The sequence below is a fragment of the Vanessa cardui genome, chromosome 26 (assembly GCF_905220365.1).
Source record: "Vanessa cardui chromosome 26, ilVanCard2.1, whole genome shotgun sequence".
NCBI lineage: Eukaryota > Metazoa > Arthropoda > Insecta > Lepidoptera > Nymphalidae > Vanessa > Vanessa cardui.
In genome coordinates, this window is record NC_061148.1 from 3,551,086 (window position 1) to 3,684,010 (window position 132,925).

At 33.3% G+C, this 132,925-nt stretch overlaps 3 protein-coding genes and 2 long non-coding RNA genes across 11 annotated transcripts in view; 2 read left to right on the plus strand and 3 right to left on the minus strand.

Annotated features, from left to right (window-relative positions):
* Window positions 1-3,545, minus strand: part of LOC124540697 — a 5,484-nt gene extending 1,939 nt beyond the window's left edge. The window contains exons 1-4 of the long non-coding RNA XR_006967164.1: window positions 3,512-3,545; window positions 2,943-2,975; window positions 2,156-2,209; window positions 57-101 (exon numbers count right to left, since the gene is read on the minus strand). This is a non-coding gene — a long non-coding RNA (uncharacterized LOC124540697). The remainder of the gene's footprint in view (window positions 1-56; window positions 102-2,155; window positions 2,210-2,942; window positions 2,976-3,511) is intronic.
* Window positions 3,546-4,846: 1,301 nt separating this feature from the next.
* LOC124540693 lies at window positions 4,847-10,323 on the minus strand. The gene is made up of 6 exons (XR_006967162.1): window positions 10,296-10,323; window positions 10,177-10,212; window positions 9,617-9,646; window positions 8,027-8,053; window positions 4,945-4,968; window positions 4,847-4,873 (listed from the first exon to the last, which is right to left on the minus strand). It is a non-coding gene; the product is annotated as an uncharacterized LOC124540693 (long non-coding RNA).
* A 29,731-nt stretch (window positions 10,324-40,054) lies between these two features.
* On the minus strand, window positions 40,055-41,466 carry LOC124540730 (60S ribosome subunit biogenesis protein NIP7 homolog). The gene is made up of 3 exons (XM_047118418.1): window positions 41,204-41,466; window positions 40,792-41,084; window positions 40,055-40,266 (listed from the first exon to the last, which is right to left on the minus strand). Exons 1-3 carry the CDS (start codon window positions 41,257-41,259, stop codon window positions 40,073-40,075), a joined length of 543 nt encoding a protein of 180 aa, XP_046974374.1. The 5' UTR covers window positions 41,260-41,466; the 3' UTR covers window positions 40,055-40,072.
* Window positions 41,467-41,583: 117 nt separating this feature from the next.
* Window positions 41,584-99,477, plus strand: LOC124540864 (calpain-A-like). Of its 7 annotated transcripts, none has more exons than XM_047118648.1 (20): window positions 41,584-41,682; window positions 51,234-51,575; window positions 78,055-78,231; window positions 78,790-78,908; window positions 80,384-80,452; window positions 81,268-81,402; window positions 81,979-82,147; window positions 83,463-83,644; window positions 85,292-85,405; window positions 85,561-85,667; window positions 85,752-85,861; window positions 86,293-86,489; window positions 87,346-87,453; window positions 87,829-87,871; window positions 88,841-88,970; window positions 92,918-93,118; window positions 95,044-95,171; window positions 96,519-96,640; window positions 97,507-97,580; window positions 98,900-99,477. In XM_047118648.1, the coding sequence occupies exons 2-20, from the start codon at window positions 51,288-51,290 to the stop codon at window positions 98,980-98,982; spliced, it is 2,556 nt and encodes an 851-aa protein (XP_046974604.1). In that variant the 5' UTR covers window positions 41,584-41,682; window positions 51,234-51,287; the 3' UTR covers window positions 98,983-99,477. The 7 variants fall into 7 exon arrangements, with proteins under 7 accessions (XP_046974604.1, XP_046974606.1, XP_046974605.1 ...); XM_047118650.1 differs by lacking the exons at window positions 41,584-41,682; window positions 51,234-51,575 and adding exons at window positions 58,119-58,273; window positions 60,121-60,373; XM_047118649.1 differs by lacking the exons at window positions 41,584-41,682; window positions 51,234-51,575 and adding exons at window positions 58,313-58,437; window positions 60,121-60,373.
* Window positions 99,478-108,283: 8,806 nt separating this feature from the next.
* On the plus strand, window positions 108,284-125,820 carry LOC124540647 (calpain-A-like). Its single transcript, XM_047118313.1, has 18 exons — window positions 108,284-108,706; window positions 109,040-109,216; window positions 110,002-110,120; window positions 111,374-111,442; window positions 111,782-111,916; window positions 112,516-112,684; window positions 113,309-113,490; window positions 113,753-113,866; window positions 114,269-114,375; window positions 114,705-114,814; window positions 115,023-115,210; window positions 115,760-115,867; window positions 116,437-116,479; window positions 120,952-121,081; window positions 123,340-123,540; window positions 124,506-124,654; window positions 125,357-125,478; window positions 125,634-125,820. The coding sequence occupies exons 1-18, from the start codon at window positions 108,284-108,286 to the stop codon at window positions 125,716-125,718; spliced, it is 2,631 nt and encodes an 876-aa protein (XP_046974269.1). The 3' UTR covers window positions 125,719-125,820.
* The last annotated feature ends 7,105 nt before the right edge of the window (window positions 125,821-132,925 follow it).

Consider the following 132,925-nt stretch of genomic DNA (forward strand, 5'->3'; position numbering starts at 1 on the left):
TGAGTGGTATTTTAATAATTTACTACAAGTTAATTTGACGCGTATAGCTAAGTTACCTCGAGTTTCCGAAGCGCTGCTCTTAGAGCTTCTTTTCCAGGTACCTAAAATTAGGTATTAGATTCTTATTAATACTACTTATGCTAATTATAACTACTGTGGGTAAATGTATAGGAAAATTACAGTCCTTAAACCTTCCAAACCTTCTCCTCAAAGGGAGAGTAGGCTTTATCCCAGCTGTGGGAAATTTACAGACTGTTCTTGTTACAGTCCTTATATGTTTCACTGGCAACATTAGGCAAAGCTCGTCCTCAGACATCAATCCACTTACCAATGTCATAGAGTTCATTTGCACTACACTTAAGATTCACTCTTTCATGAAACATTTCGATAAAACGAATATTCAATCATAATGTTTTACTCTGTTGCACTTTACTTGAAAGCATTACAATTTGTTATCCTAATGTTTGACTAAAGACGTATGAAAAATTTAACAAAAACGTTTGATAAATTACTGGATTCTAGAATGAGAAAAGGTGCGAAATTTCACCAAAGTATATAATGTAAATAGTTTACCGTGAAGAGAATAACAACAATTTAATACCTGATTTTTTATCAACGTATCTAAATTCATTAATAAAACTACTAACATAACATTATTTAACGTTATTTATATATATATATATATATATATATATATTCTCTAATACTAACGTCTATAGGTAACTAACAAAAACATTTTAACTCTGTAAAAAATATTTTCTGTAAGATATAAAAGGTGTTTTTTATTTATTTTATTTAATAAGACATATATTAGCGAATTAATTGCTACGATCTCTTTAAGCATTTACTATTCAATAAAGTGTTAAATGATTAATTAAATTTGTAATCTTGCCTAACCAAAATATTCATTGACGGCAGAACTAAATATACGCGACCAAATATTTTGGTAAATAATCTACTTATCGAACAAAGCATTTTATTCAACGCTTTAAGCCATAAATAAATAACGTGATTTATATACCAAGAATTTACCAAATGAATTATTCATAGTCCTATATATCCCGTATATTAGTATATTGATTACATAGAAAATGAAAATATTCTTTAGTCGTAGTCGCCCGTGACTGACGTGACGTCACGTTTCAGAGTATTGGTTGTCATGTGTTAGGAAAAGAGTAGTATGTCCTTTCTTGTAGTTCAAGGTTGCTTCATACCAAATTTCATCAAAATCGGTTCAGCGGTTTGGTCGTGAAAGATTGACAAAGTTACTTTCACATTCATGATATTAATATACAAATATAGATTATGTAGCCAAAAAATCATTGTGAAACGAAAGTTTGCCATTTGATTCCAACAAAATTACAGCACTCATCAAAATCGTTTTGCTAGACAAAGCTAAAAGATACTGATTACAATAATATAGAGCGAGATACTGGTACAAATAGTTCCAATATGGCAGAAATAATTGTAAAACTTTTCATGTGTAATGATTGTTTACAAAAGATTGTTTTCAAACCGATGACGTCATCATTTTGAAAAGCACATTAATTAAAATATGAAAGACAGGTCGACTGGCATATTTGATATGACTTTGGCGATGTTAGGAATAATCATTCTCCCCAACTTAAACTAAGACGTAAAACTCATACCTTTAAAAATAAAACTAGCTATAACGGATTAAGACAACATTACTCATACCTTTAATCATTCACTCATTCATACTTCATTCACAACACTTCGTATAGCTGTCTAGTGATACACTATGAAAAGAGCATCCACTCTTTGGTAGTCATCAAAGGCCTATAATTTTCCACTGCTGGTCTAAGGGCCTCATCTCCCTTTGACGAGAAGGATTCGAACATATTCCATCACGCTGCTCCAATGAGGGTTGGTGGGATACATATCTACCAGAATTTCTATGAAATTAGTCACATGCAGGTTTCGTAACGATGTTTTCCTTCACCGCCGATCACGAGATGGATTATAAACATAAATTAAGCATATAAATATTTAGTGGTGCCTGTCTGGGTTTGAACCCGCAATCATGGGTTAAGATGCACGCGTTCTAACCACTGGTCTTTGACTGAATCAAGCAAAAATATTGTTTAATTAACGAAGCTCATGCAAATTCGTTTTTAATTGTACTAATACTCACTTGGCGAGGAGCGTTCGGCGCAGGGCGCGGTAACTTACGACTCTTCGATGGCACCTATTACGAACACAATTACTTATTCAGCTTTATACCGGCTGTTTAATATTCTTGATAAGCCTATCGCATAGAAAACATACAATGAAAATAGACTAGTAACACTGGTTACAACTGTAATTATGTTTTGTATAGAAGTTAATATTAATAACGACTTCAGTTACAAAATATCTCTGCCTCTTGCAGCCTCATTAAATTTGACATTCGAAAGAAGAATATAGTCAAAATCAAAGTAAACTTTATTCAAGTGAGCTTTTACAAGCACTTTTGAATAGTTATTTAACAATTAAGTGAAGCTACCACCGGTTCGGAAAGTAGATTCTATCGAAAAGAACCGGCAAGAAACTCAGTAGTTAGTCCTTTTCAAAATTTAAAAAAATACAATCATATTAGTTAAACACAATTATATATGAATGTAATGTATCCTGCCTGGAAGTCAACAGGTATTAATTCCAATCTTTTTTATCATCTACAAAATCTTGTATCGAATAATATGCCTTTTTTACCAATGTATTTTTTATAAACGATTTGTATTTACGAAACGGCAAAGTTAAAAATGTCTGTGCATTGTTAAAAATATCTGTCAGTGCCTTGTCTAACCAGTTTAACTATCTAGTATTAGAGCGCGGCTTTGCTTAGAAAATATTGACGCCATATTTGATAAGCCGACTTATTTACAAGAAATTAATTACCGCTAAGCACATGTTCAAATATGTTTTGTCATATTTATGCTCACCTGATCATATTCCTCGTTCCAATACGGCTCCATCTGAATGTCGAATATGATTTGTTAAACAAGTTTTGATTTTTCTCCGTAGATTAAAAGTTTCTTTGTATGATATTGGTTCATGGACGGGACAAACCTAATGTTAACCGGTCACCACTTTCTATAGACACCAGAGCGCTAAGAAATATTAACCATATCTTACATCACCATAGCGTCACGAACTATGGGGAGCTAGGTTCCTTATGCCTGTAGTTACACTGACTCACACGCCGTTCAAACTTGTATGCAACAATACTAAGTAGCTTGGCGGTAGAATATATGATGAATGGGTGGTTCCTAAGGTTGCTGGCACATTGACGATCTAAGAAAAGGTTCTTACAGGGCCATTGTCTATAGGTGACGGTGACCACTTACCATTGGTCGTCAGCTATTTCATAAAAAAGAGAAAAAATCATTAACATAAGACTGTGTTGTCACTTTACTTATAGATAAGTTCTTAAAAACATTAATAAATAACAACGAATACACTCGACACATTTATATTGTAGATAAAAGAAGGCAAAAACATGACAACTTACTCCTGGGTTAGGCCTGGCCATAGGCCTTGGAACCTGTAAAAATAAGACTACCAATTTATCTATCTATCTATATATCAGTGCTATACGATAAGTTTACTATTCTTGTATGATGTTACAAGAATCCGACCTTCATTCAAACGTTGCAGATCTGACGTTTTATTAATGGCGGTGTATTAATAGCACGATGCATTTTTTTCATCATCATCAGAGTAAATTACATTGTTATCCAGGAATTTCTCACGCTTCAGAACCAGATCGGTTTATTTAAAATAAATAATTTATGCAAAGATAAACCTACTTCAAATTCAAACTAGTGAACTAAAGATAAAAAAAAATATCTATGAAACTATTAGAGTGACTAAGAGAAATTACAACGTTCCCTAAGTTGTAGTGTATCTTAGATTAAAGATGATCATCTCAATAGGACTTTTAGTATTCGAGAAATTCGTGGATTTTAATTCATGGAACATACACTTACGAAATTAAACACATGTGTCGAAATTAAACAAACTTGGAAACCTAAACGGATCATCAAACTACAATATAATTAAATTCTAACAATGTCACATGCATTTGTCGAACTGATAACCTCATTTTTCAGAAGTCGGTTAACAAGGCACATTCACATACATATATATAGTTACGCATGCCTGGGTTTGAACCCGAAATCATCGCTTAAAACGCACGCGTTTTACCCACTGGGCCATCTCGGTTCTTGTGTTTATAATTCATCTCGTGCTCGGCGGTGAAGGAGAACATCGTGAGAAAACCTGCATGTGTCTAATTTCTTCGAAATTCTGCTACATGTACATTCCACCAACACGCATTGGAACAGCGTGGTGGAAAATGTTCCAAACTCTCTCCTCAATAGGAAAGGAGGCCATAGCCCAGCAGTGGGAAATTTACGAGCTGTTACTTTAAGCACACGCTCGAATACACTGAGCTATTTTATTTTATTATTTACAAAAAGAACAGTAGGTAGGGTCAGCTAAATAAAGTACAGCGATTTAATATAAACATTATAAAAAAATATCTTTTTTTGAACAAGTCAATGTTATATACTATCTGTATTTCACTGTACGAACGATGACAAAACATTGGAACCTCTTTAATTGGGCCGTCTTATAGAACATGCCTTACACGCGCAATTATTATTTACTAGTTGCGACCTGCGGTTTCACAAGTGTGTGGATACAATAAAGGATTTTGTATTTCGTCGAAATCATTTGTAATCATGTTTACAAACTTTCATGATTGGTTTACAAGGATGACGTAAAAGCACTACGGATTTTTAGATTTAATTTAAGTAATTTTCCACAATCTTACCGGACCTGCCTTTGGTTCGTCATAAACCGGCCTATTCTGAAAAAAAGGTTTTATTGTAATGTCATTTAAGAAAAAAATATCACATTTGTGTTATCATATGTACTTACCCTCGTCAAAGATCTCGACCATTCCTAATTGGAAACATAATACGTATTACAACGTTTTACTAAAAATATAAAAAAATGGATCATATTGAAAAGTGCGAGTTAAGATCCAGGCAAGAAAATTGCTTTTAATAAACCGTGGCTTCGCTTACATTTTAATGCGTTGGTTGTCATGTGTTAGACAAGTAAGTAATGCCTCTTAGAATTCAAGTTTGCTTCATACCAAATTTCATTAAAACCGGCTTAGTGGTTCGGTCGTGAAAGAGCATACAGACAGAGTTACATTCACATTTATCATATTAATATATATTTAACTTCAACTTATAATTATATTAAACTACATTCGAACAGCGTAGTAAGATAATATTCATATATTTTAAAGCAGATATTTATCTAACAAAATATTTACAGTCTGAACATTACGAGAAACACAAAACTCAGTATCGAATACTATCATATAATCTAAAGGTGTGATATACGACATTGAATTTAATAAGCATATAATTTATATGATACACGTATCAAAATCGCGTGTCATCGGAAGTCGCTTTTCAACACTTTACGAGTGAGACTATTTATCAACTTCAAACTTTGAAATCTGTCAAGCGTCAAGTGACGGACACATACTTTTTAACTATACTATACTAAACCCGCCCCGGCTTCGCACGGGTGCAATGCTATAATATACTAGAGAATAGCCAAGTGACTTCTTTGAGATCTTTATAATATGTAATTTGTGTTTTGTTGCTCCATGTCAGATGCGTTTTTGTTATAACACTTCTTATACTGACTGCACGGAAACGCGGTCGAACGGAATAAAATCCTATGTCCTTCTCCAGGTTCTAAGCTACCTCTCCAACAAATTTCATCCAAATCGGTTCATCCGTTCTTGAGTTATAAGGTAACTAACACCAATTTTTCTTTCATATTTATGTAAATTTAATTGTATTTCATTTTAAATTAAATATCATATAAATATTAATTACTTTAAAAATATCTAATAAGCAATGACGTCAGCGAACTAATTTGAATATTTAAAATTAATTCAAATCGCTTATATTAATTATATTCCAGACTATTCAAATACTTTTCTGTTATGAGGGTTTAGATAGAACGCCCAAGAAATCCTGCTCTTACTTAGAATAATACTTGGGACTATTGAAATTCAAATGACTTCAACTTCAATAGAGATTGAACCATATCCAACACCTGGGCTCCACTTATTAAAGATTTAAAGTCCCAAGTCCGATAAAATGAGTCTTTATATAGCACGTATTCAGAGCAAAATTTTACAGACGTAGGTGTAATTTAGTAAGTAGCGAAATCTCGCAATCGTAGTCTTAAATAAAAAATAAATAAAAGTAACAGCCTGTAAATTTCCCACTGCTGGTATAAGGCCTCCTCTTCCATTAAGGAGAGGGTTTGGAACATATTCTACCAAGCTGTTTCAATGCGGGTTGGTCGAATGCACATGTAGCAGAATTTCGATGAAATTAGACACAAGCAGGTTTCCTCACTATGTTTTCCGCCGAGCACGAGATAAATTATAAAACACAAATTAAGCACATATTGCCTGGATTTGAACCCGCAATCACCGGTTAAGAAGCACGTCTTCTAACCACTGGGCCATCTCAGCTCATAGTCTTAAATAACGCTACATATTAAAAATGAATACATTTAGATAACAATTGAAGATGATTAAATTAAACCTGATGGAATAAAGTTAATCATAAATTTGTGAATAATAACGTTGAGGAAACTGGACTGGCTGGACCAAAGTTATTATCTGGAAGTCTTGAGAAGCAAGGAGCAAATAGGCAGATCACCTGACAGTCAGGTGAGTTTAGGAAAGTGGTGCTGATCACGTGAAGGCTATAGATTCTCTTACCACAGCACCGTAGGACTTGGTATGATAGAGAGGAGAGCTATACTTAATGCATAAATATGGACCGTTTCAAGAATTCATATATTGAATAATTTGGAAGAAACTGATGTTTGAAATCATTCATCACATTCTCTTATTATAATACGTAAGACTTAATTACAATGTAATACTTGATATTAAATATTACATAAAGATTATTATCTGTATATTACAACAAGTATCTGTCACATTTTTTATTAAACATTATATTTTTAATCTGTTAACATGACATTGACAGTAACTCGTCATGGCGGGAAAATTGATTCTCGGATATAATTTTAACTGCCAAATAAACATTTTTTTTAAGTTCTAAGTTCTACAAATGCAAGTATTACGAAAAATGCTGGCCTTTTTATGAAATGTTTTTTTTTTTTTAATTTAAAAATCGTATTGGTAACTTTATACAGAAATCGCTAAAGAAATCTAATAGACAAAATCGACAATCATCTAATGCGTTCTGTCTAAGCCCGCTGTTTCGTTGGAATAATTCGCCGTTTATTAGCACTTATAAAGATTTTTACGTTGGTGTCTGGACCGAAACTTTATGAGGTCGATTCCCACTCGCAATAAATATTTGTTTGATTCGATTTCTTTATAATATGAGGTGATCGTTGTCTACATTATAAAAGAAAAACGTCTGCAATAAAAATACATCCATTATGTCCGATTTCACGACGACTTTTCTTAACGGAAATACTCGCAAACTTTTTACTGTTTCTCTCATAGTAAATAGTGGTACGTAGTAATGAGTTCAGACGAGATTCTATTGGATCTCACTTCGCATCTCACTCGTAAAATATTGACAAGTAACTTCCGTTAATAAACCATTTTTATATTTTGGATATTATGTCACATATCACATTCTGAAGATTTACGCTCATGTTCTCAAATGAATCTCTTAGTGACTATAGGTATTCTGGATTTCAGGATTATAAGGCCAGAGATTTGAACCTGAAATCTTAGGGTCAACAGCCTTACAAGCTAGCAAGTCCAATGAGGCACTTAGTTTACGAACCCACATTACATATTATTAGCACAAAGCAATCTTCAATAACTAGTTTTGTTTTAAACCAAATAATTACAGCAAAACATTTTCTCTATACTAGCTATACTTTTTCTTTTGTTTTATTTAAGTATTAAAGACAAAAAAAATATTCTTACAAGGACTTTGCGTAGATCATCGTGCCACTGAAAAATAACAAATTCAATAAAAAAAAATAATGCATAAAAAGAAATAGCCTCGTACTGAGAAACCGTATGGGTACCAATTTTAAAATAATTTTTGTTGTCTTAAATTTTCGCGATTATTACACATTGAAATAAAAATAGTTATAACGGATTTGAATCGCGTATATTAATTATTTTTAACATCCCGACGTTTCGAGCACTTTACAGCGTTCGTGATCACGGGTAAACGCGATTAAAATCCGTTTAAACTAGTTTTATTTCAATAATTTTTTGTTTTTAATATAAGATACGATTTCGTTCGTTAAAATATCACTTGGTGATAAGGCTTTATAACCTGGGTAGATTCCAGTCTCGACATATATTGTAACGCCAAACAACAATATTTAGTATTATTGTGTTACAGTCAGAGGCTTGAGTGAGTCAGTGTAACTATAGACTTAGTTCCTATAGTTATACACATTAGCGACGTAACATTGGTGTCTAGATGGAGATGACCACTTACCATCAGGGAAAGCCAATTAAATATATGTATTATTATAGAACGAACACTGAGTGACTTGGTCAATGAAGTGACGTCACTTTTTAGACGTAGTAAAAGCAAGGGGCATTTTAGGTTTTTTTTTATAAATAATAAATAAATAAATATATAAATATTGGACAACATCACATACATTACTCTGATCCCAATGTAAGCAGCTGAAGTACTTGTGTTATGGAAAATCAGAAGCAACGAAGGTACCACATACACCCAGACCCAAGACGACATAGAAAACTAATAAACTTTCCACATCGACTCGGCCGGGAATCGAACCCGGGACCTCAGAATGGCGTACCCATGAAAACCGGTGTACACACCACTCGACCACAGAGATCGTCAAGGTTGTCACAGTGGTAACAAATTATGGACTGTCAGTTGCATTCTTGATTAATTTCAGAATATTTTGTTGGTATTTAATATAAACTTAGTTAATTAGTGTATATTTATATTTGTATAAACACATAAGTAAAGAGTAGATTATAATATATATTATATAATGTTATTTCAATTTACATTGAAAACATAATTAGTTTTTAGTAGCTAGTTTAATTCTGGTATTCAGATAATATATAACAATTAACAGGGATTACGTAAGGCGCTGGTCCTGGTAATGGGCAATGAAATTATATTAGTGGGTAAATAATGGTGTATTATGTAATGCGAGTATCATAACATGAATACTTGTCGTTTAACTGTATTTAGATATGACATTTAAATGAACAAGACTTTGCATTAGTATAATACTAATAAAAATAAAATTATGGTTAGGGAGGCAAGGTAGCTAAATGGCGTAATTCAACAGTGCCGTCGAGATATCAAAATCGAAAGATAAAATAATTTCGAAAAGAAAATCTCGTATGATCTCCATTTGAGAAGTGGGTTTGGCGTGTACGGTTTTTCAAAAATGTTAAAAAAATACAGTTACTTAGGCATTCTCGAATGAGTTCGCGTGGTGGGTGTAGGCATATAAAGTAGTCAAAAATGTAGATGTAGTGTTAATGTAGTAGACAACAATATATCCTTACATCGTGATCAGGATTATCTTTTGCCTTTTCCTGAAGAAAAAAAACAATATTAATAGCGTAAAAATAAAAGGCACAATACAAATTTCTGTAATTAAAGCACATAGTAATAGATATTATAAATATAATGCTATTGTCAGACTTAAAACAAAATATTTTACTTATAATATTTTACTGCGTTGATGAATTGATTTGTAAAAGACTGATGTATACAAGATATGATTATTTCATGTGCGTTATATGTATTCATAATTAGTTTATCTATTGTGACGTTAAAGGTTAAAAAAAAACAATTAATCAATACATTTTATATTTCTTTAATGGACTAGAATCCAATTGGTATTTAATATTAAACGCATATCGTGTCTACATCACGAAAAATGTGATCATATGTATTTTTTGATTGGGATTGTATTATACCTATGAACATAAAATAAAAAACAAAAAAAAAATAAAAGATCGTTGGGTGCGTCTTATAAAATATCTGTCATTGTATATATTTTTTTTTCGGCTGGAAAGACACAGATTATTTCGCCAATGTCACGTGCGAAACCATACCATACCTTTAATTGTGTTGCCATTTCTTTAAAATCGTCCCACTGGAAAAAAAATAATTTAGGTATGTATTAATTAATTTAATACCTTTAACAAATTTAAAACTACTTTATACGTAATAACTTACCCTATTATTTCTATTTAATCTGTCGTCCTGTTAAAAGGAAAGGATAATATAATGTTGCTTGATATACTAATTCATATTATATGTATTTAAAAATAAACAAAATATCAGTTTATTTCATTATTTTTTTTATTATATAATATATTTCGTTATTGTATTTAATAAAAATACTTAAATCGATTTCAGAACGTTATTGCTTTGGAATTAAGACAAAATTTTCCCGCGTAAATTAGTAGTAAGACTGAGAGAAATGGACTTTGTATTTATGAAATTGACTTCATCTCCATCCGACCTCAGGATTGTAAGGTTGATAACATTAAGAAAATTATAGAAATGTATTCCATATAAAGTAACAGCCCGTAAATTTCCCACTGCTGGGCTAAGGCCTCCTCTGCCATTACGGAGAGGGTTTGGAACATATTCCACCACGCTGTTCCAATGCGAGTTGCTGGAATGCACATGTGGCAGTATTTTGATGAAATTAGACACATGCAGGTTTCCTCACGATGTTTTCCATCACCGCCGAGCACAAGATGAATTCTAAACACAAATTAAGCACATTTATATAGGGGTGCTTGCCTGGGTTTGAACTCGAAATCATCGGTTAAGATGCACGCGTTCTAACCACTGGGCCATCTCAGCTCTCATAAGTATTCCATATGGTGGTTTATTTATTAATTGCTTTGTATGTTTACATATCTGAATAACGTGTCAAACTACGATCAAACTAAAACAAACGAATCAACTTCATTATGTTTGTGTGCGTGACAGCTACGCTACACAAGTAAAACATCACATTCAAATCAAATCAAATCAAAATAAACTTTATTCAAGGCACAACACAACAACAACAAGCACTTTTGAATCGTCATTTTACAATTAAGTGAAGCTACCACCGGTTCGGAAAGTAGATTATACCGAGAAGAACCGGCAAGGAACTCAGTAGTTACTCTTTTTTAACATTTAAAAAATTCGAAGTCATGTTAGTTAAATATAATTATTTAAATTAAAATATCCTGCTTGAAAGTAGTGTTGCCCAAATTCAGTCTTGGTCTTGCGGTCTTGGTCTTGTTCTTGCGTTTTTGCAAGACCAAGACCAAGAACAAGACCGAATATTTTTTGCAAGACCAAGACTGACCGTGCAAGACTTGAGCAAGAACAAGACATAGCCTGCAAGACTCTTGCGTCTTGCAGCTAGGACTCTAGCGCTATTTCACGGAGTAGTTAGGTGTAACAGTTCGGTGTATAGGTACGCTTAGGAATTCTATGAGACGCAAAAAACTGTATCAAAGAATATGAAAAACTGGACCTATGCGCATTACGACTAATACCATAAACATACCTACATAGCGAATAAAAAAATATCCATTAAAATCAAACTGAGTGCATGCATAGTTATGTTTTAATCATCGGCACTTTGATAATGCGGCATCAAAGGTTTTATACTTACTTCTCAAAGAAATTTGACGTTTTTCGGAAGTACATGGTTATGATACACGCGCCGGCGGCTTCTTTTGAAATCATATACAACAATCGTTGCCGCCGCGCCGAAATCACAACATTTGACACTATTTTATTGCCGCCACAGGGCGTAGGTATACTCATGCAAAATAATTTCGAATTTTAAGAGTACCTACAGGTGTTCCAAAGAATAAATAAGTTTTAGAGTGCTTAGAATGAAAATGAATATATTATAATGATCAAACAACAACTGCCTGTAAATTTCCACTGCTGGGCTAAGGCCTCCTTTCCCTTTGCGGAGAAGGTTTGGAACATATTCCACCACGCTGTTCCAATGCGGGTTGGTGGAATACACATGTGGCAGAATTTCTATGAAATTTGTCACATGCAGGTTTCCTCACGATGTTTTCCTTCACCGTTGAGCACGAGATGAATTGTAAAGACAAATTAAGCACATGAAACAGCGGTGCTTGCCTGGGTTTGAACCCACAATCATCGGTTAAGATGCACGCGTTCTAACTACTGGGCCTATCTCGACTTATAATGATCACGCAAGTAGTATTATGATTACGATAAAATGGTTAGGGAAGGTAGTAGATGTCATAATAATTTATTCTAGTGAGTATATATTATAATATTGATTATATTGTTTTAAAATAATTACTTAGGTACTATTATTGTACATTCAGTCATTATATTTCTTAAGTTTTTAAACGACGTATAGGTCAGTTGATTTTTCAAATTTTTTATCAAATCTTCAGTAATTTATTAATCTGCTTGATCTTTATGGCTATCGCTATCGCTATCGTTATGGCTATGTTAATTCAAGCTCACAGTGTTCCAATTCTAAGATTTAAAATAAACTTTAATAAATAGTAATAGACTAATAGATAATTGCAAGACTTGCAAGACTCTTGCTGCAAGACCAAGACCAAGACTGGGAGTGCAAGACCAAGACCAAGACCAAGACCAGGTGTATTGGCGCAAGACCAAGACCAAGACTGGCTAAGTCTCGTCTTGTTCTTGCATTTGGGCAACACTACTTGAAAGTCAAAAGGTATTATATTAAATATACATATATCAAAAGTTTTAATAATAGTTTCACAAATCCACAGTGAATCATAGATTAATCAAGCTATCGACCAATGGTATCGCGTCAATTTGCTGTGAAATGCTGTTTGACTTTTTTCTTTTTATGCTTGGAATCTATACTATAGAGATAAAAATAATCAAAGATTAATTGTTTTGTTATTTTTGTACATATTTATCTAATTATATAAAATTTTGAACCTAATACCTCTTGGATACTAAGACAATACATTCGCAATTTTTATACCAATTGAAGAAGATTAGACTTAAAATAAATATAAGATTTTAATTTAACGTGTTCATTTTTATTATTACGGTTAATACAGGATATTCACCATCTTTTCTATTTGTATTTTTCACGAGTAGATAATGTCGAAATATCGAGCTTATTCCTTTTGCTTATTATATACCGTTTCAAATAACCGTAATTGTTGGCATGTAAGAACGCAACCTATTTTGTTTAGTAGTTGACAAATAAACATATATTTATCAACTACTAAACAAAGTAGGTATATACTTCTTAGTTTAAAATATTTTCAATTGACATGTAAGCTTGTACCACTATTATACGTCATGCATTTTCTATGTAATCGTCTTTTATTTATTTCCACCGAAATATCAGCAGTAATATTAAAAAATCTATATCCAAATAATCGGTTATGTCTTATCACAGAAAGGCAGAATAATATCCGGTTCACATAATTCTGTCGTCCAAATCCAACGCTGAAATGCAACTGGAATAATGAGAACCAATACTAGATTGCGTCTATTCTGGTGAGCGACCCATTTCAGTCACTGACTTGTCACTATAGTCAACAACTTCTGGGTGACTGGAATCCAATACAGGATTGTAAGGTGAACCGGGTATTATTCTGATTTGAATCCCGATTTTAAGTTTGCAGAAACTGCTTTTATTTAAAAACTAGTGCCTGGGTTCGCACGGGCGGAGATAAGATGTTATACACTATTCTAAAATAAAAGTAGCCTTAGTTGCTCCTTATTACATCAGTTATCTGCCAGTGAAAGTCTCATCAAACTCGGTCCAGCCGTTCCAGAGATTAGCAGAAATAGACATACAAAAATTGTAAAAAATGTTATGTTGGTATATGTACCGTGTATACATACGTATGCATTGAGTAAAAAAGGCTATTTTAATATTACAAACAGGCACTCAAATTTTATTATATGTTTAGAAGACTAGCGATCCTCCCCGGTTTCGCATATGACATCACATTAGAAACTTCTAAAATGAACAGTGTTTCTTTACTAAATTGTCCAAGTATTATTTATAAAAACCTTCTTCTCGAATCACTCTATCTATTAATAAAAACCGCATCAAAATGCGTTGCATAGTTTTAAAGATTTAAGCGTACATAGGGATATAGGTAGAAGAAGCGACTTTGTCTTATACTATCTTTAAAAATATACTTATAATATCTATATGAAGATGAATGAGATGGATCTTTGCTCAATAATCAAATTGGAGAAACAAATGCAAATCTATTATTAATTCAATATCCTATTTAACTTCTAACTATATTAATATAAGTAATGCATTAATATTATTAAAATATAAAACCAACTTCAAACTTCAAACAAACAAGAGGGCCAAATAATAAAATTAATATTTTTCCAAAGCGGTGCACAAATCAATTTGGTTCAGAACTCTGAGGTAACAAAGTTGATAACTTCTTCCTTCTTTAAAGTTGTTTAAATTTACATATAAAACTTTCAACAACAACAACAACAGCCTGTAAATTCCCACTGCTGGGATAAGGCCTCCTCTGCTTTTAGGAGAAGGGTTGAAACATATTTCACCACGCTGTTCCAATGCTGGTTGTTGGAATACACATGTGGCAGAATTTCTATGTAATCAAATACATGCAGGTTTCCTCACGATGTTTTCCTTCATTATCGAGCACAAGATGAATTATAAATACAAAAAAATATAAAATAAAATTCTTTCAAATTAAATAAATCTTGGTTTTAAATTTAATTTAAATAATTCAGTTCTTGATACTGTTAAAGGAAAATTGATTTATTTGTTTAGTTTGGAAACAAGGCGACAAATAAGAAACATTAATAACACAGAAAGGCAAAATAGTCCCCTGGAGGGGACAGAGGCTAGGAAACCCACTTGGGAAGGACATCCTTCTCTAAACCCTTGCAAAGTTTCATAATAAACGGTGTAACTAACAGACAAACTCACATTCCCTTTTATAATATTAGTTAGGACAACACATTAAATTTGAACGACCTCCGTGGTCGAGTGGTGTGTACACCGGTTTTCAAGGGTACGCCACTCCGAGGTCCCGGGTTCGATTCCCGGCCGAGTCGATATAGATTATCATCAGTTTTCTATGTTGTTTTGAGTCTGGGTGTTTGTGGTACCATCGTTACTTCTGATTTCCATAACACAAGTGCTTTAGCTACTTACATTGGGATCAGAGTAATGTATGTGATGTCTCATATTTAACAAAAAACAAGTTTAACAAAATTTAATTCTGTACTAATATTATAAATGTGAAAGTAACTCCTTCTGTCTGTCTTGCACTCTTTCACCAAACCAATGAAGCAATTGATAAAAATTCGGTATGAAGCAAATAGCTCAAAGGAATGACATAGACTTTAATGTTGTCTTAAATTTTCGCGATTATTACACATTTAAATAAAACTAGTTATTACGGATTTTAATCGCGATTAAAATCCGTAATAACTAGTTTTATTTAAAAGACATGGACTTTGCCTAACACGTGACACCCAAACCTCTGAAACGCGAGCAAAGCCACAGGGAACAAATAGTTACAAATAAATTTACAGAATAGCTCTACTGTACCAAAAACACCATAATTTTTTAAGTCGATTAATCGAAATAGAAGATTAAAACCTCCTTGCAAGATTCTTTTGATATGGAATAAAGTAACGGGTGTATTTTTTATTAATCTTGAATTCGGCCTTAATGTGGGACGCTAAGATCTATGAGTTGACATACGGTTTCCGAATTTGAAAAACAGTGTTATGAACTGGAGCCGCCGCAGAAAAAGCAGAAGCAAACAAACAGTGGCAAATATCTATTATTCCAAATTCGAATTAGATAAATTTGTACCAGAATACATAAAATTTTAACAAAAAGAAAAACCGACTTCAAACAAAACACTATTTTAAAACAAATAAAAATGCACTAAAAAATAATAAAAATAATTGCATATTTTACATATTTTTTAGAGTCCTCCTAGGTAAAATGAAATGAAAAATATTAGACTACTTAAAAGTCGATTTACGATTATATAATGTAGTTATAATTATTGGTATATTTGGAGCCGGTGTCAGCTACGGTGCCCTTGCCCCAACAATCAAAAGAAAGAAGCGATACAAGCCCCTTGATTGATCCAGTATATTATTGTGTAAAAGGTAATTTGTAAAAAACATGTTTGTTAAAGTATTCTCGTATTGTTTTTGATAGATATACTGTAGGGTTTTATTGGCTGACACCGACTCCAAATATAACAATAATTATAACTACATTATATAATCGTAAATCGACTTTTAAGTAGTCTAATATTTTTCATTTCATTTTACCTAGGAGGACTCTAAAAAATATGTAAAATATGCAATTATTTTTATTATTTTTTAGTGCATTTTTATTTGTTTTAAAATAGTGTTTTGTTTGAAATCGGTTTTTCTTTTTGTTAAAATTTTATTTATTTTTTGATTTTAAGTGAAACTGATGTTGACTAACTAATTTTTTTTAATATGGATAGATTAAGTGTTTCGTTTATATGAGTCAGAAACTACTTCGAGGACAATTTCAAAGGAAACTTGCGAATAAAGCAAAAATAGACTTTCGAAAATGCGGATTTAATACGTCATGCGGCGTAAACTACAAGGATCCCTCGAAAGAGCTGTAATCGACCTCAGCAAAAAAGCTTTGAAAAAGACCAACTATATTTCGTACATCATATGACATCACATCACATACACAAAAATTGATTAAAGATAGTAAGAAATTCTGCCCCATATCGCACACTAACTGTGAGCCGTATAGGAGTTCCATCACTACATAGTATAAAACAAAGTCGCGTTCTCTGTCCCTATATCTTTAAAACTACGCAACGGATTTTGATGCGATTTTTTTTAAAGATAGTGTGATTCAAGAGGAATGTTTGTGTATATAATACATGAACAATATAGTAAAGAAACACTGATAATTTTAGAAGTTTGCGATGTGATGTCGTAAATAAACAAATTCTGTAGTATATTTAGTATCAGTATTGCACCCGTGCGAAGCCGGGGTGGGTAGCTAGTTGATTATAATATTCGACTATGATAATTACATAAACATTACCACATTACGGAAGGTGACTCAAATATCCAAATAACCTATAAATAAAAGTTTCGACCGAGTATCGCTAACGTGCTCCTCAGAATTGTTCCGTTCCCTTCCGTTCCGTTACTTTGTCATGGATCCTATGCTCAGAACCTTACCAAACTTTCACCAAATTACCCTTGAAGTATATATGTTATAATAAAAAAAGAATTATCAAAATTGGTTGACGTGATTTTCAGTTATTCACCTATTTGTCGCGCATATACATAATGCAAATTTAAGACTTATGTCGTTTTCATACGGATACCATCATCGGAAAAAAATTAAAAAAAATGGGACCCCACGGGAAGCACTACCTTTCAAACAAAAAAAAAATTATCAAAATCGGTCCACCCAGTAAAAAGTTATGAGGTAACAAACATAATAAAAAAAAAGAAATACAGACGAATTTCATCACGCACACCAACATAATTAAGTTGGTTCGTTTGTATTGTGACACGCTATTTACATATGTAAATACTCTAAGTGATGAATGAATAAACCACTATATGGATTACATTTCTATATTTTTTTATTATCATCAATCATACAATCCAGAGGTCGTATAGAAAAACTCAATTTTTGTTGCAATTTAGACTTTAAAAGTGTAGCACCTCGTAATAACTCCACTGGTAACAGGAGAGCTAGTTCATTCATTGGTAAAATACTTAACCTTCCGGAAATTTGGGGACTTAGTCACCGTTCCTCGTTATTTGTATAGCAACTCTTTTTGTAGTTGTATATAATCAAAATAAAATTGAATTAATTAATTTTATAAGCGTTTCTTCTTTGTTTCCTTGTTAGTTAGACTATACATGTGTAATGCAAATGTTCTTACCAGCTCGTCCAATTCTTCATACATAGCTCTCGTGTCATATCGGTCTTTAGGTTTCGGTAGCATTTGTCGATACTCTTGATACTATAAAAATAAATATTTTTTATTCATACACTAGTTTCATTGACCTGATTCAACTTTGAATTTTCCAATTAAAATTTATATGAGTATTTTAACTCGAATTTCGTCCATGCATGCTCATCTATCTAGCTCATCTTTTGAATGTCCCACTGCTGGGCTAAGGCTGCTCAAATAGTTAGTAGCACGTGACTGAATAACATTGAAATCTGACACATGAACGTTTCCTCACGATGTTTTCCTTCATTACTGAGCACTAGATAAATTATAAACTGAAATTACAACAACAACAACAGCCTGTAAATTCCCACTGCTGGGCTAAAGGCTTCCTCTCCCTTTGAGGAGAAGGTTTGGAACATATTCCACCGCGCTCTTCCAATGCGGGTTGGTGGAATACACATGTGGCAGAATTTCTATGAAATTTGTCACATGCAGGTTTCCTCACGATGTTTTCCTTCACCGCTAAGCACGAGATGAATTATAAAGACAATTTAAGCACATGAATCAGCGGTGCTTGCCTGGGTTTGAACCCGCAATCATCGGTTAAAATGCACGCGGTCTAACCACTGGGCCATCTCGACTCTCAAACTGAAATTAAGCTCATAACAATTCATTAGTAAAGATATAAGAGTTCTTATTCCTCGTCCATATCGAAACTCGAGTCTACTGTACAAAATATTTGCAATCCCTCAGTCCTGCAATGAAATTAGAAATTAAAAGATTTTTGTATCTATATTGGTGTAGCGTGCTCTTCTTCTCCTCCATAAAATTCTAAACCCATATTTCATATTCAGAAAACGTTTATAAAAAATGCACGCGATTGAGAAGTTCCATACCTTCGGCGAAATTAAATATAATTTTCACAATATAAATAATAATAATTAGGCATTAATAATAAAATTGTTATAATTATTAATATAAATGTAATCCCTTTTTTCACTACTGCTATACCATTTCCTTGGAAATTTAATTATCCAAACTTTAACTTGTAATAAAATAAGCATTGTAAATAACAAGGTGCGTGGTGTATATTTTGAGCGACTTAATTGGCGGTTTACCGAACAACTTTATCGTGTAGTTGTCACTCTGTGTGTGTGTGTGTGTCAATGTACGATATCTTATCATTGTTCATAAGTTCATAACGAACCATCTAGTCCAAGATTCCAGTGGCCCGAGACTTACGTCACTTTAGCAAAGATGAAATTTTGGGGGTTTCTAATCTACTATGAAACCGTTATAAGGTATACGAGTAACGATTTTATACACCTTTAATTCGCGCTACCCGTGAAAGGACCTCACTTTCAAACTAGTAAATACAACAACAACAGCCTGTAAACTCCCACTGCTGGGATAAAGGCCTCCTCTCGCTTTGAGGAGAAGGCTTGGGACATATTCCACCACGCTGTTCCAATCAGCGGTGTTTGCCTGGGTTTGAACCCGCAATCATCGGTTTAGATGCACGCGTTCTAACCATTGGGCCAACTCTCGAACTAGTAATAAATACGCATACTAAATTAACAACATAGAAGACTAGATATCCTAAAAAAATCTGCTTTACTAAAATGACGTAAGTCTGGGGTAAATAAGATCTTTCTCTAATAAGAAAACTTCAAAAAAAGAAAATTTAGAATATTTTATGCTAAAAATATATAAAGGTATGAATACATTAACGTTTTCTTATTGTATTCGTTTGCAAGCAGCTACGTAAAGTTTCGAAAGAGGTAAATACAGCTAAGTAGTTAAACTTCACTTTGACTCATTTTAACCAACACCTGAGCGAAATAGTGAATAAATTAGTAGACAAAATGGGAACGCAATATGGGAACACTTTAATAGTACTTTGAATTGAAACAATAAATCGTGTAAAAATTAACAGAAGTATTTTATAGCCGAGATGGCCCAGTGGTTAGAACACGTGCATCATAACCGATGATTGCGGGTTTGTTCAAACACCACTGAATATTAATGTGCTTAATTTGTGTTTATTATTCATCTCGAGCTCGGTAGTAAAGGTAAACATCGTGAGGAAACCGGCATGTGTCTAATTTCAACAAAAATCGCCCACATTTCAATTTTCATCCAATTTCAACCAATTTTCTACAAATTAAGTTGAGCGGTTTGGTTCTACTGGTTAGTTAATTTCATATTATAATATTAATATAGATTAAACGCAGAGTATTATACAAGTGATCTAACTGGACAAAGCCACCTCGCTTTGTCTATTGGAAGTTTGAACATTATTCCATCACACTGCACCAATACGGGTAAAGTTCTTCAAGAATTTCTTCCTAACAACTGAGCAAGAGATGTATCAAAAACACAAATTAGGTTACAAATATATACTAATTTAGTGGTATATGCCCGGGGTTGAACTACAATGTTCGGTTTAGATGTACATGGTATAATTACATTGCTACCTCGGATCTTATTCACACTCCAGACTCTTGTAATGTTACAATTCATTTCTCTATTTTCTTGTGTCTCAAATATACTGCCCCAGTTTCGCACGGTTGCAATACTGATACTAAATATACTATAGAAATTTTGTTGTTTCTTTACAATATTGTCCATGTGGTATATACAAAAACCATCCTCACGAATCACTCTATCTATAAAAGTAAAAACGGAACAAAATCCGTTGCAAATTCCGTAGGGACAGACAGCGGTTAGCGTCTTTGTTTTATACTATGTAACGATAGACGGGTAAAAAATTGACTATCTGATGGTAAGTCACAACTACCCCTACACTGTAAGAAATAATACCTATTCCTTACATCAAACAAATGCACCAACCATGGATGATATAAAATTGTGTTCATTATACCTGTTTCACGGGCTCGCTCACCATTCAAACCGAAACAAAGCTCTTATGTAATACTATTATTTAACGGTAGAATATCTGATCTGATGAGTAGCTGTATCTACCCAAATGCATTTCCACTAAGCCCGACCAAGTGGTCTTTTACAAATTAATTTTAATCGAAGTGTAACAATAGCAATAAATATAGTATATATTATGATTACAATATATAAGACACAGATTACATTTGCGTTATAATAGTCGTATACCATTTAAGCTCTATCACAGGTGCAACTTTTAAGCACGCTCTTAGTATCTCATTCCGTATTCTATCCTTTCTCCCACTCACTGCCATAAAGGAATGCACTCTTTCACCCTTCAAAGCTTAGTCGCCTAACACTCTGTACGTAGTAAAACTAGTCTGTACCATAACGAAGATTCAAATATATTCAAATCCATTTTTTTTTTCACTTTTTTTTATGGAGTAGGTTGGCGGACGAGCTCATGGGCCACCTGATGGTAAGTGGTCACCATCACTCATAGACAATGACGCTGTAAGAAATATTAACTATACCTTACATCGTCAATGCGCCACCAAACTTGGAAGCTAAGATGCTATGTCCCTTTTGCCTGTAGTTACACTGGTTCACTCACCCCTCAAACTAGAACACAACAATATTGCATACTGTTGTTTAGCGGTAGAATATCTCAAATAGGCTCATCAATGAACCATGTGGCAGTTTTTAAATAAATGGATTATTAGCACTTGTTAGGAAAGTAGATTCTACTGAAAAGAACCGCAAAAAAACTCAGTAGTTACTTTTTACAAACATTTTAACTATAGAGCACTATAGAGTCAGTAAGTACTTGTATATATCCTGCGTAGAAATCCATAAATAGTAAGTCCACGCTTCTTTATCTATAATTTTATTTTGTTTTGTTCAACACGCTCATATTTGATAAATATGTTTTTGTAGCTAAGCATAATTGATATTTTACCTTTTACGTTACTAATGTAGCGTACAAAATAATACACTTTTAAATCTATTCTTATTTTTCTGAAATTTTCATTTAAGCCTTTTTGTTATTAAAACCTACATTAAGGTGTTTATATATACTTCTGATAAAAATATTGATTAAAAATATTATATGCTTTCTTTTTTAAGTTTTACGTAACTTAAAAATAAAAAATGACCAAAACTAAATTATGTTAAATCTATTGTTTTAAGCTTATTTTAGTACAAATCTTAGTGTATTTACATTATAACACTTGGCGATAGGGCTTTGTGCAAGCCCGTCTGGGTAGGTACCACTACTCATCAGTTATTCTAGCGCCAAATAACAGTACTCAGTATTGTTGTTTTCCGGTTTGAAGGGTGAGTGAGCCAGTGTAACTACAGGCACAAGGGACATAACATCTTAGTTCCAAAGGATGGTGGCACATTGATGATATAAGGAATAGTTAATATTTCTTACAGCTTCATTGTCTATGGGTGATGCTGACCACTTACCATCAGGTGGCCCATATTCTCGTCCGCCAACCTTACTATAAAAATAAAAAAATAGTAATAATATTATTACTACAATCACAAAAAACTAAATATGTCCAAACAAATAACGCGTAACATGACTTATATATTAAACAACAACATCCTAGTATATAAAGCCAATTAAAATAAATATCTTATCGCAGACAAGAAAATTGCACGCTTGAATATATCAGTCTATTTACCTGAGTATTTTGTTTATCATAATTTTGAGGATATCTTTGTCCAAATACATTTAACATAAAACTCAAAGGCAGTATTCTTAACAACATCGTTTCGTCTACAATAGACTTCTTATCACTGAATATAATTAAAAAAATAAATTGCCGATACAAAACAGAGATAAAATTGAACGGACGTTAAATTTCAAAATAAGAATGTCAAATTTATATCACTACAGATTATAAAACAAAGACCGCGTCTATCTGTCTGTATGTTCGCGAGAAACTCCAAAATTACTGAACGGATTTTCACGCGGTTTTCACTAATAGACAGAGATATTAATGAGGAAGATTTAGGTATATAATTTATAAGGGTTTTTGTGTAAATAATTTGAAATAGAATGACTATTGTTAATCATGTCGGAAAAAATGAAACCATCAATGAGCGTTCATTTCAATAATAAAGATATTTCAATTTATTTAATAAAAACACCAAAAATATATAAAATATAAAAAAAATATATCCACCGACCACCCGTGTGAAGCCGGGACTGGCCGCTAGTTTATAGATATACAAAATCCTACGCTATACGTTCATTGTTGTTGTTATGTAGGTACACGGTTGTCAGGAGACATAAAATATGTCGGATGCGTACCTGAGGGACCATTAAACATTATGCGTAGTATATGACCACTTACCACATGGCACATTTGTCCGTTGTTTGTTTTTATTTTATTTTAGCTTAGCGTGTTAGCCAAGTTCTACCTGTACTTTGCTGAAACGATACGGAACTGACGAGTGGCGTGTATGCCATGTGTAATATTACACAAACCATTTTGAGCCACTTTTAACCCCCTCATAAGTCAAAAACTATTTGACATAAACTTGTTAAATTTGGCTCATATATTGAGACTTGCGAGATTAATATGTACTCCTATTAAATTTCATAAGCATATCTCAAATGGTTATTTAGATATTAACGTCCAAAAATCATCAGTTTTATGACGGAGTTATCTGCAGATCAAAAATATAACCCAGTTCCTGATGACCTAGAAAGTTCAAAATTGACATGCAGGTCATGTTGTAAAACCTTCGGCTACAATATATTATTCTAAGTTATACGAAGAAATTATAGTTTATGTAAATATAAATAAACTTTAATAACTACTATTGAACTTGGCACCCATTTAGATCTCACTTCTTTTGTCTTTGAAGTGAACAACCAAGGTATATCATAAGGCTGAACTTGGCTCTCATTTTACATTTATGTTTTTTTATGGGATGTATATTAAAAATAAGCAATAATTAAAAAAAAGAAGTATAAGTATATATTTTTATTCCATTTGCTGTCGAAACGAAAGGAAAAAGCTTCATCAAAAGTATAACACCTCACCTCATTGCCTCCATTGGTGACAGGAGGGCTGGTTCGTTTTTTGCCCAGCTGATCGAAATTGCGATTTAACGAGGAAATGCTGCTAGCATTCTTGCCACCATTCCACGTGGTCAAGATTTATACAGTAACTAGTTTTAGTTCATATTTGTATATATTTAAGCATTTAATGCTGTTAATTCTTATGTTAATAAATTAATTAGTATAATATTTTTTTTAACTATTACATAATAAATGATAATAAAAACATAAAATAATGTTATTTAAAAAATGATAATTTAAAAGTTATCAGTATATATTTGTTACTTTGTATGATTGTGGGATTTTTTCTACAAACATATGAACTGTTAACTTCTACTATTCCAGATGAGGAATTAATAAGACTCGGAACTGAAATCGGTATGTGTAGTAATCATCTGAGTACTTGAACCCAGTTTTAATTACCTTGAAAAACATAATTACAGTCGCATTGGTACTCGTTAATATTGATAGTAATAGCGATTGGATTTTTAAAAATGGAATTGTAATTGTTCACTAATTGATTTATTGCTAAGTAATCAGTGTGAGGGATGTATTACTACACAATTAGATGTAGCATCGGAAATTCAATAAAACAGATTACTTTCGATTTATACAACCTATATAAATAGCTCCCCATCGCTCCGTTCGACGCTATTAGTCGCTATAGATTCTCGCGTCAGTTCGACTCGAGATAGCAAGCAAATTCGATGTGTTAAATTGACGAATATATTAGATAATATGATATTACAAGTTATTACGTTTGTATAAAGAAAATATTGACATAAAAAAATAATTATTGATAATTTGGGAGAGCGTACTTAATTCGGATGCGATCTATTTTACGAATTTTGCCGATGCTACATCTAAGTTATGTCGTATGACAGCTGTTTTTCAAGATAATTGTCATGAAATCTAAACAAATATCAAAATACGAATGTTTTCGTGACCATAACATTGAGCGTAATAAAATTAAGTTGTAAATGTTTTTGTGCTTGTTCTCATTTGTTGTCTAAATAATAATGTTTATATAATTATTTATTATTGTGTTGTTTTAGGTTATGGGTCAACAGAGAGTCTACTAGCCTGTATTCTCAACCATACCGTTCAATCCATCGTGTCTTATAGAAATAAAAACGTCATGGTGTCATAACTTTAACCATCAGAAAACGGGTAGCGCTGTTCGTTAGAGGAAGAGAGTTCTAAACGCGTAAGAGAGAGGTAAGTTAGATTTGCACCGTAAGAACTAGCGCGCACTGGTAACTTTTGTCACGGTGACTGTTTCGTCACTCTTGTCAAGTCCGTGAATATGTACAGATGCAGACACAAATGTCACGTCGTAATGTGCGCGCATCTCCATACATTTTCATGGACTCGACAAGAGTGACGAAACAGTCACCGTGACAAAAGTTTCCAGTGCGCGCCATATATATACAATATTAGATTTTGGAGCTGAGTTGGCCCAGTGGTTAGAACGCGTGCATCTTAACCGATGATTGCGGGTTCGAACCCAGGCAAGCACCACTATAAATATGTGCTTAATTTGTTGCAACATCGCGAGGAAACCTGCATGTGTCTAATTTCATTGAAATTCTGCCACGTGTGCATTCCACCAACCCGTATTCGAACAGCGTGGTGGAATATGCTCCAAACCCTCTCCTTAATGGAAGAGGAGGCCTTATCCCAGTAGTGGGAAATTTACAGGCTGTTAATTTACATTTATACAATATTGATTTCTTAGCTATTTGACACTCGTCAAATCTCATATAACTACACACACCATGATAAATAAGTTAATAGTAAGTCTTTTATCGTGTGGCACTCTGTCTAGATATATATTTAATATTATAAATGTGAAAGTAACTCTATTTGTCTGTCTTCCTATCGCTTTTTCACGACCAAACCACTGAACCGAATTTAATGAAATTTGGTTACTTGGTGGTAGGGCTTTGTGTAAGTTCGTCTGGGTAGATACCACCCACTCATCAGTTATACTACCGCCAAATAACAGTACTCAGTATTGTTGTATTCCGGTTTGAAGGGTGAGTGAGCCAGTGTAACTACAGGCACAAGGGACATAACATCTTAGTTTCCGAGGTTGATGGCACATTGACGATGTAATGAATAGTTAATATTTCCTACAGCTTCAATGTCTATGGGTGATGGTGACCACTTACCATCAGGTGGCCCATATGGTCGTCCGCCAACCTATAACATAAAAAAATATATGTAGTAAACTTGTGTCATGATTTTGTAAATATTCTTATATAATTTTAATTTAAATAATAATATTTAGTACGGTTTTGATTTTTAAATAGGTTTTTTTTAATTGAAATAACATTTATTAGTATGATTATTGATTCGGTTATCAACACCGTATTGTAGGACTCCCGTCACTTCCTCTCGTGGCGTGGTGCGGCGAGCTGGTACTGCCGGGCACGAGAGAAACAAAAGGCGGTGGATTTTGAACGGGGAGTGGGGAAGTATACTAGATTTGAGTTTGGACGGTATAAATAAAATTTTAACAAAAAGAAAAACCGACTTCAAACAAAACACTATCTTAAAACAAATGAATATGTACTAAAAAGTAATAAAAATAATTGCGTATTCAACATATTTTTAGAGTCCTCCTAAGTAAAATGAAATGAAAAATATTAGACTACTTAAAAGTCGATTTACGATTATATAACGTAGTTATAGTTATTGTTATATTTGGAGCCGGTGTCAATCAAAAGAAAGGAGCGATACGAGCCCCTTGATTGATCCAGTATATTAGTATTCTCGTATTGTTTTTTGATAGATATACTATAGGGTTTTCTTGGCTGACACCGACTCCAAATATAGCAATAATTATAACTACATTATATAATCGTAAATCGACTTTTAAGTAGTCTAATATTTTTCATTTCATTTTACTTAGGAGGACTCTAAAAATATGTTGAATACGCAATTATTTTTATTACTTTTTAGTACATATTCATTTGTTTTAAGATAGTGTTTTGTTTGAAGTCGGTTTTTCTTTTTGTTAAAATTTTATTTATTTTTTTATTTTAAGTGAAGCTGATGTAGACGTTCTAGAAGTTCTATCACTACATAGTATAAAACAAAGTTGCTTTCTCTGTCCCTATATCTTTAAAACTACGCAACGGATTTTGATGCGGTTTTTTTAATAGATAGTTTAATTCAAGGGGAAGGTTTGTGTATATAATACATGAACAATATAGTAAAGAAACACAGACAATTTTAGAAATTTGCAATGTGATATCGTAAATAAATAAATTCTGTAGTATATTTATTAGTATCAGTATTGCACCCGTGCGAAGCCGGGGTGGGTAGCTAGTTGATTATAATATTCGACTATGATAATTACATAAAAATACCCACATTACGGAAGGTGACTTAAATATCCAAATAACCTATAAATAAAAGATTCGACTGAGTATCGCTAACGTGCTCCTCAGAATAGTTCCGTACCCTTCCGTTCCGTTACTTTGTCATGGATGCTATGCTCAGAACCTTACCAAACTTCCACCAAACTACCCTTGAAGTATATATTTTATAATAAAAACAGAATCATCAAATTTGTCGCGCATATACATAATGCAAATTTAAGACTTATGTCTTTTTCATACGGATACCATCATCGGAAAAAATGGGACCCCACGGGAAGCATTACCTTTCAAACAAAAAAAAATTTATCAAAATCGGTCCACCCAGTGAAAAGTTATGAGGTAACAAACATAAAAAAAATAATTAAAAAAAAATACAGACGAATTGCAATTGTAATTTGTAATTGTAAATCTGTAACCATTCTCCACTGAGAATGGTTACAGATCGAAATTAAACTCAAGAAATATTCTTCTCTGATTTATTCCAATATGAGGCGGTCCGATCGCTCCGACGGCTCGACCAAACCTGTCTGTGATCTTTTATAACAAAAATAGGTGGGTAGACTTATTCACTCAACATAACAGCTGTTTACCAACACTAAAATATTTCAGACTAATTAAACATTTCAAAATTCACTAAAAATTATTAATTTAACAATCAAACAGTTTTAAACTATTAAAATAATCATTCCTGGCCACGTGTTTTTCTTATATGGTATGTATCGATTGGTAAAGTAATATAGTGACATAAATTAATGTTATGTAAGTAGTTTTATGACACTTGAACTCCAAGGAAGGACGTAGGCTACTTTTTTTGCCTAAGACTTGACGGACAAAATCCTAAAACGCAAGCGAAGCCCCAGGCGACTAGTAGTCTATAAATAAAATCTAAGCCTCGTCTATTGCAGTACTAAGAACTACCAACCCTTAGTTAAATCAAAATAGAAGATAAATATTGTTTTAACCAAAAAATATACTTTAACAAAACTGGTACAATGTTTCAAGTAAAGTAAATCAATGTCAATTTTCGAAGGATTTATTTTTTTAAGTAACAAGAATTTGAAATAGAATAAAATGTTTCCCACGAAAAAATAATATCACTTCGAAATTCATTCAAGCTCAAAAATATATATATACTTATAAAAATAGTTAACATTTTATTATTCTTAAATTAACTTTTACAAACGAAAGAGGTTTTATATTATCCTAAATTAACAATATTGCCCCTAAAGGATCGTCAAAGGGTTAGTCTAAAAATTTCTATTGACTTTATATTTCAATCATTTACTAATTACTTGGGCATGTAATGTGATCGGTGGCATAATTACGATTCGTTGATATTCAAATATCGAATGTTGAATGTAACAACATATAACGTAAATCTTTATTCACTTCTAGTAGTATCCTCGATTTCGCTTGCGCTTTAGAACTAGCGCGCACTGGTGATTTTTGTCACGGTGAATGTTGAAATAAAACTAGCTATAACGGATTTAAATCGCGTATATTAATTATTTTTAACATCCCGACGTTTCGAGCACTTAACAGCGTTCGTGGTCACGGGTAAATCCGTTATAGCTAGTTTTATTTCAATGTGTAATCGCGAAAATTTAAGACAACATTACGGTGAATGTTTCGTCACTCTTGACGAGTACATGAATATGTATGGAATTGCGCGCACGTTACGACGTGATAATTGGGTGACATTTGTGTCTGCATCTGTACATATTCACAGACTTGACAAGAGTGACGAAACATTCACCGTGACAAAAATCACCAGTGCGCGCTAGTTCTTAAGGTGTCGGTTGTCACGTGTTAGGCAAAAAAGTAGCCTATGTCCTTTCATGAAATTCAAGTTTCCTTCACACGAAATTTCATCAAATTCAGTTGAGCGCTTTGGTTGTGAAAGAGCGACAGACAAAGTTACTTTCACATTTATAATAATAAATCTTTATTCACCATAAAAGTATTTTAATTTACGTACGCATGATTTTGCCACCGTCATATGTAAGTCGTGTTTCTGTATTCGCACGTGTCTATGAGAGTGCTATAGTATTGAGTACTCTATAATTACAGTACATTTAGGAGATTCCTTTAACTATGCAACTGGCTGGAAAGAATAAAAAAAAGGTCAATATTGGCGCGACTTGTAATTCGTTATAAGTGTTATTTGTGTTTTATTTATATGAGACAACATCACATACATTACTCTGATCCCAATGTAAGTAGCTTAAGCACTTGTGTTATGGAAATCAGAAGTAACGACGGTACCACAAACACCCAGACCCAAGACAACGTAGAAAAGTAATGGTAATCTACATCGACTCGACCGGGAATCGAACCCGGGACCTCAGAGTGGCGTACCCATGAAAACCGGTGTACACACCACTCGACCATGGAGGTCGTCAAAATTATTTGGATCTGTAAACTTAACCGAGTAAGTAATTTACTTCAATATGTATGATGTGGTGATTTATTTATGTTAAGATATTTTCGAAGTTAGAACTATTTTGTTTGTTTGTAAATGATTCAAGTTGTTTATGTCCTGATTAAAGTTATTTATGTTCTTGTCTTTTTTTTAATCTATTTCACTTCTGTATGCTAAATGTACAGTATTCTGTAAGAAACTCGAAACTCACCACAAAAGACGTGCGTGAAATGTCAGATTGTGGCATTATCAAGGTGACACTGTAAAATACATATAACTAGAACTAGAACACTTATAGATACCGTTAATCCTGTACTTTCAATATGACAAATAACTTTTTCATTAACGTTGATTTATAACGATGTAACGTACGACACAACTTAGATGTTCATTTGCATCGGCAAAATTCGTAAAACCGATCACATCCGAATTGAGTACGCTATCCCAAATTATCAATATTTATTTCTCATGCGAATATGATTATTACACAAACGTAATAACTTGTATTATCATATGACGTAATATATTCGTCAATTTGACACGTCGATGTACATGCACTTGCTTTATCTGACGTGTGAATCTAAAGCGATGAATAGCGTCGACTGGCGCGATAGGGAGCTATTTCTATTGGTTGTGTAAATCGGCAGTAATCGGTTTTATTTTCATTGTCGTTGTGTCGTACTACATGTTGATAAGTTTCTTCATTCTTAAAACATGGCCGCCCGTTGAACTGACATTTTATTTAAAAAAATATTTATTACATGAATTTTGCGGGTATATACGTCGACTAAAAATAAAGGTTTTTAAACGATCTATAATTGTGGATAAGTTTCCTTCGAATCTACCGTTGATACGAGGTTATTAATATAGATATTATATTGTATTTAATTTTTTATAGGACGGTAATTACTAATTTACAACTGAAGGGATTTGTAGCAATTATATCGGATACAACAATTATTATAACCGAATAATAGATAATGTTCTTTATCTAGGTATATAAATAATATATTCTTAAGCCGTTGATCCGATTGTTATGGAAAAATAAGTCGTTTTGTGTACGCCCGGGAAAATTTGTCATTCATTTATGTAAAAAATAAAAATAATAATTCTACGATCAAAGCTGTGTATGGCACGGATAAATTATTTGATGATAATTATATTGTTTATTTGTATACTATGCCTAAAACATAAATATTATATAATATTAGAAATAAAGAATATTATTATTAAAGAAAATAAATTAGCTGAATAATTAAAAAAAATGTTCTATATTTAAATTCCAAACTCTTTGCTGTATTTTAATATTTTTTGAGCTTTAGTACAATATCTACGCTACATATTGTAAAATAAATCATTCCGACGTGTATGTCTGTCTGTACGCGATAATCTTAAAGCTACCAAACGAATTTTTAAACGATTTTCATTAATGGACAGAGCTATTCAGGTAGAAAATTACCTGAAAAATGAAGATGATTAAGTTATCAGAAAAAAAATATACCCAATAATATGGATGTGTATACAATCTAGGAACATTTTATTTTAGTCGTGCTAAGTCGGAACTGGCTAGTTTGTTAATAAGTGTTCCTGCGGTCACGGCCTCTCGGGCACCTTCCGGTCGCTGGCATTTTGCCAGTCCTGCTACCCATAGCAATAGAATGCCTATGCATCCACGCATCGTTAATCCGATTGGGATGAAACTTTGCGCTGTTGTTATTGGCACTTGCGAAGGTTTCTAACATCGCACCGTATATTGAAGGTGCCATGAGGAGCACAGGAGTCGACGTTGCCAAATATCCTAGTTTGTCAGAGAATTCCAACTTTCTGTGGTCCTATGGAAACGTACCAATTTATAAATCGTAAGACATGACGCTGTTGCGTTGCCAAATACTTTCATACTTAGTACGCATCACTGAATAGCCGTGCTGGGTGAATAAGCAGATTATTACTTTGGATTTTGTACGGAAATAGTCAAAATTTAATCATCGCAACTGCAATATAGCAAATGCCATGCCATATACATACAGTATTGATTTGATTTTGATTGACGCTGTTTAGATAAGAATATATTATGGTGCGAATTAGTATATCTAAAGACTTAAAGTACAGTATGTTAAGAACTTTACAGTACAGTAAACAGTAACGGCCTGATTTCCCACTGCTGGGCTAATCCTCCTCTCCCAATAAGGAGTAGGTATGGAACATATTCCACCATGCTGTGCCAATGCGGGTTGGTGGAATGCACATGTGTCAGAATTTCGATGAAATAAGACACATGCAAGTTTCCTCGTGATGTTTTCCTTCGCCGCCGAGCACGAAATGAATTATAAACACAAATTAAGTAAGTACACATATACAATGGTGCTTGCCTGGATTTGAACCCGAAATCATCGGTTAAGATGCACGCGTTCTAACCATCTCAGCTCAAACGAAATTTAAGCACTTTTAAATTTTATGCTTAATAACTTTTTTGAAAGTCATGACGTATAACCCACATGTTCTCTACAAACAACCGCCTGTATTTTTTATTGTCAACGTGTTAAGTACATTTAAGCCGAGATGGCCTTGGCCAGTGGTTTGAGCGCGTATATCTTAACCGATGATTGCGGGCAACCACTGAATTATCATGTGTTAATAATTCATCTCGAGCTCGTGAAGGAAACATCGAGAGAATACCTCTATGTGTCTGATTTCAACGAAATTCTGCCACATGTAAATCAACCACTGAAGCAACGTAGTGGAATGTGCTCCTAACCTTGTCCTTAAAGGGACATGAAGAATTTACAGGCGGTTACTACATGTATATAAGTAGGTACATTTGTGAATTTATCTTCATAAAATAAATCGTATTGCAGTAGGTATGTCGACTAGAGTTTGAATGAGATGAATGAACGAATGAATGGAATAAATTTCAATGAACCGATCATTAATCATGGTAATATTTAATAAGAACTTTCTACGTAATAAAATTCATAACTATCGGTGATTATAGTCCTGCCACTTCGAAGTAGCCTTGCAGCATAAGTTTTAATGAAACGCGGTGTCGATACCAGATTACGTGGTTATACTGTGAGAGCACCGTGACGTAGGAATGGTTGAACATGGAATATGAAGCTATTTGGATACACATCCTTTATTATTTTGTATACACATAGGACCTTTTAACTATAAGTCCTTAAATACGAGTATATGCGAATCTGAATTGGTGCGTTGTGGAATGGTGGCAAGAATGCTAGCAGCATTTTCCCTATCTCTGATACTCTGAGAAAAAAACGAACCAGCAGTCACAAGTGGAAACAATAAAGCGAATTATTTTAATGAATAATTTTTTTACAATTCATGAATAAAGCATTTGTGTAATTTAGTATGAGCCGTATTACTGGGTAACCCAAAATTGTGGATAATGTCGAAGATTACAGAAGTGCATCCCATAATTAATTTGATTCCTGGCTCGATATAAAACCATAGATCCCGAAATTCTGGATTATAATCCCAGATCGAACTGATAAAATGTTTAATGGGTATTGCTGTAGAAATCTCACTAACGAAGTTTTGAAATTGGAAGTGTGTAGCAAGAAATATATCTAGCCTCTAATAAAGTCGTCGATCCTTCGCCTAAACTCTTTCCCCTTTTTTGTCGGATGGATTTTCCGTCTCATCGGATGATGAAAGTGAAACAACCAAAAATGAACCTGGGTGCTCCACTATAATGTCCTACAATAAGTAGGCGGACTGACAAAAAGTCTCCACTGTTGTATTTATATCTATAATCATCGGCCATGATTATACATTGATAATTTTTTTTTATGAAATAGGTGGCAAACGAGCAGGAGGCTCACCTGATGGAAAGTGACTACCACCGCCCATGGACATCTGCAACACCAGGGGGATTGCAGGTGCGTTTCCGGCCTTTAAGGAAGGAGTACGCTCTTTTCTTGAAGGTTCCCATGTCGTATCGGTTCGGAAAAACCGCCGGGGAAAGCTGGTTCCACAAAGTGGTTGTTCGAAGCAGAAAATGTCTAAGAAATCGCGCTGTTGTGGATTTTCGGACATCAAGGTGGTGCGGGCGAAACCTCGAATTTTGACGAGACGTCCGAAGGTGAAATTCAGCAGCCGGCATTAATCCGAACAATTCCTCGGAACACTCCCCGTGAAAAATTCGGTAGAAGATGCAGAGTGATCCAACATCTCTATGCAAAGCCAAAGGAACAAGGAGATCGGAAAGGGCCTTATTGTCGATAACTCGAGCCGCTCTACGTTGGATGCGGTCAAATGGAAGGAGCTGGTACTGGGGAGCACCCGCCCAGAGGCGAGAGCAGTACTCCATGTGAGGCCGAATTTGAGCCTTGTTAAGTTTTAGGCGATGGGCCGACGTGAATTACTGTCTCGCCTTGCTGAGCACACCCAGCTTTTTTGAAGCCAATTTGGCTTTGCCTTCCAACTGACCGCGGAACTGAACGAGGCTCGATATATCAACTCCAAGTATTCCGAAACTACCTGTAGCAGCTATTGGAATGTTCACAAATCGTGGAGATACGACAAATGGTGTTTTTTTAGCGGTTAACTTGCAAACTTGCATCTTTTTGGGGTTGAAATGGACTAAATTAAGCCGGCCCCAATTCGAGACTTCGTTTAACGAAGACTCGATTTCAGACACAAGTTGGTTACCTTCCTGGTTGGTTGGTTCTCTTCGACGTTTTCCCGAGAAATATTAGCCCAGCCGGTGTATAAGGTGTCTACGATACTGTCGTCTGCATAGCAGTGAATGTTCCAGATTTGCAACAAATCGTTGATATGCAGAAGAAGCAGAGTGGGTGATAGAACGCAGCCTTGTAGAACACCAGCATTGACGAATTTAATGTCAGAGCATGCACCGTCGACAACGACCGTGATGCTCCGATCTGCTAAAAAGCTAGTTATCCAGTTGCATAATTTCCCGGGAAGCCCATAGGAAGGAAGCTTCGAAAAAAGGGCTTTGTGCCACACGCAAACGAAAGCCTTCGCTATGTCCAAACTGACTGCTAATGCCTCCCCATTGCTCTCAACTGCTTCCGCCCACCTGTGTGTAAGGTAAACTAGAAGATCACCGGTTGAGTGACTCCGACGGAAACCGTACTGGCGTTCACTAATCAGCTGATTCTTCTCTAGATACCGCAGGAGCTGGCAGTTAATATGGGACTCCATTACCTTGGAGAGCAAGGAGGTGATGGCTATAGGCCTATAATTGGACGGGCCTGAGCGGTTGCCTTTTTTAGGGATCGGATGCACCAAAGCTATCTTCCAGGAGTTCGGGACGACGCCTAATGTGTAGGATTGCCGGAAAAGTCCCGTTAAGACAAATTATTTTTAAATTATTTTTTTGACAACAACATTATTGAAGAATAGGGGTTGCCAATTTAAATTTGAATTAATTGGCAACATAATTAAAATTTTAATTGATTGCTAAATAACTCTACTGCATATAAAATTGTTAAGCGTTTATAATAACTACGTATTTATGGATAGGTTTGAATGTAATATAAAATACCATGTCCATAGTGGTTCCTACTCCGAGCTTCTAGAAAGTGCTTCAAAGTTTGAACTACAATAATCAGTGAAATGGGGCACCTCTTCCATCAAAGGCAAGTTTAGTATGCAGTTCCTCGTAAATAACTAGTGAAATATTGTTTCAAGTCCACCGTTTAAATTAAAAAAAAATACGGGTTTAAAATTGTAAGTTAATTTATTTTTAATATAAATAGTAGTGAAAATATCTCACGATTAAATCTGAAGTTTAACTCATGAATAAAGTGAGATATATAATATATTACAATATATTTTATGACTAGCAAACTCCAGGCCTGAATTTAGTTCAAATTTTGTTTTTTCAAACATGTCCGAAAATATTGGTATTTATTTATTTATAAGGACAACTTACAAAACATACACCATTTATATGTTTTAAAATAAAGGTAATTTTTACGAAGTTTTGTTTCAATTAAAAGTTAGTATACAAAAGGGATTACAAAAAATACTACCAATAATAATACAATATAAAATGCAAATTACAAAAGACAATAACAAATTACCAACTTATTACTAAACAATTAAAAAATAAAAAATTCTAAATTGCAAAGTATGATACATTTATTTTTTTTTTCAAAATGAATAAGGATTAATTTTGTGTGAAAAATGCTTTGAATTAAATCATAGATTTATTTTATTACATTTCAAGTGTTTGGTAATAAGGATGAATACTTGTCTTTGGTTTTGTTCTATGCGTGTAAACTATCCCAATAAGAATACACGCAAACAGGCACATAGTGTGTCGGCATCTGTGCGTGTTTAGGTACGTATTAAAATTGTTTTAACAGGTTTTATTTGGTAGTTGGTACGTAAATACTGCTAATTGATAACTAAAAATCAAAATTAAAACAAAAAATGTGTCCTAAATCTTTTACTTTTTCGATTTATATCTCGATAACGATGCATGTTACGCTAAAAATGATTAAGACTTAATTGTAGAGCATCGAATAGCCGAGTTACACTGCCTGTAGTTACATTGGCTCACTCGCCCTTCAAACCGGAACACAACAATACTAAGTACTGTTATTTGGCGGTAGAATAACTGATTAGTGGGAGGTACCTACCCAGACGGGCTTGCACAAAGGCTGCCGCCTTAGCGCCCTGAAATCTTGGTCGCAAAACTTAAGTTAAACTTTTCTAGGTATCCTCTGCAATATATCTAAATAGTAGCTAGTTAAATTTATTTTCATTTATTTGCCTTTTTTTCCGAAAAATGACTGCACTATAATAATATGGACGTGATTAAGATTTATCAAAAAGACCTCGTGCCTTGTAAAATTGAGAATGATTTAAATGCCTCTCGCCTAGGATCCGAGTTTTATTTCCACTAGCGATCGTAACGTCGCGCTTTCAAAGGCTCACTAGAGATAAAAGGCAAGCCTTGGTTTGACTCAAAAAAAGCGATCAGAAAGCGCTTCAAATAATCGACTCACTCCCAACGTTCGTTAATTCATCTTTGCAGATCAGGTTTGAATTGATAGTGATAAAACTTTTATACAATTTCACGCCAGTCATTAGTTTACTATATTAAGTACCTAATACTTTACTAGTCAATTATACAAATTGTTTTTATGTCCACTATCGAATGGTAATTTTGGAAACCAATGAATGTAGTCTATTCCAATCGAAGAAGGAATAACAACAACAACAGCCTGTCAATTCCCACTTCTGGGCTAAGGCCTCCTCTTCCTTTGAGGAGAAGGTCTGGAACATATTCTTCCATGCTATCCCAATGCGGATTGGTGGATTCACATATGACAGAATTTCATATTCTTCACGATGTTTTCCTTCGCCGCCAAGCACGAGATAAATAATTTAGCGCATACTTGGTGGTAGGGCTTTGTGCAAGCCCGTTTGGGTAGATACCACCCACTCATCACGTATTCTACCGCCAAATAACAGTATTCAGTATTGTTGTGTTCCGGTTTGAAGGGTGAGTGAGCTAGTGTAACTACAGGTACAAGGAACATAACATCTTAGTTCCCAAGATTGGTAGCACATTCACAATGTAAGGAATAGTTAATATTTCTTACAACTTCATTGTCTAGGGGTGATGGTGACCACTTAACATCAGGTGGCCTATATGCTCGTCCGCCAAACTATACCATAAAAATAAAGTGCTTGCCTAGGTTTGAACCAGCAATCATTGGCTAAGATGCATGCGTTCTAACCATCTAGGCTCTTGGGAGAAGGAATAAAAATAATTGAAATAAAACTAGTTGTAACAGATTTTACAGCACTTTACAGCGTTCGTGGTGACACGAACGCTGTAAAGTGCTCGAAACGTCGGGATGTTAAAAATAATTAATATCGCCTATATTAATTATTTTAATTTCAAATCCGTTAAAACTAGTTTTATTACAATGTGTAATAATCGCGAAAATTTAAGACAACATTAATTAAAAATAATACTTTTTATTTAGATAATCCTTCCAGTTTGCTAATTGCTCTGCTTTATTTTTACACTACAATAAATTATTGATCTACACCACTATTTCACTTAACTATTGAGTGTGAGAAACTGCTTACCAAACCGATGGTAAATTTCCATTTAAATCAACAAAGTAATAAGACGATTTCAAATTGTTTTAATTAATCTACCTGAATATTTTGGTTTTGATTTATGATCCCCTTTAATTTTACTTCCAAAGTTCTGTTAAAGAGCTTTGTCGGCATCCAAATTTGCCAGTTTTTAGCGAACCCATAATGAAGACCATAAATTAAATTATTAAAGCTTTCGGCCAATGATATCGCATTGGTTAGCGATAATTGACGTAAATATTGTTTATTGTGACGACCTCCATGGTGAAGTGGTGTGTACACCGGTTTTCATGGGTACCCCGCTTCGAGGTCCCGGGTTCGATTCCCGGCTGAGTCGATGTAGATTATCATTAGTATTCTATGTTGTCTTGGGTCTGGGTGTTTGTGGTACCATCGTTGCTTCTGATTTTCCATAACACAACACTTTAATTAGTCTTCCAAAATTCATCGAATTATATTTTAAATATCATAGATTATTATTTAAGATCTCATCCGTGATATTACCTCAATAAAATGTCAAAATTGTTTATTTTTCTTTACACATTTTTCGGTGGTCTACAGACTTCAAATACACATAAAATAACTTTAACGTTACGAACGTTAACTATAGGCAGTGGCGGCCTAAGGCGTGGGCAATGTGGGCCACCGCCCACGGCCTCGCGGTGCAAAGGGCCTCGTGCCCGAAATTTGAAAATAACAAGAGCTTCGCAAACTCTTGTCCACATTAAGATTCGATCTCGAGCCGCCACTGGTAACAAACACTCACGGCCTCGCGGTGCAAAGGGCCTCACGCCCGAAATTTGAAAAACCGTACAACATGACATTGGGATCAGACTGAGTAACTGAAAAAAAAAACAAGGGCCTCGCAAACTGTATCTTGCCCACATTAAGATTCGATCTTGCGCCGCCACTGACTATTGGTACATGATTGCTTTGAATTATTTTTGTCTAATAGTGCAAATCACAGTCCCCTTAAGCCTCCTTTTTGCAGGACTAAAACGCGAAGCAATGAGGTGTTATTCAAAGCAAAGACTCACGGTGTACAAATTTGATGACATGGATTCATATCAATGTCTTAAAATAAATGATTATGAGAAATTTTTGAAATACTTGTTTTCTTAACAGAAAAAATCGTTGATATTATTATAAGTAGATTTATTATCTAAACTAATATTATAAATGCAACAGATACTCCTTCTGTTACCTCTTTATGCTTAAGCCGCTGAATCGATTTAGATTAATTTGGTATGGAGATAGTTGGAGTCCCGGGGAAAAAAATAAGGCTAAAATATTAAATTCACCCCTCGAGGGGGTGATTGATGTACTAAAGATAAAGTTTATAAATTTCGCGCAGGTTCAGCTAGTAGGTATATGTATTTGGTTTGAACATATTCGGATTTCCCAAAATCTGTGATAATACCATTCAAAACGAAAGATTATTCTTAATAGTTTTATTTTTTAATTACGCTAATGTATAGGTTATACAATTTTGTTTTCAATTTAACTTGCATTATTTTATATACACAATATTGTTTTGCAATGGACTACCTACACTTTCGTTGACTAAATACAGAGACATCTAGTGTCTTGTATCTAAATTAGTTCGCCTTTATGAACAAAAAATACAAATAGTATCAAAATTGTCCTTACCTAACAGATGGCGCTGTTAAAGATTTGAGATGAGTAATATTTAAATTAATTATACAACTATTTTTTACTACATTTGTAGCTTGGTATTCTTTTATCTATAGTTAATAATTATATCTTTTTTTTGTACATAGCTGATTGCTATTTATTATCTGTATACATAAATAAAATCGTTTTAACTTAAAAATGAAAAATGTAATTATAATTTTTTTAATTTCGGAATAATCATAATTTTAAGATGATTACCTGAAATACTACTAAAACTTGAGAAAATATTTTAGCTGGAAATGTTGAGTGAGGTTGACAATGCCACAAAAATAAAATAATAATACTACCAAAAAATATTTTGTACATGCTTAAATGGATGTTAATACTTTCATTTTCATTTCCATATGATCTTTGCATCAAGTAATAAAATAACTCGTAAAGGTATAAATAAAACTAAAAGATATCAATCTACGTTTATTTCAAACCAAAGTATCTTCCGATCTTATGTATTCTCCAATATCAGCTTGGTGGAATGCTATAGTGGCCAATGGATCTGCATGTCTACATTCTGTAGTTGATCTCGCTACTACACCGAAACCTATCGGTATGTCTGACATTGTGTTTATAACAACACCTTGATGTTTCGGTGTATTTTCTGTTATTCTTCCTAGTCCTGAAATTAAATTGATTAAGATCATAAGTAAACATAAAGATGTGTGACAATGTATTTGAATTATTTGTTGAGAAGAGTTCCAACATAGAAAAAGAAATAAAAAATATATTACCAATATCAAATTAGTAATTTTGTATCCAATTGTTCATTTATATTGAAATTTTGCAATATAAGAGAATTATTGATCAAGAATTGTTAAATTTATTTTTATACTGCACAATACTAAACTATAAAATAACTGAATATAATATTATATCACTACTATCAAATGATAACTGACTAAATGATAAGTTTTAAATTGTCTTCCGTGCCAGTGATATATTTTTGAAAATCAATAAGTAAGTAAGATGCTTCTATATTGAATAAAGACTTTAAATTTAGAGATTGTTCCAGAATAATAATATATCACAATACCTAACATAATAATATCACAATTTCTGATTAAATCCCAAATAGAATTACCACAAATCCTCAACTGACTATCTAAATAAAATCAAGATTATGTAAAAAAGAAAAAAGCCTTACCACTCTTAATAACATGGTTTCCATACAAGAACTGTTGCTCAGCCGATGGCTTCACCCATATCTTATAAGGTGCATATGGTGCGATATATGTCAATGCTGTTATATGTAACCTAAACTTATTTGTCTTCGTAAATTTTCCAAAACATGTACCGGCGGATATTAAATGTTCAGGTTTGACTGTCTGTGCGAGTTGTAATAACCTTTCAGATATATAATAAACTCTATCCTTTTTTTCTCTAAAGCAATATGTTCCATCCGGCCTGTCTATTAAAAGTTTTACGTTTACACCGATACTGTAACAGATAAGATATTATTTATATGAAAAAAAATTAAACAATATTCAAAAATCGAATGCGGTTAAAGGAAACAACTATAATACACAGCACTTAAAGATATGTAAGATAATACTCACTATTTAGTCAATTTTTCAAACAGAACTCTCGTTCGAGTTTCTGATAGAACTTTCATTTTAATTTATTTTACAAAATATCTTATAACTAAATTACAAAACACTACAAACGCACGTGTGTCGTGTTGATTTAAAATATCTGAAACGTCAATGTCACCGATCTTGTGAAGTCGAAGTTGACGTTTATGTTTTTTAACAGTATCCACGAGGATATATAAATTTTGTCTAAAGAAAATATAATATTTGGTGAAAAAATAATAATAAAGGAAATCGTATTTTATACAATTAAATCATAATATAACTCAAATTCATTAAAAATCTTGATTTATTTCAATTTCAATATTTCTAAACGGATTTCTTGTTACTTTTTTATCTGTAAGAATTGTTAAGATGAATGATCAAATCTCCGCAAATCATTCTATGTTCATTCACCTCAACCTTAAATTCATTCAACTTCGTGTTGGACTTGGTGACGTACGGTGGTAAGTGAACTTTTCTCATTGTTTACAATATATTCTTAAAAACTTTTATATAACATAGAATACTATTATTCTATATAGAAATGTGTTTCCCGGTAACTTTACTGCATATATAAACAATTTTTTCATGTTATCGTACTTTTAAATAAGTGTTTGTACGTATTTTTCACATCTGTTTTATTTCACGACCCTGAAACAAAACAAGTAGATCACGTGATAACAACAAAAAATTCTAATAAATAAAAATGTATCTTATCTGAATTGAAATAAAGTAAGACATCGACTATTGTTAATAGTATTTAGAATAAAGTGCTGCTTTTAATAAATTAACATCGAGAGTATTTTTAATTTCGCTCTTTTGAATTCAAGCAAACTCTTAAAAAACTGTTAAATTTTACAATTTCCTCACGTAAATAATAAACATACGCTAAATATTTATTAGTTATTTAACATTGCAAAACATCCTCTTAACAAGAATTTCTAAGATAAACTATTTAATTTATGTTTGCATTTCTGGAACAATTTAATTACGGTGTAATTTAGAGGTTTTTCCCTAAAAAAAACGCCTACTATGTATAGGTGTTTTGTAAAATTGCCAAAAAGTATGGATATCTTGTATTATAAAATATATTTATGATAGTTGTAGTAAAGAGAAGAATTAATTTTATTGTTCCATTGGTCACGAGTTCCTCTCCTTATTTACTAGTACAGATTATTTCTTTTTTAAAGAATTCATGAGTCGCAAAAGTTAATGTTTGTTTGATTACCGCTAAAGTGTTTTGTGTTTGCCAAAAAAAAAATACAGATAGACATGAGTCACGTAATGAAAGTGGATTACTGTTTAATTATGCATTATGGTGGTTGTCATCGTTCTGAGAAAGACAATTAAAAAAAAAACAATTTAAATTTAAAATTGAACTCTGTTAACAGAATTCATTAATGTCACTGTCAATTGCCTGAGGGCCGTGAAATTGTTGATATCCTTTCATTTCAGCGATGGAACTCAAACTGTAACAATATTCGTACAGGACATTCCATTCATTGGAACAATAAAAACAAATAAACAACAATGACAACACACTAACGCGATATCTTTAGTCTGGGTTCTTGAATCTTGAATAATCTATGGTTTTCGTTCAATTCAATTCTTAGTTTAATGAATGGTTTTCGTTATAGATTTGTACCGTACCGTTCAATCTACATCGTGTGTGCATCGCTCGAGAAATTGGCAATATAACCTGTCCCCTTTTGACAAATATAAGCCATAATTTAAAAAAAAAAGAATCCTAAAAAACTGCCATTTTGAATGTTGGCTAAATTGTTATTCGGTAGCAAAATTAAAATTTATACACTAAATAGTAAAGTGAAATAGTGTTGAACTATATATAAAAATATATTTATCGAGAATTATTTATAGTGCTTATTTAGCATCTGTAGATATGCAGGATATGTTATTCTAAGGTTTGTTTACCTTTACTTCGATTAGTGGTTTAAAAAAAGACTGTATTATCAACGGGGGCAGAGCAGTAAGGTCGGTGAAACCGTACGGAGATAAATTGAAGATTTTCTATGACATAGGACATCTAGACGAACAGATGGGTCATCTGATGGTTAGTGACCATCACCAGCCATAGACAACGCTGTAAGAAAAATTGACCATTCCAACCAAGATGTTATGCCCCTTGTTTTTTCCGTTTTGAAGGGTGATTGGGCCAGTATGTCTGTAGAATGAACTGAATACAAAAATTTAGAGGGAGGAAATATTGTCAGACCACTGTTTAGGGCGTTTGTTATGCTTAAAACGGCCAATGCTAGTATATAATATAGCATTACCGTAACTCAATAGGTATCTAAGAGTTCCTTTATAACATAAATCTTCTAACAGTTTTGGGGTCATGGCCAGCGTTTGGCCAACTTTTGAACCAGGTTTTGGCAGTTCACCAATTCTCATAGCAATGCGCACAGTCGTTTAAAGTTATGGTGAGGTACTTATTGATAAATATAGATGTTTATAGGAATTCTAGATAGTATGAGCTACGATTTGAGAGCTTATAAAAGATTGCTAAATAATGAAAAGTTGAGTTACTTTTCATCGCGTTGTTAATCAAAAAGTTTTTACTACCTGAATTATAATTTAAAAAAAAATGGTTTTTTTTCGGCGGGGTATCGGTAATGTTTGTTTGTTTAAAATTTTCATAATACCAATATCTAAACATCAAATTACTTGCATAATATAAAAATTGTAATTAATAACAGCTTATATGCATATATACGGTATGTAAAAATAATTACGATAAGGGTTACGTATGAAAGCTCAATGTCTTTCTTTATAAGGATAAAAACAACGTCTTCATCAAAACGACAGTATATCATTTCATTAGTATATTTTCATCTAAGTTCATTTCAAGCAGATGAGACACTATTATAGAGATATTATTTGTTTTTTTTTTATTCCACATCTTTTGATTGAAATCATCAAGACCAACCGTAGACAAACAACAGCTAAACGAAACAAAACAAAATATTTAAATTACCAATCTTTTAATCATAAGTGAACGACCGATTTATGAAACATATAATATACAAGTCTTTCTGAGAAACATCGAATTCAATGCAAATTATATTAGCATTTATTCCTAAATACATAAGACACAATATCAAATGAAACTGTAGTATAGTATTTTTGGATTACACATTACGTTTCAGAAGTCTCGAACATGAGAAAGATGGATTGATGGGAGGTAGGAAGTCATGAAGAATTTCACAATGTATTTGAAAATTGTGGTTTAAATATACTGACTGACGTATACTACTTAGTGTCAAGTATTTAATTTCAGTCACTAGGAACGTCACTCCTTGCTTCTAAGGTAATTAGTCAAATTGTTAAGATTTTTTAAAGAGATTGTATTTTTTTTTATTATTCTTTATTGCACAAAAACAAGTGCAAAGGGCGGACTTAACGCTATAACAGCATTTTCTGCCAGCCAGTATTATCTCATAACATTTATTTTCTCTTAATCTATTAATAAACTACTTCTCACTAACGGCTTATCACTCGCTCTCAATTTAAGGCATTGGTTTTCACGTGTTAGGCAAAAAATTACAAGGCTACGCCCTTTCTTGGAGTTCAAGTTTCTCTCTCATATCAACAAAAAACAAACCACAACAGCCTGTAAATTCCCACTGCTGGGCTAAAGGCCTCCTCTCCCTTTGAGGAGAAGGCTTGGAACATATTCCACCACGCTGTTCCAATGCGTGATGGTGGAATACACATGTGGCAGAATTTCTATGAAATTTGTCACATGCAGGTTTCCTAACGATGTTTTCCTTCACCGCTGAGCACGAGATGAATTATAAAGACAAATTAAGCACATGAATCAGCGGTGCTTGCCTGGGTTTGAACCCGTTGAAATCATCAATTACGATGCACGCGTTCTTACCACTGAGCCATATCGACTCTCTCATATAAAATTTCATCAAATTCGGTTCAGGGGTTTGGTCGTGAAAGAGCGCTAGAGAGACAGTCGGAGTATTTTGACATTTATAATAATATAGATTTTCAAAGCGATCCTATTTACCTCGTACTCGACACTAGAGGAAATCATAAAGCAAGCGCCACACGTGTGTTCACTAACCTGCATTCACATATATATTTCGGGAACCATTAAATAAATCGACGAAATTAGACAGTACTTGTACTGGATGAAGGAGATAATTGATCCATTTAAGAACTAATCGAATAACTCATCGAACGTCTACTTAATCATTCGACAATAACGAGTGGTGTTTATGTATGCTCTTCTAACAATTGGTTGTTTATGTTCTATAAAAAAACTGTAACTGTAGTAACTATAGTAGTAGTATAGATTTTATTTATTTATTTAACAATTTTTTGTACACCACAATTACAATCATAAACGATTACAGAATATACAAACTAATAAGCTAATGGTGAAAAGGCGGCCTTATGGCTTATTTGCAATTTCTTCCAGACTACCTTGGGTTAGAGGATTGTGTTTGGAAGACAGTATAGATTTTTAGTTTTCTTTCTAGTTTTTTTCCATTGTGATATCTACGTGTGTTGAGAGGAGGCGTCAGAGGTCAAATTTTCCGAACTGAAAAGTTTGACGTGATGGAGTTACAAACATCCGAAATACGTCCAAACTTTCTTACTAATAATATTAATAAGATTATGAAAGAAGTCGTCTTGTACATCATCTTTGAAATGTTGAAACCGACTTATGGGTATACGAGTACGCTATTTTATATTGCACCCTTTAAATGCTGTAATCATTGTAAAATGCTTTCCATTGTTTGGTAATCATGTGCTAGATGATTTTAGTTTCTGGTGCCGAGAGAATAGATATACAGAGAAGATTAAGTGAGATTTTGATTTTTAAGTATTAAAATAAAATATTATAAAGAGGTAACATTTGTTTTTTTGTATTCAGAAAATTCCGGAATTAATAATCCAATTCTAATTTTTTATTATTTAGGTACAGAAAGCTACGTTATTGCCGTATGTAATATTCTTATTCATCGATAGTATAATTACCGATAGAAAATAATCTTAATTATGTTAACTTTCACTACCTAAAATATTTAGACAAAAGCTTTTCCAAATTTGCAAAGAGTCGATAAATTGGGTTTATATTAATTGGAAAAACCTCATTATTTTTAGACTATATTTCATAAGTACGATACCGTAAACCGGTAGTGCAAATATTTCCTTGATGGAAGTTTCGTAATGAGTCATTCGGCAATTAGGTTTTTGAAGTGATTTCCGTAATTATTAGCTGTATCGTGTTAGGTATACATTTAGCTGTATTGTCTATGTTTTACAACATTCTATCTATAGTGTAACTTTGACTGAATTATTTACAAGGTACGCCATACCAAAAATAGGTAACATTTACTTATTTATTTATCTGAAGAGCTAGAATGGTCATGTTAGAAAATATTAACCGATGTTGTGAATAATATATAGGTAAAATTATTTACCTTTTTAAAGGATTTCGATACACCTTACCAACAAGTTGAGTCTTAATAGTAGTTTTTACAAGCACAACCTCATTTTAATATTATCCAGCATTATTTGGCACTATAGTGTGTTCATTTCGCATGACATGCATTTAAAAAAATGGAACTCATTGTTATATTTGAATATTTATAAATGGAATACATGAAATAAAAACAGATAAATATAGAGAAGTATTTAAAAATCATACACAATACAAATAGTGTGTACACTTTCGTCATTTTGTCAAAAGCGGTCATAGTGTCGGCGCGCCGCGCCTATAGGAGCGGTCCTGAATTAATAAGCTGGCTGTAATTGCTTTGTCACACCTCGTTTTTAATGAAACTATAATAATTATACTAATTAATTATATTAAATTTTTCTGTCATTAAATGTTATAACGTACTCCCGGGAATACATTCGGCTCTATTATGCTTGTAACTCTATACTCATATTATATAAAATATTTTTTTTTTTAAAATAACACCGACTTCAAAGTGATCACTAAAAAACTAATAAAGTAATTTGATTTAAACACGTATTATTGAAATCGGCCGATCGTATGTTATTTATGTTATTTCTACATTTTGTTTTTCACTCAAAATCGTCCTATTTAGTGGTGCTTGTCTGAGTTTGAACCGGCAATTATCGGTTAATATTGATTTATTTATAATGCAAAACTATATAGTATACAGTTTTCAATTCAATTCAAAATAATACAATTCGATAATACAGCACGTTAAACAAAAATATTTATAATGTCTATATTATAATACTATCTATGTTGTATAATATATATTCCAAGTAGCAATTATTGTGAGTTCTTTCAGGCTGCAGCAAATCAAATCTACCCTGTCTGCTATCCCATTGAGAGTACGTAAGGTAAGATACACGCGTTCTAACCACTGGGTCATCTGGTCTACGTCATCACTCGATAATAAAACTAGCCTGACACGAACAATGATAGGTAGATGGTACGTCGTCATGGTCAAAACCAATCAAGCGTCACTTAACATCTTTGAATCATCACAAACCAATAGTTCCCATGGTCTGCGTGCGCACTACACATAGAGGCATCTCGTCTCGAACAGAACTATGTCTAATTATCCACTAAAAGCCGCAATAGTTACAATTAGGATGCCGTTTATCTTTAGAACTATTGAACTTCTAGCCAGTTCTAAGAAGATTCTACACTCCACATGGGTGGCATAAAAAAAATTAAATTCTTTACATTAAAAAAAAACTGTAACATGAGAATAGAAAAGAGCTTTAATGAGTCCATATTAATTAAGAATATTTCCTTTATATAAATTTTAATCCTTGCATTTTAGTGTCCATATTTAATTACATATAAAACTAAGGATTTAAGTATCTTGAAACGAAAGTTTTATTAGTATATTTCCTGTTACTAAAATATATCTGTTCATACTTATCCAAAGTAAGAATTTGCAATTAAAACAAATTTTATTACCTTAATGTTGGCAACATTTCAACTGAATTCTATGTAGAATGCAATAACAACAAGTTTCAATTGCTGGTAAGTTTAAATTAGGGCGAGGGAAATACACAATATTAATAAAATATTTGAACACCATGCACATGAACATATGGTTGACAGATTATTTCCTTTGCCATTAAAATTAAAAAAAAAAACAAATATATTCTATGTATAGTCTGTCATGTGACAGTGACATACTTACATCGAAATAAACATTTTTATCAAGCGATAGGTTTAACTGAGAGTCTACTACTATTGTCCCCTGTAAAATTAATATAAGCCTGCAATTTTCAATCTCCATCGTGTCTTCTCCATCGCACGTGACATTGGCGAAATAATCTGTGCACTCTTGGCACAAATATAAGACATATATAAAAAAAAGCGATAGGTGATTGCAAGTTATCAAAAAACATATAACATATGGGCATAAGCCCTCTTTACTGGAATACTTTAACTCTTCACAATTCTATTTATTATCGATACCATAGTGCATAATTTTTACTATCTCGTCACGATCGACGCTCTGATAAAAACTGAAGGTCATTTCTTTGTATGCGTTTCACATTCGCTTCAAATGAATCACTATAGGAAACGTCATTTAATGCAATTTAACAGTCGAGGTATTATCTAAGAATAACTAGAAACTCACTGTAGAACACAGAGCGCAGAATGTAGTATAACGTATAACATTGAATGTAAAATTAAAAAAAAAGGAATATGTGTATCACAATGACTTATACTACTGCAGTAGAGCTATTAAAGAATAAACTCATTAACCCATAACATTATCTTGATATGATAAGTTTTAAAACATTTGTTAACAATAAGTAATATCATCAATGAGCTGAGATGGCCCAATGGTTAGAACGCGTGCATCTTAACCGATGATTGCGAGTTCAAAACCAGGCAAGCATAACTATATAAATGTGCTTAATTCGTGTTTATAATTCATCTCGTGCTCAGCGGTGAAGGAAAACATCGTGAGGAAACCTGCTTGTGTCTAATTTCATCGAAATTCTGCCACATGTGCATTCCACCAACCCGCATTGGAATAGCGTGGTGGAATATGTTCCAAACCCTCTCTCAGCAGTGGGAAATTTACAGGGTGTTACTTTAAGTAATACCTGATTAATAAGAATACAAATATTAATTAAAATAGTTACTGTATAAATCTTGACCGCGTGGAATCGCAATTCCGATCCTCTGGATCAAAACGAAACAGTTCTGTCCTGCCCTCATGTCATCATAAGGCGATGAGATAAGAGTGGCAAGTCAGAAAGTAATATGCAACATTGTCTATAATAAACAACATTTTAGGGATCACGTATCAAAATACCGTAAATCGGTTAAGATCTTACAGTATAGCAATGCAGATACGTGCTTAAATTGCCTCATTTTGATAACTCACCAATAAAAAATAAATATTCTATGAATATCTGTTACCGAAGATGTGACATTTGCACATGATTAATATATATATATATATATTTACGAAAACATTTAATCGTCTCTTAAACCACCAGTAATCTATATTATCAAAGCTATCAAGCTATCGGCTAGTAATACATGTCATAAAGATATCTCGCAATTTTTGGTAATATAAACGAATAATTACGTATAAATATATATATTAATTGATGTGGCTGAATGGTTTCATTCATTCACCTTATCTTTTATATAATCTGTTATGTTTTCGACTCACCAAGGAATTAAACAACATGATAATAAAAACGACGACATCTGTGGTCGAGTAGTGTGTACACCGGTTTTCATGGGTACACCACTCTGAAGTCCCGGGTTTGGTTCACGGCCGAGTCGATGTAGGAAAGTTCATTATTTTTCTAATTTGTCTTGGGTCTGGGAGTTTGTGTTGGTCGTTACTTCTGATATTCCACAACACCAGTGCTTTAGCTACTTACATTGGGATCAGAGTAATGTATGATATTGTCCAATATTTATTTATTTATAATAATAAAAAAATATTTTTTCTTGCTATCTGATATGACATAAGCTATCAACAGTGGCTTTTTAAATCAGTACATTCGATACACGTTGGAAACACTGCATGTAGCCAATAGGCGTGACGTCACAAATATCTCTGTATGTGTACGATACAACACTACTGTATATCAGATATACACAAAAACCAGTCTTTATATTAACGTGCACTCATTTCACACGAAGTTCAAAATTGCCTTAAATTAATTCAAGTAAAACAAGTTTATTAATAAAATTGCACAATATCGTTGCTAACTTGAATTAAGTAATATATCATATTAACTCAGTAAACACATAAAAATAGAACATCACCTCACTTTTTTAAGTTGTAGATATATATCTATCAAATTGCTTGTATATGAAAAGTCCCATGCGTTTTATGTACGAGTAAGTAGGTACGTACTTGTACATACTACATACATACTAGTAAATTAGTAGTAGTCATATTTAATTAGTGATATGACTTTGTGCCGTCTGCATAGATACACACCAAAAACGATCCATATACCTTACTCTTTTCTACCGCCAAACAGTAATACTTAGTAGACAGGCAAATGGGCTTATTCGTCACTACAGCCCATTGACATCAACTCATCAATGGAACTCAGATGTTATATCCTCAGTACTGCAGTTAGACCTCAAAAGCCAGGCTTACTAAGGCTTCAAACCGGAACACTATCATACAAAGTATTAAATTGGGCGGTACTTACCCAGACGGATTTGATTAAAGCCCAGCCAAAAAGTATTTATAACAAATATAAATAAATGAATATATGTATATTACATTGTGCACTATACATAATTATTTCGGCAAAGAAACATTATTATTAAACCAAATATAAAATATACTTAGGTATATGTATTACCTTTGTACAGCATAAATATACAGGCAAAATATAATTTACGCCAGTAAATTATTATGACTGTACATTAAAAAAATATTTACATGTAAATAATTCAAATAACGGTCAAAATAATATTTTGAATTTCGAACAAGCTACGTCAGAACACATGACTCAATGATCTTCATCTTTGTTTCAGAATATAAACAAACACTTCCCCGCTGAGTTTATTTCGAGTTCGAAGCGAGGAAACATGTCTTTCTATTATCCGAAGAACTTTCGGGCCAATGGCTGGGGTTGGCATAGGACCGCGAACGCGGCATCCGCTGTGAGCGGGTTTTTGAATAAGGAAAGAAACGGCGAAGGCAGTTCGGAACGTTTAATTGGTAATGGCGGCTTATACCCTAGCCTGCCCACGGATGATGACGCTACGTTCTCTGGAGTCAAGTTGTACCCTTCTCTGCCTGTTGAGGAGTATGAAAGCGGGGCTGTCGAAGAGGTTGTTGAAGAGGCCTGTGCCGCTGTCAACGTTAGTTTGGAGGTGAGCTTTTAACATTATTAGATAGTGGTTGACGCCTGTGTCTATATAAAACATAGCCTATATCCTTCCTTGAAGTTCGAGTTTGCTTCGTACAAAATTTCATCAAATTCGGTTCAGCGGTTTGGTGGTGAAAGAGCTACAGACAGACAGAGTTACTTTCACATTTATACCATCAATATAATAGGTTGGGGAAAAAGTTTCTTCGTATTTTATATGAAAATTCAAAAAGTTTTTTTTATAGTTTATTTACATTTGACTAAAGTATGTAGGTGCCATTTTGTTCCATAACTTTTTGCCATCTTGTTGGTAGTGACATGATCCCATTGCTGTAAAAAATTTGGGGCTTCTGATCGAAAAACTGCGACAAGTGGTTTTGGCAGTCCTCTCGTGATGTTAACCTGACACTGCCTAAGGAACTCTGCAGAGACCGAAACAGATGAAAATCTGAAGGTGCAAGGTCAGGACTATACGGCGGATGCATTAATACCTCCCAGCCAAACTCTCGTAATTTTTGTTGAGTGGCTAAAGATGTGAGAGGTCTAGCGTTGTCATGGTGAAAAACCACACCCCTTCTGTTGATCAATTCTAGCCACTTTCTCTCAATTTCTTGCTTCAATCTCATCAATTGTTCGCAATACAGTTCTGAATCGATGGTCCTGCCGGGCGGTAACAGCTCATAATGAATGATGCCCTCCCAATCCCACCATACACACAGCATTACCTTGTTGCGAGTTAATCCGGGTTTTGCCACAGTCTGTGAAGCTTGACCGGCCTTTGACCACGATCTTTTTCGCACGTTCTTGTCGTATGTGATCCACTTTTCATCACCAGTTATCAGCTTCTTCAAAAATGGTTCGGTTTCATTACGTCGTAATAAAGAATCACAAACGAGTACACGGTTAATTAGGTTTCTTTCAGTGAGTTCATGAGGCACCCATATATCGAGCTTTTTTGTGTACCCAGCTTTATTCAAATGAGTCAAAACCGTTTTGTGGTCAATTGCCAGTTCTTCAGCTACATCGTAACTACTAATATGCCGATCTTGCTCCACTTTTTCAAAAATGGCATCAATTTTGTCCGTAACAGGGCGATCAGAGCGAGATGCATCTTTGATATCAAAATTTCCGGCTTGAAAACGCTTAAACCAAACTTGCGCTACTCTCACAGATACTGCATTAGGTCCATAAACATCACAAATTTTTTTCGCGGCTTGAGTTGCATTTTTACCTTTTTATAGTAAAATTTTAAAATGTATCGAATTTCTTCTTTAGATTCACTCATTTTAACAACAACAAAAACAAATGAAAATCACACAAATTCCTAATTTGAATTTGGAAGTGCCTTCTTTAAAATTAAAACTTTTTAATGATACCAAAACCAGCCAGATACAAATGGTATAGCCAAAGAGATTTTATTACAAGTTCATACATACTATATGCGAAAAGACTTTTTCCCCAACCTAATATATTATATTTATGTTAGTCAGGAAGTAAGATTATGTTCTTGTATGCAGAACTTCTTAACAATTAATGAGTGTTGCGTAAAATTTCCTATCCTATATATTTATAATTTAAATAACGGGCTTTTAAAAATGCTATTATTTCTTTAGTTTACTTTTTACCTAATTAAATATAATAATGCTATTATTATCCTTATCGATATAACGAGGAAATTGCGTTGAGTTTTTAAAATTTTCCGTAAATTAAATTAGCATTAATTTTGTAGAAGTAGTTGTAGAATCAGGCTCTCTTGGTTTTATAAAAAAAATGTGCAGGAGTCATACAAAAATTACTCAATTATTCCGCATTTTAAGTAGTTATCTCTACATAGTATCGTAGTAAACATAACAATAAGATAAATATACGTCTGGATAAGTACTTACTAATCTTATTTGTCACGTGACTAGTATGTACATGTCAATACATCTGTAGTTTTACACGTAGTACACTATATTTCTCGCACGTACACTAAACGTTTGAAACTCAAAACGGTATCCATAGAAAAAAAAATTTCGAGGCGATAATATTATCCAATTAAGTACCTTTAATATTTTATTAACATAAAAGCTTAAATATATACAAATATGAACTAAAACTAGTTACTGTATAAATCTTGACAGCGTTGATTGGTAGCAAGAATGCAAGCAGCATTTCTCCGTTGAATCGCAATTCCGATCCTCTGGGCAAAAAACGAACCAGCCCTCCTGTCACCAGTGGCAATGAGGCGAGGTGTTATACTTTTGATGAAGCCTTTTGCACCACTACTCCAAGGGCCAAAAATTCGACATTTAAATTACACGGATTTCGATAACCAAAGTACCAAATCCAATCCTCTTATTAAAAACAACTTATTGATCCAGATATAATATAACAATCATATATTCTTCCCAAATATTTTGATCTTAGCTGCAAAGATTACGATGATACATAACCTAAGTTTAATGTCTGGGTCTATAAAACGACATTAACAGTGAATAATACCAGTAACACATAATTAACATAAATTTAAATCGTCACACGATAAAACGTTTATTAGCATACTCTGATCACAGAATGTTGATGACTAATCGGGGCTTTGTACTTAATACTGAGTGTTTCCGAACTTAATCACACGTTAAGATTCTGAATCACAGTGATATGACTGGCTGTGACGTATGCTGTTTTTGATGTAACGTCATAGGTCTTGATTCTGACAGGCAAAGATGAGAATGAAAACACAGAAACAATGAGTGTTCAGACACAACAGAATGTTAACTGTTTTCATAAATTAGATGAAAAATGATTATAATAAATAGATATATAGATTATGTTATAAATCATATATATCTATATATTAGAGCCTCATAGTATATGTGCGAAGATAGAACTGACAGTGAACCTATAGACTATGTATTTAATTTAAAAAACGTAGCGTTCTTGTCGGTTTTTCGTAGATTGTTTTAATTCTGATCCGGCGTTAACTTTACTTTAAATTAATTTAATCATGTAGTATATCGATTCGAATATGATTATAAAGTCTAATTTAATAAATAATATTTTATTTTGTAATTTAAACATATCTTTTCTTTTTTTTATGGTATAGGTTTGCGGACGAGCATATAGGCCACCTGATAGTAAGTGGTCACCATCACCCATAGACAATGACGCTGTAAGAATTATTAACTATTCCTTACATCTCCAATGCGCCACCAACCTTGGGAACTAAGATGTTATGTCCCTTGTGCCTGTAGTTACACTGGCTCACTCACCCTTCAAACCGGAACACAACAATACTGAGTACTGTTATTTGGCGGTAGAATAACTGATAAGTGGGTGGTACCTACCCAGACGGGCTTGCACAAAGCACTACCACCAAGTAAAATCATCAGTATATCAATAACTATTGTATTTATTTTTACAAGCTTGTTATTTGTTTTCGAACGATAAATTTCAAAGAACGAAAAGAAGGGATATGAACTACACAGTTTATATTTAAAACAGACTGAAATAACTTCACGTATGTTCCCTTAACGAAATTTTTAGATAGTGACGCGTTACTCTTTTAATAAATACGCATATACTTTTTTACTGATAACACCAAGATACTCTTCATCAAATTTCAGCTTGTAACAAATAAATATGATCTTTATCTCCAACAATAACCACAACAGTCTGTAAACATCCCACTGGTGGCCTAAGGCCTCCCTTTGAGAAGGCCTTAGGTTAGGAACATACTCCATCACGCTGTTCCAATGCCGGTTTTGGAATACACATGTGGCAGAATTTCAATGAAATCAGACATAAGTAGGTTTCCTCATGATGTCATTCTTCACCGCCGAGCACCAAATGAATTATAAACACAAATTAAGCACATGAATGTTCTGTAGTACTTGCTCAGGTTTGAACCCGCAATCATCGGTTAAAATGCACGCGTTTTAATCACTGGGCCATTTCGACTCTCTTTACCTTCATCTTTAACGGATTAAATAACATTAAAATAAAAATCATCATAATTTTTAATTATTTTAAATAATACATAAGAATAAAAAGAGTAAATGCCAATTTTTTCAAATAAAGAAGTATTATATTCGACCAACTCATCGATTCTATGTTAAATGTATGTTGTTTGGCCTTTGTCCTCTTGTGGTGGGAACAAACTATAGTACGCGTCTGATCCCTCGCCCTCCGTTTGTTGACACTACCAAGGTCAACAAGAGTCAACAGCAAACAGCCAAAATTCTATTTATACGTAATTCAGGTATAAAGAGGTTTGTTAAAAAAGGTTGCAGCTAAAAACTAAATTTGAATTTACAAATGCAAATTCAAATTTCTTATCTTTTGTAATGTTTAAAACGTAAAATATGTACCTACAAAAAAAAAAAAACATAAAAAGTTAAGTGGTCTATAAATTTTATATTCCTTCGACTAATAATGTAGCACATTATTATTATCAAAAAAAGATAAACATCTACTCTATGCGATTCGTAAACTAAGCGCAAGCAAAACTCGATCACAGAATTCTCAGTTTGAATTTTCGCGCGCTGAAGTTTGAAGTTTAAATTTAGAACACGTAGGTTACTTTTTTTATCTTCAAATATGTGCTCTTGCATGTACTTTTTACATTTCGATAGATATTTCTTGAAATAATTGAGCAAAAAAGATTTCACAAAAGCGATTGATTTGCGCAGAAAAAATAATTAACAAATTAACACGTTTCATAAATGTTGCGTAAACTAACGCTAAAGAATAACTTTTATTTTGACACGTCTTCAGAAAGTAGCACTCAGAAGGTCGATAAATCTTACATTTTTATAGAACCATTACAGGGTAGCAAGGTAAACCTTTTTCGTATTACTTAAATGATAACATCTATACATATAAAGGTTGTTTCACAAGAATATTTGAATTCAATAGAATAATAAAAATATATCGATGAATTTTATCACGCAAAATATCTAATGACCCTTAGGGGGTGAGACATAATACAGTCATCATCCTCGTGTTATTTTAATACCCTGAGAGTATGTATTTGACATTAATTGAATTAACACGCACAATAATGCTTGTGTATATATGCTTATTGTTATATTACGGTTCAAAATTACATTTAAATTACATATTCATTAATTTCTCCAATATTGAATATACACACGTTAAACTCAGCATGATGACAATCATGAACCGTGTGTCACAATCCTTATTTGGTGTCTTATATTGTTAATCATGTTCCGCGGCTTTATATTTGGTCAATTTATTAATCTGCTCGAAAAGGAGGTGGTTACATGTTCGACCTTATTAATCGAATTAAAAATATATACCGTTTTTTTTCCTTTAAAGCGCATTCAATTGTGTGATACATCCCTTGACGTTCACATAATGACGCCATACGGCATTAAGATCTCTATGCTGACTTGTCCATTCTCAACCGACTTCACTTCATTTTTTTATGTACCTCATAACTTTGACTTGCACTTACGCCGGCTCCAAATATAACAATAACTATAACTACGTTATATAATCGTAAATCGACTTTTAAGTAGTTTAATATTCTTCATTTCATTTTACCTAGGAGGACTCTAAAAAATATGTTAAAATGCAATTATTTTTATTACTTTTTAGTGCATATTCATTTGTTTTAAAATAGTGTTTTGTTTGAAGTCGGTTTTTCTTTTTGTTGAAATTTTATTTATTTGCCTCTGCTCTCGACTCTAGCGCGTGTGCCTGGCGTGTATTAATACTTCTATCTTACTACATATTATTATTAGTACAGAAAATAATTATGATTATAGGAAATGTGATTATTTATATTATTCCTTACTTTATATTCGTTTTATTTTCATTATTAATTACTAGATTTCAAAGAAGCAAACACATTTTCATAAGCCTAGTATCTATATGAATTTTGTAATGTTTAGGTATCATTAACGCGATAACCGCATTTGAAATTGGATATTTGGGCATTTTTCCTTTTAATTGGTAATACGGCTTACTAAAGCTCATTAACGTTCGACCACAGCCATTAATTTTAGTTCAAATTATTTGACACACGGTATTAATCCTTCTTAAATTAAAAATCTTATCCTAATTTACCTAATAATCCTTATTATGAACGAAATAATAATCATTTTGTTATCTCTTATGATTCATTGACTGGAATGAGCTATAGAAGTAATCCTAGCTTACTTCTGAGTCTGTATGACAAAGATCCTAAAATCAAATACTAAACACAACTTCAACTACCTACTACAATATACTACGAGTTATAAATATAACTACATCGATCAATTGCCATTCATAAGATAATTTTATTCTACAATTTCCACATGCATAGAATTACTATAAAAGGTTATTGATATTATATGTATTATGTAGTTTTAAATTTTTCATTGTCAAGGTATTTCAAGGCTAATAAGTGTTGCCATATAACTAAACATTATTTGTAAATATATTTACATTGTATTTAATGTTACGCTTGATTAAAACAAAACTGTAACACTATATCTAAATTGTGCAAAATGTATAGTATCTATAACATAATAAAACTAGTCTAGAATAAATCAATGAACGAAATGTCTTACGTCATTTCTCAGTTGGCAAGAATCTCAGTCTATAGTCCATCCGTGTTCAGTAGGTCATGACATTTCATACGATCTCGTAGTCGTAACCGCGTTTTCTCATTGGACGAATTCTATGTTGTCAATTTTCGTGAGAATTTTTTGGGTACGTTTGTGTTACAAATATTTTAAGTGAATTAAATTAAAATAAACCTCTTTTTAGTGCTTTTATGTGTAGAATCCGTGGCAATATCGCTTGTGTGCTGTGTATTTAATAATATAATTGTAGAGTGAGAAACAGAGCGTCGTTAATGGGTTTTACGATTCATCGTATATATTTTTGATCCTATTATCGTTATATGACCTCACTAGTGATCTAACTACACTTAAAATTGTGTAGTTTTAAAAACCTTATGTGTTGTTAGAATATAAAACTTGAATTTCGAATGTAGGCTAAACGTGTCTATACTATGACCTACATAATAACAAAATGCTTACAATTTTTACCTTTCGGACTCCACCCGTATCGTGCACTGCACCAATTTAAAATTAGAACTACATTTTGTTCTATAATAATCTCAGATTAAAAACTTGTAAGTTTTCTTTGAAGAGTAGGACGGAAGATCCCAGAGACAAAAGTTTTTGACTCATTTACTTTAAAATATAGTTTTTCAGTTGAATAAATGCTTGTTTTTATTGTTATATATGATTTTATATTTATTTAAATAACATAAAATAGTATTTATGATCATGTAATTACTTTGATCATTTAAGTGTTTACTTCAACATGTCATTATTGAAAATAATCATTGGTTTTTAATAACAGAGTCTATCAATCTGCTTTTTGTACTTCAGAGAGTTAAGCAATAAATACATATATTTTTAAATTATGTCATACTAAATTTTAGAAAATTAATCTCGGTATATAATCTAAAAAAAAATATAATTATTAACAAACACAATTTTATTTAATGTTTATGTCTCATATTTGACATATTACTAAATTGTTCAAAATTTAAAAAAGAGTTGACAGATAAAAAAATTAAAGTGCAGCAAAATTATTTAACATACAGCCTAAAATTATACTTTAGGGTCATGTCTCATTAAAAAAAAACGAATACATGATAAACATGTAAAAAATGTTGTTCATCAATTAACATGCCTTGGCACTATGATGTCATTACACAATAGTGTAGTTATCTGAACAGCTTCCCACAGCTTCAGTGTGTTGTGTGCTGCGTCAAGGATTAATGTGTTTTACTATTAAAATATTTATCAAATAATCTTGAATTTCTATTGTATATAAAACGAAAATGTTCAATATACTGAATGTTCCGGAGAATATAGATTGAATCAGTGTTATTATTAGTTTAGGAGCATGTCCTAAAGAAACTATGTGTATTTAAATGGTGGAAAATGTATGTTAGATTTATTTTTATAATAAGTTATATTATATATGCGTAGATGTGTTAGTAGTTTACTAATATAGAGCATACAGTTCTGCATATTGATGTTAGTTTTTTTTTAAATAAAAATAAACAATCGATTTTAATATTACTATAATTTACTTGACATTTTTTAAATGGCAGTCATTTATATTTATTTATTAGAATTATTTTCCTTAGGTATATGTGTTTATCAATATTTTATTACTATACATGACAATATGCATTTATATTTAATAAATTATCATTACATAGTGTAAAACAAAGTTGCTTACCGCTGTCTGTCTCTACATATGCTTAGATCTTTATAATTATTCAACAGATTTTGATGCGGTTTTTTTTTAATAGATAGTGTTTCGAGAGGAAGATTTTTATGTATAATACATGAATAAGAAATAATGATAATTTTAGAAGTTTTAAATAGTGTCGTAATTAAACAAATTCTGTAGTACCTATATATAGTATTAGTTGATACATTGCAACCGTGCATAGCCGGGGCGAGTCGCTAGTACAGTATGTGAGTGATATTGCCACGTTAAATTTACCAAATTTTTGTATCTTCCTGCAGTCGTTTTCAAAATGTCGTAGCGAAAGTGCGAACAGTGTAGTGTAATAGTGAGTGTGACGTGATGGCGGGCCAAAATGGCGGCATGGGTTTTGGCGGCCTTTTACAAGGCGCCGGCCGGCAGCTATTGAATCAGGGGGGGCAAGCGTTGCTAAATTATGGTGCCCAGGCCATAGGGAATATAATTAATGAAGTTATCCAAAAAAAGGAGGTTGAACATAAGAGAGTGCTTCCGAGTATTAAGAATTATAAAGTGGTGAGTATTCATAATTAATCTGGAATCTTAAAGATCTTTCACACTAACCACAGACTATATTTATTTCAGATTAAGAATAGTCTAAGGGCATAAACATACATTGATTTACATCATTTATGCGATTTATTGATGGCTAGCTATTAGGCATTTCAAATCCTTAGTGAATATATGTGTATTTATAATGCAATACTATTCCAATTAGTTGATAATATACATTTTAACTCTATTTCCGATAACAAAAGACAACTTCTTTGACATATAAAACCTCATTTCTTTACAAATTAATAATAAACACCATAGACTATACAAGATCTCAGCCAATTATGTCATATTAATTCAAGGTTAAAGTTGTTTATTTGTTTTAACTCCGTCGCAATTACTTCTTATAATAGTATAAATATCGTACGCTGAAAATTATCTAGGCTAAAATATCACTTATCCCTTAAAAACATTTATATTTCGTTATTTTTAATCTACTACCAATTTAACATTAATATCTTTGTAAGAGCCTGTAATTTTTGGTCAAAGGCCTATTTTATCTTTGAGGAGAAGGTTTAGAGCGTGGTGGTCGATGGAACATGTTTGATGGAACATGATGGAACATTTGTTAATCAAATGACGGTTGATAGATACACATTGGCAGATTATCATCCGCCATGTGCAATTCCTCACGTGAACGAGTACGAGATGAGCTACAGATAAAAATTGAGTGCATGAATTTAGTGGTTGCCCCGAGATGAAACTCAGAGTCATCGATTGAGATTTATGTTTAGTAATGACTGGCAAATGGACCATTTGTAAGAGTACGAGATCCCTTTATATCAACACTGTAGAAATACTAACCATTCCTTAATCCACTTCCGCCATTAAGAGTTAGTTACACTGGCTAACTCATCTTTCCAACCGGAACACAACAATACTTAATATTAGTGTTTGGCGGTAGAATATCTGAGTAGGTACCTACTCGGATGGGCTTACAAAATAACCCTAACATCCAGAAGTTCGCTATAGTATGTCATAATTACGTTTTTAGTGTTCAAATGAGTATAAATTAGTAGCTAGTGAGTTGTGACATTCCAAACTGGTTATAAAAGATATGGCTTCAAATCAATTAACATGTACCTACTTTGTTTACGCTATTGAAATGTATATTTAAGTGTAAATGTGAAGATCTTATATATGTATTTATTGCTTCATTGAACCTCTAATAAATATGTAATATCTTTGATCGTACATCCGTATTATTATTAGGAGTATTAACCTTTTTTTAAGAATCTTAGAAGCACTATAAAAAAAATTAATATAAAGAATTAAGTTTATAATAATAACAGTATTGATGTAATGTAACATTTTTATTGAATAAGAAAACCGAAGATATTTTTCAAAAATCCTTAATTTTTTATTTAGTAAAATATTTAGATAATTACGAAATCCTAAATGCTTAATTACCTACGTCAGTTCAAATACACAGATATGACCTCAACTAGATGACATTGGAGGAACACGTATCAAATAAGTAGACCCACGCAGTTTATTGACTGAACTTCTTATAAAAACTATTTATTTATAACAATAGATTATTAGAAAGAGATATTGAGATCGCTCTTTTAAGAAGGCTCGATAATACACATAAACATACACTTAAGTGTTCTGCATTAAACTTGTTACAATATTATTTAATTGCATTATATACAATTATAATGCATATTAGCTTTTATTGACGCTTGATAATTTTATCAGCTCTGCTAATATATAAAGCCAAGGAAACGACTATGACTCATCCATGGCCTTCTATATGTGTTGAGGAAATATACTATGACCCATGTAATATAGCTATAAATACATACAAACAGTCATATGATTATTAGGGTTCCAATTCCTGATATGTTTTTTCAATTTAATTGATGGAAAAAGGTACTATGTTTTAACGGTGGTCGATGATAAAAGAATGTTCTGTTATTCAAGATAAACGTATTACTGGATCTCTAGCGTGTGTTGTTTTAAATACTTTGTTTTCGTACGATGTGGGATATTAACTTCACGTTTATTATTAAAACGTACGCGTTAAAATAACTATGAGTGTTCCCATACCGAAAAATTTAGGCAGTGACGTCTTATTCTGTTCGTTTTAAATTACTGGTAACACTTGCCTGAGTCCTTATTTTTGTATGGATAATATTCGAATGAATAACCTTTAGATGTTTTAGCATTATTAATAACATTTTTTGTGAATTAAATAGGAATAATAATTAAATTAAAATTCTTTAAATATATAATTTTTATAATGTAAATAGATCTTGCACTGGTTTGTTAATAATGGATTTTATGGTATAAAATAACAATTGCAATTGTGTAACTCAATTCAAGATAATATTTCTTGGAATAGATTGGTTTTTCAGTTACTATAATTTAAAAATTTAGTAAATATAATTTCTGAAGTCGAACCTATTAAAACTGCAGCTTCATTGAGAAGCTATGGGGCTTGCTATTGTTTTTAATCCCTAGCAACGCACAGCGGACAGCTGCCAGTCCTGCATTTAAACCCTCTCCGAATGTTTTTAATTATGAGAGAAATATTATAGAGAAAGCAATGCACACTGGTTCGTTGTGGCACAGGCTTTTGCTTATCACAAGAACCAGGGAACTCATTTTAATCTGTAAATTATTTGCTATGAATAAAGCATATATTATTTAAAAAAAATATATGTTTGTGCACAGACTTCAGGACTATAATATTTTCTGTGAGAATGGATCGGCTCCATTTAGAGCATGGGTCAAACTCGGAGAAAATCATCATCGATAAACATAAAGATTTTCTTCTTTGCCTTCAATATAAATAAAAAAAAAGTAATATAAATTTATGTCACGGATAAGCTTCAATATTACGAAAGGAAGCTATTAAGATGAACGTATAATACGTAACTAGACCTTGGTTGAACAATTCCAGCAATTGCTCAATTGGGAGCTCTGAAAGACTATCCTACACTTGCATATCCGCGTATAAGCATAATCCATGTGTTATATTCGTACACGTGACTTATACCAGTACATGAGTTTTTGAGTAAGTAGATATGTTAGCCGAGATGGACAAGGGATAAAAACGCATGAATCTTAACCGATGTTCATGGGTTTAAACCCAGGCAAGCACACTGTATTTATATACGTAATTTTTTTTGGTTTGTAATGGAAACTTACACATGCTTTATTTTAATAAAACAACACACAAACCGACATTGGAGCAACCTGTTAGAATTATCTCGAAACATTATCCTCAGAGGGAATGAAAGCCTAACCCAGTAATCGGACATATTATATTATACTTTACTATTTAAATAAATCAATTCGAGTCGTATTTGTAGTTAATAGTTGTGAAATTAAGAACATATCTATGTATAATAATTCGTATTACAAAGTATACTAACTACTGATAAATAAATAAATATAAATATGAGACAACACCACATACATTACTCTGATCTCAATGTAAGTAGCTGAAGCACTTGTGTTATGGAAATCAGAAGTAACGACGGTACCACAAACACCCAGACCCAAGACAACATAGAAAACTAATGGTAATCTTCATCGACTCGGCCGGGAATCGAACCTCAGAGTGGCGTACCCATGAAAACCGGTGTACACACCACTCGACCACGGAGGTCGTCAATAACTGATTCTACTAGGCTTTTTACTCAGAACCTGCTGGTGATCGTAACGTTTAATAAGTTTCAAAAAAGTCTGAGTACTTCAATGGGGCTAATTTTTTTCAAATAGGTTTTTGCGAATCTTAAATTGTTACCAATTCGAAATTACATTTTATTCAATGTACATGTACTCAAGAAGTTTAGTACAAGTATTCGGAACTCGGGATAGTTATTAATTGTGAAATTTCAGACATTGATATATAAATCGAAATATGTACATACATACATATTGACATACGCTGACATCAATGACTATATAATAGGGTATCGAATAATCGAAAAGATAGTCCAAGAGTCTAAAGCATTGCAGTACAAAATAAATGCAAATGTTGCCAACGTAAATAAACATTAAAATTACCTAATGAATTTCACTTCACTAGTTGGAGACGCGGCCATTATTTTAATCATTAGACAAAAAACGAAATCCATTGTAACAAAACACTAAATAACTTCGAATATAATAATAATGTTTTCGCAAATCAGTTCGCATTTAAAATGCAAATTGGTTGGTCCGTCTGTTCACGTACAATGACATTTAAACAAACGAGTATAAAAGGAAAATAGTTGTTTTATGATATTGCTTACAGACAAACAAGAAATCATCGAATACGTGACCTATTTATACTAAGTAAGCGTTCAAATACAATAACTTAAGGTTATGTGATCACGTTCTTGATAGAGTATAGTACAACACAACTTCTTCATCATCAGCCCTTTTTTCGTCCACTGCTGGACATAGGCCTCTCCAATAGCACGCCATTGTGATCTAACTTCGACTAAACTTAGATGCAGCATCGGCAAATTCAATAAAAGCGATTACTGTCGATATATACAGCCAATAGTTAGCTTCCTTTTGCGCCATTCGACGCTATTCGTCGCTATAAATTCTCTCGTTCAAACCCGAAAAAGCAAGTGCATGTAAATCGACGAATAATATTAGGTCGTATGATATAACAATCATACGTTTGTGTAAAGATCATAGTCACATAAGAAATAAATATTGGTAATTTTCAACCGACTTCCAAAAGGAGGAGGTTATCAATTCGTCTGTATTTTTTTTTGTTTGTTGGAGTCGGTGTCAGCCAATAAAACCCTACATAACCCTACGTATATCTATCAAAAAACAATACGAGAATACTTTAATAAATATGTTTTTTACAAATTACCTTTTACACAATAATATACTGGATCAATCAAGGGGCTCGTATCGCTTCTTTCTTTTGATTGTTGGGGCAAGGGCACCGTGGCTGACACCGGCTCCAAATATACCAATAACTATAACTACATGATATAATCGTTAATCGACTTTTAAGTAGTCTAATATTTTTCATTTCATTTAACTCTAAAAAATATGTTGAATACGCAATTATTTTTATTACTTTTTCGTGCATATTCATTTGTTTTAAAATAGTGTTTTGTTTGAAGTCGGTTTTTCTTTTTGTTAAAATTTTTATTTATAGATAGCGTACTTAATTCGGATGTGATCGGTTTTACGATTTTTTGCCGATGCTACATGTAAGTTCTATCGTACTATACTAACATGATCTCTTTAAAATACCCCGCGTCGCCAACGAGGCAGACACTCATTTTATGGATCACACTAGTCGCCATCGTCTTAATTACTATTTTATGTTCTACACACGTTAGTTATTAGCAGAAATACGCTTTTGACGAAGTGCCAGAATTTACACAAAGAATGGTTTTCATTACTTGATGCTTTAGTAGTGAATCATTATTTTTATACATAATTTATCGAGAACTAGAGTAGTTTTAGGCATAAAAAGTAGCCCAGATCATTGAAAATTTCATCAAATTTAATTCGGTCGTTGAATGAACAGACATGTTTACATTCGCACTTATAGTATAAGTATATAATACATTAGACAGGTACATTATTAATATAAAATATTATTATATGTGAACACTTCCAAACTGATCGTCAGTTGTTATTAACACCGTTATTTGTATAGGTATATGAAATAATCAATACAATTTATATAAAAAATATGCTGTTCTCAGACAATGAAAATATTTTAAAAGCAACTGTTTTTAAAATCTTTATGATAGTTTTAATTTTGAGCACTTGAACTATTACTTTTAAAAGGTAATTCGCCGTTAGCCATGGAAAATAGATGTTATATCAATTATGTTTATGAAAGCTTTGTTTAAAGTGTGTAGAATCATTGACAAATGACTAGTTACCCTACCCACTAACGCCCACTCGTTTGGGGAGCATTTTTCACAAAGAAATGGCTCAACTTGTGTGCACAACAACAGCCCTCGCGCAAATATGAAAACATTGGACGTATGGTTCACATGAGTGGAATAATCATTACACAAAAATGTCACTTTACAAGAACTTGAAAATAATTATGTAGAGAAAATTGCAGTTTGTCATAAGTCACGTAAAGTGCTGATAATTTAGGTGTTAAAGTAAAATATCTGCACTTTATGAGACGGTAATTATAGTTTATAAAAGTAGATGTTATTTGTGCTATAGCTAAAAAATGATCTACGATTAACTGGCGACAAACAGGGTCCAAATGTCCGTGAAATTGATTGAAAAGGATTGGTGTCTGATGTTATATGTGGATATTTATATTGGGATCATTCAAATCAAATGAAATTCTTTGTCAAATTGAACAATAAAGCCGGTTCAAAAGACTGACATTTTTGTACAATGCTTTTACCCTAAAACGTCAAAAATATATGAATGATTTTATAGCTAATATTAATTCGGATGACATAATAGAAAATATAAAGTATTGCGCTTTTTGAGCGCACTTTCCTTAGCCAAGTAAGGAAAGTGAACTAAAAATAAATGACTAAAATAAAACCCGTTTGTAGAAGCATCTCCTGGTAAAACCATGCTTTCTGTTTAATTTGCTTTTCCTTATAGTTATTATTATCGTCTGCTAAAAATAACACAACATAGCCAATAAAAATGAGCCACTTTTGAGCTTAGGTATGCTCTATTTCAGGGCAGAAACTTTTTTTGGAATTTATTCCACATGGTGCTCCAAAGTTTTAGTGGATATATATATGTACATACATGTGGCAGATTAACATCAGACACGATATGATTTATAAACACAAATTCTAGTCTAAGTTTTGAACCCATGACTATTGGTTGAGATGCATTGTTAACAGCTCAATTTTAGAATTTTCTATATATTTCCTCGATTTTTCCAGGCCTATACTTGAACTATTACTTTTAAAAGGTATTCGCCGGCCATTTTTCCAGGCCTATACTATTTATAAAACAACCTTTCAAATTGTAAAACGATGGGCATATGAACTCATCGTAATGTTTACACAAACATTGCTAAATATATCCTTTAATTACGCTAGCCAACTGGTCTCTACGATTGATCTTACCAGATGTTTGAATGAATAAACCATTTATGCTACCCTAACTCGAATTCAGAGTAAATCTATATGTGATTATATAATAATAATAAATAAATATGAGACAACATCACATACATTACTCTGATCCCAATGTAAGTAGCTAAAGCACTTCAGTTATGGAAAATCAGACGTAACGACGGTATCACAAACACCCAGACCCAAGACAACATAGAATGATAATCTACATCGACTTGACCTCGGAGTGGCGTACCCATGAAAACCGGTACTCACCACTCGACCACGGAGGTCGTCAATATATTTCATTCAATAATTTAATTTTTAGTCTGGTAAATTCATTAATGTCTGTCTAAAAGTTATTTCATATCGCAAATTTAAACATTTTATGAAAATAAATGAATACAATATGTGGTAAACAGGCCACCTGATGGTAAGCAGTCACAACCACCTATAAACATTGGTGCTTTAAGTAACCTTAATTATTCCTTATATTGCCACAAACCATGGGGACTAAGTTTTATGGCCTTTTGTCTATAGTTACATTGACCCACTCACTATTCCTGTTTGGGAGTATGATACTAAGAAGTGACTGTTTCTTAACAGCAAGTATGAAATTATTAGCCAGCTTGTTTGCAGCTGTCGATCTCAAATGGTTTCTCTTTTAATTGTTAATAATTTTTTTTAAAGTAGCGTCGTGGTTTCCAATAAATAATAATTAATATATTTAATTGGTGGTAGGGCTTTGTGCAAGCCCGTCTGAGTAGGTAGGACCACCCACTCACCAGTTATTCTATCGCCAAATAACAGTACTCAGTATTGTTGTGTTCCGGTTTGAAGAGTGAGCCAGTGTAACTACAGGCACAAGGGCCATGACATCTTAGTTCCCAAAGTTTGTGGCACATTGACGATGTAAGGAATTGTAATATTTCTTACAGCGTCATTGTCTATGGGTGATGGTGACCACTTACCATCAGGTGGCCCATATGCTCGTCCGCCAAACTATGTCTTAAAAAAAATATATATCTCTTTATCTTAATTGGGATGACGTGAATCATCACACAGAGTGAAACGTGAACTTAAGGCAGATTTGCTCCAAAATTTTGATATACAAACAATATAAATCGCTTAAAAATCTAAAAAATCTTGTTGTCCTTTAAGTATTTTTATTGTGCGAAGTAGTTGTTCAAATGCAATAGACCAAAACCATATAACATTAGATACAAGAGGTCGTTATCCGTCTAGACATTGGACCCTTCGTTCATACTTTACGACAGCCTGCCTGTCTAGACAGGGAAGTACGATGTTTGTTTAAATCATTAAATTCGTAGCTCGAATAAACTTGATATAAATAAACAAGATACGATAAACTAATAATTACTCTAAGTATAGTACGACACAAATTACATATAGCATCGGAAAATGCAATGAAATGAAAATAAAACAGATTACTGCCGATTTACACGACCAATGGAAATAGCTCCCTATCGCGCCATTTGAAGCTATTAGTCGCTATAGAATCTCGCGTCAGTTCAATCCGATAAGGCAAGTGCATGTAAATCGACGTGTCAAATTGACGAATATATAAGGTCATATGATATTACAAGTTATTACTGTTGTGTAAAGATCATATTAACATGAGAAATAAATATTGATAATTTGGGATAGCTTACTCAATTTGGATGTAATCGGTTTTATTTGGCCGATGCTACATCTAAGTTGTGTCGTACTATACGAGATGAGAAGTGGTGCTATACTGACATTATGTCACTTATGTCTAGAAACACAGACCAAATTAGGTGTGACAGCGCAGGGCATGTTTAAAGGTTACGCCTAATTAAGTGAGGTCAGTAACATAAAGCCACCTCGTAAATCGTATCCTCTATTTTGCCAATCCAAAAGTCGAAAGTCTTATCCTTCTAATACTGAACTTTACTATACTTCTCACTAAAAACAGTACAAACCCTCATAGCCACTCTTCCCATTACCTACGGCGAAATGATATTTTTTGTAGATAATTTTTTTTCTCAGACAACTTTAAATCTTATACGATGAATTTTATGAAATTTGTTATGAAGCAAACTTGAACTCCAAGAAAGGACATCCTTTTATGCCTAACACATGACAATCAACACTCTAAAATGCGAACGAAGCCGCCGGTGACTACTAGAACAAATATATGTATGTATTCATACACACTTTCGTGTATTATTTCTTATCAGTAACATTCGGTTAGTCATCAGATACATACATGTATATAAATACATAACAATGGGAATTTTAATCTTATCAAATATCTATTAAGGCTTGGCGAAAGGACGTTATAAATAAAAATGAACCGTGTCGATGTGTAATGTCATGGCATTGTTTTAGTAATATCAAGTTATATACTTAATACACACACTATGTACTAGTAAAGGAAAGTAACAACACAATAGACAAAAAGTTGATAAATCTTCATTGGGTAGTATGAAACAGAGTCGATTACCGTTGTCTGTCCGTATGTATGCTTTAATATCTTAAATTACACTACGGATTTTGATGCGGCTTTTTTTAATCGATAGATTGATTAAAGAAGAGGTTTTTTGTATATAATACATGGACAATATAGTAACGAAAGAAGAAAAAATCTGTACTATACCTACTTAGTATCAGCATTATACCCCTGTGTAGACGCGTTGAGTCTCTAGTTATTTAAATATATATAGAAAACTTGTAATCAAATGTATACAACAAAAGATTAGAAAAATATTTTATTCACTAGCAGTAATGTCACTTTTGTAAACAGCCGTGCGATTCTGCAAAAACCACATTAGGATTTGAAACAGTTTTCATTTCTTAACTCATATCGAAACGACCTTGAATGGAAAAATATTTGGTATTCCGCAACGATAAGTCAAATCATGTGAAGCGAAAACTGTGGAGCGAGATGCTAGTGCATACACTTCAATTACCGATTTTTTAAAAAAACATTCCCGATTAGAAATTTCTAATAAACTAATGATTTGAAAAATAAATGACGCCATGATTCATGCTAAATATATTATAAATAATATATTTTATAGTTTAAAATAATTTATAACGCAAAATCAGAAATATTTTATTAATATCTGGCTGAAGACAGATTACCTTTGCGTAAAATTTTGTCAAAAAAAGTATAAATGTCAACATAAATGTTTAACATTAATATTTAATAATAAAATATCAAGTAAATATAGTAAATTGCTATTAAACAAAGAATTTAATTGAATCGAAAGTTTATCCGTAACTACTTTTAATCACTACCGTTTAGATTTATTATGGAATTCTAATGATGAAGTAAGTACCTACATACCTATTTATTTTCTATGTTCGGAATACAATAATCCCAAAAATTTAATTATATAATTTTTACGTTATAAACACTGGTCATTAAATATATGCCTAATGCCTATAATGTATATTAACTGTAATTATAAATTCTCAACTTAATTAGAAAGCATCCTGATGGTGCTCCTCTAAGTCCTAAAAGTTGTACTACATAATATACAAACAATGTAATATACAACTACTAGTTTGAGTAATTATTTAAGTCTAATTTGGTTGATTCAGACGAATTTTCAGACATTCAGTAAATAATGTATATAATTTAGTATGTAATACAATTCACATATGTATGTTATTTTTCAGCTTCTTTATAATATGATTAATGTGTTTTTAATACTATTTTATTTATTTTAGTGATACCATTGATGATAATACAGGAATAGCATCTATAGATTCTATCATTTCTACACAAAATGATCCATATTTTAACGAGGGAGGAAAACATATTTGGGATTTGAATATGAAACATTAAAAAATTTTACACATTTTGTTGTTTTATTATTTATGCAATACTGTTTTTGTACATATAGAAATACAAATTATTATCATTACAGTATCTGTTTATTACAATGGTCTTCAAATAAGAAAATATTACAATTAGATTAGTAAAGTAACTGACATTTAATAATTCATTACACTTAATTTAAATAAATAATTGAAATACAAACATACCTAATTGGAATATATTCATTTAATAAGTTATTTTTATATTAAATAACATTAATAGAATTCATTTTATTAAATAGTTAAAATATTTGCAATGTCTATACTATTTTTTTTTTTATTAACACACTTATTCATGTTTATACTAGTTGTATTTTATCAGAATTTCTTATTTTGTCTTTTCCTTTAAAATTTAGTATATTCCACTGACTTGAAATACATGTAATATTTTTTTGTTTTATTATTATTAAATATCCTAATATGTGTTAGACACAACAGTATGCAGGAACTCAGCTTCTTAAATTAGAAAAGAAATTGAAATTCAATTCAAGTATCTACTTATTGTTCTTAAATCTTTACCATGAAGCATCAATTTGTCCGTGTAGTTTGTATGGTATCTGGTTGTAATAAATTATATCTGTTTACCTATAATTTATATATGTATATATATTTTCTAGTAAGATATTATTGACTTAGCTGTAGTCTTATATAAATGTATGCAATCCATCTGAAATAGAATGATAATAAATTGATATGTTAATTAGAAGGAACAAATACCCTTAATTTAATAATCAGCATTATTATATGTTAAAGAAAAACTGTGTAAAATTGTAAACCTCAGATTACATACAGCCTTTACAGCTTAAAGGTTTTTGATAATTTTCTATATATTATTAGATCTTAAATACTTAATTGACAATGAATTATTAGTAATTCGTAGATGCGAGGTAAATATGACTTCATTTTCTTAATGATTAAAAGTAAGATCTACTTAGGTATGCTTACGTTAGGATACATTCTCCGAGTGATAATATCATGCCAAGGTAGTTTTATTTGGTCCGAAGATACATTATTAATAGATCACATAGATTTACAGTTTATGCTTAAGCCTTCCGCCACCTTTGATCTACTTTTAATTTGATGTATTTAGCCGAGATTAGTTTCATTTTTTAATTTCGAAATCGAGATACAGAATGCCAATTAATGTCAAATAATACAGTTCTCACTGAAACTAGTTCGTATTACTTTCAATCTCACAAAACGGCGCTAGTGTAGATTTAATTCGAGTTTGCTGAATGCCAAATAGAGTTTTCATTAGAAATCCCACATATGGAGTCGAAAAATGGGTTTCGGAATCGCCCAGCAGATCTGTAAAATATCTTATGTGCCAAAAAATGTATCACTTCTTTTAATGTTTTAATTACATTTTATATGCTCCAGCACAAATCAAGCGGTAAAAAGGAATGTGTGTCGTTAGTTCTTTAGAGGGTACTCATATTAAGTTGGTGCTTGTGGCTCCTTAATACACCCTTCGCTTAGTCGGGGGAAAAGCTTTTGTCTAACGGAAAAGCGTAATCTTAAATGCTACGATAACTGAATTGCTGTTTTTTTATGGTATAAGTTGGCGGACGAGTATATGGGCCATCTGATGTGGCCACCTTCACCAATAGACAATGACGCTGTAAGAAATATTAACTAATCCTTACATCGTCAATGCGCCATCAACCTTGGGAACTAAGTTGTTATGTCCCTTGTGCCGTAGTTACACTGGCTCACTCACCCTTCAAACCAAAACACAACCATAATGAACACTGTTGTTTGGCGGACAAGACAAGCTTGCACTAAGCCCTACCATCAAAAAAGGTATTATACATATACTTTGTGATAAAATTAATGCTAATTTATACGGAAGATTTCGAAGTATAAACTCTTATGTGAAATAATATACTTCACTAATTTACTTCCGATTCTAAAATGTTAAATATACCAACATATGGATATACAGTTTTAATTTACCCAAATGTCATGAAAATTGACAAAAAACTTAAGTCTTTTACGTTCTCAAGGGGCTAGAATTTTCTTTTAATCATGGTAATGGATGAGAGAAAATCGCATAAAAATATGATTATAAATAATATTTTAGTTTTAATATAATACCTTGTATCTTACTGTTTCCGATTCTCAAATATGTGAGATTCCTCACATATTTTTTTCAATTAATATTTCCTTTTTAAAAGTATTAATACATATATTTAAAAGCTATAAATATAAGTGGGAAAATACAACATATCCATCATAAAAATGTGCATTTACTGAGTAAATAAGTTAAATAATTATAATAATGAAACACTCAAATATTAAGGTAAACTCTTTCGAGTTTCGTACGAACGAATAAGGGAATAAGGGAGCTGAGATGGCCCAGTGGTTAGAACGCGTGCATTTTAACCGATGATTGCGGGTTCAAATCCAGGCAAGCACCAATATATATACATATATGTGCTTAATTTGTATTCATAATTCATCTCGTGCTCGGCGGTGAAGGAAAACATCGTGAGGAAACCTGCATGTGTCTAATTTCATCTAAGTTTTGCCACATGTGCATTCCACCAACCCGCATTGGAACAGCGTGATGGAATGTGTTCCAAACCCTCTCCTTAATGGAAGAGGAGGCCTTATCCCAGCAGTAACACTTTACTTTTTTTTACAAATATTAAGTAAAGTTAAGTTATAGTAATAGTTCATATGTTATAGGTATATCTGTGAGGTATATTGTGTGTGTATGATATTGCAGAAGTCCTATATATTGTTTACTAGAAATATGGCTTCCATATATATTATATAGTCCACGTTAGCAAAACTTAATTAAAAAAAAATCTTAATAACGTCTCTTTACTACCTTAAAGAATATTTAAATCTTGACCAAAAATACTAAATGAAAATAAATAAACGTATTATAAGATTGATTGGTTAACAAAGATAATAATTCATTAGTGTATCAAAAAAAACACTGTTCTTTAATAACTACGTTCGGTAATAACTTACGCAAACTATATAAGCTAACTAAACAATCAAATAGGTTTCTTATTAAACAAAAATAAAACAGAAAAAATCACCAATAGAAAATACTCACGTTTTGTATGAAAATTTCACGTCCAATTCTTTAAGTGCCTCGTAAATACGCCTTTTGTATACATTATAGTATGTTTTATGTGACCCTTTCTCTATTAACGTGTCTTACACGACTAAACACATTAACTGTTAAGTTAATTAGATATTTGACGACATCGTCGGTGGTAATTATTTTTATCGGACCATCGGGGTAGTTGTGTGATGGAATGGCCGTATTAGTTAGCACCACACCTTCGTAACAGGGGAGTACCACAGGGGTGTACTTTAGAGACATTTTTGTTTCACGTATTCAACAAAGCTAACAATTCAATATTTTATACTAATATTTTCAATATGTGATCAAACTTTTTAATTGAATAAAATCAGAACGTTTATATTTTCTACATGATTCTAACTAGTCAAAGAAAAGTTCGCAAACCTCAACTTACTTAACTTACGTCAACTTACTTTATAACTCGTTTTTGATAAATATATTTTAAACAAAGTTAAAGAAAATTGAACTGAACACCTAGTGAAAAATATGTTCCTAGAATGGATTATACAATATATATGTTATGAGTTCCTTTTTGTGTAAAACATTTTCGTATGACTTGATATATAATTTAATTTATCTACACATTACTCATGTTAGTGATCAAATATTTATGACTATGAAGTAATTGCTATCCTGTATTAGTACAGTTCCGCTTTGATAAGTTGTGAATGGCTTTTGTTAAATATTGAAACCTGTTGATTAGAAATATTAATGCTTTATAACATTTGATTCATTTTCTATGAAAGTTACGATAGCTTGCACATTTTTACAAAGTTTGGATCAAGATTCATTGGATAATTAAGAAACTAAATGAATTTACCAATTATAAAAAATATTGCCCTAGTAGCTTTTGTTGTATGACAAGCTTTATACGTGAAATTCTCTAAGGGATACAACGAACGTTACATCAACGCATACATGTATACAATTTTAATTTAAAAAGAGTGTTATCGACCATTATTTTGCCAGTCAATTGTTTCAGTTAGTCGCGTATGGTCAATCCATATTTTCCATTATCGAAGTAATACACGCGTACACGTTTAGTATAATAATTTTAAATGAAAGTGTAATGTCGATAAATATGTTCAAGAATAAAGTGTATACATTTGTGTGGTATTTTAAATATTTTATATGATTGTTAAGATTTAATATAATTTCTCAAACGGTCTTTCAAATAGATATGTCATGTTGAAAATCAATACATGGTAACAGTCAAGGACACTAAATAGAGTACACGTAATGAACGTAAACTGACCATCTTCGAAATTGGTGTAATTTTCGTAGGTTTTAACTGATAACAATCCTTGATCTAGTATTCCAAAAGTACATTAATGATTTAAAACAAAGAAACAGTCAGTACATAAGTTAATTTAAACGCGTGCGCTCGTCGAAATGGTTAAAATATCTGAAGAAGATTTTATTAAGTTAAATAAAGAAGAGGTTAAAGTAACAACTGCTTTTTCAAGTCCTACAATTGTGAATACAGTGAAAATGTGGAAAGAAAAATCATTATATATAGAAACAACTGAATCTAAAGGAATATTGACAAACAAAGACGAATCACTGAAATGTAACGATTCAGGAAATAGTAAAAGATATCTCTCAAGATTGATCACTGATTTAAAAAAAGCTAAAGTCAGACCATCAGAAAAATCTGATACAGACGGTGAAATAACTAGGCAATACATAGGCTCAGTAGAAAATAAAAATCTTGTTACCAAAACACATCTCAAAGAACAAGATCTATCATCACCTGATGTTGCGATCAGACCAACGAATGAAGATGCACAAAAATCACCCCTAAAAAGACTATCCATAGTAGTGCAAAATAAAGTTAACAAGCTTAAACTACCAGATCATTATAATGGAAGTCAAATGTTCATGCCGACAGGCGATCGTCTATTCTGGGTTTGTCAAATTTCAATCTTCAAATCATTATGTCTCAATAAATCCTAAATTAAACTAATTTTATTGAAGTAGATTTTTACAAGCACTTGACTCGTCATTTAACAAACTATATTAAAAGTGAACATACTACCGTTTCGGAATGCAGACTCCGCCGAAATGAACTGGCAATAAACTCAGTAGTTGCACTTTTTAAAAATACAAAGCTAAATATATAGAATACATCCTGTCTGGAAGAGAAAAGACATTTACAATTTTTCGACTATTTTTATTGTCGTTATAATACACACACAGATTTATCTAAAAATAAGGATTTGATAAATTAAAACAAATGCTATATTCTTCTCACGAGAGTCAAATAAATACAGTAAGAATGAGAGAAAACAGTGTTTAACTAAACACACTCTACACATCGATTATAAGTAAGACCTCAAGGCATCTCCAAAAACTAAAACTCACTTCATCATTATTTTGGAGTTTTCACTACGCAGCTCCAAAGCAGTTTAGTGGATACATATGTGGCAGAATATCGTTGAAATTAGTCACGTGTAGGTTTCCTCGTGATTTTTTCCTTCACCGCCGAGGACGAGATGAATTACAAACACAAATTAAGTAAATGAGAATGAGAGAGGATGAGAATTCAGTGGGGCTTGCCTTGCCTTGCCCAAGCGTTCTAACTGGACCAACTTCATCAACTCGTTACTTAAAGAACGATAAATTTTATTTCACATACTTTTGCGTTTATTATGTTTAAAAACGATTTGTTAAACTTGGAAATTAAATAAAATTATCAGTAAATCATAATCTAACGTCCACTATTGATAACAGTTTATAGTTAATTATTAATTCATAATAAGTTGATACGGGTAAAGTTACGCGTGAAAGCAAAATTGTATTAAAATTTTGTATTACTTTATCGCAGAAAGTTTAATCGTATTCTTTTTTTTTTAAGACAAAAAAATGCCAACATATTCCCAGTTTTTTTTATATTGAAATAAAGTGACCTAAAAATTTCGGTTTTTTAATAAAAACGGATTCTCTTATAAACATTATGATTGTTTCCAATTTTTATTGTATATATAAAATATATAATATGTATTTATATATAATAAAATATTAGATAATCAGGAGATGATTGATTCAAACTCAATAGTGGTTTTATCTTTAAAAGTATTAGTTTAGCTGCTAGCTTATAAGACTACAGATCCCAAGGTCGAATCATAATCAAACTTTTACTGTCAAGATATTCCTGATAGCAACTCGAACACCGGTATTTAAGATTTAGCTGGGCTTTTACAACACTTATCGTAGGAATAACCAATTGTCTTATCATATATTGTGCTGTGTGCAAAAGCTGTGCCCGCGACCTTGTACGCGTTTGAATTTAACAAAAAAAATATTGTAGCCTAAGTTACTCCCTATTATATCAGTTATCTGCCAGTGAAAGTCCCCTAAAAATCGGTCCAGCCGTTTCAGAGATTAGCCGGAATAAACAGACAGACAGACCGACAAAAATTTTAAAAAATGTTGTTTTGATATATGTACCGTGTATAGATATACATTTTGTACATATATATTGATTAAAAAGGGCTATATTAATATTACAAACAGACACTCCAATTTTATTATATGTACCGATAAATGAATAGTAAGCCAGGAAATATCAATAAAAAGCTTACAATACACTTGACAATTGTTAAATAAGCATATTTTTAAAATATTATTTTAATTTCCAGCTGGGTGAAACTCGTCCATCTTCATTTGGCCCTGCAACATACCAAGACTTCAAAGAAATCAGGTCTCGTTGTTTGGCTGAGGGTAGATTATTCGAAGATCCGGAGTTTCCAGCGATAGACCGCAGTTTGTACTACAAGGAACGATTGGATAGACCACTGACATGGCTTCGACCTGGGGTAAGCTGAACATTGAAACTTTTTCAATATTTTGCAACGTTCGCCCTATGCAACCTATTATTAAGTTTAGAATAGGGAATATTTTCTTCAACCGTAAGGCATTATAAAGTTCGTTGTTGAACGGAAAATTATTGGCTTCGGTTTTGTACGAGAAACAAAATATTAATTGATATCCTAATAAAGTCTCTATATATTTATATTTCATATAAAAATTGCCTTATCTAGACTGTAAAACTTTTAAGATCCTATTTGTAATTATATTGCCTCCTAAATATTAAAACGACATTCTTATTTAGTTTTGCATACTATGATGCATTTCAAGTCAGAATCATCAAGGCCTCAAATGAACGTGATATGTTTGTTGGACTATCATTTGAATTATATATTGAAAAATAGAATATATTTTTAAAAAAGTAGTAACCCAATCCACTGATATTTCTTTTAATCGTAATTCGTTGTAAGATACGATCTCATAAGGTCATGGTTACCAGGTCATTCTTATTTTAATGGCATTTTAAAAGGGGAATCGCCTTTTTGATTATCATTTTTACGTCACAGGAAATGTGCGAGAATCCGCAACTGTTCGTAGAAGGATACAGTCGCTTCGACGTCCAGCAAGGAGAGCTCGGTGACTGCTGGCTGCTGGCCGCTGTCGCCAACCTCACTTTGCATAGAAAGTTAGTATTATTTAAAATTTTATTAAAAACATATGTTAATTCCCTTCATTTTCCAATTGCTTCTATATATCTGTATATACTTGTCACCTTCAAACTTAGGTGTCAGATTGAATTGTCAGGTTCAGGTTTTATTCCCATCGTCAAGTTTTGTAGATGATAAAAAAGCGTGGAATTAATACCTGTTGACTTGCAGACAGGATATATTAATTTAAATAATTGTATTAACTAACATGACTATTTTTTTTAAATGTTGAAAAAGTGTAACTACTGAGTTTCTTGCCGGTTCTTCTCGGTAGAATCTACTTTCCGAACCGGTGGTAGCTTCATTTAATTGTTAAATGACGATTCAAAAGTGCTTGTAAAAGCCCACTTGAATAAAGTATACTTTGATTTTGATTTTTTGATTCACGTAATCCATCCATATCTTATACCTTCTACCTCTCCGTCTTTTAACACCATGGATATCTTCTGCGCCAATGGTCTTGTGGTTTTATAAGGGTGCATGCCCGTGGCAAAATCCTGGATCGAACGATTTAAGTTTTGCTCTCGTTTTCGGTCTCAGTAACAATCAAGAGTTCGGAAATTGATAGAAATTATACTCCGTTGTCTCGAACTAACCCGTGGAATTAATTTTTGGTCGTTTCGGTTTAGCTGAACCAAATCCTATTGGTTTATAAGTCTTCTATACTTTATAAAAATATTTAATTAATTTTTTTCAAGACCAAGGTCGTGCTTTGATACAAACATATGTTTTGAACTATATCAGTATTAAATAAACATACTGTGCACATAACTGATAACAATATTATGACATTGAGTGATATGAAAATAATCGGAGCTTCATTTGCTGAAGTGTGGTATGGACCAACCCACAGAAGTTCTACTAAAACTAAAAAAGATTAAAAAAATATATATAATGTTATCCTTAATTTTTTAAAGACCTTTCAGAACTTTTTCCATTTCATAATATGGATTTTCTTTTTGAACTTAAATCTTTTATTGATGAATATATGAGCTGATACATTTTTACACAAAACCGTCAAATTGGTATGACAGATATTTAAAATATTGTGATAAAATGCAGTGTCGATTATTAGCATGAGGATTATAATGCTTTTTAAACTCTAATAATATTCCTTGGTTCAAGAATTATGGAAAGAACCGCGTAGTCATCACATATTTTCACGCCAAACATAATTACTCAAAGGACATGTAATCTTAGTAGCCAAAGTTGATGGCACGTTGACGGTGTAAGGTTTTGCTAATGTTTCTAAGAGAGCGTGTAAAGACTTTGATACAAAAAGTATGGCTGAACCAGTCCAGAGAGAGTCAAAGATTGTGAGGATATGTCGTCAATACAAGAACTTGTACAAAATTTCGTCCATGTGTCCCAATTTTCACCGTGATTAGTAATACTGTGTCGAAGGTCACAGCTCTCTTAAGTTAGACTTTGATATTGAATGTTTTTTTTTTAGGTTATTCTTCCAAGTGGTGCCCGATGACCAAAGCTTTGATGAGGATTATGCTGGTATCTTTCATTTCCGGTGAGTACAATATTTTTTTCTCATTTATTTGCTATTGCTCACAATTTCAGCTTTCTAGTCTAATGTAGCCTAATATAAAGACCCAATATGATTTATCTTAAAAAAAAAAAGACTAAATTAAATACGAAAAAAGTACTTACTTCGAAATTAATTGTATTTGTTAAAAAAAAACACTACACCGTATTCCAATGCCGGGATGAGTTGAGATACTTGATTAGAACTAACTATTCAATGCAATTTGTTAATCTCTCTGCTATTTGGTGCACTACAATCAGTTCTTGATTAAAGTAACTGTTTATAATACACCATTTGACTGAACTACATATATCCACTTTAATTTTACTTAACAACTTCGGCAACGTTCGAATCGTATTCACAAACCACAGATTGTATATATCAACCAATTATGTCTTGTCAATTCAAGGTCAAATGTGAAAAGATTGGAATCGCCTATTTCCTTTGTTGTAGTTCTTTAATTGTATAAAATATTCAATGTCTTATACAAATAAATAAATAATTCTTTATAATGTGTGTAAATTGCATTGAGATTGTCATTCCTTAGAAATGCCATGGTTGTTAGGTTTCTTCCTCACCACCCTACATACCTACCTACCTACCCTACATACCTACCTACCCTACATACCTACCTACCCTACATACCTACCTACCTACCTACCCTACATACCTACCTACCTACCCTACATACCTACCTACCTACCTACCTACCCTACATACCTACCTACCTACCCTACATACATTTGTTTGAGGATCATTCATGTTTGATAGCGCTATAATAACTCTTATATGTGTTCCAGGTTCTGGCAGTACGGTCGCTGGGTGGACGTCGTCATAGACGATCGTCTCCCAACTTACAGGGGGAAACTCGTCTTCCTGCATTCCTCCGAGAGGAATGAATTCTGGAGTGCTCTATTGGAGAAGGCTTATGCTAAGTGAGTACCTTGTTGGTAGAACTGATCGGATCTGGATATTATCTTATACGATACCTTCAAGACCTTGGAAGGTCTTGAGTTCAGTCAGGTTTCAAAACAGATCAATAGAATAATCATTGAGTTTTTCGGTCAAGAAATTAACAGTAGCAGACTGGTATTGCTTAAATTCTCTTGTTTAACATTTGTAATTAAATGGTATCCTAACTTGTCAATATAACAAAATTAATGTTAATTTATAAAAGCGACAAAAGTTATGTTCTATATCAGATTTGTAGTAGGTTGGATGACAAAACAAAACCAAACTGCCCTCCTTGAGGTTATAATGGTAGCCCTGTCACCTTACACTTGACAGTAGCAAGTTAATTGGTCATCATTCATCGTATATCCGAAAAAAAACATTTTCGACACTTTCATATTAAATTGTATAACTTTGTGGTAGGTTAGATGCCTCTTTTAAATATGTGATTTATTTTGTATTGGTAACAGCATTAAAAAAAAACAAGATTTAATTATACATAAACAAAAAAAATACCTCGTTAAGTTGTACAATACTTATTGGAACCAAATGTTTTTCAGATTACACGGTTCCTACGAGGCCCTAAAGGGTGGTTCAACATGCGAGGCCATGGAAGACTTCACCGGCGGTGTCACTGAGATGTACGAAATGACGGAACTGCCCCCCAACTTCTACACCATACTGTTGAAGGCCTATGAGAGAAACTCACTCATGGGATGCAGCATTGAGGTAATATATTGTGTTAATATAATTCATTAAAATGGTGGCGCATTGGCAAACTAAGTAATGTCATAGTCTATGGGCGATGACCATTTACCACCAGGTAGCCTAATCAAAATCAAGTCAAAATAAACTTTATTCAAGTAGGCTTTTACAAGCACTTTTAAATCGTCATTTTATAATTAAGTGAAGCTACCACCGGTTCAGAAAGTAGATTCTAACGAGAAGAACCGACAAGAAACTCAGTAGTTACTCTTTTTTAACATTTAAAATATACAGAGTCATGTTAGTTAAATAATGCCAGTTTACTTGCAGTATATAAAAAAATATATAATATAATAAAAAAAATATCAAGTGCATTGAACTTCTATGCGTTTGGCCTCGGGAAAGTTTAACATAATTAAAGATGTACCTACCTTCTCTGTAATTTGACATAATATTACTCACACTCCAGGGTGGCTGGAAGAGATCTCTCATAGAGATAAGCTTTCCTATGTATCACTCTGTTTCTTTGTTATTCTTTTTTTTCTGTGTTACTTGTTTTTGGTACATGAATAAATAAATAAAATAAATAAAGTTCGGGGTAACTATATCTAGGGGTGTAATTTGATCACTCCAACGACCATTCAAGTAAAATAGTATAAGAGCACGTCACATCTGTGCATCAAGTCCGCTGAGTCGCAAAGTTGCAAACGTTCTACTTGGTGGTAGGGCTATGTGCAAGCCCATCTGGGTAGGTACCACCCACTCATCAGTTATTCTACTGCCAAACAACAGTACTCAGTATTGTTGTGTTCCGGTTTGGGTGAGTGAGCCAGTGTAACTACAGGCAGAAGGGACATAACATTTTATTTCCCAAAGTTGGTGGCGCATTGACGATATAAGGAATAGTTAACAAATAATATATGAGACAAATAAAAAAAAAAACCCGCTGAGTTTCTTTCGCCGGTTCTTCTCAGGTCAGGGTATTTTCTTTTCCGAACCGGTGGTAGTGTTTCAATTGACCATCAATAAGAAAGTGTAATGCTTCTATATTGAATAAAGTTATTTGAGTTTGAGTTAATATTTCTTACAGCGTCACTGTCTATGGGCGATGGTGACTTACCATCAGGTGGCCCATATGCTCGTCCACCAACCTATACCATAAAATAAGTGTCGTTACAGCCGGTGATGGTGACCACTTACAATCAGGTGGCCCATATGCTCGTCCACCAACCTATACCATAAAATAAGTGTCGTTACAGCCGGTGATGGTGACCACTTACCATCAGGTGGCCCATATGCTCGTCTACCAACCTATACCATAAAATAAGTGTCGTCACAGCCGGACCCCAACGTGCTGGAGGCGGAGACGCCGGCCGGCCTCATCCGCGGCCACGCCTACTCCGTGACGCGCGTGAAGTACGTGGACATCGAGACGCCGGGCCGCGCCGGCAAGATCCCGCTGCTGCGCCTGCGCAACCCCTGGGGCAACGAGGCCGAGTGGAACGGCGCCTGGAGCGACAAGTGAGTCTCTAACCCCCCCCCCCCCCCATAGCTCTAATCACCTATAGTACGACACAACTTAGATGTCGCATCGGCAAAATTCGTAAAACCGATCACACCCGAATTGAGTACGCTATCTCAAATTATCAATATTTATTTCTCTAGTCCCCCCCCCCCTAGCTTTAATCACGTATAGTATAGCTCGCGTCATGTAAAAAGAACGCTAGCAGTCAACCTGCGCACTAGACTATTTAACGGTCAATTTGGTGGTATGAGGTTCGGCGGGCCAAGCGCCGCATGCTTGCCGGTGCGCTATTGGTTCGTCAGTCGACGTTACGTTTGTTCTCAAAATACAATCACGCAAAAAAGTTTTTATTACGAAATGGTTTTACATAGGAAAGAAAGAAATAATATTTATGACGTAAATTGTTTTATGAAGAGATAGGATGATATTAATGCAGTTGATAATAATTTATAACAATCTATGAAATGGTGGTCCGTTTTATAGATTGGCACAAAATGGTTCGAATTTAAATATTAAAAGGTTCAAATGATTCGGAATTTCTTACTGTCTTTCTAACTAGCGGCAAAAATGAAAGAACTGAACAAAGCCTGCCTATGGTGTGCCTATCAAAATTTAATTTGTAAACCCGCGAGCGAAGCTACGTCAAAAATAAACAATATGCCTAGTACTTTCTTGCTCGATAGTACCCCTCCGCTTTCTTCCAGCGTTCTTTTTACACGACGCGGTCTATACGACACAACTTAGATGTCGCATCGGCAAAATTCGTAAAACCGATCACACCCGAATTGAGTACGCTATCCCAAATTATCAATACTTATTTCTCATGCGAATATGATCTTTGCACAAACGTAATAACTTGTAATATCATATGACCTAATATATTCGTCAATTTGACACGTCGATGTACATGTACTTGCTTTCTCTGACGCGTGAATCTATAGCGACGAATAGCGTCGAATGGCGCGATAGTGAGATATTTCTATTGGTTGTGTAAATCGGCAGTAATTGGTTTTAATTTCATTCCATTGCATTTTCCGATGCTACATCTAATTTGTGTCGTACTATATGTTAGAGCTTCTATTTAAAGATTCATTTGCTTTGTCCACTGTTATTGAGGGTTTGATAGTATATAATTTAATGGAAGTATTATATCGACGACCTCCTTGCTCGAGTAGTGAGTACACCGATTTTCAAGGACACGCCGCTCCGAGGTACCTGGTTCGATTCCTGACTGATTTTAAAAAAATCATAGGATCTAGGTGTTTGCGGTACCGTCGTTATTTTTGATTTTCCATAACACAAGTGCTTTAGCTAGAAAGAAAGAAAGAAAGAAAGAAAGAATTTTTTATTTGTAAGCATAGTTTTGAGACATCAGTGACATAAACAAAACAACAAATAAAAAAAAACAAAACAAAAACTTAAAATAACAATACAATTTAATAATATCTAAGAAAGATTATAAAAAGAGGCATAAATAAAAAACAAAATGCTACTTACATTGGTATCAGAGTAACGTATGTGATGTTGTCTAATATTTATCATTATTATATTATGTACACATAAGTTTGTATACAATAATTGTATAATAAGTACATATTTCAAATTTGATTAAATCTATAACTTAAGTGATAATTCTCTACCAGGTCTCCGGAATGGCGGTTCATACCAGAGTCAGAAAAGGAGGAATTGGGCTTGACTTTCGACGACGATGGGGAGTTCTGGATGGCTTTCAAGGATTTCGCCAGTCATTTTGACAGGTATGATTAATAGATATTTTCATTCAGAAAAATGTAGTTGGCATTTGTTTTTCTCTTTTTTATTCTATAAAGTACAAATTATTGCTATAAAGTGATGTTGATTTTTCTTACATGTCTATAACTGTTACTATCATGTCTATAAAAATTGTTTACAGAGTTGAAATATGTAACTTGAACCCTGATTCCCTGGACCCTGAAGAGTGCCCCGAAGGCTGTACCAAGAAATGGGAGATGTCTGTCTTTGAGGGAGAATGGGTTAGAGGTATGTACATCTAATCTAACAATTAATGAATGCCCAGAATATTGTCCTATGTATCTTAATCAATTTTAATTATTTATTTTACAGGTGTAACGGCTGGTGGTTGCAGAAATTACCTCGAGTCCTTCTGGAAGAACCCACAGTACACCGTCACCTTGAAAGACCCTGATGAAGACGATGAAGAGAATAAATGTACCGTAAGTTTCATTATTACTCAGAATTTAAACTTTAAGTTTGTAAGATATGTATTCAGTAAGGAAAACAAATATAATATCTGATGCCGATTTTTTCATGTATCTTTTCATTGTTAATATTTAATTTAAAATCAAACTAAAAATCCCTGACAATTTCGTTAAAGACCTCTCTCCTATTAGGAACAGGCTAGTATAATGCATATGCAAAATAGTTACATAAGTACTACAATATTATACATTATATATTATAAGTAGGCTATCTGACAAAAACGTTAAGTATGGAATTTAATATGATATATTTCGCCAAACATATGCTATCAATAAAAAAAAACTACTTTCACTGGGTTCCTAAACTTCTATTAAATAAAATAAAATGGATTTTGAAAACCATTCAATAGTTGATTTACATAATTATTATTTATAACTTATTCCAGATCATCGTAGCTCTCATGCAGAAGAACCGTCGTTCCCAACGCCACCAGGGTTTGGAGTGTCTCACTATAGGCTTTGCAGTCTACCGTCTGCCAGATTATGGGCATGTCCCCAAGCCACTGGACATCAACTTCTTCAAGTACAACGCTTCAGTTGGACGATCACAAGCCTTCATCAATCTTAGAGAAGTTAGTGCTCGGTGAGTGCAAATAACATCAACAACAACCTGTAAATATTCCCACTAAGGCCTCCTCTCCCTTTGCTCGGTGGTAGGGCTTTGTGCAAGCCCGTCTGGGTAGGTACCTCCCACTCATCAGTTATTCTACCGCCAAATAACAGTACTCAGTATAACTACAGGCACAAGGGACATCTTAGTTCCCAAGGTTGGGGGCACATTGGTGATGTAAGGAATAGTTAATATTTCTTACAGCGTCATTGTCTATGGGCGATGGTGACCACTTACCATCAGGTGGCCCATATGCTCGTCCGCCAACCTATATAACATAAAAAAAGGAAAAAGTTTGCGTAGGATCTTTAAAATTACACAACGGATTTTGATGCGGTTTTTTTAATAGATAAAGTGATTTGAAGGGAAGGGTCTTGTATATAGTGGACATGGACAATATAGTAACTTTCTAGAAGCCGGGGCGATTCGCTATTTGAATATAAATACTTGAGTTTAGTTATACGTAATAACTTGTAATAGCATATGGCCTAATATATTCGTCAATTTGACACGTCGATTTACATGCACTTGCTTTCTCTGACGCGAGAATCTACAGCGACGAATAGCGTCGAATGGCGCGATAGGAAGCTATTTCTATTGGTTGTGTAAATCGTCAGTAATCGGTTTTATTTTCATTTCATTGCATTTTCCGATGCTACATCTAATTTGTGTCATCTATACTTATTTCTGAAGTGATTGTTTTTTAATTAGAATATGTATAAATAAATTAGTTTGATTTGTTTATTTCATTACTTTTATAATCAAATGTAAATGTAGTGTAGGAGTTGTGATACAATTATAGTTATAATATTTCCATTAAATATTGCAGTTTCAAGTTGGAGCCGGGTTCGTACGTGATCGTGCCTTCGACCTTCGAGCCTAGTGAAGAAGGAGAATTCCTCCTACGTGTGTTCTCAGAGAAGAGCAATAATATGGCGTATGTATAAAAAAATATTCATTTTATTAATACAATATGTAGTTCAAACTTACACACTAGTAAATCATTAAATATTTTTAAATATAGAATATCACATAATTTTTTTATTTAGCCGTCTTTGATCAGGCAAAGGCTTCGACAGCATAGTGACGTTCCTTTGCGAAAGATCAAAATTAATATGAAACTAATAACAGTTACTAGCGTTTTATGTTCGAAATTTAAACGAGGAGCGCAAAATGCCTGGAGTTCTTTTTTTTTAAATTTAATTTGTACTTTTTTACATATACAAGCCCAATTGTGTCTAGTAGTCTATGTATTCTTCATTCGAATATCATTAGAATATATTTTTATATGAATATGATGTTATTTTTTCAGTGAAAACGACGAAGAAGTCGGTATGGGCGACGTTGATGACAGGGTAAGTTGAAATAATAACGTAATATATTAATAACAATGTATAAAACATTAGTTAACATATCATATAATTTAATAATGATATAAAAATTCTAAAATGAGATTAAATAATTAAATTGGTTGGCCTATTTCCCAGTCCACCGACATATTTGAAATAAATTTAAAAAAACTCATGTTCCATATTGTGCTGTATGTAAAAAGTAAAGTAACAGCCTGTAAATTTCCCACTTCTCCTCTTCCATTAAGGAGAGGGTTTGAAACATATTCCACCACGCTGTTTCAATGCGGGTTGGTGGAACGCACATGTGGCAGAATTTCGATGAAATTAGTCACATGCAGGTTTCCTCACGATATTTTCTTTCACCGCCAAACACGTGATGAATTATAATCACAAATTAAGCACCTATATATGTGTGGTGCTTGCCTGGTTTTGAACTCGCAATCATCGGTTAAGTTGCACGCATTCTAACCACTGGGCCATCTCAGCTCTGTATGTGATAGTTTGAACAAATTATTTTATTAATATGGATGACCATAGGAGCTGTGTTAAATGTAAAGTCAGTATAAGACATTTCTAGTTACGAGAGCAGTTCAATCCAAACAAATCCTTCCCTCACTACGCAAATCAAACCTCATATAGTATTTTTTTTTATGGAATAGGTTGGTGGACGAGCATATGGGCCAACTGATGGTAAGTGGTCCCCATCGCCCAAGACAATGACGCTGGAAGAAATATTAACTATTCCTTACATCGTCAATGCGCCACCAACCTTAGGAACTAAGATGTTATGTCCCTTGTGCCTGTAGTTACACTGGCTCACTCACCCTTCAAACCGGAACACAACAATACTGAGTACTGTTATTTGGCGGTAGAATAACTGGTGAGTGGTTGGTACCTACCCAGACGCCACCACCGCCTGCCACCAAGTAAAATTAACTAAAGGTTCTTATAAATGATTGTTCTGTAACTCAGGTGAAAGAAATAACACCGAATCCCGAACCGACGGATCCGATTCGCGACTTCTTCAACCGCTTGGCCGGCGCTGACGGGGAGGTTGACTGGCAGGAGCTAAAGGAGATCCTCGACTATGCCATGAGAGAGGGTGAGTACTGGCATACATATAATATTGCAGACATTCATATATAGAGCGTGTTACAAAATGTAAATAATTTTCAAAATGACCTTGAAAAACACCTATAACTAATTTTGTTGTATGGTGAGTGAGTCAGTGGAAAAGGCGCAAGTCGATGTAAGGAATGGTTAATATATCTTACAGCGTCCGTATCTGTATACTTTATAACGCCAATATTTATGTTAATTGCCAATTACTAGCGTCTATCTATCTATACTATAAAAAAAGGAAATTATGTGTTAATCCATAGTGAATGTTTTTGGTGGTGACCACTTACCATTAGGTAACTCATTTGCTCGACAGTTCCCTACACTATATTTAAAGTATTTTCTTATTTACATTTTGTATGAATAAGATTAAAATTTACATTATTGACAAATGATAAATTTGATAAGCTTTTTAATCTATATTTGAATTTTAGGAATAGATGTTATAATTCTTTTTTTTTAATTATTATGGTCTTTACGAGGGTTACATCTTAAACATTCTGCCAATATTACATATAAAATGAATATTGTGATTATTTTCAATGTTTTTAAATATTTTTAAGGTGACTTAATACAATGTGTTAATTAATAACTTTTTAATATAACATCAAATATATTGCTAATTTATCAATTCAGTCAAGGAATTTTTTTTTCCCCTGACTGGAGTCGTTTTTTTTTTTTAATTTACAAAAATGCCCATTTTGAGCTTTCAATGTGATAACGCTTCTGTGCCACTGTTAATGCCGCTTTTTTTTAATTATTTGGTTCGCAACCGTCCGAAGATAATAATATGTAAGTAAATATAACATATACTTAGAATAACGTAGATTTTTTATCTGTATTCATTCTTTATTTCAGCTAAATTATAGTTTATTATCTGTATAGTTTTTTTTTTGTATTTTATTTTTAATTATTCTAGTAGAAATATCTATATATGATTTAGTCAAAATTGTAAATTTAATGTTATTTTAATTTGCTATTTCTGTTCTTATTTATTTCATACATATATAGTTTTGAATTAGACTTTATCGCATTGCAAGTGAAATGTATCGGATTATATATTTACAGTCAAAAATATTAAATAACCGCTTCGCTCAATATGTCACAAATAATATCCATTATATTCAGATTATTAATATATTTAGATAAAGTGTCGCACTACAAAAGAAAACAAATTAATCAACTATATAATCTTGGTGTGTGTAACGATTATGCAATGTACAGTCAGAGTAAGAAAACCTTCGTCAGTTTTCAAATTCATTCCTCTATCAAGTCTTAAACCTTTTGAAACTAAAGCACTAAACTGACAGCTGAATTAAATCAAAATCAAATTAAACTTACATAGTATGATAACTTGGTTCAAAATAGTGCAAATTCTTTAGACTACGTCTGGTAGTCAATCTTTTTAATGGCGTAATAAAAATTCCATATTTAAATTAGATATCTATCTTCTACTGAATTGTCAAAAAATGTCTGTCAGTGTCATATATTCTCGATCGATAAAGCAGATTATCGTTCATACTGAGCACACGAAAATAGATCTTAAGGTGACGAACCTTTTCTTACCCGGACTGTACATTAGTATGCGTGAATCTAGCGTCAGTCATGATATGACAGACTATCTAAATATATAAATAATCTAAGTTATATTGTAATTATTAACTGAATTGGTTTTATTTAACTTGTCTATTAGTCGTGTTTAGGAATGATTTTGCCGTTTATTTTCGGATCTGATGTGTTTTTTTTTCCGATTCGGTTGTTTTTTTTATATGAATAAGTTTTTTAGTAGTAACCTAATAAGGCTTTGTGAAAGTCTTAGTAGGTATTAAGACAGGCTGTCTATCTATGGTTCTTAGTTCCCATGACTGGTTGTGTGTTGACGATGTAAGAAATGTCTAATATTTTTTAAAGCGCCAATGTCTATGGCCTATATAATTTGCCTGTCCCAAATTAACATATTTTGCTCTCTTTTTTATACTTGCCGTAGTCCTCATGGTTCCTTTCTTGTTTCTTTTGTGGTCCTCTTTTACAAGGATGACATACCCAGACAGACTGGTTGATTGATCTATTTTCGATCTTATCCAAATTAAGAATTTAAGGTAATTAAGAAGTGGTCGCTATAATCTTCATTGTGTTATTATACTGTAAATCATGTGTCTAAACATTATCTCCTTCTATCGCCCCATTCAGTGAGGGATTAAAGCAACAAAATACTTTGCCGACATACATGAGCAAAAATATTTTTGACAAGACCCATAGAGGCCAGACCGGCTTATGTGAGATTCCTATCTAGCAAAAGTAAATGCGGTCTTCGGCACAGGTCGAAGAGAAGAGGCTGTCGATATAACTCATTCACGTTGTCTCACTATCTGTGTGCACTGCTTCTCGACTTCTCAAAAGGGGGGGGGGGGCGTCCTTTAAAATATCCTACGCATTCTACGCCAGTGCGTACGGCAATAGGATGCCATTGCAGCTTCTCGGGATAGTCCAAAACAGGACATTCAAGGTCCCCACCACACGCTTCATGACCCTGGGTTATGACCTCTCTTCTTTCTTTTTAAGGCCCAACCTTCGAACCTCTTCGTCAAATCTGGCTATTATGAACAAATAACATTTTACGAAGCCTATGTACGTCATAACGCCTCCGCTATTCTTGTCAGAATTCTATGCAAGAACTTCTTAAAAAAGAGGAACCCTTAAGACAATAACCCCAATGAGCCCTTACTAAAGAGTTCGATTCCTTTTCAAGTACTTCGAAGTACTTAACTTCTCCACTTGTCAAGGAACCTACCTAACCTACTGGAGGTTTACTACTAGGAACTATATACAATTCAGTAGAAAAAAATGAAGTACAAATTTTACGACATTGTTGATCGCGCGGCAAATAAAACTTGGGTATATGCGGTTGTCCCTTTTTAATTTAAAATAATTTAATTTTCGTTTTGGTCGATTCAAAGTTTAAAGGAAAAGTCTAACAATACTTTTTACGTCCTTATCTTTTTTTTTGGGTATTCCAAAATTAAACATGTATAGTACAGATAACAGAATGATAACCTGTTTTGTTAGGAGTTGGAATTATTGTTTTCTATTAATATGCTTTTTGTGATAATATAAGTATGATTATTATTAATTAGTTAGATTATATTAGTGTATTTGTAGTAAAACGACTATCATTTAAGATTAATTGTGCTAACACACTGTATGGAAACGATGTTACATAATCTATAACATTTTAGTGAATGTTCAGTACATTTTTGAAACTTTTAATAAAATTGCAGTGTGGCAGCGCCTTTATAGTCTTAAGCAATTGTTTTTATTCTGTTATAGTATTATAAGTAAAGTTATAATATCTGATATGTATTGATATTGTATATAATTTGCTATACGATCAATTTATTCCTGCTATATAATTATAGTTAGTAGCTTAATGCCGTTCTTGCTAACCAAATTCGAGAGAGAAAAGTCCTTCCTTCCGAAGGTATATTGATAATGGAACACCTTAGGATGTTTTTAAAACTAAAAAATAATGTGATTATGGATTCCATCAAGTGTCCCTATAATTCAACTTCTCCCGAGATAAGAACATAAGAATAAGTTATTTGGTGGTAGGGCTTTGTGCAAGCCCGTCTGAGTAGATACCACCCACTCATCAGATATTCTACCGCCAAATAACAGTACTCAGTATTGTTGTGTTCCGGTCTGAAGGGTGAGTGAGATTGTAACTACAGGCACAAGGGACATAACATCTTAGTTCCCAAGGTTGGTGGCACATTGACGATGTAAGGAATAGTTCATATTTCTTACAGCGTCATTGTCTATGGGCGATGGTGACCACTTACCATCAGGTGGCCCATATGCTCGTCCGCCAACCTATAACATAAAGAAGCTACTCGTCCAAGTCCGTCGCTAATAGTATGTGAGTGGATACAGAGCTGGCAATGCGCCACGGGGCGGCGTACGACGGCGGGGGGCCTCGCGCGGGGGCGTCGGGCCCCCCGCCGCAGGAGCAGAGCTGCCTCGAGCAGCTGCTCTGCGCGCTGTGCACGCCCATCTGCAAGGAGATCGGCGTCGACCTCCAGCAAGTGGCACAGCAGCAGGAACAGGTCCATCTCACGCAGCCGCAGCCGCAAGGTAACCTGCCTTTACCCCGAATATGTATTAGGAAGGTTATCTATCCTTATAATAAAATAATATTCCGCAGAAATTTTTAACTTTGCCGTTTAGTAAATTCAAATCGTTTGTAAAAAATACATTGGTAGAAAAAGCATATTATTCGATACAAGATTTTGTAGATGATAAAAAAGCGTGGAGTTAATACCTGTTGACTTCCAAGCAGGATACATTAATTGAAATAATTGTATTTAATTAACATGACGTTGTATTTTTTAAATGTTAAAAAAGAGTAACTACTGAGTTTCTTGCCGGTTCTTCTCGGTAGAATCTACTTTCCGAACCGGTGGTAGCTTCACTTAATTGTAAAATGACGATTCAAAAGTGCTTATAAAAGCCTACTTGAATAAAGTTTATTTTGATTTTGATTTTTGATTTATAAAAAGTGCTGTAGTTTTGTTGACATTGTCACAGTGACTTGTCTTGACTTAAAAGTAACCAGTGCCCTTGTGTTTACCCCAAATATGTATTAGGAAGGTTTTCATATATCCTTATGAAAAGTGGTGTAGTTTTGTTGACATTGTCACAGTGACTTGTCTTGACGTAAACTTTCACATTTATAGCACTTGTTGGGTGGGGGCATGTAATAGTGTACCAATGCAAGTTTTGCACAAATTGCTGGATGTTATACCATTTGGAAGGTTGGAAAATCCAACTTTGGCTCAAGTATTTGCTGAAATAGAAACTTATTGAAATTGAAATGGGACCAACTTAGACCCATACTGAGCCAAATGTTAAAATAATTATGAAAATCAGTCCATAGAAAACGGACCATAAGAAATTTATATATACACAAAATGAGAAACACTTCATTTATAAAGTTGGTTAACTTAATAAAAATATTTATATACTAAAAAGTGTTTTGGTTAAAGTTGTAACTTTGTCATAATAAATTGTGACCAATATTTGTGATTTCATGTTATGTTTTAATGTTATTTAAATGTTACAGGGTACCAGACGACGTTGCATGCGCGTACCATAAAAAGATATTTTTTTTTATTGAAATGGAGGCGGTATTAAAATGTCTATTTTTGTTTGAAATAAAGTTTTATTTTTCTTTGTATTTTTTTTTCAGCGCCGTAATATTTCTTTAATGTAATAAAATAATGCTTTCACGTATCCATATTTTGGTATACAAAGCATTTTTTTGTATGTGTATTGTTTGGAACCAAGATTGGTACTTGTCCCCAATGTTGGTTACCAAACATTTATGTTTAAGCTTTCGCTACTAACACTGTGATGTAAGTATTATCAAATCACGTTGATAATATTTATATTCTCACGAGCTTCTGTCCGCATGATCGATTGGCACTCAAAAATGGGCATTTTAAAGTTTTTAAATTAATTTCGCAGTCACTATTCTAAGTCACCTCCATTTCCATAAAATTGTTAATTTTATAGAGACGTAAGTTAAATAAGACAGTTTTCTAAAACTAAACAAAATATTTATAGAGTTAAAAGACAAAAATTGTATAGAATTATTGCATGGCCAAAGTTTGGCCTTGTAGACCACATTGGATTGAATATCCGAAATTAAAACAATAATAAGAAGACGTACAAACGTATCTCATATTATAAATACGACCAAAACTGAGACTGTATGATGGAAGTGTTCCATTATTAACAGTAAGGTTAAAAACTTATATTAAATATATTTGACCTTGAAATTGTACTATCATTGCTTTCAATGAAGATTATTAAATATATATTTGTTGATACTTTAATCGAAAAACATATGATCTTTTAATGATTTTTTAATGTGTAATATAAAATTATTTAACCCAAATACGAAAAAGTAACGAAAGAAAACATCTTATTTAATTTCGTTTCGAAATTGTATCTCTATTCTGAAGATAGTTTGTATGAGTGTGTATTGAATATTGCAGAGCTGCAAGGTGAAGGTTTCTCCAAGGATGTCTGCAGGAGCATGATCGCGATGTTGGACAAGGATAACTCTGGCGGTCTCGGCTTCGAGGAGTTTAAATCTCTTTGGATTGACCTGAGGCAGTGGCGGGTAAGAACATCACTAAAAAAATACTTTCTTTTGCATTATGATGACTTTTGACTATATTATTCTTGCTATTTTTTTATGTTATATTCTTTATTGCACTATAATATGTGTATACAATGATTGTACAGTTAAATAAGTACAGGCAAAGGTGGACTTATCTCTAAAAGAGATTTCTTCCAGTCAACCTATGGAGGTGAGTGACGGAGTGATGTAGCGGGCAAGATAGTGCAGACTAGTATAGAAAATATATAGAAAAATATGAAAATATAAATACATACATAAATAAAAATAAAATAAATAAACATACATAAAAATACAATGCACAAAATACATATACTACGTATATTATTTATATATACTATTTTTATCAAATTTTTTAAATTTTGTTTTAGATTTTTTTCATTTTTATTTTTGTTATGTCAACGCTATGGCTAGTACAGATGAAAGAAACAAGGGACATAACATCTTAGTTCCCAAGGTTGGTGGCACATTGACGATGTAAGGATTGGTTAATATTTCTTACAGCGTCATTGTCTATGGGTGATGGTGACCACTTACCATCAGATGGCCCATATGCTCGCCTGCAACCTACAGCATAAAAAACAGCCAATAATAATCGTTAATATAAGGCTGATAAAATTATCTAATAAACAAAGTAATGAAAAATATTGAAAGTAAATAAATCAAATGCTACCAAATCATAATTAGCTATAATGTTAGTATTTATCTAAGGAAACTAATACAGCACAAGACGCGTGATTAGTGAGCGGACGCTCACTAACTCTCCACACAGTCCTCTTCAATTTTATCCGGTCTTATTTTAGGTTAAGAATCAGTGAATAAATTATTCGCAACGACAGTTTTTGACCAATTTTCAACGTAATATATTAATCTGACAGTAGTTTTGTAACAAAGTCTCTCATAATTTAAATAAAACTAGTTATTACGGATTTTAATCGCGTATATTAATTATTTTGGATATCCCGACGTTTCGAGCACTTTACAGCGTTCGTGGTCACGGGTAGATGGGGTCAGTCTAGTCCAAAATAATTAATATACGCAATTAAAATCCGTAATAACTAGTTTTATTTAAATGATTAATAATCGCGAAAATTTAAGACAACATTATGTCTCTCATAATGTTATAGGATGTTGTAAATTAATTGGTCGCATGAATAAGTTCACGTTATGCCAATTTAATAGTTTATTTTGGGTTTGGTCTTAGAATGGCCATCATCAGAGCTATCATTGAATGCGTTGCTATCCTCTCCACATTATATAGTGTAAATTAATGTTCGGTGTTCCTTACCATATTGGATCGTGTAAATTACCGTTCGGTGTCCGTTCCAGGCGGTGTTCCGCTTGTACGACACGGAGGGGCGCGGCGCCGTCCCGCAGCAGCACTTGCGTGACGCACTGCACTCGGCCGGGTACACGGTCAACGCGCACACGCTCAACGTGCTCGCTCACAGGTACAGTACACCACACAGGAACAAACAACAACAACAACAGCCTGTAAATTCCCACTGCTGGGCTAAAGGCCTCATCTCCCTTTGAGGAGAAGGCTTGGAACATATGCCACCACGCTGTTCCAATGCGGGTTGGAATACACATGTGGCAGAATTTCTATGAAATTTGTCACATGCAGGTGTTCACTATGTTTACCTTCACCGCTGAGCACGAGATTAATTATAAAGACAAATTAAGCACATACATAGTGGTGCTTACCTGGGTTTGAACCCGCAATCATCGGTTAAGATGCACGCGTTCTAACCACTGGGCCATCTCGACTCTTACAACACACAGCGCCACTCAATCAAATCGAATCAACTGATGCTTTATAACCTGTCATTCAACTAGACATATCTGAGCTTCCTTGGTTGGTATCGCTTTCACAGTCTCGACAAAAACAATAGTATGTAAATTTCCCACTGCTGGTCAAAGCCTCCCCTCCCTTTAAGAAGGTTTGGAACATATTCCACCACGCTGTTCCAATACATGTTGGTGGAATACAAATGTGACTGTGAAATTACACATGCAAGTTTCTTTATTAATATTTCGTTCACCGCCGAGCTCGAGATAAATTATAAATACAAATGAACAACACATAAATATTGAGTGGTGCTTGCCTGGGTTTGAACCCGCAATCATCGGTTAAGATGCACGCGTTCTAACCACTGGGTCATATCGGCCCTATCTTCCCAGTATCATATAATGTCTCTAACAAAGACCATTACATAAAATCATTTGCATGACTCCCACCCTGGTATACATAGATAATAGTGATCCAGTACTAAACCTCAGTAGTAACTGTTTTAATATACTTGTGTATATACAGATACAGTTCAAGCGACGGTTACATACAGTTCGATGACTTCATAATGTGCGCTGTGCGACTCAAAACCATGATCGGTGAGTGACTTTCCTCCATTTAATGTTAGCTTTTTAATTTAGTAGCATTATATTATGTTGTAGCGTAGAAAACTATCCTTTCTAAGTAGTCAAAATCAAGAGACTATATTATGTTTTACATTGTTAAATTCAAATTGGTCAAGAAAACTCTCCTCGAAAGGGAGACTCTTAGCCCACTTGTGGGACATTTTATTGTTAAAATAGATAACGAAAGAATACAAATAAAAGAAAATCGACTCAAAAGTACTAAATTTCCAAATAGTATTCTTAGTTATCATAATATAACCGAATTTCAGATAAATAAATATTATTATCATTATGTATATGTATGTACTATGTAGTTAATAGCAATACATATGTCAACAGAAACAAGTTAATTATAGATAGTTATCCTAATTAGCAATTGTTATTTGTTCAAATAAAAAAGACAAACAACCCAATAATTAGTAGCTAAATAGAGAAGCTTGAAAGATAGTTGAATGCAAGAAACAAAACAATATAAGTAGTTTATTGAATATGAAATAAAATTTAAGTATCCCATAAAGTAGTCAATTATATAAAGTAGTACAGTAAAGTACTTTATTTGTAATTCCAATAGCATGCATACTGTATGATATAGTTTATATGAATTAGTTTTAAATGTGTGTTATAATAAAACAGCAAACAACGAACCGCTTGAGAATCTCGAGCGCGAACTGCAGAACCCGTGAGCGAACAGACGGACGCCCGGACATAAGTATTAGCATATATATATGTGGAAAAATTCAGTGTTATTTGTATGTTGTAAACAAACTTTTCATCTGAGTAACTAGCTCTCCTTATTGGCCATGACATATATATTTTTGTTTAATTAGCTTTGTTTACATTAATTACAAATAATATTGAACACACACGTGCCTCAAACTAGCACACACACAAAGGCTTGAAGGAGCACAGACTGTTAATATAAACATATAATAACTTTTTCAATTTAATTACAATTTCACACGCTAGATGGCGCTTATCAGTGATACCTTCAAGCCTATTTTTGTAACCTATTATTATTTGCAGCTGTTATAGAGTATTTTGACGTATATCGTATAGTAGTTTTTAGTTTCTTTTTTCTTTTATTATTATAAAACGGCCCGCAGATAATAAACACAAATTATAACGAGTTATTTGTGGGTATATATTGTTAGTTAATATTATAGTTCTTTATATATAAAACTTATAATGAAAGAAAATACCCCACAAAAAGCTCACTCCTGCACTAATATGCTTACTAACCTCAAAAGCACTTCCGATATATGCGAGGTATTAATTTTTGTTATATTTTTCAGAAACCTTTAAGGGGAGATCTTCAGGGGGTGACTACGCCACTTTCTCCCTCGACGAATGGCTGAATCGCACAGTATACTCCTAAATATGAATATATGCCTTATTATATTAATCTAAGGTCTAAATTTGCACTTAATTTGCCAAATCATTTTAATGTTGTATCGTCACAAATAATTGTATCATTCGGTGTTTGTTTTAAAAGTCAATTACGGGTAATGTTTTTTTGGCATTTTATTTCATTTCATAATTCGACGTAAATTAACTTAATTACAGATATATGTAAGTGAATAAAAATAAAGAATAACAGTATTTTTGTATCCACCGATTTTCCATTCCAATTTTAGTCAGAAATTAGTCATGAAATAGTTTGCTGTGCGATAAAGCGAGGAGCTTATAAGAATATGTATTTACAGAGTTTACAGATAATAAATGTTTATCAGAATCGAATATATTTATGTTATGAGCACTCAGTTTGACTCGACATGCATTTTTGTTGCAAGTTATTTATATGACAATTTTTTTTTACTTATATTTATAATGTTTATCCCAATATGAGATCTGAATAAATATGTTATATTTCCTCGAGCTGTTTTTACATTTTCTAACCCCTTTACGTATATTAAAAATTAGAAATCCTACATTTCGTATGTTAATGATCTTTTCTAAAACTTAAAAATGGAAGACAAAATAAATATTTTCTTAACTGTATTTTGATTACTGATCACAAAAAAAACTCGTCCAGGTTTTCTAAAATATGTTTAAACGGATACGGAAACGGATTTTTTTATGGTATAGGTTGGCGGACGAGAATATGGGCCACCTGATGGTAAGTGGTCACCATCGCCCATAGACATTAACGCTGTAAGAATTATTAACTATTCCTTACATCGTCAATGTGCCACCAACCTTGGGAACTAAGATGTTATGTCCCTTGTGCCTGTAGTTACACTGGCTCACTCACCCTTCAGACCGGAACACAACAATACTGAGTACTGTTATTTGGCGGTAGAATAACTGATGAGTGGGTGGTACCTACCCAGACGGGCTTGCACAAAGCCCAACCACCAAGTATAGATACTGTGTAGAACACGAATCACTTTTATATAAATTCAAGTGTAACAGATAAGGCTCTTATATCTAATTGCTTTATATTATGCCAAGGAATCCAACCTGTTTTCAATAATGTAATAATGTCTTCTGGATCTGTGCTTGAAATGGGAATTCCACAAGGATCAATTTTAGGTCATTTTGTATTTCTAGTATATCAAATTATCTTCACTTTTATGGTAAAAGTATTGGTGACACTGTGTCATAAAAGGAGTCTCTGGTGAGTTGCTTGGCGGAACCTGTACCTTCGAATTTTGAATCTCATCTATATAAAAGTTCTCAGTATAAACTTCCACACATCATGAGAAACCGAAAAATACACATGGTCTGGATGAAATTAATCTCACGAATTGTTGGTTTAGTGTGGCTAAAAGCCAAAATAAATAGCAATCCTTCAAATCAAAACAAAATACTCTTTCACAAATAGACACATACTTTAGTCGACGTCAAGAAAGATGGACAAGAGGCGGCCCTATCGCTAGAATTGCGATCTCTAACCTTCATTCTGCACTCTGTGACGCAGAGTTCAAGCTTGCCTCATTTACTTTACTTCAGTGGTTTAGCAGTTAGGAAGCAGACAGACATACATATAGAGTTATTTTTATAGTTAAAAAATATTTTAACAAATATTCCTACTCCGGAATAGTGGTAGATTTTTGACTATCAATAAGAAAGTGTAATCACTTCTATGTTGAATAATTTTTTAACTTTGACTAATACATAGTCTTCTAGCTACAACCAAAGACATTTAGTCATAGATAATTATTATACTAGTCTTTTTGGGATTCAATGAAATACAGGGTTTTTATTGGTCGAAATAGAATAGAATATAAACGAATGAAATTTTCTTGGAATAACGTCAGGTACAGGCCACAAACGGTATGAAAAAAAAAACAAATTAATATGTAGGTTGTTAATCTCACCAACACTACTATAAATAAACTATCGACCCGTTCCGACTTCGCACGGGTGCAATACTAATACAATAAATATACTACAAAATTTCTTTACTATAGGTACTGCCCATGTACTATACACAAAAACATTCCTCGAATCACGCCGTCTATTAAAAAAAACCCCATCAAAATCCGTTGCATAATTTTAAAGATCTAAGCATATATAAACAGACAGACAGGGTGGACAGCGGTTAGAGACCTTCTTTTATACTATATAATGATAAAAAATAAATATTAGACATCATCAAATACAATACTCTGATCCCAATGTAAGTAGCTGAAGCAGTTGTGTTATGGTGGTCAGAAGTAACATCGGTACCACAAACACACAGACCCAAGTAACATAGAAAACTTGAACCTTTTCGACATCGATCCAGCCGGGAATCAGACCTGGGTACTTAGTGTGGCGTAACCATGAAAACTGTTGTACATACTACCATGGAGGTCGTTAATCAACACTCGACGATTAATGTTATCATAATGGTGTACAGAACAAAAGTTTATCTTAATTGTTTCTTAATGTTCGGTAACAATCATTCGTTTTGTAGTAGTAGAAGTCCAATTATAATGTATCTCTAATTGGATTTTAATTAATAGTAAATTAAAAGAATCATATTACGCTTAATGTCTGATATAAATGTAATCCATTAAAAAATGTTGTCGCGTTAAAAACACAACAACAATAACCTGTAAACTTCCCAGTGCTGGGCTAAGACCTCCTCTCCCTTTGAGGAGAAGGTTTGGAACACATTCCATCACGCTGTTCAAATGCGGGTTGGTGGAATACAAATGTGGCAAAATTTCTATGAAATTAGACACATGTAGGTTTCTTTACGATTTTTTTCTTCACCGCCGAACACGAGATGTGATAAACCCAAATGATAATAAACCCAAATTAAGCACTGGGAACACCCCTGTGCTCTGAGCACAGATGCCCGTGTGGAAAGGAGGTGGACTCTTTCAGTTTACATGGTCTCTTTTACCCAAGGAGTTCAGGCAGACTTTTCCGCCACGGTTCTCTTAATGACATAATAAAAAGGGCTCTTGCCACCATCGACGTTCCTGCTCTTACTGAGCCTCGTGGAATTAGTCATGATGATGGTAAGAGACCTGATGGATTAACATTGGTTCCCTGGGAACGAAGACGGGCCCTTGTGTGGGACGCTACATGTGTTGACACGTTGGCCCCATCTCATATGCGAGAAACAATGTTAAGAGCTGGTGCCGCTGCGGAAAAAGCTGAAGCAAAAAAAAATAACTAAATATTCGTGTATTATATCAAATTACATTTTTGTTCCATTTGCTGTCGAAACGCTTGGCCCTTGGAGTAGTGGTGCAAAAAGCTTCATTAAAAGTATAACACCTCGCCTCATTGCCTCCACTGGTGACAGTGGAGATGGCTGGTGCGTTTTTTGCCCAGAGGATTGGAATTGCGATTCATCGGGGAAATGCTGCTAGCATTCTTGCCACCATTCCACGCGGTCAAGATTTATACAGTAACTAGTTTTAGTTCATATTTGTATATATTTAAACATTTAATGTTATTAATTCTTATGTCAATAAAATTAAGCACATGAATATTCAGTTATGCCTGGGTTTGAACCCGCAATCAACGGACAAGATGCAAGCGTTATAACTGCTGGGCCCTCTCGGCTCTACAAAAACCTCAGTACATAACTCTAAATATTTGAGAACTAATATGGATGAAAAAAACCAGCAGAATCTTACTATACAATTTAAAATAATAATAAATGCGTACATAGACACTTGAAATAATAATTAAAAGATATTATTGTTTTAGTGCACAAGCTTCTTTTTATTTAAATAAATAATAATTTGACCATGTACATCTTCAGAATGATATCTAAACCCTTGATTATTTAGAAATTATGTGTCTGATTTATTATACAGTATGACAGAAGAAGATAAGGCTTTAAACCGCAAAACTCTGTTATAATAATTAATTAATATATTAAATAGCAATTAAACAAGATTAATAACTTAACAGTGTTAATAATACAACAATTACAGGATGAACTATATTTGTTCAATTTATATAAAAAATAGATAAGGCCCCAATATCGAGCCTTGCGGCACACCTCAAGCAAGTGATCCTAGAAAAGTGTGTCATATTCTGAGACCTAAAACCATAATAGTGATGTTTGGAAATAGTAACGAGTCGTTTTTTGTACGCTTTTGGTACATTTAGTACCAAAAGCGTACAAAATATCAAAAAATATACGAATAATGCATCTTTTAGAATAACTCATTCAATTAATACAAGTGAATCATCAGAAAGTTCTGTGAGTTTCATATTTTTGTATTTGTAATCTGATTGAACTGATTGAATTGAATTGATTCCGTGGTCCGTGTACTGCTTAACACAGCGTCCGTGCAATATAAAGTTGTAAAAAATAAGAATAAACTATCTAATGAAAACAATTGTGCGCTAATAGTATATAAAAACATCTAATACGCGTGTGAAACTGTTATTTCAACTTTAAGTGTAATAAAAACTGTTTAAATGAACGTAAAATAGTGTGTGTCACAAGTTCGAGAAACAGACAGTGTAGATAGAAATTATATTTCGGATTTTGATAAACTGTGCCTTTAAATTTTGATAACTGTTACAGTGGTGTTAAAAATTAGAAGTAAATAAAACAAAATACTAATAAATAAATTTAGTTTTAAAAAACTTAAATAACAAAGAATATAAAAATAAGTGAAGGTAGGAGTGAAATGAACTAGATGAACACGGTAAAAATTAGCATTTAGAAAAAAAAAAGAACAAGATAAGTCTATATACATTTTTTCACAACACCATTAATGAAACTGTTGGTCCAACGGTTGAATTACGAACAAGTGACTGTTCTGAGTTCGCTACTGGCACTTTTTACTATTCTATTTTTATTTTTTTCCAATACTTATTTTTCTCATCTTGGCTTGGCTTATTAATTAAAATATACAAATATAACTAAATAACGAAAATGGAAGGGCCATTCCAAATGCTTTTCGAAAGAATGAAAGTAGAGATGGAAAAACAAACAAATACTATATTTGAAAAAATTAACGAAAAATTAGAACCACTGATCGAGGACAATAAAAATATGAAAAATAAAATAGAAATGTTGGAAACGAAAATTGAATATTTAGAGAAGGAAAAGAGAAAAAATAACATTCTTTTATTTGGCTTGGAAGAAAAAGAAAAATCTGATTTGGAGTTATTTGAAAGAGTACATGAAATTATTGAAACAAATTTGAAAATTACTTTGGAACCAAGTGATGTATCCAATATTCACCGTATCGGCATCAGTAAAAAAAATAAAATACGACCCGTTCTTATTGTTTTTGCAAATATCTGGAAAAGAAATAATATACTAAAAATGAAAAAGAACCTAAAAGAGGTATATGTCACCGAAGATTTTCCGAAAGAAGTATTAGAAAAACGAAGAGAATTGAAACCTAAACTCATAGAAGAACGAGCAAAAGGCAATTTTGCCTACATAAAATATGATCAGTTAATAGTCAAAGAGGGAAATACAAAAGAAAAAAGGAAACGGGACCAATCATATTCTCCAGAGGATCAGAATCAGGCCAAGAAGTTGGTGAGCAATACTTCTGCAATAAAAGAAAACAGGAAGAATGCATTCGATATGATGAGACCTAAATCAAACTCTTTTTCTCATACGAAGCCAAACAAAACTAATTAGCAACTATATTCCAGCATCCAGAAGCAGAACAACCCCAATCCGGCTGGTCCCCGTGGGGTTGCTAGACCACCACCCCCTAGAATCAAACCATTAAATGAAAAAACAAACATTAAAATGTACATTGCAACCTTAAACGTTAGGACGCTCATGACAGATACCAGGTTAGAAGAATTAGAGGAAGCCATAAGTTCTATTAAATGGGATATCATTGGTCTATGTGAAGTAAGAAGAATAGGAGAAGAAATACGGGAATACAATGAATACATTTTTTACTTCTATGGTGAAAAACAGGGTATATATGGAATAGGCTTTTTAATAAAGCAATACTTAAAAGACAAAATAATCAGTTTTCAAGGTGTATCAGATAGAATTGCAATTCTTAATATACAATTACCAAAATTTAAACAACCATGGTCGATCATCCAAGTCCATGCACCCACAGAACAAGACACTATGGTGGTGAAAAATAAATTTTACAATGATCTGACAGAAATAATGCAAAAAACAAACAAACAAACAATTTTGATGGGAGACTTCAATTCAAAGGTAGGTAAGAAAACAAATAAAGATGAATTTGTCATAGGAGATTACAGTAGTGGAGAAAGAAATGAGAATGGACAACGGCTCATAGAATTCGCCCTCGCAAACAATTTGAAAATCATAAATACCTTCATCAAAAAGAGAAAGACAAGAAAGTGGACATGGATATCTACAAATGGTAGAGACAGAAATGAAATCGATTTCATTCTAACAAAAGAAAAGAAAATATTTAATGACATCGATGTAGTAAATAAACTAAATTTTAATACAGATCACAGAATGGTAAGAGGAGTTATATTATGTGGAAAAAAGAAATCAAGAAAACACATTACCTCGACAACTCATAATACAATGATAACATCGCCTATACCACAGGATGTCCTAAAAGAGTTAAAAAATAAATTAGAAGAAATCGAAAGATGCAATACACTGAAAGAAAAGTATGATTTTCTGGAAAAGGCACTGACAAATGTAAAAATAATGTGTACTAAAAAAGAGAGGAAAAGTAAACTAGGAGAAGAAGCGATTAAACTAATGAACGAGAGGAAAATAATGTTAAAGAAACGAAAAGATAACCGTCATAACATCTGTCATCTGTTCAAGTATCAATACGAAAACATAAGAAAGCAGAGAGACTAAAAGTACTTATTAAACAGATAGAGAAAACAGGTGGACTTAAAAAAGGTTTAAAACAACTAAAAGAATACACTCAATGGATACCTAACATAAAAATAAAACATAAGGAGAATAATGATAAAGTAGCTATAAAGAGATCATCAATAGCTAAAGTGGCTACTGAATTCTATAAGAAACTATACACGGAGACAGAAGAAAAAATAGCCACAGAAACAGAGAAATATACTAATGAAGAAGCACTGCCTTGTATACTAGAAGCCGAAGTTGAAAGAGCTGTAAAAACACAAAAATGCGGCAAAGCACCCGGAGACGATAATATTTCGAACGAGTTACTGAAAGACACTTTACCCGTTATATCCAAAGCGTTGACGAAAGTATTTAACGATATATTTACTACTGAACAAATACCAACTCAATGGACGAAGTCAACTATTGTCTTGCTCTATAAAAAGGGAGACAAAAATGATATAAGTAATTACAGACCCATATGTCTAATGTCCAATATATACAAAATGTTTTCTAAAATAATACTTGCTCGAATAACAAAACGCTTAGAAGAAAGCCAATCGAGAGAACAAGCTGGATTTCGCGCTGATTATTCTACCATTGATCATATTCACGTGGTTAAACAAATTATTGAAAAACTTAATGAATATGGCCATCATTACTACATAGCATTTATCGATTATAATAAGGCTTTTGATTCTCTTAGTCATAATTATATCTGGAAAACTTTAGAAAAACAGGGCGTAGAAAGAAAATATATACAAATCCTAAAAGGAACATACAAAAACTCAACGGCAAAAGTCAGACTTGAACAATTGGGAGAAGAATTTAGTATCCAGAGAGGTGTCAGACAAGGTGATCCATTATCCCCAAAACTTTTTACGGCAGTGTTAGAAAATATATTCAGAAATTTAGACTGGGAAGATTTTGGAATTAATGTACATGGAAAAAACCTAAATCACTTAAGATTCGCTGACGACATTGTACTATTCTCAGACAGACCAGATATACTACAAACTATGTTGAAACAATTAGATAAAGAAAGTAAAAAAGCTAGTTTATCAATGAATCCAGAGAAAACTAAAATAATGACGAATGCGATAAAAGAAAACATAGAAATAGGACAGGAGATTATCAAATATGTCGATGAATACGTATATCTAGGACAACTAATATCAATAAAAGACCAATATTCAAAAGAAATAGACAGAAGAATTAGCAACACTTGGAAACGTTACTGGTCCCTGCAAGAAATATTCAAGAACGAAACAATACCAATTTCGGTGAAAAGCAAACTGTTCAACGTGTGTATCCTCCCATGTCTCACCTACGGGTGTCAAACTTGGCCTGCCACCAGTAAAAATATCCAAAAACTTGTAGTTTGCCAACGCAATATGGAACGAAGTATGCTAAGCATAAGGCTACATGACAGATGGTCGATCACAAAAATAAGGAAAAAGACGAAAGTGAGCGATATCTTACAAAAGATCAAAACCCTGAAATGGAACTGGACTGGCCACATTATGAGAACAAACAAAGAAAAATGGACGAAAGACGTAATGGAATGGTATCCTAGGAATGGGAAACGACAAAAGGGGCGTCCAACCAAAAGATGGGAGGATGACCTACCAAAAGGTTGGAGAAGACTTGCTCGTGACAGACACGAATGGAAAAAACTAGGGGAGGCCTATGTCGAAAGACAACCTGACCAACGAACTGGTTGCTGTAGAATTGAACATATCACTTAAATTAAGCATATTTATTGTAACCATTATTTATAGTGTTATTAGTTATAATAGTGTTGTAAGTTATTTGTAAGTATTTTGGTCAGCGAATAAAGGCTTTTATTATTATTATTATTATTAATCTGATTGAACAAAATCATAGAATATTTTAAATATTTCGGTTGTTTTAGCCAAGAGTAAATAAATACTATAATCAAACTTAAAACGATTACTGTAATTGTATTTCAATTAATAATAATCTATTATTTAATTATTAAATAGTTTCTAATCATACAGTTAATGATTACAAACAAACCATTAAGAAATGATAATAACATAAATCGATGCAGTAGCTCAGCTCGTCCTTTCCCATTCAATTACTTCAGTTTGTTACAAACGGTCATTCTTACCAAGCTATACGCGTGTGCTAAGTCAAATACATATATTTATTGAATATTAAAAAAAAATTAGTAATTTCGATAAGAAAAGGGATGCGCTACTTTGCAAAATGTTTTGTGTAGAATTAAAATGATTACATGTTTTTAAAAATAACATACAATCGCCAATCAAAAAGATAATTAAAATTGAAAATATTTTGGACATTTGATGGACGTTTACTAACGATCTTTCAAATTTCCACAAAATTCGTATATTTGAACGGATAATATTGGATCTTTCAAGTAAATACGTATGTTTTAAAGTTCGAAATGATTGAAACAAATGAAGACGAATTTGTTAAGCTGAAAATGGAGGATGTTACGGCAACAACTACTTTCCCAAGTCTGCCTGTTGAGAATACAGTGCAAGAAGATATAGTACCCTCGGGATCCCGAAATCTATCGACCAACGCTGAAATAGGAGAAAGTAATGATTCAGGAAAGACTGATATTAAAATAGCTGAAGTGCAACCACATGTAGAAACAGAAAACATTGCTAGTAGAGACTTTTGTAAACCAAATAAATCACAGAACAATGTGGTTGCAAAAAGTGAAACGCCAAAAGACATGTCACAAAAATCGCCATTAAATGAAACACCTTTAGTAGTGCCAAGCAAAGTTCATAAGTTAAATCTACCAGATAACTATAAGGGAAGCCAAATGTTCATGCCGACTGGCGAGCAGATATTCTGGGTTTGTCAATATGCAAAATTATATTTCCTTTTTATATAAGGGTTACATTTATCCAATCCATCCTCACAAATGTTCGCGTAGTATATATACTAAACCTTGAATTGCATTTTCATATTTATATTTATATATTCTATCATACACAATACTTATGATTTATAATCAACTAGTATTTACAACGGTGCCATTAACCAGGACAAAAATATATACCCATAATTTATTGCAAATTAACTTTATTTTAATTTAGTGATTGAAAAATATCATAATTATGCCTAAAATATATAGAGAAGAATTAGTGTACCGCGCTTTACTATAATAGATGTAAAATATTTGTAGCTGGGTGAAACTCATCCATCTGCATCAGACACCGCTTCGTATCAAGATTTCAAAGAAATTAGGTCTCAGTGTTTGGCAGACGGCAAATTGTTCGAAGATCCGGAGTTCCCAGCGGTAGATTACAGTTTGTACAACAAGCAAGAATCGGATAAACGGCTGAAATGGCTCCGACCTAAGGTGAGACAAATATTATACTAGATATTAACCGCGGCTTTGGTTGCGTAAAAAATATGAATTATCTTACAAATTAACTTAAAATATTAAATTGATATAAGACCTCTTTGTTCACAACATTTTTTTCAATTAAAAAGTAGCCTACGTCTTTTCTCAGGCTTTGGACTATTACCAAATGTAATTTACATCGGTCTTGTAGTTTTGGCGTGAAAGCAAGACAGACAGACAGAGTTACTTTCGCATTTTTATTGGTATGGATTATAGCTGAACTTTTTTCTCTCATAAACGTATTAAGGAACTTTTCATCTATATCCATATTTGCAACCATATAAAACTTTAGTAATGGAATACTATAGATAGAGTCGGCCCTGGGGCTACAAAAGAAAGAAAGCCCTAGGGCAACAGAGGCGTGGAGACGTATAATTATATTATGAACGAATTTAAACATTTTAATTTCAATCTTTTAATATAATAATTAGTAAATATTTAGTAAATCGTCTTAATCTCTATTGTAGCTCCACCCTAATCTGATCTATAGAACTCTTGACTTATCTCAGATACTGTCATATTAACAATAGATTAACAATAGAGCCTTACTTTACTAACCTCATAAAGTTTTTATGTTAGGGTCTAAAGATCAGATAAAAACGAAAACCTTAATAATAATCAACGTCCTGTCTGTCCGTTCGAAAATTTCAAAGAGATGTTCTCTTTGGGCTTCCTCCTTCCACTTGTTATTAAAGATCAAGAAAAGAACATTTTAATTGCTTTTATTTTTATCGTCACAGGAAATTTGCGAAAATCCACAACTGTTCGTGGAGGGCTACAGTCGCTTCGACGTCCAGCAAGGAGAGCTGGGCGACTGCTGGCTGCTGGCCGCGGTCTCCACCCTCACGTTGCATAGAAAGTTAGTATAGTTTTGGATTTTTTGTAAAAATAAAAATATTGTAAAAAGCAGATGATATTTTGCGAAAGGTAATGGAGTATCAAATTTTCTTACGCCAGAAATCACGTCTACGGAAAATTCGACTAAATCAATTCGACTAAAAGAATTCGTTTAAAAAACAATTCGACTAATAACAATTCGTCTAAAATAAATCGTCTAAAAAAATTCAACTAAAGACAATTCGACTAAAAACAAATCGACTAGAAACATTGCTCATTCTCGATTACACTTCAATCTCGCGACTCTGCAGTCTTCATCGATCTTATTGAAAATTTGCAACCTCTTGTGGACCTTCTGTCTCTTGTGACCTTCACCACATCGGTCCGGCTATGTCCCGTACACCGTCCGAGATGCCCCACACCCGCCCAACTTGACGATCCGATATATACAGACAGAATTGTATACGTCAAATCAATTGCGTCTGTCGATATGAAGAATTTATTTCATCATTTTATATTTTTCTTTTTTTTTAATTTTATTCTTTCTTTCACTTTTGAAATTAGCTTCTCTCCATCGTTCGTTCAAGAAAATAATAATAAACTTAATACAAAAAACAACACAAAAAATATAAAAAAAAAAAACTGGAAAAAAACAAACAAAAACTTTAAAAAAATACTAAAAAAAAAAACAAAAAAAAATGGAGTTATTAATCCGCCACGTCCTCGTTCGTTGATTCTGGGTCCAGCACAGAGCGAAAATTCATAAAAGAAAAAAGAAGAGAGGGTGAAGGGAGAGAGGGAGGATGGACGAAGGATGATCATGCCTATGATGATTAGTCCATATAGCGAATTCCAACAAGATATCTCAAAAATCGTGGACACACCTACACGATAGGAATTTTTTTAAGCAGTTTAACGGAACAAAGTTTTTAGAGTGAGCAAAAGAGACACTCGTGTTCCACTTGACTTTTGTATACTCAATGTTAGTTGAATTAAATTTAGTAAAGTTTTTTCAGCTAAATTGTTTTCGACGAATTATTATTAGTATAATTGTTTTTAGTCGCATTGTTGTAGTCGAATTGTTTTTTAGACGAATTGCTTTAGTCGAATTTTCCGCAAATCAGAAATCATTTATTTGTTCCGGTTTGAAAGCGATTGAATGTAAATTTACATGATGATGTAATCAACTCAAACATAGAAAATACCGTTAAAACTAAAACAATAGTTGCATATTACAACTATTACATAAAATTAAAAAATAAAATTTTGTTTCAGTCTGTTCTACCAAGTGGTACCAAATGACCAAAGTTTCGATGAGGATTATGCCGGTATCTTCCATTTCCGGTAAGTTAATATTTCTTACAGCGTCATTGTCTATGGGTGATGGTGACCACTTACCAGCAGGTGGCCCATATGATGGGCCAACCTATACCATAAAAAACTGAATAAAGCAATACAAATGTTAAAGAATCTTGTTGTCATTTCAACTGCATTTGGAACTTATGTTGTCTCAACTGATTGGAAAAGATTTAGCAGAATTAATGCTTTCGCCCACAGCGCCATTTTTAAAGAGATTTCCATTGTGCTTGTAGTTTGGTTCCCACCACTATAGGGGTGCTAAATGTTAAAGGTAGATTATTTTCTTGTTTGATAGCGCTATAATAAGTCTAATATGTGTTCCAGGTTCTGGCAGTACGGTCGCTGGGTTGACGTCGTGGTAGATGATCGTCTCCCCACTTACAGAGGGAATCTCCATTACCTGCATTCCTCCGAAAGGAATGAGTTTTGGGGTGCTTTGCTGGAGAAGGCTTATGCTAAGTGAGTAATATATACTATACGAGATCAGAAGAGGAATTAATTTAATAAAAATACAACCAAAACGCAATTAGACTTGTGTGTGTGTGTGTGTGTGTTGCTTGTACTGCTGGCCTTGACACGGTCACCGGACATAAGACTTTTCCTGATGTCACTAGTTTGTGCAGTGTTTTCGTTACGAAAGGAGAATAAAAAAGTAAATAACCTAGCTATGAAACGCGATAATAAATCTACCAGTTAGGATTGCGACACATTAGCAGCCGACCGACAAATTTGGAGGCATATCGTGAGCACTTAGGTGTTTTTGATGCTTTTGAGAGGAGACTAAAAGAAAAGCTCGATGCAAAACGGGAAGGGAAAATATAAAAAACAGGGAAGAAAAAAGAATGCTCAAATACGTTACTTTTTTTATATCGCTGAAGTAACACATTTACGCGCACAAAGCAGAGGTATATGGTAACTCACCAGCTCCGAGGGCACAGGAATACCCTCTAAAAAACCGGGGATGCCCTATCTCTTCAAGGGTGCGCCACTACTACCTCACATTCCTCGAGGCTCCAATAATATATCTAATCCCTGTAATTATATTCTCTTTGTTTCAGATTACACGGTTCCTACGATGCACTTAGAGGTGGTTTTACATGCGAAGCAATGGTGGACTTCACTGGGGGCGTCACTGAGTCCTATCAAATGACGTCACTCCCCGATAACTTCTTTACCATACTCTTGAAGGCGTATGAGAGAAACTCGCTTCTGTGTTGCATGATCGATGTAATATTGTGTTACTAAAATATACCTAACATTTAAATTTTATAATCATTTTAGAATGCCGCTGCTTTATTTAAACTTATTTGTCCGACAATGTTTTAGTGAATGAAAATATATATACCTAAAATCTATAACAAAACATGTGGAATCAATTATTTATGTAATGTAAAATTTTTATTCAGTCGAGTTTGTCGCTTGGATAAGATACACCGACAGCTCATTTTAAGCCCGCCTGGATAGGTACACCCACTCACTCTATCCTACCTTCCGTGAGTAAACCAGATTAAATAGAGGCACAATAAACATGACCGGTGGCGAATTGGGCGATGTAGGAGACGGAATTGCCTCAGAGTGCCAAGATATATAGATGTTAACTATTTACCATCAGATGGTCTGGTCTGCGCACCTAGTTTTTTATATTATTTAAAAAAATACTTCACAGTTAACCGACCAAATTTAGTAATCCTGCTTAATCAGGTAGTAGGTCTAACCCGTTTTTATTTTTTTCCCTTTCATTGATTCAAGGCTATGATTTCATCAGTTTCTTACAACGGCAAATAATTTGAAATGAAGATAATGAATAATAAGACAGTGAACAAAATAACAGTAATAAGGATGTCGTTACAGCCGGACCCCAACGTGTTGGAGGCGGAGACGCCGGCCGGCCTCATCCGCGGCCACGCGTACTCCGTGACGCGCGTGAAGTACGTGGACATCGAGACGCCGGGCCGCGCCGGCAAGATACCGCTGCTGCGCCTGCGCAACCCCTGGGGCAACGAGGCCGAGTGGAACGGCGCCTGGAGCGACAAGTGAGTATCGAGCGACTGTGTTCTCTGTATCAATCAGTATCATTACATATAGGAGACTCCTCTAGCTTGCTTCCAAGCTGGGTGCCTCCCAAGGTGGGTGTCTCGATAGCATACGTAAGAGATCCCGTGAGGGGGTTCCCTAAAGGCAGAATGTGTACCGCTGGATTTTTAGTCTTTGTTATAATTCCGTAATGTTTGAAGATGGAAGCTTTTAAATAACTTACTGTATTTCAACTAAAAGAGCAACAATTTCTTTCCCTAGGTCTCCGGAATGGCAATTCATACCACAGTCAGAACGGGAGGAGTTGGGCTTAACTTTCAGCGATGACGGCGAGTTCTGGATGTCTTTTGAGGATTTCGTCAGTCATTTTAATAGGTGTGACATAAAACGCATTATATTAAAATATTACTAAAACTAGTTACTGTTTATATCTTGACCGCGTGGAATGGTGGCAAGAATGCTAGCAGCATTTCCTCGTTGAATCGCAATTCCGATCCTCTGGGCAAAAAACGAACCAGCCATCCTGTCACCAGTGGAGGCGATGAGGCGCGGTGTTATACTTTTGATGAAGCTTTTTGCACCACTACTCCAAGAGCCAAGCGTTTCGAGTAGTGTCTTCTGATTTTCTATAACACAAGTGCTTTAGCTATTTACATTGGGATCAGAAGAATGTATGTGATGTTGTCCATTATTTATTTTTAATTAAAAGAATTCTAAATGTTTTTCATAGCAGTGCCTTTCTTACACAATTCTTATGTGTGTTATATTTAATGACAGAGTTGAAATGTGTAACTTGAATCCGGACTCCTTCAACATCAAGGAGTGCCACGAAGGCTGTACAAAGAAATGGGAGATGTCTGTTTTTGAGGGAAAATGGATGAAAGGTATGTAACATCGGTTACTCCGTTGTTGCTTAGAGCTCGTGGTAGAAAATTAACCTTAAACAAATTTACGAATTTCAATAAAACCGATTACTGCTGATTTACGACGCGAAATTCTATAGCGACGAATAGCGCCGAATACTGCCGATTTCCACAACCAATAGAAATAGCTCCCTGTCGCGCCATTCGACGCTATTCGTCAAAATCGTCGCTATAGAATCTCGCGTCGTAAATCGGGAGTAATCGGTTTTACAAATTTTGCTATTGCTACATCTAAGTTGTCTTGTACTATAACTACATAAAATAGTTTTAATGATAATTATTGTTTCCAGATATTTCGGCCGGAGGTTGCGTGAATTATAGCGACACCTTTTGGAAGAACCCTCATTACACCGTCACCTTAAAAGATCCGGACGAAGACGATGAAGAGAACAAATGTACCGTGAGTGATATTTGTTATTAATATAAGTATTTTCTATAAAATCGGAACACGTTACAATACTTGTAACTGTATCCTATAAATATTGATATAATGTTTGAGTAAAATTTTGGATGTAAACACTGCTATTTTCCTTGGATTGGATTTGCCAACTCTGGGGCATTTACTTTTACTTGTTGTATAGAACATTAATGTCGGCGTCATCTTCTAGATCATCGTATCTCTGATGCAGAAGAACTGTTACTACCGAAGTCAGCGGGGCCTGAGCTTACTCCCCATAGGATTTGCAGTTTTCCGTCTCCCAGAACACCATGATGTTCAGAAGCCGTTCGAATGTAACTCCAATGATTGCGTGGGACACACTAATTATTTTACTAATCAAAGAGAAGTCTGGCAGCGGTAAGGAAATCATTACATAGTATAAAACAGAGTCGCTTAACGCTGTCTGTCTATGTATGCTTAAATCTTTATTAATATTTATAATACATGCACAATAAAGTAGAGAATGACTGAAAAACAGTGAACATTATAGAACATTCTGCAGTCCATTTAGTATCAGCAATGCAACCGTGCGAGTAAGAAGGGGCGGGTCGCTAGTATAATTATTATAAAATTAAAATTCATATAATTTTTGTCACTGGTTATTAGCGACCTTTTCTTATTCATGACATAGTTCAAAGTGATATGTACTTTATCAGTAAATGAAAATATTGGATATTTCCGATAAAAAAGAAATGAAAACAATTGGCTTACTACTGATGGATCAGTCGACTTCGAACAACGGATAGTAGGGTAAATGTATGAAGCTCGCAAACGAGTTTAGTTATTCTATATTCAGTACACGTAAGCAAAACGAATCGTTCATTTAAAATTGGTGCAATTCTTTAGTATGCAATAGTGAATCTTTCACTAATTTCGTTTTATAATATTTTCATAAATGTGCTGCAGTTACCAGTTGACACCGGGCTCCTATCTAATCGTGCCTTCAACCTTCATGCCAAATGAGGAAGGAGAATTCCTCCTACGTGTGTTCTCTGAGAAGAGCAATAATATGACGTATGTATATCTTATTATCTATTTATAAATTCACACATGAACATATAGGCAGTAAATATAATTTGTAATGTATACTACTGTTATTTTAAGAAACCTCGATTCCCAAATGTATCATCTTGTCGATTTAGATTATTATATCTAACTGTCTCGTTGCTTGATTGGCTAGATATGAAGCCATGCAGCCGTGAAGCTGCAGACCCCGATATCCCCTGACAAAACTGATCGAATCGATAAAGTTGCCTAGTAAAAACTTTTCAGGATCGAGTCTGTAAGTTGCAAGTACATTCCCGTACCTCATAAAGCCCATAAAGCCTTCCTGCGCCTGAACTATTTCTGGTCAGATTTCCTGTCCCATCAGATAACGGAAGTGATACTGTATTACACACTCATATAATATGTCATGTACATATAATATGTCCTGCGTAGTTTATTAATCTCCTTTGGATTAGCCGTCTTGGCTGCAATCGGTCAGGATGTCAAAATTATAACAAATTTACTACAAAAAACAAATCTATCGTCTTTTTTTAATATATATACGATAACCTACACTAATAATCTTTTATTTTTAGTGAAAACGACGAAGATGTCTTTATGAGCGATCTTGACGACAGGGTAAGTGGAATTGTTAAACCTACGTAAGTTTCCCACTGCCGGGCAAAGGACATCATAAATAAGTTTTGGAGCTTATCGCAGTCGTGGTATAACACTAATGCCCTTGCCTAACTTCCGATCGATTTTCACTTTTGATGGCATATTAATAAGAAACAATTTCTCTTTTGACATATTTGTGCTGTTTTTTGGTATCTAGATTAATTTTTGAAATAATGCTATGGTCTTATCAAGGATATGTTACATAGGTTCACATGTTTACCGCATTTTATGTGCTCATAGCTAGATATACATAGATAACGGCATTATAGACATACTACGGCAGAAACATTCACACGATAGCTTCAGGTTTCCTCGCGATATTTTCCTTAGCGGCCACAGGTAAACTGTAATACTGCCACTTATATATATAGTAGGCTTTTACAAGCACCGTTTGGAAGTCAACAAGTATTAGCTCCAGACTTTTTTTAGCATCTATATTCTCTCTTATTGAAAAATGTGCTTTATTATTTAATTTAATTTTATTATTATATAATAATAATAACAATAATAATAATCTTTATTGACTCCAAGAAATGTACATTAGTCTTAACCTATAATACCTAATTTTACATGATTTTATGTTGACATCGAGGTTAGTAAACACTAGCGTTTAAACTAGGCCGAGCCTGTATCTTAAACGCTAGACTCTTCCGATGTCACCATTATATCTTATTTCTAAAAATAAACTACAAAAGTAATTAGTGAATGAGGGTAAAAGTTAAAACTCTATACAAAAACAATATCAGCGACATTTCTATTTCTACCTTCAAACTTACAATTTGATAGGTTAGACCACAAAAACTATGAACTAAACATAAGAATAAAATGTAATACTTTAATTTAAATTGTAAATGTTAATATGAAAAAATATGTTTTTTTTAACTTAGCTTAACAAATAGTAGAAAATAAAATATTAATACTTTAATAAAAGGTTTATAAAAGATTTGAAATTTTTGATTTTTTATATATTTATAGTATTATTTATTTTAGAGTAACAAACAGTTTTTCCAATTCCTCATAATTTTGTGTTTTTAACCAGGATAATAGTGTGTGTGTGTAAATTTAACAATTTATTTATTTTATTATAAAGCATAGGACCGAGATAGCACTGGAATTTTTTATATAGTCGGTTTTGTATGGAATGATAGGACAAGCGTTGTATTTTCGCCGAGTGAGTAATGTTGCAGGATTATATACTATTTTTTGATGCTGGGACATTATTGTATTTTTAATAAATAGTTGTCTTACTGTTAGTACATCACATTCGGAGTAGAGGGCGACTGTTGGGTGCATGTAAGATTTGAATGTCATAACTTTTAATAACGCTCGCTGTGCCCTTTCTAGTTTTATGAGGTGTGTTTTTTTGGCTCCACCCCAAGATGTAATACAGTAAGACAAAATTGACTCCACCAATGCAAAGTAGATTGTTTTTATAAGACTAAAATCAGCTATATGTCGTAAAGTTTTGAAAATATAAATAAGTCTACGCGTTTTGTCTGACAACTGGTTTATTTTAAAGTGAATCACCAAATACTCATTAACAAGCTGTATCAGTATGGCCTTGGCTATTCTTTGATTAACTGGTTTCAATCATATTTAACGCAGAGACCACTTACAGTTTCGGTCACTGGTTTTGACTCCGAGATTTACTTTGCCAAAAGCGGGGTGCCGCGGGGCTCACATTTGGGTCCTCTTTTATTTCTCGTTTTCATCAACGACATAACCAAATATATTAAACATTGTAAATATTCTCTTTATGCAGATGATCTTAAAATTTACAAAACAGTAAAATCGAATAAGGACATAAACTTAATACAGAATGATATTAACAGTATTAACGAATGGTGTTGTTCTAATAATATGACTCTTAACGTCAGCAAATGTTTTCATATGAAATTTACCAGGAAGAAAAAACCGCTTGTCTCTAGGTACTCCATCGGCAATGTATTAATCGAGAAAATATTACAAATAAAAGACTTAGGAGTCACTATTGACAGCCGTTTAACATTCATGACGCATATTGATAATATAGTTGTTAAAGCTGCACAAAATCTTGGTTTTATCAAGCGAAACACCCATGGATTTTCTAAAGACACTAAAATACTTCTATACAATGCCTTGGTACGCAGCAATCTTGAGTACGCCAGTATCATCTGGAAACCTTTTTACACACTGTTCATTCTCAGCGCATTGAGAGTATACAGCGAGCATTTACCAAACATCTTGCTTACCTTGAAAAAGATTTTTCGCATAGACAATTATATAAGGACCGTTTGGCAAAATTTAATATGGTTTCACTACGGAGTAGGCGCGAAATTATTGATCTAAAATTTTTACATAATATTATAAACAATAAAGTAACAAATTCAGAAATTATTGAAAGACTATTTATATCTGTTCCTTCTAGAACACCCAGAAATACTCACAAAATATTCTACACTCCTTGTTTAAGAACGCATGTTGGCAATCAAGCCCCCTTGATACGAATATGCAACGAGTATAATAATATCCTTAAATCAATCCCTGGCATTGACATTTTTAACGACTCCCCCTCTATCTTCAGAAATAAGTTATTTAATTACTATAAAACGCATGATTAGTTTTAGTTTTAATTTAATTTAATTTTGATTTTATTTTTATGTAATTTTAATTTATTTTGATTTAATTTTTAATTCAATTTTGATTTATTTAATTTTATTTTGATTTGATTTTGATTTAATTTTTATTTTACTTTAATTTAATTTAATCTGTATATTTATTCTGAATTAATTAAATAATATAAATAATTTTTAAATTTGCACTGTAACTGTAACTATCATTACTTATAAAATAAATATACATACTCAATCAATGTTATGTACACTTGTAATTGACGTACATATCAAACTTTAATATAACTTTTAAATTTAAATACAAATGTTTGTAATATGTATGTTGTAAGTGTGCTTAAATAAATAAATAAATAAATTTGAGGGGACCATGATAATTTTTCGTCTAATACAACACCTAAATACTTTAAAGTTTTTACACGATCTATAAAGCTACAATCACAAGTGTTTATTTTAATATTTTGACAAGAATGAATGCGGATTTTTAATACTTGCTCATTCGGTGCACGTTCGGTATTTGTAAATAAAATAAATTTTGTCTTGCTAATATTAAGTGTAAGTAAATTTTGATTAAGCCAGTTTGCCATTGTTTGTAGTCCCGATTCGGCTTTTGATTTAGCATCTTCCCGAGAATTTCCGTTAAATATCAGTGCAGTGTCGTCAGCAAAAGTGAAAATTTTGCAGTTTTGAAGCTTTAATTTGCATAGATTATTGATATATATTAAAAACAAGGTTGGACCTAAAATACTGCCCTGTGGAACACCATGCGTTATCGGAGTATCCTTACTTGTGTAACCGTTTATAGTGACTCGTTGAGTTCGATTTCGTAAATAGTCAACAAATAAATCAAGTGTTGTACCCCTTATGCCAATTTCCTCCATCTTATTTATCAATATTGATATAGAGACCGTGTCAAAAGCTTTTGACAAATCTAAAAATAATCCAATACATTTGTTTTTGGTGTCAATATTAGTAGCTACGTAGTCAGTGAGGTTAGATACTGCTTGGGCTGTTGATCTGCCAGGTCTGAAACCGTATTGATTTTTTGAAAAAAAATTATTTTGTCTAAATAAGTTAAAAGACGCTTATTCATTATCTTTTCTATAATTTTTGATAAAGCTGGTAACACCGAAATCGGACGATAATTATTAACACAATCCTTATTACCTGATTTAAAAATGGGGTGAATAATTGATGTTTTAAACACATTGGGAAAAGTTCCAGTTTCGATGCATAAATTGGCGATGTGCGTTATAGCAGGAATAAGAATAGCTTTGGCCATTTTTAATACTTTGGTAGAGATTCCGTCCCACCCTACAGCACTATCAGACTTTAAATTCATTAAAATAGATTCAACTTCCGACTCAGATGTTCCAAGCATTACCATAGAACTAGCTGGTGTTATTGTGTCTTCATATTGGTAGGAAATCGTGTTGTTATATTTTGGAATTTTATTTGCTAAATTTACGGCCACACTAGTGAAATATTTATTTACTGTGTCTACAGATTTTTGAGGTGTACTTTCTATTTTTAGTAAATCTGTCGAGTTTGTTTTACCTTTATTTTTGTTTAGGACCTTATCAATAATTTCCCACGTCTTTTTTGGATTTTAAATTATTATTTAAGAAAACTGCATTATTCCTGATTGTTATAGGACATCAATTATATTTATGTCATATAACAATCAGGAAATTTTCTTTATTAATAATTTGCACACGTGCGAAGCCGGGCGGGTTTATTTTATTTACGAAAAATACAGAAATAGTCTGTGGAGAAGATAATAAAATTCGCTGTAATATAACAATAAAAATATTGTTCATGCAGATTAAAAAATTGGCACTAAATCCTGAACCAGCGGATCCAATTCGAGCCTTATTCAACATCTTGGCCGGTGCTGATGGGGAGGTAGACTGGCGGGAATTAAAGGAGATTCTGGACTATGCTATGAGGGAGGGTAAGTGCGTTTAGTATGATAGAGTTCATTCCAAATTAATCTCGATAAAATATTGACATATTATTTGATTACCCCTACAGACCCTAAAATTGAACACTTTTACGGACTATAAATAAATTGTAAACAAATATTTTTACTGTAAAATGGATGTAATAGATATAACGGCACTGGAGCGCCTTTATCATCTTTGTCTCTTAATATAAGATTTGTATCAGTCATCATGACGGCGTGTTGTTATTAATTCCAGAAATACAAGGTGATATCGTTAGATTACAATGTTGTAATTCTTTACATGCGTTCGTACAATTATTTTCAATACTTAAATCAAATAATGCACTGGGATTGCAATAATAGACGTCGGCGATCCGTTCGCGAGACATACACCGCTTTTACCGGCCGTTATTCGTTGTCTTAGCAATATTAGCCATCTGGCGGCGCTGCAGGTCAAACGTTTAACCAGAGTAAGCTTAACTCAACAACAACAGCCTGCAAATTCCCACTGCTGGGCTAAAGGCCTCCTCTCCTTTTTGAGGAGAAGGTTTGGAACATATTCCACCACGCTGTTCCAATGCGGGTTGGTGGAATGCACATGTGGCAGAATTTCTATGAAATTTGTCACACGCAGGTTTCCTCACGATGTTTTCCTTCACCGCTGAGCACGAGATGAATTATATAAATAAATTAAGCACATGAATCAGCGGTGATTGCCTGGGTTTGAACCCGCAATCATCGGTTAAGATGCACGCGTTCTAACCACTGGGCCATCTCGACTCAAGCTTAACGCACCCTAGTCCAATAATCAAAACTTTACAATTTAATTTAACATTAATCAAATAGATAGCATTATATGTTAGTAAGTGTAACGGTTTTATATTAAGTGAAGATTTTCACTTTACTTAACTGTATAATATATCCGATTTTTTACTGGTCTTATCTATACTTGAATATTAAAAAGCACGGGTATTGGGTACGGGAGTGTAATGTTACTTCTTTGTAACTCCGGCACAATATTTAATTTGTAAACATTTTATAACATATTCCTAATGTTTTATAATTATTCCACCTCCTTCAATTGCTTCAATCTGCTCAAGCCGAGATAACTGTTATAGACACATTAATATTTGATCTAGACAGATATCAACATCATACAGACTAACTTATCGGTTATTACCCACTATAAGTAGGCAAGTGCAACCGCAAGATTCACTATGTTCTTCATTGCCAATGTGCCATGAAAGAAGATATTATATGCCTTATGCCTGTAGTTATGGCAATGTCTCACTAACCCTTCTAACCAATACACAACATGACTAAGTATTGCTGATTGGCGTTAGAATATATGATAAATGGATATGTCCAGAAGGCCAGAATAGGCAAAAAATAGTTTGTAATTGAGTACAGCAATTTCAGTTGGACTTTTTTGGTCTTTATCAACGACCAAGCCCTTGCCAATCTGCTTCATCCTTTGGTTTTGCGTCGACATGTTTGATCACTCTGCATCTTCTACCGAAATTTTCACTGGTAACGTTCCAACGAATTGTTCGGATTTATCCCGACTATGGAATTTCACCTTCGGATATCTTGTCAAAATTCGAAGTTTCACCTGCTTCCGATCTTTATGTCCGATAATCCTCAACACCGCGATTCTTAAGACATTTTCTGCCTCGCACAACAACTCTGTTAAACTAACTTTCGCCGGCAGTTTTTCCGAACCGTTTTCAAACTTTGGAACCTTCAATAAAAGAGTGTAGGTACTCCTTCCTTAAAGGCCGACAACGTACCTGCAAGTCTCCCCGGCTTTGTAGACGTCCATGGGTGGTGGTAATCACTGTTACGCGTATTTTGTACTTCCTACTCATTTGCTACTACAACATTAAAAAAAAACCTGGACGCCATAATATTTCTTGCGATATAATTTACAAGCTCGTTGATAAGTTTGCTATTGATTGATCGTAGTAAGAAGAAATGGATAATAAATAAAAAACAAATATGTAAATCTGCCTCAGACTCTGAAATAAGACAATTCTAAGATAGGTCACCAATACCTTGATACAAAAGAAAAAGCAAAGAGGTTTAAATAAAGCCATTTAGTTTTAAAGAGGAAATCACTTCCATGTTCGAAGACTTGTTCAGAAATTATAGGAGGAATCCAAAAGTCGAACGACGGCGTGCATTCTAATTTATCTCGCGCAGTTGGCTAGTATGTCTTGAAAAATAGCAGTTGTATTTCGACGCTAACTGTATATGAATTAATACAGAGATAGCCATGCGTCACGCAGTCGATGCCGGGGGAGTAGACCAGCAAGAGCAGAACTGTCTAAAGCAGCTGCTGTGTACTCTATGCACTAACATCTATCGGAAAATCCGCATCGACAAGCTACGGGACCTGATGCAAGAACAGCAGGAACCAGGAACATGGCAACAGGAGCAGGTCCTTCTCGACCAACCACAGCTGCGAGGTAACGAGTGTTCTTGAATCGTGTATTTTCTGAGATATATATTAAATTATTAATATCTCATGATAAAAATATTACAATAAATCTGACAAGAGCAGTGACCTGGCACAAATAATTTATTATCAAGGAATTATTCTCTGTCCAGGATATACCTAATTAGAAAAATTGCAAATTGTCCCGTCGTTTGATTGTGATTCATTATAAAAAATCGTATTGGTTTATGTCACCATAATGGACCTCATTGATTTTACTTTCAACTATTTAATTGCTTTTGGCTATCTTACTTGGCTGGTCAAATTTCAAATCCTTTGTCAGATCAGTAAAATGTTTTGTGTCAAGATATTGTATCAGTTTGGCAGATTTCAGTGTTTACACTCTCGTACCTCGGAATACTCGTAAAACCATCCTGCGTTTTTGCTGTATAAAAGTTTGTCTGTATACACTCTTGTATTACAATATTCAACGTGCGGTTGGCTAGATAACCAACGTTTTGTGTATAAGAAATATTAATAGTATAATTTTTCGAATTTCGAATAAAGAAAACGTTTATAGAACTTTTAAATTAAGAATAACAACGACGTATTACTTAATTATAGATAGTTAAGTCTTTCCAGTGATTTGGAATATGTCGAACTAGTTAGAAAGTAGTAACTTATTGGTTCACTAAATTCTTGATTTCTTTGTTTAGATAGACAGTACAGAACTATTGAATGATTCTGTTCCGGATAAAGTAATTAACTGTCTCCAAGCCGAGAACCTAGGGGATAATTTAAGGGACTTAGGGCTTTGGACGCAAACCTTTTATTCCTTTCCGGTAAAAACGGTACCGCATATAAAGTGATTTAAGACTAAAGACGAATAGTCTACAAACTACAATATTTAGTGTTAACAAATGAGAAATATAAATTATAATCAACGTAAATACTAAAAAATACATCAATCTCCATTTTGAAGATTCTTTATATAAGTATGTGTATCGAATGTTGCAGAACTCCAAGGTGAAGGTTTCTCCGAGAATGTCTGCAAGAGGATGATCGAGATGCTGGATAAGGATGCTTCCGGAAGTCTCGGCTTCAAAGAGTTTAAATCTCTGTGGATTGATCTGAGGCAGTGGCGGGTAAAACAATAATTAGAACCTTATCATTACAATGCCTAAATACATAAGAAGAAGTTAACAAATTGGATTGATCTAGTTTTTTTAGTAAATACCAAAAAGCAAACTTTTAGTCGATGTAGAGGAACGAAGATGAAAACTCAGAAGAGTGATTATTTGTGTGTGCGATATATTCATATCATTTTGAGTTCGAGTTATTGAAAAGACCATATTTACTTCTTTTTAAGATAATAAGTAGGTGGTCTTTTAAATGGTCCATCTGATGGTTAGTGATCAAGACTGCAAATAGACAAACGCTACAAGAAATATTCATGATTCTCAATGATTCCTTAACACCAATGCCATCTTGGGAATTATGTCATGCCCCTTGTGCCTGTACACTGTACACTAGATCTCCATACCTTGAAATTAGAACACAACTAAACTAAGCATTACTGTGTTAGGGTAGAATATATGAAAAGTATTAGTAGTACCTAACCAGAGGGGCTGGAAGCTCAGTCCAACTTCTACATAGTTAGTTCAATTTTGTTTCAATGGGTTTGTATGTTTACGGAAAGGTCTTTATTATTCACTTAGTTATATTAAATGTTACCTTAGTTTGATACACGAATCTTATATAACAGTAAAGGCCATTGTAATATTACTTTGTACTTATTATATGGGCATATCTTGCTACTATAACGCCAGATGTCGTGTCCGTTGCAGGCGGTGTTTCGCCTGTACGACACCGAGGGTCACGGCGCCGTCCCGTTGAAACACTTGCGTGACGCGCTGCACTCGGCCGGGTACACGATCAACGCGCATACGGTCAACGAGCTCGCACAGAGGTACACACACGACACTTTAACTAATCTGTTCTAGATTTTTATTTGTTCCTGACTGTGAAAGTATGAATGTTACAATTTGTAGTAAATTCTTTAATTTTTTCTTCTTTATCTAGATTTAATAAACGATTTGTTTCTATATGTTTCTTTACGTACAGATACAGCTCATGTCACGGGATACAATTCGCCGAGTTCATATTGTGCCTTGTGCGACTCAAGACCAAGATCGGAAATACAGCATGAGGTATAAACAACTATATTTCTCATATGAGAGTTCACGTTTAATTATAATATTGTTTTACACAACTACTATTACAATACATAGTTCACATTCAAACTTATTAAATACTTCAAAATTTAAACGAAATATTTTTTTTTTTTTTTGAAAAAACAGGAGGTGCAGTTTGTTCACTTATTTACGATTTAAGTTTATGTGTTAATATATATGCGATGCGTTAATATTCTGACATTCCTTGTATTTCCAACTTAATAAATTTCTAGGCTTCATCAAAAAATCCCTTTTTTTACAAGTGTGTGCTAAAACTATAATATATCTCATGTAGTCATAGATAACAAATGTGTACTGTAAGTGCAGAACTGTCAATTTGACTTGTTGAATTTTATTGAATGTGTTATATGTATGTGATGTATTTTAACTTCTATTATGTATTTTTTTATCCAATAAGAGGAATAAATGTATTTCCTCGAGCTGTTATTTATTATTTTAACTCTCTCGTCATAATTAACCTTTGTTGGAAATATATAAATCCCATTAATAGACAATTTATCTGTCTATAACCTTAATGTATTTTTTATTATGTGTACAAATAATACAGAAATGACATCAAGATGAAAAAATAATATGGTTACTTCGTTGATTTTACGTGAAAGACCAACTCTCCTTCCGACATATCAAATAAATAACTTGTAAAATATGGGTATTGTTTAACAAAAACAAACATTGCACTCCAAAACTGCCGATTGTCTATGAGAGGCTGGAGCTAGTTAAATGTATAATGTATAGGTACAAATATCAAAAATCTAAATCAACACCACCCTTTCATTGGTCGTCCACTTCCTCTGTGTCCAAAGTCAAGATCTTCCTCACAACATGGTCCTCATTCCTCCGACTCGTATATATGTATATTTAATAATTAAAATAAGAGATGAAACGGATATCCGGTAACTATCCGGTACTCGGTCTATCCGGCCACCAAAATACTATCCGGCCGAATACCGGATAGCTACTATTCGGAATTATTAAGAAAAATATTTTTGTGTGATTATTGGCTTAATCTAGTTAGTCATAGAATTACTTGTCTTGAATAGTTTTATGATGATAATATTTGTTTTATATGTAAATAATAAATTAAAGTACTACGTCGAAATATTCACTGTCACAAGATTCTAATATTATAACGTTCATCTAATACTTTTTTCATTTTGACTTCATGCAATCCGCGACGAAAACTTTTTAGGCTGCAATTACGTCGTAATTTTATTTTACATCCTTATCCATAACTGCTGCATAATAAATTTAGGGATAATTAAAAAGAGGGACACAAAACCTAGTGGATCAAAGATTCTAATAGATGTCGATAATATAAATCGCTTAGCTATTTTCTGAGTTATGACATGTGAATCGCCAAGACAGTTGGGTGATTTAAACGAAGGAATGCCTCACACAGAATCTAGCATTGGACAAGCAGGCATTTGAAAGGCATTTTGTGCAACACACCCGGTTGCACAAAATGCCTTTCAAATGCCTGCTCGCTGTCATTTAAATGAACTTTAGAAGGAATCTCCTTTACTTCCCAAAACACACTTATTTTAGTATGAGGATCATCATCACCTTGTACAAAATTAATAAGAACAGTATTACATTTTACATTATTATTAATTTGCTTGCTAAACAAAGGCACATGACCTCCAATAAGCCAGCCCAAATTGAACTGTGTAATCTAGGACACCCTGGACCCAAAACAGATCTGAACCGAGGAGCATATCAACTTGAGACGGTTCATAAAACTTGGGATCCCCTATGATAATATTACTAGGAATTTTAATTTAATTAATATCAAACGGTGTCGTGTGTCGACGGGGCAAATATTGCTTACAGTAGTTGTTGTATTGCCTTCGATATTTGTTGTAAGGTGCAGGAGTGAGTTGTGCCTTTTTTTACACTCTCGGCAAAGACCAAAGCGACATTGACTAGAAAAATGACCAGGCTTCAAACAAATTTTACATAGTTTCAATATAGTCGCCTGGGTAATATGATCACTAACGCCCATCTCCCTAAATGATGGACAATCAAACATCCTATGCTCAGTAGAGTTAAAACAAGTACATAAATTAGAAGAAGACGGTCTTTGTTGTTGATCAATACTAGTGTTGCTGTTAGTAGTGACGCATATGACTTCAAGTGTGAACATTCCGACTTCGAACTAGTAGCAGTCGAGGCTCGCTGCTGACCATGATTAGACTTAGAAGAGCTCTCAGCCATACTGCGGTGTACTGATTCTAGAATGGATGCACGATCATTCAGAAACTTGTGAAAATCTCTAAGCGTGGGTGTATCAGTTGACATCGTATTACGGTGTTCCACCCATCCCATGAATGTGTTACTGTCCAGCTTAGATGAAACCAATTGTATGACAATAACATCCCAATGTTCAGTTGACTGTCCTAGACTGGACAGTGCGCGCAAATTCTTAGTCACGTGATCGACTAGGAAACGCAGTGATTTCTCAGATTCTTTATTTAGTGCGGTAATATTAAAAAGCGAACTGAGGTGATGATCTATTAATAAACGTTTGTTGTCATAACACTGTAATAGCAGGTTCCAAGCCTCCTCATAGTCATTGGAAGAAATTTCGAGATTCGCAACAACAGTACGAGCTGGTTCCCGTCTAAATATGAAAGTAAATAATGAAACTTATTGACGAGGCTAATACGACTATTTTGATGAACTAGAGATTTGAATGTATCTCGAAATTCCATCCACTTAAGTTGCGAACCATCAAAATTAGCAATGTTAATTAACGGAAGCCTACATCCGGTTTCATAATGGTCGAGCCCCCAATAGCTTGCATTATGATAGTTACTAGATTCGCGGTCACTATCAAAGTGACTGTGCGCCTGCAACAGGGTTTGAGCCGCCACAATATGGCTAATAAAGGCACTCTCAATGTATTCTCATTCCGCGAGCTCCTCGTCTAACTTATTAACATTAATAACTTCAATCTCGCTTTGTAAATCGTCAAACTCAGAAGATAAAGTTTCAAACCTACTAAGCTTAAGAGTAAGTTCGGCCCTTTCTGTCGTAGTAACATTTCCAACTTATCGAATCTATCAATATAATTTTTTAACTTAGTTATTTGTCCCTTAACAGAACTACACTTTGTAATTAGTTCCGCCAAGTTTTTAATATTGTCCTCGATTCCCATCGTAAAATGTTAAAGATTATTGTAAAATTCGTGAGGAAGAAATTAAATTAAGCTTAAAACTAAAAATGTCGAATGAAAAACGCTCACGTCCGTTTCCGGTGGTATCTGCCGCACGGGAGGTCGAGGTGGTGCCTCAGCGGGCAGATATAGCCAGCGACGCGGCGGTGGTGGCGGGAAGTATCGGTCCCGCTCACTATAGCGACAACCCTGAAATGTTCGGCGGTATGATCACCAAACAGAATGTGACGTAGGACAGAAAAAATGACGGCGCTATATCGACGATAAAATTTACCAACGGCAGCCTTTAAAAGTACTAAATAAGATCAATTTAAAATTTAACAATTATATTAGATATTAATATATGTCTGATATTGTTTAAATATAATAAGTAAACGGAAAACTTATTTATTTTCTAGAGGGAACTCGACTATAAAATTGGATGACGCAATACATTCACAAGGTATTACCTTATTACTATTACGTATTACCTATTACGTATTATCTTATTATGTTTGCACAATTCAAAACTACTAAAAGATGTTCAGAAAAAGATTGAAAAGAGACTAGAATACATAAAGGAACACTTAGCTGCAATTATAGTCTGCTGCGTTGTGAGTAGTCTAAAGTCCAACGACCGGCAATGCTAGCTCCGTGTTCCTTTCAAACGCGCATAAATGATCCATGGGTTTAGCTCGTTCCTCAATACTTGACAGTACTCGGTGCGGTGCTGCCCGGTAGCTGATTGCTATGGCGCTGTTGCTGACCAATTCCAGCAGGACTCCAAGCTTCCACAATCCAAATGCTTGAATCGATATTATCTTCGACAGCATAAGTCCTGTCATGATCGCCAATTATGTCTATTAATACGACACTAGAGTCCGAACTCAAAATATCCGAACTCAATTATACAAAAAATTGTTTTAAAACTAGTTTAATCTTTATATTATTGCAATATTATACATTGTTTCGTTGTCGTTAGTAGTTAATAAGTGAATAAAAAAAAACAAAAGAAGATCACGGAACATTCGATTTTACATATTACTTTTTCTTTTTGAATGTTGTAAAAAAAGGTTTTATATATGGCAAAATAATGTTGATTAAGATTAGATAAATTTAGATGTTTATATAGTATAGATATAATTAAAATTAAAATCGCAGGCACGAACACGTCCTTTTTGGGAGTTTAACATGTGATGGGGGTATGATATGTGCGTGTTGTACTTATCGCAAAAAAATTGTACGAAGACAATGTTACTTGTTGGAATACTATTATTATATTTTGAATTTATATACGAATAAAGCAATTATTTCTTTATAATGGGTAAAAAAGGGGTAAAAAATTTTGCTACACGTATTAATATATGTATAGATTAGCTATTGTTGCAGTATTACTACACATATCAGTGACTGAAACTTTAAGTCGATTAATGTCATGTGTCAACTCCACTTTATGTATTGTCTATATATGTATATTCCTGACATTGGCAGAATGTTTTGCTAAGTAAAGAAAAAAAAGGCGTTAGGACCCCAGTGTGTAAATGTGCTACATACATGTGTCAGCGGCTGTTTCATTTGTTGTATGAAACAGCCATGTTATTGTTGTTGTATGTCAGATTGTCATCGAATAATAATTCTGTTATATCTTTTAATAAGTCTATGTTTTATATATTTTAGTGTACGTTTATAAAATAATGAATTGATGTTCCCGATTTGATGCTACCTGTTGACTTCCATTAATTTAAATATTAATTTAAATAATTGTATTAACTAACATGACTTTGTACTTTTTAATGTTGAAAAAGAGTAACTACTGAGTTCCTTGCCGGTTCTTCTCGGTATAATCTACTTTCCGAACCGGTGGTAGCTTTACTTAATTGTTAAATGACGATTCAAAAGTGTTTGTGAAAGCCCACTTGAATAAACTTTATATTGATTTTGATTATAGCGTTCGCATCGCATCGGGATAATCTTTTACATTCGTATCAAAAGATAAACAAGATTAGTGCGTTTATAATACTGGTTAGTTTTAGTCACTAGTATTAGCATTAACCATTGTTTTCTTTAATCCATGCTGAAAACTGGTATACATACTACTATGGAGGTCGTTAATCGACACTCAAGGATTAATGTTATCATAATGGTGTACAGGACAAAAGTGTATCTTAATTGTTTCTTAAAGAAGAAGTTTAATTATAATGTATCTCTAAATGGATATTAATTAACAGTAAATTTTTAGAATCATATTACGCTAAATGCATCATAAAAATGTAATCCATTAAAAAATGCTGTCGCGTTAAAACACTACAACAACAACCTGTATATTTCCCACTGCTGGGCTAAGGCGTCCTCTCCCTTTGAGGAAAAGGTTTGGAACATATTCCATCACGCTGTTCAAATGCGGTTTGGTGGAATACACATGTGGCAGAATTTCTATGAAATAAGACAGCGATTGATGCTATTAATGACGATCTTGTTTTAATTTCTGAGTGGAGTAAGCAATACGGACTTAACATCAATCCAAGTAAATCGCAGGCAATCATAATTGGTAGTCCAGGCATGATCTTGAGGGTAGATTTATTAAATTTACCATCTGTTAAATTCAGAGGTACTACAATATCCAACTACTCCAACGTTAAAGATCTCGGTGTGTATTTAGACCAGACGTTATCATGGTCAGTACAAATAAAAGAGGTCAGTAGGAAAATATTCGCTGCGTAGAGATCATTACGGCGACTCCTATCTGTACTTCCAATTCCTACCAAAATTATGCTAGCAAACTTTTATCAATTCTAGATTACGCAGATGCAAGCTATCCTGATCTCACCGAGGACCAACTGAACAAAATTGATTGATTTCAAAATATTGCTATTCGATTCATATTTTGCCTACGAAAATATGACCATGTCTCCGAATATGGTTCAAGACTCAAGTGGCTTCCTATACGTCTTCGCCGGAACTTGCATATTCTTTCCCTTCTGTTCTGTGCGCTATTTAACTAAAGGTTTCCTACTTATGCAAAGGAAAAAATTTGAATTTCTTGGGGATCCTTCGTTACCTATTAAGATTTAAGCGGCACCTACCACTTAAAATGCCTGTACACAAAACAAAATTTCTAAACATAAGCCGTAAGGTTATGGAATACCCTTCCAGTAAAGTTATAAAAGGCTCCCTTAATTTTAGCTAAAAGAACCGTTAAAACCTATACCTAAACAATAATTTAGACGACTTTAATTAATGACCTTTATATAACATTTACTATGTATTTTATATCATTTTATTATCTTAAGTATGTATTAGTATATAATAGAGATATATATATTATTTATACATAATATTTATATATGTAGTAAGTATAAGTATTAGTGTGTAAATATTTGTATGTAAGTTTATGACTGCACTGCCTACGCCGATGGTTTTAAAATCTCCCTTTGATTGGGTCTGAAAGAGTTGGCTAATAAGCCATAAGTCCGCCCGTTGTAACACTTTTAATCTACTTCTTTTTTTTATTATATATTTTTTTTAGTTTGTGGTGAGCAATAAAGTATAATTAAATAATTACAAAATGAACGATATTTCTTTAATTTATATAAAAAATAGTTAAGGCCCCAATGTCGAGCCTTGCGGCACACCTCATGCAAGTGATCCTAGAAAAGTGTGTCATTTTCTCAGACCTGAAACGATAATAGTGTTGTTTGGAAATAGTAACGAGTCGTTAAATGTATTAAAAGCCTGCAAAATGCTGGGTTTCCTATTTAGAAACGCTTAGCAATTTAGGAAACTCGAGACAAAAAACTACTCTACGTAAGCCTGGTCCGTAGTAAACTAGAGTATGGAAAAGTGGTTTGGAAACCAAGCTACCAAATACATAAAGATCGCTTAGAAAGAAGATTTACTAAATTTTACTCAGTAAGATCTAACAAAAAACTACACTACGATGAGAGGTTGAATAGATTCTCTATTAGCTCATTATCTGATAGACGTACACTTGCTGACACGACTTATCT

Excerpts from the sequence above, each read along its gene's own strand:
- LOC124540730 (XM_047118418.1), bottom strand. The coding sequence starts at position 41,259 with ATGAAAGTTCTATCAGAAACTCGAACGAGAGTTCTGTTTGAAAAATTG. Across the intron at positions 41,085-41,203 it reads TTTGAAAAATTGACTAAATA|TATCGGTGTAAACGTAAAAC; the intron begins GTGAGTATTATC and ends TATCTGTTACAG. Across the intron at positions 40,267-40,791 it reads AAACCATGTTATTAAGAGTG|GACTAGGAAGAATAACAGAA; the intron begins GTAAGGCTTTTT and ends ATTTAATTTCAG.
- LOC124540864 (XM_047118645.1), top strand. The coding sequence starts at position 75,806 with ATGGTTAAAATATCTGAAGAAGATTTTATTAAGTTAAATAAAGAAGAG. Across the intron at positions 83,645-85,291 it reads AACGGCGCCTGGAGCGACAA|GTCTCCGGAATGGCGGTTCA; the intron begins GTGAGTCTCTAA and ends ATTCTCTACCAG. Across the intron at positions 97,581-98,899 it reads GCGACTCAAAACCATGATCG|AAACCTTTAAGGGGAGATCT; the intron begins GTGAGTGACTTT and ends TATATTTTTCAG.
- LOC124540647 (XM_047118313.1), top strand. The coding sequence starts at position 108,284 with ATGATTGAAACAAATGAAGACGAATTTGTTAAGCTGAAAATGGAGGAT. Across the intron at positions 113,867-114,268 it reads TTCGTCAGTCATTTTAATAG|AGTTGAAATGTGTAACTTGA; the intron begins GTGTGACATAAA and ends ATTTAATGACAG. Across the intron at positions 116,480-120,951 it reads TGAGCGATCTTGACGACAGG|ATTAAAAAATTGGCACTAAA; the intron begins GTAAGTGGAATT and ends TTGTTCATGCAG.